Below are 144,179 nucleotides of genomic sequence, written 5' to 3'. Positions count from 1 at the left end.
GCTTATTCTTTTACTTTTTCTTCTATTAAAATTCTTCTTTTAAGAACCTGATTGCTTTTTCATTGTTCTTAAGATCCAAGAGTTTGGGTCTGTGTTCACCTATGCAAATTGGTGAGGATTTTTATCAAGCCTTCCCCAGGAAAGGGGGTGTAGGGTTTGGGGAGGATTTTGGGGGGAAAGACATTTCCAAGCGGGCTCTTTCCCTGTTATATATTTGTTAGACACTTGGTGGTGGCAGCAAATAAAGTACCAAGGGCAAAAGGTAAAATAGTTTGTACCTTGGGGAAGTTTTAACCTAAGCTGGTAAAAATAAGCTTAGGGGGGTTTCATGCAGGTTCCCACATCTGTACCCTAGAGTTCAGAGTGGGGACGGAACCTTGTCATGGTGGCAGCAGTGGGATTCGAACCCACGCCCCAGAGAGACTAGAGGCAGTGAAAGAGGCAGAAAAAGCCCTAGAGGCTGCCCACAGGAGAGCTATGGAGGCAAAGGACAAAGAAATGGAGGCAAAGAAAGAGGCAGAAAAAAACCAAGAGGCTGCCCACAAGAGAGCTATAAAGGCAGAAAAGACCCAAGAGGCTGCCCACAGGAGAGCTATGGATGTAGAAAAGAACCAAGAGGCTGCCCACAGGAGAGCTATGGAGGCAAAGGAAAAAGAAAAAGAGAGGAAGCATGAACTGGAGATGGAGAAGGTAAGGGCTGAGTGGAATCCACTGGATAACCCTAACAATCCTTCTCCAACAATCCACAAATTGGAGTGACTATGTCCACAGTATGATGAATCCAGTGATATTGCTGAATATTTTCTCACCTTTGAGAGACTGTGCACTCTCTATAAAATTCCTGAAGCTCACAAGATGACCATATTGGTCACAAAATTGACTGGAAGAGCTCTGGACATATTCAATAAGATGCCTATTGATGAGGCGTCCGACTATAATAAGTTCAAGGATTTGGTTTTAAAGCAATTTCAAATTACATCTGAAACGTACAGAGTAAAATTTCAAACCCTTAAGAGAGGGCTTGGACTAAGTAATATGGCTTATCTAAACCAGATGAAGGATCTGTTAGATAAATGGGTCCAAGGAAGGGGTGTCACTAGCTTTGACGGAATGTGTGATTTGATAGCTCAGGAGCAATTCCTGAATATGTCCAAGGAGGAAATAAAACAGTGTTTATGGGATAAGGAAATGGACTCAGCAGAAAGTCTTGCTTCTTATGCTGATCGATACGAGCAGTCCCAGAGAGGCGGGGCAAGCCGGAACAAAATGGGTGGAGGGAGGAGAGAGGAACAACCCTGGTCGCAGTTGGAGCGGATACCAGAAGGGACATCCTCTGATCACACCCTACTACCAGGGGCAGCCCAAGGCCCCAACTACACACCAAGGAATACTCCAGACACCTTATCATCCTGCCACACCATTCTCCAGCAACCCACCTCTCCCCAGTGATCCGTCAGCTGGACGATGTTTTAAATGTAATGAGCCAGGCCATGTGAAGGCCAACTGCCCCAAGAACCCCAACAGATTACAGTTCATTGCACCGGAATCACACCAGAGGTCCTCAGGCCCAGATACGTCCCAGATACCCTTGGAGCAGAGGGAAACTGTGAGTGTGGGTGGGAAGAAGGTCACCGCTTGGAGGGACATCGGAGCACAAGTGTCGGCTATCCATGCTTCCTTAGTGGACCCCAATTTAATCGACCCAGAGTGATGATTCAACCCTTCAAAGTCCAACTTTTTCAATTTTCCTACAGCCAAGTTGCCTGTCCAGTACAAGGGCTGGTCAGGAATGTAGACTTTTGCAATCTGTGATGATTATCCCATCCCCATGCTGTTGGGGGAAGACTTGGCCAATCATGTGAAGCTAGCCAAGAGGGTGGGAATGGTCACCCACAGCCAGGCTAAGCAAGGCGTCATGCCTAGCTCTGTTCCGGAAACTTCTACCAGGACACGGTCAGAAGTGATGGACCCAGATCCCAGGCCAATGTCTACAACAGCAGTAGTGGATCCAGTCCCAGAGACCCAGACAGAGCCAGTCCCAGAACTGGAACTGGCGGAACAACCAGCACCAGACCCAGTGTCAGCACTGAATCCAGTACTTGCAACCTCAACACCAGAGGGCCCCACCAAACCTGAACTGGCAGCACCCGATAACCCTACACAAGAGGCTCAGCCGGAGCCTGAACCCCAACATAGTGCACCAGCAGAGAGTGGCTCACAGTCAACGGAAACAGCCCCATCCCCTACATCGCTTCCAGAGGGACCAAACATAGGTCCACAATCCAATGAGGAACTGATGTCTCCAGCATCAAGGGAACAGTTCCAGACCAAACAGGAAGCAGATGAAAGCCTCTAGAGAGCTTGGACAGCGGCACAGAGCAACCCACTGCCTCTCAGCTCTTCTAATCGATCCAGGTTTGTTGTAGAAAGAGGACTTTTATACAAGGAAACTCTTTCTAGTGGACACCAGGAAGACTGGCATCCTCAGAGACAGTTGGTAGTTCCAACTAAGTACCGGGTCAAGCTCTTGAGCTTAGCCCACGATCATCCTAGTGGCCATGCTGGGGTGAACAGGACCAAAGACCATTTGGGGAGGTCATTCCACTGGGAGAGAATGGGCAAGGATGTTTCTACCTATGTCCGGTCTTGTGAGGTATGCCAAAAAGTGGGAAAACCCCAAGACCAGTACAAGGGCTGGTCAGGAATGTAGACTTTTGGAAAGACACCTCTCCAGCCACTCCCCATCATGGAAGTTCCATTTCAGCGAGTAGCTGTGGATATTCTGGGTCCTTTTCCGAAAAAGACACCCAGAGGGAAGCAGTACATACTGACTTTCATGGATTTTGCCACCCGATAGCCGGAAGCAGTAGCTCTAAGCAACACCAGGACTAAAAGTGTGTGCCACGCACTAGCAGACATTTTTGCCAGGGTAGGTTGGCCCTCTGACATCCTCACAGATGCAGGAACTAATTTCCTGGCAGGAACTATGGAAAGCCTTTGGGAAGCTCATGGGGTAAATCACTTGGTTGCCACTCCTTACCACCATCAAACAAATGGCATGGTGGAGAAGTTTAATGGAACTTTGAGGGCCATGATACGTAAATTTGTAAATGAGCACTCCAGTGATTGGGACCTAGTGTTGCAGCAGTTGCTCTTTGCCTACAGAGCCGTACCACATCCCAGTTTAAGGTTTTCATCATTTGAACTTGTATATGGCCACGAGATTAAGGGGCCATTACAGTTGGTGAAGCAACAATGGGAGGGATTTACACCTTCTCCAGGAACTAACATTCTGGACTTTGTAACCAACCTACAAAACACCCTCCAAACCTCTTTAGCACTTGCTAAAGAAAACCTACAGGATGCTCAAAAAGAGCAAAAAGCCTGGTATGATAAACATGCCAGAGAGCATTCCTTCAAAGTAGGGGACCAGGTCATGGTCTTAAAGGCGCTCCAGGCCCATAAAATGGGAAGGGCCATTCACGGTCCAGGAGTGCCTGGGAGCTGTTAATTATCTCATAGCATTCCCCACCTCCAACTGAAAGCCTAAGGTGTACCATATTAATTCTCTAAAGCCCTTTTATTCCAGAGAATTAAAGGTTTGTCAGTTTACAGCCCAGGGAGGAGATGACGCTGAGTAGCCTGAAGGTGTCTACTATGAAGGGAAAAGTGCTGGTGGCATGGAAGAGGTGAACCTCTCTATGACCCTTGGTCGTATGCAGTGACAGCAGATCCAACAGCTGTGCACTAGGTATGTGCCAACGTTCTCAGCCACCCCAGGACTGACTGAACGGGCATACCACTCCATTGACACAGGTAATGCTCACCCAATTAGGGTCCAACCTTACCGGGTGTCTCCTCAAGCTAAAACTGCTATAGAACGGGAGATCCAGGATATGTTACAGATGGGTGTAATCCGCCCCTCTGGCAGAGCATGGGCATCTCCAGTGGTTCTAGTTCCCAAACCAGGTGGGGAGATCCGTTTTTGCGTGGACTACCATAAGCTAAATGCTGTAACTCTCCCATACAACTATCCAATGCCATGCACAGATGAACTATTAGAGAAACAGGGATGGGCCCAGTTCATCTCTACCTTGGACTTAACCAAGGGGTACTGGCAGGTACCACTAGATGAATCCGCCAAGAAAAGGTCAGCCTTACACATGTCGGGCTGTATGAATTTAATGTACTCCCTTTTGGGCTGCAGAATGCACCCGCCACCTTCCAAAGATTTGTAGATTGTCTCCTAGCGGGATTAGGAGAATATGCAGTCACCTACCTTGATGATGTGGCCATATTTTCGGATTCCTGGGCAGAACACCTGGAACATCTACAAAAAGTCTTTGAGCGCATAAGGGCGGCAGGACTAACTGTTAAGGCTAAGAAGTGTCAAATAGGCCTAAACAGAGTGACTTACCTTGGACACCAGGTGGGTCAAGGAACTATCAACCCCGTACAGGCCAAAGTGGATGCTATCTAAAAGTGGCCTGTCCCAAAGTCAAAGAAACAGGTCCAATCCTTCTTAGGTTTGTCCGGATATTACAGGTGATTTGTACCGCAATACAGCCAAATCGCTGCCCTGCTGACAGACCTAACCAAAAAGAAACAGCCAAATGCAGTTCAGTGGACCGAAGAGTGTCAGAAGGCCTTTAACCAGCTTAAAGCGACACTCCTGCCTGATCTTGTGCTAAGGCCCCCAGACTTTGACAAACTGTTCCTAGTAACCACAGATGCGTCCGAGCGTGGTGTGGGAGCAGTTTTAATGCAGGAAGGACGGGATCAAGTGTTTCTCAGCAAGAAGCTGTCTGAGAGGGAAAGCAACTGGTCAGTCAGTGAAAAAGAATGTTACTATTGTCTACGCTCTGGAAAAGCTACACCCATACGTTTGGGGACGGCATTTCCACCTGCAAACCGACCATGCTGCACTACAGTGGCTTCATATGGCCACGGGAAATAACAAAAAAAGCTTATTCGTTTAGCTCTCCAAGATTCTGATTTAAACATACAACACATCTCAGGAGCTTCTAACAAAGTGGCTGATGCACTCTCCCATGAAAGTTTCCCAGAATCAACTGGTTAAAATCGTCCTTGAGATGTGGAAAATATTGTTAGTCTTTATATACTTGGTAGTATATTTAGAGGTGCATGTGTCTTATTAACTCTGTTTTCCCCTAGAGCTCCAGGAAGAAATCACAGTCAGTGTTTCACCCAATCTATGATTGGGGGGGAGGGGGGGGTTGTTATAAATATAAAGGGAAGGGTAAACACCTTTAAATCCCTCCTGGCCAGAAGAAAAACCCTTTCATCTGTAAAGGGTTAAGAAGCTAGGATAACCTCGCTAGCTCCTGACCAAAATAACCAATGAGGAGAGAAGATACATAAGCTTAGGGGGTTTTCATGCAGGTCCCCACATCTGTACCCTCGAGTTCAGAGTGGGGAAGGAACCTTCACAAGGCCTTTACAGGCAAGCCTGAATATCACTATCTTAACAGTGGCCTGCTGAGGTGAGTCAGGGGGTGGAGGTGACGCTCCCTTCCCAGACCTTGCCATGCAGAGCTTGCTCAAGCCCCGCTGGCCCCTGCCCACTCAAAATAGAAGTCAAACTACACCTATGCCTGAGCTCCCACCCCGGCTCAGAGCCCCGAGTCCCCCTGCTGGGCCCTGGAGTTTTTAATAGCATGTTGTGGGGGGCCTCAGAAAGAAAAAGATTGAGAACCGCTGCTCTGGAATGTTCTCTCATGTTCCTTGGTCAGCCCAGCAGGCCAATGTTCAGGGGATAGGCTACAATCCTGCCTCCTCCCTGCCCCCTTTGCGGTATTCCCAAAGGGAAGCACAGAGGAATTGTCTCCTTGCATGCTTTGAGTACAGACACTTTTGATAATGTGTATAACTGAAGAAGGCGGCTTCTTGTGCCCTTCCCACTTCTGCACAGTCCTTTACTAATCAGTCAGGAATGGACACTGCCCTGTATCCCAGGTTTAAAAGAGAGTGGTCTTGGAAACCAAACGTGACAAGAAAAAAGTTCAGCAGGAGTAGTTCCAATATACACTATTTTCCCCAAATATAATAAGGTACAAGATATGTCAGCCACCCAAAGCACTAGAAAGTACTGAATAAAGGATGAGAAATGCTGCACTATACAGAAAAGTCCAGCCCTGGCAAGGAACTTATTAGATGGTCTAATAGGTCCTTTCCACCTCTAACTTCTAATGTATGATCATTCCTTTGAATATCAGAAGTAAGAAAAAAAACCTAAAAGGTAAAATGGGTGAAGGAGAATTACAGAATTCTGCTTAAAGTTTTTCATATCATCCACACACCAGTTGCTATGTAACTGGTTCTCTACTTGCTTACACCATTGAAACGATAGGTTTCAGAGTAACAGCCGTGTTAGTCTGTATTCGCAAAAAGAAAAGGAGTACTTGTGGCACCTTAGAGACTAACCAATTTATTTGAGCATAAGCTTTCATGAGCTACAGCTCACTTCATCGGATGCGTCCGATGAAGTGAGCTGTAGCCCACGAAAGCTTATGCTCAAATAAATTGGTTAGTCTCTAAGGTGCCACAAGTACTCCTTTTTCTTTCATTGAAACGATATTCATTTCAGAGTGGCTCCAGATTTATACAGCTGTAAGTTGGAGAACAGTCAGGCCATCTGTACTGTGTCTGCCAACTGGGGTCTTGGTCTAGAGCAGTCAAGGCCAAATAGTGGATGGAGCCTGCTATCCTGTTACTGGATTTGTGATGCATTCTGCACATTAAGGGCTCTGTCCTGAGATATGAAGTGAATGGGAATCAAGAGCACTCAGCATCTCATGAAATCAATCAGACCACAAGGATCAGGATCTCAGCCAGCTCTCAAAGTTGATGGGTGCTTTGTCATGGATTTCAGTGGGAGCCCCTTTGTAACCAAACTTGAGAAAATAGGAATCAGATTTGGTTATACTTGACATTTTTGTTATTGTATATCATTTATTTCATATCTTATATTTGGTTCTCCTTTGGGGAGATTTATCTACTCTTGCTTTCAATTACCAAGTACTTTGGCTGGCAGCTACTGGCTAGACTTTTTCCAGTCATTGAATTTCCAAATATTGGCAGGACTCAGACTAGGATGGTCTCTATAGAGGAGAGGGAGAGAGATGGGATAAACTTATTCTAGTCAGAGAGAAAAGCTCGATTCAAGGCAGTACTGCTTCCTGAAGTTCACACTAGTATGAATTCAGCCAGTAGGCAGCATTCCAAGTTATATATATCAGAAAGAATAGAGGGTGGTGGGGTATAAAAGTTTTATTGGCAGCATTATTCACAAGTGCTCAGTTATGCATTCAAAACGAGTGCCCCTAAAGTCTTTGTAGTAGACCATAGCATCATATCTTCTTTATATGTCACACATTTTACAGAAAAGTTACATTTGAAATGTTGTGAAGTTTTAAAAATGTTGTTGGAACTGATTTGGTATATCCCTCCTCCTGTAAACTGATGGTCGTTCAGTAAATTGAGTGCTACTGCAAAAGCCTTCGGGCCAATTGCTCAGATGATGCCAAATGGCATAGAAGGAGCATGTCAGTTTATACAAGCTGAGAATCTGGCCCCTTAAAGAAAATTATTTTTCTAAAAATTACCTAAAATAACTTTTTTCTGTACATAATCATGCTTCTTATACCCCATCCATTTTAATCAAATGTGAACATGAAAAACCTCATTTTCTGAAACCATGTAACATTACCGGGCATAAGCAGTTCACCCCCTCACACACACACACACACACACACACACACACTCACTTTTTCTTCCATTTGAAAAAAAATAGATATCACTGTGCATGCACCATTGTGGATGCAGTCACAAGCACAGAAAGAATATAAGAATCAAGGTTTTCGCAGCAGTGTTAACTCAGCCAGTCAGCACATGTTGTATATTTATTTTATTCTTGCCTTCTTGCTTAATTGTGTGATATTTATGTTGGAAAGATACCATGAAACATTCAGATTGCACAATGTGGCTCTGCTGCTGCTGGAACCTTAATTCTTGCATAGCTTAAGTTATATCATTTTAGTTGTGCAATCGTATTGCACTAATGTATGCTTTTCCCAATTGTTTTTATAATAAATATAAATATAATATAATACAAGAACAGACCATGCTGAACCAGCGATGACTCTGCTGTGGATAGAATGTTGTTCTCCACAAAATAAAACCCAAGGGTTACATAATGATGGAGGAGTAAAGAGACACAAGAGGGAGAACTATAAGACCCAGCTTGAAGTATTATTGCCAAAACTTTACAACAACAATTTGTGTAAGCCTAGCTATGAAGCCAAGGTGGACTTGTTGTCAAGCACAATAAGCATTAAAGACCATACAATGCATAGAACAAAAGCAATCATTGCTAAACCTTATATTCTTCTTATGTTGTCACAAATAGTGCTGGAAAAAAATTCCGACCAAATGTTTTTCCATCAGAAATCACATCTGAAACTTTCTACAGCATCATGTTGATTTCAGTGATATTTCATTTAGAAAAAAAACTTGAAACAAAGCCTTTTGATGAGGTCCATTTTTACCTTATTGAACTGGAACACTTGTTTGGACACAAAAAAAAATCCCTTTTATTTTGAAATGTTTTATATTATATATTATAAATTATAATTTGGTAAAAAGTCAAAATCATATTGAAATATTTCCACTTTATTGAAATATTTTGATTTACTTGAAAGGGATTTATATTTTAATTTCATTTTGTGGGAAGGTTTGAAACTTTTCCATTCCAATATGGAAGAAAAACAAATTTTGAAATGTGGGAACTTCCTGCAGAATGGAAAGTCTGAGGTTTGACTTGCTCTAACATAGGCATGGGGTGTTGCAAATCCACTGTCCTAATGCCGACCAAATAGACGTCTGTGTTCATGAAAATGATTAATATCAAGAAAACTACCTGCAACTCTCCACCTTACTATTTAATCCCCATTAAAAAACCCTATTAGCTTAAAATAATCATGGAACTATTACGTTGCAAAAATGCCCATTTATAATCTGTATTTGAAACATATATGAGTCATTTTGTTTGGATTTGGGACTACCTGGATTTGTTTTATTGCAAAACTATCATTTTCAACTTCTACAATATGACAATTAAATTAAAGATAGAGCCAGCTTCTGGATTCTCCTCTATGGCCTTATCTTCACTTAGAAAAAAAATGGTATGAACGTGTGCTAGCTTACACATGTGTAACTGTGCTGCCAGGTGGTCGTCACAGCAACAAGGCCTGGGTTCAACAGCTAGAGGTTCCACTTAAAATTACAAAACAAAATTGTCTTGAGCCCCAACCCAGAAGTCCAGAAAAACTAAACATCATCTCTGGGAACCTCTAATAGATAATACTTCCCCACTCCCAAACACTGAGTGTGCGTACAACAAAAACTTTTATTAATGGAAGAGGGAACACAGCATTAATTTGGAAAAACACATCAACAGTGACTCAGAAGTACGCAAGCAACAGGTAAAACACTCACTCCACAGCATCTTGGGCAGTTGTCCTTTGCGTCAGTTTCCCATCTTGCAGTGTGAGAACCCAGTGGGTTAGTGTCCCTTCAGGATACCACTTTCCCTTTGATACACCCCACTCAGGATTCGTTGTCCAAAGTCAGCCAAGTCCCAGGCTCCAGAAGTGTATTCAGGTAGGTTCACCAGCAGACCCTGGGGGGACGGGCAAGTGATACGGCTACCACTACTGATGCTGTATGCTGCCACTTCCTCTTCCGCTTCCTGCTGCTGCCCCCTCTCGGCCCAGTCTGGTCCAATAGCACCACATCACCTAGCCCAGCTCTTAGGAATCACAGCTCTAGAGTTTGCTGCATCGGGGGGGTGGGGGGTTTGGGGGGGAGGGGCGAATGCATTTGATGCTGATGCTGCATCTCTGCATGCCTTTAGCCCCAATAGTGTTTTCTGAGGTTTCACCACTTAGAACAGTCCTTAGTGATCCCAGTTCTTAGTGACTTCACCAGGTAGTTGCTGCTGCTTGCGGCTGTTGCTGCTGCCTCTGGTGTGTTGTCTTTCACTGGAACCCTGTACCCACCCCAGGTCTAAGGCTCAGCCCCCTAGATCTGCTCAGCAGTGATTTCATCTCCAATGGTAACTGAGAAGAGACAAGGACTCTCAATTGAGTTTGATCAGCTCTGTCTTTACACATTGGAGGGGGAGGATCAAATGCCATCTAGTACTCATTAAACAGAGTCCTCATTACACTCTCACTTTCACTTGCACTTAAGACTTTTAATCCAAAACAGCCATGACTGATGACCTTGGAAAAGCAGAGGAGTTTATTGACCACCTTCACTAACTATGTGTGTCTTTACAAATAAGATCTGCTCTTGAGGTCTTTTCTTCCAGTTGATCAATAGATGGCAGCAGAGAGCTCATTCAGACTACTGGCTTACACATGTTAAAACCCTCATGTAGACAGGGCAATCAGTACCTTCACATATGTTAACTTGTAAGTGTCAACTCTGGGGAGGAACCTAGGGTTTTGCTGAAACCAGTTAACATGTCTTAAAACTAGAGCCTTGTCTACACTAGGATTTTAGCACATGCTAGTTAACCCATGTCAGCTAATGCATGCCAAAATTCACTTTTTTCCTAGTGTAAGCATGGAGAGGGGTGAAGTGGGCTCAGGGACCACAGCCTCATTATGCTCATGAAAAGTGGAGACCCAAAACCCTACAGCCAGATGCACTGACCAGCTGGTGGACCAGGGGGCTGATAGTGGAAGGAGCGCGAAAGGGCATTGCAGTTGCTGCTCCCCAGCCCACTACCGGAGCACCTATGGGAACTGCCATTGGTGCAGTTCTACTCCCAGCCCTGCACGGAGGGCACAATCCTGTCAGGTGCTGGATGCCTCAAGCAAGGCACTAAAGCCTAGATTTTTCAAGGTATGTAGGGATCTAACTCCTACTAATTTCAGTTAGGCGCCTACATACCTTGAAAAGTCATGCCCTGAGTACTTTGCAGAATCAGATCTGAACTCTAGCAATAGCTTTAATAGCCACAAGAGAGCCCACAGCAAGTTCCATATGACATAGGGAATGAGACGTTTATTTTCACATTAGGATTAAACGTCAGTTTAAAATAATCTTGTATTTCAAACAGTCATTTGCAGCAAAAATAAAATGAAAATACAGGAGCAGAATGAAATCACACGAATGCAGGCAGACAATATTTTTACAGCAGCAACATTGTCATTATGAAAGATTCTACGATTCAATCTTCTTGGCCAAAATACACATGTAGGAATATTAATTAAATGACTCGTGCTGCTATAGAACTCTAGAACCATAGGCAAACACTTTTATTAAAGCTATAGTTAGGTGTTAATTAGAGACTTCCTTATTCTCATTCATTTGTCTCCATGCTCGTTAGCTCCTTGGCAGTAGCTTGTTCTCCTTACCTTGAGATTGGTGCCTAGAAATTCCACCGTCACTAGGTTTGTGGGGTTGAATAGGGGACAGCCACTTTTTTTAATGCTCCATTGCTTCTACCTGAGATCAGGTCTTAGACTTTTGACCTGGAAGAAAGACTTGATGGACCCATAACCCATCTACAGGACTGAAGGAAATGCCATGGACTCCAATGCCTTCCATGGAGATAGAAAGACACCAGTGGACTCAGGCCTCCCAGGATGGAGGAGCTACTTCTGAACCACCGGAGAGCTACCAGTAGTTCATTATAGATACGTTAGTGACAAGCTGTATAGCGAACACTGGGTATTTCATCAGGGAGAAAAACATCAATCAATGCCAGGCCTGCTGCACTGGCTAGTAGCTAGTGGCTGACGCATTGTTTTTTGTCCCTAGCTTAAACTGTAATTATTTGAATAAGATACTGGCTGTTTATATGTATAATAGCAAAAAGGCTGGAGCCTTTAAGATATCAGTCAAAACTCCCAAAAACATGTGGTTGCTCATATTTTCTCTGCTGACACAGAAGAGACTTTTTGACCAGAAACCTTGGATATTAAAACATATATGTGGCTCCAACAAAAAGTGTCATTTTGGCTACTTTGTCCAATGTTTTCAGATAAATTTTTGTTACAATAGGAACACACACATATGCATATTATGTATACAAAATGCTATTAAACATCACTGTGTGTTTTGCAGAGGTTGATTTCAGGCTTCAATAAAACAAGAGTTTTAATTTAAAAACAAACTAAAATTAATTAACTTGCATTATATGGACTATTTCAGTTAAAAAGGTGCAAAACAGCATCTGAAACAGACACTTGTAATTTTGTTTCTCCTGGCATTCTTTTAACTTAAATTACCAGAGAGATTTTATTGTTTTTTTTAATATATCTGTATATCATGTGGGAACAACAGACCCTGAATGCCAATTGCCAAATATGGTTGAGGCAAAAGTCACACTTTTACAACCTAGACTTTTTTTTGCATGGCCTAAATCATCTAATTCTACCTGAATGACATGTACAGACAAATTCAATAACTAAATGTTATTCCCTTGCATCATACAATCCAGATTATTGGAGCAGAACACAAATCTGAAATTATCATTTTAGTTTTGTAACAGTAGTAATACAAGAGGACTTAGGGGCTTAATTAAGGATCATGAACACACTGTGCTAGGCACACATGAGGAATATAAAGACAGCCTTTGCCTCAGAGACATTATAATTTAGGGTTATGACACGATGCAACAAGTAACTTAAACTGGAGGATGGAAGGAAGGATGGAGGACAAGAGAACAGTAAAATAGCACATTTCTGCATAATAAACAATAGTCTTAGCTCACCACCTTATCTCCCCATTTTACATCTTTGAGCAGCTATTTGGCCGTAATCTACAAGAACAAGAGAACAATGAGAAGTTCTAGTTAGGATGATGAAAAAATACACAAGGGGCATGATGATCCTGCTCCCTTTGAAATCAAAGGAGAAGCTCTCATTGATTTTAGTGTACGTAGGATAGGGCCCAAGGTGATGCTCCTGATCTTTCCTCAGTGTCATAAGATAATGTAATGTTCTGATGACACTACAGGAATGAATGCTTCTAAAGTTTCATTCTCAAGAGTCACTCAGCACCATCACAAGATTCCAATGCACACTATATCCACTGTATCCCCTTGATCCACTTGCTTGTTGACCCCCTCAAAGAATTCTAGTAGATTGGTGAGGCATGATTTCCCTTTACTAAAACCATGTTGACTCTTCCTCAACAAATTATGTTCATCTATATGCCTGACAATATTGTTCTTTATTATAGTTTCAACCAGTTTACCCGGTACTGAAGTCAGGCTTACAGGCCTGTAATTGCCAGGATCACCTCAAGAGCCCTTTTTAAAAATTGGCGTCACATTAGTTATCCTCCAGTTATCTGGTACAGAAGCGGATTTAAATGATAGGTTACAGACTACAGTTAGTAGTTCTGCCATTTCACATTTCAGTTCCTTCAGAACTCTTGGGTGAATACCATCTGGTCCTGGTGACTTATTGCTGTTTAATTTACCAATTTATTCCAAAACCTCTTCTAATGATACCTCAATCTTGGACAGTTCCTCAGATCTGTCACCTAAAAAAGAATGGCTCAGGTTTGGGAATCTCCCTCACATCCTCAGCCATGAAGACAGATGCAAAGAGTTCATTAGTTTCTCCACAATGGCCTTATCATACTTGAGTGCTCCTTTAGCACCTCGACTAACCAGTGGCCCCACTGGTTGTTTAGCCGGCTTCCTGCTTCTGATGTATGTAAAAAAAAAGTTGCTATTACTTTTTGAGGCTTTGGCTAACTGTTCCTCAAATTCTTTTTTGGCCTTCCTAATTGTATTTTTACACTTCATTTGCCAGTGTTTATGCTCCTTTCTATTTTCCTCACTGGGATTTAACTTCCACTTTTTAAAGGACACCTTTTTGCTTCTCACTGCTTTTTTTACTTTGTTGTTTAGCTAATGAATATAGTGTACCTGGACTTTCAGAAGGCCTTTGACAAGGTCTTAAGCAAAGTAGGAGTCATGGTATAAGAGGGAAGTTCTTTTCACAGATCAGTAACTGGTTAAAAGATAGGAAACAAAGGGTAGGAATAAATGGTCAGTTTTCACAGTGGAGAGAAGTAAATGGAGTCCCTCATGGATCTGTACTAAGAGCAGTGCTATTCAACATATTTATAAATGTTCTGGAAAAGGGGGTAAACAGTGAGGTGGCAAAGTTTGCAGAAGATACAGCATTATTCAAATTGTTAAGACCAAAGCTGACTGCAAAAAGTTACAAAGGATCTCACAAAACTGGGAAACTGGACAAGAAAATGGCAGATGAAATTCAATGTTGATAAATGCAGAGTAATGCACATTGGAAACATGATCCCAACTATACGTACAAAATGACAGGGCCTAAATTAGCTGTTACCATTCAGGAAAGAGATGTTGGAGTCATTGTGGTTAGTTCTCTGAAGACGTCTGCTCAATGTGCAGTGTCAGTCAAAAAAGCTAACAGAATATTTGGAGCCATTAAGAAAGGCATAGATAATAAGACAGAACATATCAGAATGCCACTATATAAATCCGTGGTACATCCACACCTTGAGTACTGCATGCAGTTCTGGTTGTCCCATGTCAAATAAGATATCTATATTAGAGATGAAAATAGCACAGAAGGGCAACACAAATTATTGGAAGTATGGAACAGCTTCCACATGAGGAAAAATTAAAAAGACTGGACTGCTCAGCTTAGAAAAGAGATGACTAATGGGCAATATGACAGAGGTCTATAAAATCATGAATGGGGTGGAGAAGGGGAAGAGGGAAGTGTTATTTACCCCTTCATATAACACAAGAACAGGGATCACCCAAGGAAATTAATAAGCAGCAAGTTTAAAAACAAACATAAGAAAGTACTTCTTCACACAATGCATAGTCAACCTCTGGAACTCATTGACAGGAGATGTTGTATAATTACCCAAAAGTATAACTTGGTTCAAAAAAGAATTAGATAAGTTTGTGCAGGAGAGGTCCATCAATGGCTGTTAGCCAAGACAGTCAGGGACCTAATCCCATGCTCTGGGTGTCCCTAAACCTCTGACTGGACAACTGTGGCTGGATCGCTCGATAAATTGCTCTGTATTGTTTATTCCCTCTGAAGTATCTGGTACCAACCACTGTCAGGAGACAGAATGGTGGGCTAGATGGACCATAGGTCTGTCCCAATATGAACATTCTTATGTTCTTATAAAATGTCTGTAAATCTATAAAAAGGACTTAAATATTATGTGATTTTCTATAGGGATTCATTTATGCAAGGGAAAGGAAGAGAAAAATTGGAAAATTTGTTTATGGAAAGAAACTATTTTTAGTTCTGATAACTGATAAACGGAGCTTTTAGAAAGGGAAACTGCAATCTAATCAATGTGCACAAAATACTTCTACCACCAGAGATTTATTTCTACCACTGTAGCGTTATAATTATCATCAAGATTAGGGACCCATTGTGTTAGGCACCATGCGAATACATGTGAAGACTTGGTGCCAGCACTAAAGAGCTTGCAGTCTAAAAAAGACAAGCAACATCTGCAGGCTGAGAGAGAAACAATCAACATATACCACTTGAAATACAATGGTTGAAAGGGATTATATTTGTTAGGGGGCTTATTCCTTCACCCACTTACTTCCCTGGTCCTTCTTGCATGAACAGAGAGCAACAATACCCGAAGTCCAAAGGTGCAAACAATTCGATGTTTATCAGGGTGAACTTCCAGCAAGCATGATTCCAGTTTTCTTCCTTAGTGTCCCCCTTCCCAGCTCTGACACCACAGAGGCTTACCTGTCTCCCTGTTCCCATTTCCCCCTTTAGCAAAACATGATTCCAATTTCCCACCCCCATTCCCTGTTCCCATTTCTCACCCACCCACCCACTCACTCACTTCCTGATTGACTGCAGACTATATAGTAAAACTTGAGTTCTGCTTAGCTATACCTTAACCAATCATTTCACTGAAATTTAACTAACCAATCCTAACATATTGTAACATGATTATTTAACCAATTATATCCCACCACCTTAGTTTACACCCAGCAAAATTATTTATACAGCAGACAGGAACAATCACAGAACCACACAGAGATTATGCAGACAAACAATAGCAAAGTGGGAACTATAATGACAAAACAATACAGAAGTGAGGATTTCACATCCCAGCCATTGATAAGTGAGTTCTTGCCAGACAGGATGCTATCAAACTAAATTTCCTTTTATATCTTCTAGGCACTTCCCTTTCTCTGGAGGCGATAGGCATTATCAGGACAGGATTGTATTCCTAACAGCCCAATAGCACCTCATTTCAATGTGACTAGGTTGGAATGTGAGGATGTGACCGGTCGCTTCCCAGCTTATGGCTGCCTCTGCTGCTTAGCCAAAGGCCTTAGCCTAAGAACAGGGCCTCAGACTATCACAGTAAGAGAAGGCCCTTATACTGGCAGACAGCGATTTTGATTCTTTCTTTTATACCTCTATAACTAGCCAAGTGATAAGAACACACCTAAATTAGAATCATAGAATATCAGGGTTGGAAGGGACCTCCTGCTCAAAGCAGGACCAATCCCCAATTAAATCATCCCAGCCAGGGCTTTGTCAAGCCTGACCTTAAAAACTTCTAAGGAAGGAGATTCCACCACATCCCTAGGTAACGCATTCCAGTGTTTCACCACCCTCCTAGTGAAAAAGTTTTTCCTAAAATATCCAACCTAAACCTCCCCCACTGCAACTTGAGACCATTACTCCTTGTCCTGTCCTCTTCTACCACTGAAAATAGTCTAGAACCATCCTCTCTGGAACCACCTCTCAGGTAGTTGAAAGCAGCTATCAAATCCCCCCTCATTCTTCTCTTCTGCAGACTAAACAATCCCAGTTCCCTCAGCCTCTCCTCATAAGTCATGTGTTCCAGACCCCTAATCATTTTTGTTGCCCTTTGCTGGACTCTCTCCAATTTATCCACATCCTTCTTGTAGTGTGGGGCCCAAAACTGGACACAGTACTCCAGATGAGGCCTCACCAATGTCGAATAGAGGGGGACGATCACGTCCCTCGATCTGCTCGCTATGCACCTACTTATACATCCCAAAATGCCATTGGCCTTCTTGGCAACAAGGGCACACTGCTGACTCACATCCAGCTTCTCGTCCACTGTCACCCCTAGGTCCTTTTCCGCAGAACTGCTGCCTAGCCATTCGGTTCCTAGTCTGTAGCTGTGCATTGGGTTCTTCCGTCCTAAGTGCAGGACCCTGCACTTATCCTTATTGAACCTCATCAGATTTCTTTTGGCCCAATCCTCCAATTTGTCTAGGTCCCTCTGTATCCTATCCCTGCCCTCCAGCGTATCTACCACTCCTCCCAGTTTAGTATCAAATTCTTAGAGTGTAGGCCTTTACAGACAGGCCTGAATATCTATATCCTAACAATATTGTCTTAAGAAAGCATGCATATGATGTGTGTGTGTATATATATCTTTCAAATTGTATAAATAGACAAAGTAGGTGTTAATAATCCCTACTGATGTCTCAATCTAGCCATCAATGATTGGTTAATTTCTTTTAGGCATCGCACTAAAAGTGAGTCTTGAGAAGGGAATTGAAAGTAGCCATGCACTTCTAACACAAAAAACATTACATCAGTCATAAGATATACTATGGGAGAAGGAGACATATGCTTTGCCCTTGATTCTTTTTTGGGACGAGCCTCAGTTCGCTGTTAGCCTTCTTTTGCAACGTTGGAGGGTTTTACTGTACAGCATACTAAACTCAGATTTGTACATAATAAGGAGTCTCATTACTTTAACGTTCTAATTAATGTCCTCCTGGAAGGTGCTTATTATTACTGGCTCTTGCATGTCTGTAATTCTGACAAACTAACAGATTGAGGGCGACTGTGTTGGTGTAGTGTATAGCTGTTTGTGGCTTTCCCATTGGAAAGAGTATATTAAAGTTGGACCCAGATTACAAATGTTTAATCTGGCAAAGAGATTTGATGGCCTCTAAAACAAATATTGTGTCACTAATATAGCAGTATCCACAAATGGGCCTGGCAACATATAATGCTGTGTCTATGGATATATTCAAATTATGTTTAGGATCCTTAACTAACCCCATTCTGCCTAGGTATTACAGCTCCTGTCCCTTCAATACCTAAGCACGACAGAATGAGCTGACTGTATTTTTAGCTAGATTCCCTGGTATTCCCTCTAAATTCCCTGGAATTTGTGGTTTAAATCAGAACCTAGCATTATCTGAACTAAGACTTTTTTTTGTGGTTCAATAGAAAAGAAATACTTTTTAATTTTAGCTTTTAGTAGATTTTTTCACAATGGTATTAAAAATAGCAAAACCTTTCAAGTTTATTCAAGTTGAAATGATGAACCATACTTATACTGTTTAGCACACTTTATTGTATAAATACAAGTTAAGAATTCTTATGGTGGATTTTGACCCAATGGGCAATAACAGTTCTTTGAACTATTTATGCTGATCATGACATGATACCTGATCATGTATTATCTCGATCCAAACCACAGAGTTATTACAATGTTCTTAGAGGAAAGAGGTGTGGGCCAAAAAGATGTGAGTATTAAAGTTAGGAAAAAATTTCTGTACAGTAGCTAATCTTCAAACAATTTGGTCAGTTTTATAATTTTTTAATACCGAAAGAAGAGCTCAGTCCATATTATGGCCTGCAAGTATTTTCGTGTGGCAGTACACAGGACTAGCAGTCACACTGTGTGAGGTAAGGCACCGTAGCTGTGCACCCTGGCCCTCAGATGTTGGAGTGGCTTTTACAGCCCTAAATGCTCCACATACCACCAGCACAGATTCCAGATACCTGGGCATTATGGGACTGGAATGACCTTCATCCATTATGCATTCCATGAGACCATTTATTCTTTATTATTTGCATTACCATAGTGCCTAGGAGCCCTATTTATGGACTGGGACTACATTGTGCCAGATACTGTAAAAATATAGAACGAAAAGATGGTCCCTGACTCGGAGAGTTTACAATCTACGTCTAAGCCAAGAGACAAAAGATGAATACAGACAGACTGATCGGGGAGAACAAGGAAACAATGAGACAATATTGGTCATAATGATTAGCACACCAGCAGTTTAACAATTGCCAAGGGGTTTTTTTTTGATAGGCATCACAATGAAGAAGAGTTTTAAAGAAGGATTTGAAGGAGGATACTGAGGTAGCTTTGGGATGTTTACACGGAGTTTCTCCCAAGCATGAGGAGCAGCATGAGAGAAAGCATGAAGGTGCTTGTTTGAAAATTTTAACAAGTGGGTGATGGAAGCTGACATCACGGGCTGAACGGAGATGGGAGTTGACCTCTTGAAAATGAACGATAGATAATAGATAGGGTGAAAGGTCTTGAAAGCTTAACTTTGATATGATAGAGAAGGGGGAGCCAATGGAGGGATGCAAAGAGAGTGATGTGGTTAAAGCCATGGGCTAGGAAAATGATCTTTGCAGCAGTATTTTGAATAGATGGGGTGGCACAAGATTGCATTTGGCCTTAAAGTTGCAGTAATTGAGACCTGAGATTATGAGAACCTGGATATAAACAGGCTATATTTTATTTCTCAAATTGGCCATTAGAGACAGCAAAAATCTACCAGTTAAGTTAGTGGGTAGAGACTTGCTGTTGTAGGGAGATTCTGCATGTAAAATCAGTAATTAAGTGAAGCAGAGCCGGAGTCCCGCTCCTTGGTTTCTAGAATTGTCTTCCTGTCTCCATCTTCCCTCATACTATTTTGTTTCTATTAAAGGTTATTCTCTACATGAGTGCCACATTCTGAAGCTTCCCAGCCATTCAAAGAAGGAGAGGACAAAAACTCAAAGCCTTTCATGAACATCTAGTAAAAATCTTTATGCAACCAAAATACAACCACCTTTATATTGGAACTGTAAATATCAGCTCATTATTAAAAATGCATATATTCCATGGACTGGAAGGAAGGAGAAGGAAAGAGCAGAGAGTTATGGATTTCATAAGTCATAGTTATTTATTTGATTTATAAAACGTGTGTATCATATTTCATTGGTTATTATATGTTCCAAATATATAAGCTTTCATCACACTATATAGTATTTTTCTAGTGGTCCTGAATGGTAAATAATTATTCTAAAGACAGATCCAGAAAATAGCCTGTAGATTTATTTTCCTGCAGTGCTTTGAAGCTATCTTAGAATGCAAATACGATGGAAGAAAAAAAATGAAAAAAAAGGACATTCTGTTGTTTGCTGTACTAAGATGCACACAGATTGGCACTGACCCTGCTCTTACTTACACCAGTGTACATCACAGGTAGCTTCACTGAAGTAAATGAAGTTTCAGTGATACCACACCAATATGGGCCTGTCTCAAATATACACAGGGCAGCTGTACTGAATTGCCTTACCTGTAAAGGGTTAATCAGTTCAATTAACCCAGTTGGCACCTGCTCAGAAGGACCAATGCGGGAAAGAAGATACTTTCAAATCTAGGGGGTGAGGGTGGGAGGGTTGTTTGTGCTCTCTTTGTTTGTTCCCTCTCTGGACGGAGAGAGGGACCAGGCAGGAAAAACATCTCTTGAAAACATACCTGAAATGAGTATATAAGATTACAAAAATTGTAAGTAAGGCAAGGAACACGTTAGATTATTTTTTGTTTTAGCTTGTGAATTTTCACTATGCTAAGAGGTAATTTCATTCCTGTTTTGTAACTGGAAAGCAGAGTCAGAGGGGAATCCTCTGTGCTTTAAATCTTTTTAATTTACCCTGTTACCTTCCATCCTGATTTTGCAGGTGTGATTCTTTTACTTGTTTTAAAAATAAAATTCTTCTTTTAGGAACCAGATTGATTTTCAGTGTCCTAAAAACCGAGAGGTTTGGTCTGTGCTCACATTGTAGCCAATTGGTTAGTATATTATTCTCAAGCCTCCCCAGGAAAGGGGGTGAAAGGACTTGGGGGAATATTTTGGGGAAACAGGGACTCCAAGTGGCCCTTTTCCTGATTTTTTGTCTAAATCACTTGGTGGTGGCAGCAATACCGTCCAAGGACAAGGAAAGGATTTGTTCCTTGGGGAAGTTTTAACCTAAGCTGGTAGAAATAAGCTTAGGGGGTCTTTCATGAGGGTCCCCACATCTGTACCCTAGAGTTCAGAGTGGGGAGGGAACCCTGACAGCTTGTCTATACTAGAATTTTTACCTTGAGTTAATTGAGTGCCAAGACTGGATACCTCCAAACATTTGTTCCAGGATACAAATATTTGTTGTGGTTGAGCCCTTGGGTAAACCAGCAGAATTAGGGCTCTTGTGTTCAATCAATCTCCATAGTTCAACACTGCTCACAATATTTGCTCTAAACTGTAGTGAACACTTCTCTTCCCCAATACTCAATGGGTCCAGTTAAGTGTCTTTGAGAGAGAGAAATAGTAAAACAAGTGGATCATGAAAATCCCTCTTAATGTCGTTGATGCAAAAGCTTTAGATAGTCCAGCACACGTTTCCATATCTCCTAATGGGAATGGATTGGCAAGAGCTAAATGAGGGTTAAGTAGACTCATTTGGAAAATACACACTCAAACACATGCACATATAAAACTTTTGCCCACCCTCAGAAGCAGTAGTGCAGTCGAGGGTAAACTGCGGTAACCTACTTCTCTTTTGGGGTATATGGAGTTTACCCATTTTGCATTTAGGGAACATGGCTGTCACATTCCGGGGTGCAATCCAGACCAGTGAAGGGTTGTGTCACCACCTGTCCCACAACTTTGGGTGCCTCACAATGCTTTGCTGCTGTAGCTCCCCACCTGGGTCACTCACAAACTGCCTAACAGCATGCAGGTCACACCCTGAGTGTCTGTATATAGCTTCAACCCTGGTCCAGCAGCTCTGACTTTTGAAGCCTGTCAGCAACACACCAATCACACTCTGGTTTCCAGCAGCCTTGGTTACTATTTGCAGGGTGAACCCCAAACATCCCCAGCCTCAGATTTCCCCCAAAATATGTATTCTGCACTGTTCAGCCTTTTCCTGAACAGTTCAGATATTAAAAGTCTGTTGCACCCATAAAGGATCAATATTCAACAGTTTGCTACTTCAGCTGGAGTTACCAAACAGTTCAGTTTAAACACAATGCTAGATTGGTTTACATTAAAAAATGAAACAAGTTTATTAATTAAAAAGATAGATTTTAAGTGAATTCAAGTATAAGAGATAAAGTTAGAAATGGTAACAAGCAAATAAAAGTAGAAACACACATCTAAAAGTCTAAAATTTAGTCTAGCAAGAGGGCCTTTCTCACCCACAGTCTTCCAGTGAGATGGTGACTGACCCTTTCCTTGATTAGGACCTCTCTCCTAGAGGTGCAAACGTGCTGGTGTCTTTGTCTTCTTCAGTGGAAGAGAAAGAGGGAACTTGGGGTTCTCTGCCCCTCACTTATAGTCCAGTCAACCTTTGAAGTGGGTTCTTCTGAGGAAGAAATAAGCAAAGTTTATTCAAACAGTAAAGAAGGCAACAGGGAATGTGATGGTGAAGGAGGCTCCATGCTCTTTCTTCTCACCTGTGTTTGCTGAAATGCAAATTTGCTTTGTCTCCTGCCATCACCTCTCTGTGGTCTCAAGAACCCTGTTTACTTCTTACATGTAAACTGAGGTAAACACACAAAACTGAGGTAAACTGAGGATAGACCTGTTTAACAACTTCTGCCTGGGCAGGGCTGTGTGGTTTTGAACATGAACATCATGCAGCAGGATTTCATAACTTTACATATAATGTTGCTACAAACATTTTGCCATGATATTATTGACATAAGAGTTATTGGTTTTCAAATGATACCTCACAAGGCATGTTTTGTACAAAGATTATTGCAGTGGTATGTAGCTTGTGAATTTCAGTCACAATGGCACTGAGTTTACCCACTTACTTTTTTTTTAATCACTGCTTAGAACTGAACACAAACCAAACTTTTTTTTTTTAATTTTAAAAGTTATAAAGAAGATTAGGGATTGTGAAAATCCAAGGTGTGCTCAAGGAAAAAAAGACCAATATATACTTAATGTAGAAAGAGCACTCTGCAAAAGATTTCTGGGTCCCACAATCCCACAAAGGGGAAAGATTATCAACATCATTTGAGCAGTTTTATCATTCTTAATATCTGTACAAGATACTATACAGACATTAACTAGTTATAAGGAAACAAGGATTTTAATAACAGAAAAGTGTGGCATAGAAGACTTGATTTGTGCAGGAGTGAGCTTAATGGATTTCTCTCTTTTAAAAACAGGAGGAGAGAGCGGCATACCAATCCATTGAAGATATATTGGAAGCAGCAGCTTTACTGGCCATCACCTCGAAGACCCTGCAGAGGGCACACTCATCTAATGTGTGAACTGGAAAGGGCAGCTGGCCAGAGGGCTTTATTCCCAAAATACCAGCCTCCAAACAAGAAGATGCCATGGTCTTTTGTGTGAAGGAAAACTGCACAAAGTGAAGAAGGGGAGGGGTAGGAGAGGGAAAGCAGCCTCAAAATTTCACAAAATTTAGATAGGCTTCTAATATGTATCAAAACATCTGGATGTGTATGGAATGCTAGCCCAAACTCTGGAGAGTTTGAAGTTTGCCTATCACTAAATATATGAAGTAATGGGCCATTTTTGCTGCAAAATGCAATAAAATAAAAACAAAAAGAGTCAGTGAATTGTCAGTGTTTCACTGCCATCTATTGGATTTAAAGTGAATGTAATGTATTATCATCTTTAAGTCCAAAAAACAATGAAAGTACTTATTCAACAACATAAAGTAAAGGACATGCTTGCACTAGGAAGAAATACTTTAACGCTATCCATGAAAGTAATTGACCTCTCCAAAGTAAGGGCAGAAGCCATACACCTATCTTGTAGGAAACACAACTTTTCATATCCCCTGATGTGAAATAAACATGTTAGGATGTCAAGGAAAGATGTCAGCTGCTGATAGAATTGAGAATGCTATGCTTGTGGGGCCCTAGGACAGTTGAAAAATGGGATATCCTTTTGGGAAAGAATGACTAACACAGGCTTTCCTTTACTTTCCAAGAAATTAGTGTTTAAAGAGAAGCCTAGAAAAGTTTGGCAGCAATGGCACTTGGATTGTTTTTGATGTCACCCTTGAACTGTAAGTAGTAAAGAAAGTGCTTGAAGAGAAACTTGTGTACCTAAATGACTTTAATGAAAACTTTAGCTTTTCACATGATATGAACAAAACTCCAAATGGAGTTTCCCAAACACTTCAATCCAAACACACTGGTTTAGATAAAACAATACAAGTTTATTAACTACAGAAAGATAGATTTTAAGTGACTACTACTAATGAGGCATAAAACTCAGAATTGGTTACAAGAAAATAAAACTAAAACACAACTAATGCTAACAAACTATCACAAGTTTATATAATATAGCATAATATAAATAATATTTATAGCACTATATAATATATAAGATGGATTGTATAGTGGTAGTCATGCTATAGTTGCAGAAAGATTTCAGCCCATTGCTGGGACACAGGATTCAAAATGACAGAATTACAAGCCCTTAAAGCCCAAGGGGAAACAACATATGTGTTAAGTCCCATGCATCGAGCAAGAGACTCATACAAAAACTTCATGCACCAAGAAGCAAACAAATGTTTTCTCATGGTGTACTTATTCGAACCTGATGCCCCATCCCTACATGCTCCACTGAAGTCAACAGATTCATTCCAACAGAAATACAAGCCTTCAAATGTATCACATACATAGATATATCTACACTGCTAAATAGAACTTAATTTAAGAATAAATATTTACTTTGGATAATATATTTTGAACATACCCAAAGAACACTGAAAAATAATGTTTTGCACAGACAACATTCAGATCTGGAAAAGAAAGTTCTTTAAACATTTTAGCCTTTAGATCCAGAACAAAAACAAGCAGTATGTGATAATAGAGAGATGAAAGGTTTCCCCTGGCCTTCCCCATATTACTGGTTCTTCTATTGAAGGAGCAAACAGCTTTTAATTTTTTTAAACTATACTTTGGCCCTCTCTAAACGGTTTATTCAAAAAAGATTAAACATTACAGCCTGTATTACTTATGTTCTCCCTAGAAGCAACACTATGTCTGTTTACATCTCCGGGAGCCTGGAATACATCCAGCACAGGTTTTTCAAATGTAATCCATTTGATTCCTATAATTTTCTGATGGAGTCTGTTCATTGGTCAGACCAGCATTCCTGTAGTCCATGCTCTCAGCATCCTCAGAGATCATTCACGACCCACATGTGTGCCTAGTTCTCACCATTGTCAAAGTCACTGTATGACTTAATACCTTTCTATCCAGATTCTGTCATGCTTGCAATAAGTCTTGCACTCACTGAGTAAGAGACTGCTCACTGCGAGTAAGGATAGCAGAATCTGTCCCTTAAGGAGTAATAGCTAGTGCTCAGGAGAAGCAATGCATAGAAATATGTGCATAAACATTTGTTTCAATAAATCCAGCAGTGGCCTTTTCCTCAGTTATATATGCATTGTGCTGTCTATGAGCTTTGAAATGGTGCTTTTTTCTAATGATGTCAAGATTGTAAAAACACATTCTTGATTTCATGCATGTATGCAAGTTTGAGAAAAAAATCTACATTTTACAAATAGTGAGTTTAACCATTATTTCTGAGCAAATAATGAAATCTGACATATCCCTCTGTCATAAATATAAAGGGAAGGGTAACCACCTTTCTGTGTACAGTGCTATAAAATCCCTCCTGGTCAGAGGCAAAGTCCTTTTGCCTGTAAGGGTTAAGAAACCTCAGGTAACCTGGCTGGCACCTGACCCAAAATGACCGATGAGGGGACAAGATACTTTCAAATCTGGAGTGGGGGAAAAAGGCTTTTGTCTGTTTGTGTGATACCTTTGCTGGGAACAGATCAAGGATGCAAGCCCTCCAACTCCTGTAAAGCTAGAAAATGCATTAGGTTTTCTTTGTTTTGGCTTGTGAAATTTGCTGTGCTGGAGGAAATGTGTATTCCTGTTTTTGTGTCTTTTTGTAACTTAAGGTTTTGCCTAGAGAGATTCTCTATGTTTTGAATCTGACTGCCTGTAAGATTATCTTCCATCCTAATCTTACAGAGTTATTCTCTTATCTTTTTTTTTTCTTCTTCTAATAAAGTTCTGTTTTTTAAGAATCTGATTGGATTTTTAACACCCAAAAAACCCAAGGCTGGTCTGTGCTCATCTTGTTTATTCTCAAGCCTCCCCAGGAAAGGAGGGGTAAGGGCTTAGTGGGATATTTTGGGGAAATAGGAACTCCAAGTGGTCCCTTCCCTGTTCTTTGTCTAAATCACTAGGTGGTGGCGGCGGCATACTGTTCAAAGACAAGGCAAAGTTTGTGCCTTGGGAAAGTTTTTAACCTAAGCTGGTGAAAATAAGCTTGGGGGTCTTTCATACAGGTCCCCACATCTGTACGCTAGAGTTCAGAGTGGGGAAGGAACCCTGACACCCTCTTTCTAGATATATTGTACAGACCAGATTCTCTTTGTCCATGAGGTCCTCTTTGCACTGTTGAGGTGAGGTGTAGGGGTTATAAAGCTGTATTTACTGGACAGATGAGGATACTTCTGACTTGGGAGAATTCTTAGGTGGCATGGAGCAGGCTACTAAGGCGCTGCAACATGCCCCATACAGCCTCCAAGAGGAAGGAGTGGGTAGGGGGCAGGAAAAGTGCTGCTGCACTGTGCCTTTAGGAGCGGCTGGGCAGGGAGCTACTCCTTTCACTGAAGCAGCCACTGCTTTATATTCTGATATTAGTCCACAAAACTTCACCGAATAAGGAAGCTAGGTGCTGCTGTTGCTCCCCCAGTCCAAGAAGCGAACACTGTCCCTGCTCCCTGTCCCTTCCATGCAGCTGTCTGCATCTCCTGTCTGGGGGCATGCACGCTGCTTGAACACAGGAGCCAGACCAGGGGCAGCTGCCAGCGAGCCTGGTGCTCACCCCCGTGGGCAGGGCTGGGGGTGATACAGCAGCACAGGAGGAGCTGCCAGCATGGAGTGCTGGCTCCTGGGAGCCATGGCCCCCCATTCTGCTCCTTTTGCCACAGCGGTTCCCAGGAGAGCCTGTGGTTCCACGGATACCGATTTATATTTGCAGATATCTGCATCTGTGGATATTAATTTGTATCCGTGCAGGGCTCTTCCAGTCAGCTTAACTTCAGTACCTGGAAAGATAATGGAGCAAATAATTAAGCAATTTGCAGACACCTAGAAGACAATAAGGTAATAAGTAATAGTCAGCATGGATTTGACAAGAACAAATCATGTCAAACCAACCAGTAGCTTTCTTTGACAGGGTATCAAGCCTTGTGGATAGGGGGAAGTGCTAGACAGGGTATCTCATGACTTATACTAAAGATTTTGGTACTGACCTTCTCATAAACAAACTAGGGAAATACAATCTAGATAGATGTACTATAAGGTTGGTGCAAAACTGTTTGGAAAACAGTTCCCAGAGAGTAATTATCAGTGGTTCACAGTCAAGCTGGAAGGACATACCAAGGGATGTCCCATAGTGATCTGTTGTGGGTCCAGTTCTGTTAAATATCTTCATCAGTGATTTAGATATGGCATACAGAGTACACTTATAAAGTTTGTGGATGATACCAAGTTGGGAAGATTGCAAGTGCTTTGGAGGATAGGATTAAAATTCAAAGTGATCTGAACAAACTAGAGAAATGGACTGAAGTAAATAGGAAGAAATTCAATAAGGACAAATGCAAAGTAATCCACCTAGGAAGGAACAATCAGTTGCACACACATACAAAATGGGAAATGACTGCTTAGGAAGGAGTACTGCAGAAATGGATCTGGGAGTCATAGTGGATCACAAGCTAAATATGAGTCAGTGTAACACTGTTGGAAAAAAAAGCAAACATCATTCTGAAATCTATTAGCAGAAGTGTTGTAAGCAAGACATGAGAAGTAATTCTTCTGTTCTACACCATGATGATTAGGCCTCAGCTGGAATACTGTGTCCAGTTCTGGGTGCCACATTTCAGGAAAGATCTGAACAAGTTGGAGAAAGTTCAGAGAAGAGCAACAAAAATTATTAAAGATCTAGTAAACATGATCTACGAGGGAAGATTGATAAAATTGGGTTTGTTTAATCTGAAGAGAAGATGGAAGGGGGGATAGGATAGCAGTTTTCAAGGTCATAAAAGGTTGTTATAAGGAGGAAGAAGAAAAAATGTTCTCTTTAACCTCTGAGGATAGGACAAGAAGCAATGTGCTTAAATTGCAGCAAGTGACGTTTAGGTTGGCCATTAGGAAAAACTGCTTAAGAGTGGTTAAGGTTTAAATTGCCCAGGGAGATAGTGGAATCTCTGTCACTGGAGATTTTGTAAGAGCAGATTAGACAAACATCTGTTAGGGATGGTCTAGAATAATACTTAGTTCTCCCTTGAGTGCAGGGGACTAGACTAGACGACCTTGTGAGGTCCCTTCAAGTCCTATGATTCTACCCTCTGCTAACAAAAGCCAAAGTGCTGAAATGCCACAAAAAGTTCTGTTCTCAGCGTATTTTTCAGCCTGATCTGATCAAAAGTAAAAAATACTTCTTCTTGCAAGAATTTCAGCACAGCTTTTCAGACTTAAGAGATTCAGATAATTTTTATAAGGCTCAGATAAATATCCAAACTTTTGTTCATCTGAAAAAAATGGAACCTCAGGACCCTCTGAGATCCAGCTCTTAACAGTGAAGAGCTATTGGAGTTTAATGGATAGTTGCAAAATCAGATGGTATATTGAAAAATTGAGAGCCACTGGAAAAGTACTTCATTTCTTTTCCAGAACTCAGCCCTATGTTAGTAACATTATTGTTGCTGGGGAAAAAAAATAGACCACAGTAATATCAACATGAGTGGAAAAATTTGTCTCATATTCTCATGAGGTCAAATGAGGTTTTCAAGTGACCTAAATATCAGGGTCATAAGACAAAAAAATATTCACATACCCTAGAAAAAAGGTAAACATTGAATGTCACTTGATCCCCAAAGTTCAGTGAGAGTCAATTTTTGCCCGGAGGAGGAAGAAAATCCATTTTGTCTGTGTTCTTTCCAGATGTTTTTATCTGTCGGGTGGCTTCAGCATGATGCAGGGGGCCTCAAAGGGCATGGGAGCATGAAAAGTGAAAATAAAATATTCAGAAAATTAGAGCGAGATTCTTGCAAGTTCTCCTGTGCTTGTAGAAATGGCAGTTTTCTCTGCCTCAATTTGACCAAATCTGAGAGTCTTTTCAGTCTGATGCCCAGACTATTCTCTGCCAAGTTTCAAGTTTCTAAGTGCTAGATTAAAAAAAAAAAATTTAAGGAAGATTGCTAGAATTATACTTCTACCCTCATTTTCAAAAACAGCTGAATTGTTGGGTTTTTGGGAAACTTTCCCAAAAACATTTACCCTGAGGCAGCAAAAAGGGATCTCAAACAATTACAGTTGGACATTATTATAAACAATTGAAACTATGGGGTTATACAGGGAAGTATTAGGCAAAGTTAATAGCAGAGGCTGCTACCACTGACCCCTTTTAATGATTAGGATCACCTGCATGTTAAAAGATAATCACTTCTTCCAAAGATCTAGAATCTTTATCCATGGAGATTCTTGTAACCAAGCCAGTTCATATATCTGACCTTCAAGTACCACAAAGTTTTCCATACAGTGGGTATACTAGGGCCCCTCCAGCAATGTAAAATAATGTGTTTAGTACAGGTGTCATAAATATAAGGGGAAGGGTAAACCCCTTTGAAATTCCTCCTGTCCAGGGGAAAGCTCCTCTCACCTGTAAAGGGTTAAGAAGCTAAAGGTAACCTCGCTGGCACCTGACCAAAATGACCAATGAGGAGACAAGATACTTTCAAAAGCTGGGAGGAGGGAGAGAAACAAAGGGTCTGTGTCTGTCTGTGTGCTGCTTTTGCCAGGGACAGAACAGGAATGGAGTCTTAGAACTTTTAGTAAGTAATCTAGCTAGGTATGTGTTAGATTATGATTTCTTTAAATGGCTGAGAAAAGAATTGTGCTGAATAGAATAACTATTTCTGTCTGTGTATCTTTTTTGTAACTTAAGGTTTTGCCTAGAGGGGTTCTCTATGTTTTCTAATCTAATTACCCTGTAAGATATCTACCATCCTGATTTTACAGGGGGGATTTCTTCATTTCTATTTACTTCTATTTTCTATTAAAAGTCTTCTTGTAAAAGACTGAATGCTTTTTCATTGTTCTCAGATCCAAGGGTTTGGGTCTGTGGTCACCTATGCAAATTGGTGAGGCTTTTTATCCAACATTTCCCAGGAAAGGGGGGGTGCAAGTGTTGGGAGGATTGTTCATTGTTCTTAAGATCCAAGGGTCTGGGTCTGTAGTCACCTAGGCAAATTGGTGAGGCTTTTTACCAAACCTTGTCCAGGAAGTGGGGTGCAGGGTTTTGGGAAGTATTTTGGGGGGAAAGACGCGTCCAAACAGCTCTTCCCCAGTAACCAGTATTAGTTTGGTGGTGGTAGCGGCCATTCCAAGGACCACGGGTGGAATACTTTGTACCTTGGGGAAGTTTTGACCTAAGCTGGTAAAGATAAGCTTAGGAGGTTTTTCATGCAGGTCCCCACATCTGTACCCTAGAGTTCAGAGTGGGGGAGGAACCTTGACATGGTGGCATAGTGGTGGGATTAACCTGAAATCATTTTGAGATCCAGTTGAGATTTTTTGAACTAGAAATACAGATTTTAAAAAGAAATTTTTTTTTCCTGTGGCTTTGAAGCAGCTTTGAAACTGAAAGCATCTTGGGTTTTCCCTGCTTTGTGGCCAAGCAGAGACAAAAGGGGATTATCTTGTGAATTGCAGGTTTTCTTTGCCTGGAGGCAGGGTACTTAACTCCTGCAGGGAAATTCACAGTCTTCCAACCCAGAGGTTTTTTTTTTTCTTTTCTTCCTAAAAGTAAATAGGGGGTGTGTGTTCTACCCATTTGCTTTTTCTTTGGGCTGGGTAAGCAGGTTTCCAAGTAGTTTGGAGGTTTTTTGCTTTAAGTTGGGCCCAGAACAGAGACAAGGGAATTGTCTTTTTCTGTAGGCTGACAATCACTATCAGAGAATAGGTATTCTATTCCAGCACAGCAAAATTTTACAGCCAAGTTTTGTTTGTTTATTTCTAAACCTCGGGTGTAAAGTTAGTTAAAAACAGAGAGGTTAGAATGACCAAATCCTCAGCTCGACTACAGCTGGAATTAGCCAAATTTCAGGCTGAGGAAAGACAAAGGGAACATGAAAGACAGATAGAACTCATGCGGCTGAAGAAGGAACAAGAAAGGGAGGCAGAACAACACCAAGCGGCTGCTCACAGGAGAGCTATGGAAGCGAGGGACAAAGAACTGGAGGAGAAGGAAAAAGAGAGGAAGTATGTGGAGGAGATGGAGAAGATAAAGGCTCAGCAGAATATCCCAACAAACCCTAGTAATCCTTCTCCAAGTACCACTTCCCATCCCAGAAAGTTCCCCACCTACAAGGCAGGCGATGATACTGAGGCCTTCCTAGAAAACTTCGAAAGGGCCTGCCTTGGATACAACCTCTCTACTGACCAGTACATGGTAGAGCTGAGGCCGCAGCTCAGTGGACCCTTAGCTGAGGTGGCAGCTGAAATGCCTAAAGAACACATGAACAAGTATGAACTGTTTAAATCCAAGGCGAGAGTCAGAATGGGGATAACACCCGAGCAGTCTCGTCGGAGGTTCAGAGCCCTAAGGTGGAAACCAGACATGTCATTTACCCGACATGCCTACCACATTGTGAAACATTGGGATGCCTGGATATCAGGAGCAAGTGTTGAATCTCCAGTAAATTTGCCCTTCCTAATGCAAATGGAACAGTTCTTAGAGGGTGTTCCTGAGGAAATAGAAAGATACATCCTAGATGGGAAACCCAAAACTGTAATCGAGGCAGGAGAGATTGGAGCCAGATGGGTGGAGGTGGCAGAGAAGAAGAAAACTGGTCGCAGTTGGAGCAGAGACCAGAAGGGACCACCCCAGACCACACCCTATTACCGGGGGCCGCCCAAAGCCCCACCTACCTCCCAAAGAACCCTCCAGACCCCTTATCGTCCTGCCACCCCGTTCTCCAGCAACCCTCCTCACCCCAGTGACCCGTCAGCTGGACGATGTTTTAAATGTAACGAGCTGGGGCATGTAAAGGCCAACTGCCCCAAGAACCCCAACAGATTACAGTTCATTGCACCGGAATCACACCAGAGGTCCACAGGCCCAGATACTTCCCAGATACCCTTGGAGCGGAGGGAAACTGTGAGTGTGGGCGGGAAGAAGGTCACCGCATGGAGGGACACCGGAGCACAAGTGTCAGCTATCCATGCTTCCTTAGTGGACCCCAATTTAATCAACCCAGAGATCCAAGTGACGATTCAACCCTTCAAGTCCAACTCTTTCAATTTGCCTACAGCCAAGTTGCCTGTCCAGTACAAGGGCTGGTCAGGAATGTGGACTTTTGCAGTCTATGATGATTATCCCATCCCCATGCTGTTGGGGGAAGACTTGGCCAATCATGTGAAGCAGGCCAAGAGGGTGGGAATGGTCACCCGCAGCCAGGCTAAACAAGCCGTGAGGCCTAGCTCTGTTCCGGAAACTGCTATCAGGACCCAGTCAGAGGTGATGGACCTGGACCTTAGGCCAATGTCTGCAACAGCAGTAGTGGATCCAGTCCCAGAGACCCAGACGGAACCAGTCCCAGAACCGGAACCAGCTGAACAACCAACACCAGACCCTGTGTCAGCACTGAATCCAGTACTTGCAACCTCAACACCAGAGGGCTCCACTGAACCTGAACTGGCAGCAGCCGATAACCCTACACAAGAGGCTCAGCCGGAGCCTGAATCCCAACATAGTGCACCAGCGGAGAGCGGTTCACAGTCAACAGAAACAGCTCCATCCCCTATATTGCTTCCAGAGGGACCAAGCCTAGGTCCACAATCCAATGAGGGACTGATGTCTCCAGCATCAAGGGAACAGTTCCAGACCGAACAGGAAGCAGATGAAAGCCTCCAGAGAGCTTGGACAGCGGCACGGAGCAACCCACCGCCTCTCAGCTCTTCTAATCGATCCAGGTTTGTTGTAGAAAGAGGACTTTTATACAAGGAAACTCTTTCTGGTGGACACCAGGAAGACTGGCATCCTCAGAGACAGTTGGTAGTTCCAACTAAATACCGGGCCAAGCTCTTGAGCTTAGCCCACGATCACCCTAGTGGCCATGCTGGGGTGAACAGGACCAAAGACCGTTTGGGGGGGTCATTCCACTGGGAGGGAATGGGCAAGGATGTTTCTACCTATGTCCAGTCTTGTGAGGTGTGCCAAAGAGTGGGAAAACCCCAAGACCAGGTCAAAGCCCCTCTACAACCACTCCCCATCATTGAAGTTCCATTTCAGCGAGTAGCTGTGGATATTCTGGGTCCTTTTCCGAAAAAGACAGCCAGAGGAAAGCAGTACATACTGACTTTCATGGATTTTGCCACCCGATGGCCGGAAGCAGTAGCTCTAAGCAACACCAGGGCTAAAAGTGTATGCCAGGCACTAGCAGACATTTTTGCCAGGGTAGGTTGGCCCTCCGACATCCTCACAGATGCAGGGACTAATTTCCTGGCAGGAACTATGAAAAACCTTTGGGAAGCTCATGGGGTAAATCACTTGGTTGCCACTCCTTACCACCATCAAACAAATGGCATGGTGGAGAAGTTTAATGGAACTTTGGGGGCCATGATACGTAAATTCGTAAATGAGCACTCCAATGATTGGGACCTAGTGTTGCAGCAGTTGCTCTTTGCCTACAGAGCTGTACCACATCCCAGTTTAGGGTTTTCCCCATTTGAACTTGTATATGGCCGTGAGGTTAAGGGGCCATTGCAGTTGGTGAAGCAGCAATGGGAGGGATTTACACCTTCTCCAGGAACTAACATTCTGGACTTTGTAACCAACCTACAAAACACCCTCCGAACCTCTTTAGCCCTTGCTAAAGAAAACTTACAGGATGCTCAAAAAGAGCAAAAAGCCTGGTATGATAAACATGCCAGAGAGCGTTCCTTCAAAGTAGGAGACCAGGTCATGGTCTTAAGGGCGCTCCAGGCCCATAAAATGGAAGCATCGTGGGAAGGGCCATTCACGGTCCAGGAGCGCCTGGGAGCTGTTAATTATCTCATAGCATTCCCCACCTCCAACCGAAAGCCTAAGGTGTACCATATTAATTCTCTAAAGCCCTTTTATTCTAGAGAATTAAAGGTTTGTCAGTTTACAGCCCAGGGAGAAGATGATGCTGAGTGGCCTGAAGGTGTCTACTACGAAGGGAAATGTGCTGGTGGTGTGGAAGAGGTGAACCTCTCCATGACCCTTGGGCGTATGCAGCGACAGCAGATCCAGGAGCTGTGCACTAGCTACGCGCCAACGTTCTCAGCCACCCCAGGACTGACTGAACGGGCATACCACTCCATTGACACAGGTAATGCTCACCCAATTAGGGTCCAACCTTACCGGGTGTCTCCTCAAGCTAAAACTGCTATAGAACGGGAGATCCAGGATATGTTACAGATGGGTGTAATCCGCCCCTCTGAAAGTGCATGGGCATCTCCAGGGGTTCTAGTTCCCAAACCAGATGGGGAAATACGTTTTTGCGTGGACTACCGTAAGCTAAATGCTGTAACTCGCCCAGACAACTATCCAATGCCACGCACAGATGAACTGTTAGAGAAACTGGGACGGGCCCAGTTCATCTCTACCTTGGACTTAACAAAGGGGTACTGGCAGGTACCGCTAGATGAATCTGCCAAGGAAAGGTCAGCCTTCATCACACATCTCGGGCTGTATGAATTTAATGTACTCCCTTTCGGGCTGCGAAATGCACCCGCCACTTTCCAAAGACTTGTAGATGGTCTCCTAGCGGGATTAGGAGAATATGCAGTCGCCTACCTTGACGATGTGGCCATATTTTCGGATTCCTGGGCAGACCACCTGGAACATCTACAAAAAGTCCTTGAGCGCATAAGGGAGGCAGGACTAACTGTTAAGGCTAAGAAGTGTCAAATAGGCCTAAACAGAGTGACTTACCTTGGACACCAGGTGGGTCAAGGAACTATCAGCCCCCTACAGGCCAAAGTGGATGCTATCCAAAAGTGGCCTGTCCCAAAGTCAAAGAAACAGGTTCAATCCTTCTTAGGCTTGGCCGGTTATTACAGACGATTTGTACCGCACTACAGCCAAATCGCTGCCCCACTGACAGACCTAACCAAAAAGAAACAGCCAAACGCTGTTCAGTGGACCGTGAAGTGTCAGAAGGCCTTTAACAAGCTTAAAGCGACACTCATGTCTGACCCTGTACTAAGGGCCCCAGACTTTGACAAACCGTTCCTAGTAACCACAGATGCATCCGAGCGTGGTGTGGGAGCAGTTTTAATGCAAAAAGGACCTGATCAAGAATTCCACCCTGTAGTGTTTCTCAGCAAAAAACTGTCTGAGAGGGAAAGCAACTGGTCAGTCACTGAAAAAGAATGTTACGCCATTGTCTACGCTCTGGAAAAGCTACGCCCATATGTTTGGGGACGGCGTTTCCACCTGCAAACCGACCATGCTGCACTGAAGTGGCTTCACACCGTCAAAGAAACTAACAAAAAACTTCTTCGGTGGAGTTTAGCTCTCCAAGAGTTTGATTTCGACATCCAACACATCTCAGGAGCTTCTAACAAAGTGGCTGATGCACTCTCCCGTGAAAGTTTCCCAGAATCAACTGGTTAAAATCGTCCTTAAGATGTGGAAAATATTGTTAGTCTTTATGTACTTGGTAGTATATTTAGAGATGCATGTGTCTTATTAACTCTGTTTTTCCTAGAGCTCCAGGAAGAAATCCCAGCCAGTGTTTCACCCTAGCTGAGATTTGGGGGGCGTGTCATAAATATAAGGGGAAGGGTAAACCCCTTTGAAATTCCTCCTGTCCAGGGGAAAGCTCCTCTCACCTGTAAAGGGTTAAGAAGCTAAAGGTAACCTCGCTGGCACCTGACCAAAATGACCAATGAGGAGACAAGATACTTTCAAAAGCTGGGAGGAGGGAGAGAAACAAAGGGTCTGTGTCTGTCTGTGTGCTGCTTTTGCCAGGGACAGAACAGGAATGGAGTCTTAGAACTTTTAGTAAGTAATCTAGCTAGGTATGTGTTAGATTATGATTTCTTTAAATGGCTGAGAAAAGAATTGTGCTGAATAGAATAACTATTTCTGTCTGTGTATCTTTTTTGTAACTTAAGGTTTTGCCTAGAGGGGTTCTCTATGTTTTCTAATCTAATTACCCTGTAAGATATCTACCATCCTGATTTTACAGGGGGGATTTCTTCATTTCTATTTACTTCTATTTTCTATTAAAAGTCTTCTTGTAAAAGACTGAATGCTTTTTCATTGTTCTCAGATCCAAGGGTTTGGGTCTGTGGTCACCTATGCAAATTGGTGAGGCTTTTTATCCAACATTTCCCAGGAAAGGGGGGGTGCAAGTGTTGGGAGGATTGTTCATTGTTCTTAAGATCCAAGGGTCTGGGTCTGTAGTCACCTAGGCAAATTGGTGAGGCTTTTTACCAAACCTTGTCCAGGAAGTGGGGTGCAGGGTTTTGGGAAGTATTTTGGGGGGAAAGACGCGTCCAAACAGCTCTTCCCCAGTAACCAGTATTAGTTTGGTGGTGGTAGCGGCCATTCCAAGGACCACGGGTGGAATACTTTGTACCTTGGGGAAGTTTTGACCTAAGCTGGTAAAGATAAGCTTAGGAGGTTTTTCATGCAGGTCCCCACATCTGTACCCTAGAGTTCAGAGTGGGGGAGGAACCTTGACAACAGGAAATGTCTATTGTCCATTTTCAGTAGCTGATGATCACCTTCTTGAAAGGCAGGTGTCATGTAACAGAACCATTTCAGCAAAGTGCATGGTGGTAGTGTCTAGGATGGGGAGGATGAAGCCTTGACCCTATTGAAATTAAAGGCAGTCTTGCCATTGACTTCAATGGGGCCGAGACTTCATGATAAACATATATTAAAATTCTAGCACATAGGCTGTATTGTGTAAGATACACTTCACAAGTACTAGTAAAGTGGACTAGTTAAGGAGGAAAACACTTGAGGAAGCAACAAAGCTAGCTGGAGAACTTGTGCTTCATTCAGATTTTGTTGCCTGGTTAAGCATGGCTCATGGGGATGTAGGTCTAACTCAGAGCATCCACAACTGGTCCCGGTGAGTGCTGCAGGAACCAAGTAAATATTGGGAAAGCTAGGGAGGTGCATTGTCATGTTCATCAAGCAACTACATATATTTCACTAACCTTTAAGAAGAGCCTTCCAAATATAGCATCAATGTGGGCTACAATGTTCAAAGTACTGTGATACTCCCATGTATGTTGTGCTTCCTCCTCAGCTTTGTCTCTGTTTCTCTGCCTCCCCTTATCTGTGTTCCCTTTTGAAGGGGGCCAAGATATGAAGAAACCCAAAACTCTCCTCTTCACCTAGGTTTCCCTCTGGCAATTGAGATTAAAAGTATCTTATTTTGGAATCTGGGAGTGGTGGGTTCACCTTTGATGCAGAAGATGGAGCCCTAACATGGTCTCCCTACAATGCTGCTTTGCAACTGAACTGTCTCCAACAGAGCACAATCCTTTGGGGGTGTTGAGTGACCTTAACTTTCAGTTGTAGTCAATGGAAGTTGAAGGTGTGAAGCACATGTCAGGTGGCACTTGGCACCTTGCAGGATCAGGATCAGATGAATGAACCTTCTTCTGAAGCAGTGAAGCCTCCTTGTAGGTGATGGGAATGCAAGCTCTCAGGGTACTCCTCTGTTCTTGCAACACCCATTAGTCTGCTGCTCAATGGATCAAATATATAGCTAAGAAAACTGAACAGCTGAGTGGGACACCACAATTAACTCCTGCTCAGGTCATCTAAAGGGTCTTCTCCTAAACATGCCTTTTAAGAGACCGCCACTATTTGATCCAGTCATGGGTTGGAGTGCCTCTTGTAGGTCATCTGACATGTGCTGCAAAATGCAGATCATTTGGGAAATGAAGGTCATCTGGGAGTTGTTCAGGGCCTCAGCTACCTGTTTCTCCCCTAAATACCTCCTTCCTTGATGCTAGCTGCAACTGAAGGGCATTCTCTTGTATCCTTTTATTTTATTTAAAGTGAATTTTGTAACGTGGTATTACACCATGGCTTTGGCTCTGGTGGCTACAGTTTCAAGCTTAACAGAGTGAAAGTCACCTCTGCTACTTCCTTCAGAGTTAGAGTCTCTAGGAATGAAAAGTAGTGACCACGCATACATTCACAAGTACAAAGTCTAGTTTATTTTACATGTTTTATTAAAGTTACAATTAAAGTTATAACTCAAGCATATAGAAATTCTATACAGACCTATGCACAAGTTACATATATAGTTATACTCACTTCCTTAAGAATAGGGTTAGGGTCTGATGAGTGTCTCATGGCTTGATCATCAGTAGAGGGATGGTTCCTGCTGGAGTATCCCATAGGGAGCATCCCCCTCTTACAATGTGGATTCTGTCTATAGCTACATTCTGCACATGTCCATAAAAGTGTCAACCCTCTTTTCTCTTATTGGTTTGTGTCCCTGGGAAACTTAAGGGACCCCAATTTTCTCTAGGCTATGTAAGTTCCCTTTATTTTCATTAGCATTGACTCAACCTGTACCCTGTGGTTCAGGCAAGTCAGACAGATGCACTTTACAGTATTTTTATGATCTAATATTAATCTGAGTAATTTTTTGCAATCTTACCAGCTGATAACCTGATTATAGGAAAAGCGGTATTTTCTGGTCACTTATGTCTTCATTTCTTGTCTCCAAGGCCTAAAATAGCTAAGCTAAAAAGTGTTGCAGACCTCAAACCTACAGGTTCCTGCATTTCAACTTGTCTTACTCATGTCTAATATGTGGTTCCTCTAGATACTGATCAATGGTATGCTTTTATAATCCTACAATTAACTCTAATTAACATACAATGAATATATGTTATATAACATATTGATTAAATATATCACACAATAAATGGATAATAAACTAAAATCATTGGCTACACTCTGGAGTGAAGAAAAATGAAGTCTCCAGGGCTTCTCTTTTGAACTCCATAAGAAAAAGCAATCTAAACTCACAGGCACATCAAAAATGCTGGTGGCATTGATTTCACTGTGTCCTCCAGAATACACCACATTACTAGCTGTTTTGATTTTAATATTTGTTGCTCCTCTTCTTGTGTTCAGGGGACAAAGGATTCAGCTATTGCCAGTCTGGAAAGAAACAACACCACCCACAGAGGTGTGAAATTCCATCCTTTCATCTTAATTGGTGTTAACTTCAAAGTCCATTTTGATGCTAACTAATTTTAAACAACCTGTACAGCATAAACACCCAGCTAAAGTTATTTAACTTTAAATATAAAAAGAGGACAAGGTCTGTGTTTTGTTTTGATTCAGAAGACCCCCTGGAGAACAAGTAAGAGGAAAAAAACCCAAAAACCACAAAACCAAAATAAACTTGGACCCAGCTGTCTCATGGCAACTTGGACTCAGGCAGAGGAAAAAAAGATTGGTTATCTGAACTACTGGTGCTTTTAACATTTCATTTAGTCTTAAAAATAATACTTTGATATGCTCTTTAGCCAATGTGCATCACATGAAAACTTCTCCCTTTGGGGATTTCTTTCCCTGCACAATAGAAAGTATATGGGCCTGATGCTGCACACTACTGAATCTCTTCAGTTGGGAAGGGGAAGGGAGGACTGTGGGGAGGGGGGTATAAAAACACTAAAGGACAAAGAAATGCCTGTCCCTGACCGTCGCACAACCTCACTCCTTACCCCTCCTATGAGATACAAAAAAGAGGTAGGACGAAGACCCCAGACTCAACCCCCCAGAACAAAACATGACCATAAATTGTATGGGGTGCGGCAGAGGATGTGCATTTCAGATATAATTATGCCTGCTAAGGGTGGAGAAGGGGAGAGGGGGGAGAAACAAGACTGTGCAGGGTCAGGGTTATGGACATGCTTGCTTGAAACTGACCCTAACAAACATTGCATTGCTTGCACTTGGACGTCTGGTCTTCTGCTTTCTGTCTGTGTGACAAGGACCAGGAGAGGGGGTGAAGGGAAAACCCCCTAATAGAAGCCAATGGGAGATGAGGATTCGTAGCCTTTTGCAGAAAGTACTCCGTTATTTTGCAGGCATAATCTCTAACTTTGAAACATTTTTCATGTTATTTTTGAAACAAAGGAAGAAGCTGTGTCAAATAGTATTGCTCTACTGTGGCAGCAGCACCTGTAAACTAGTAAACAGAGCTAGTATCACAGTGACAGTTGGAAGTGTTCCCTCCCCTCCACTACCACTTTCCTCCTTGATGCCAGCTGATACCCTGCTAACTGCCTGCCTCCTCTTGGAGAAAGGCCAAAACACTGTGGGATGGAGTAGGATTAAAGTGGCATGACTTAGCTTCACTAAGATGGGCCTAGGCTCTAGCCAGGAGAAGGGAGATGACCTTTTACTGCTGTGACATTATCTAATTAAAATAGACTCATGCAAATTATTTCTACCACTGTTATGTAATTGCAACAAATCTTATACAAAAGTATAACTCATGGCCAGAAAGGGTTTCACAGCTTGCAGGCTGAATGACCCAAAGCCAACCTTTAAAGTCATGTTATAAAGGTATGCGAATAGTGATTAGGGCCATTCATGGTAGGTAGGCTAGAACTTTAAAATGCAAACCTATATTGTTAGAGGTTAGGTGTCACTATAGCTAATTCAGAGATCAAAAGGGAATATTAACATTTAGATGAATCTTGGGTGAAATGAGGTCATTGTCCACACAGACTGTCTCCTGAACCTCAACTGAACTATAAGAAGGAAGAGTAGATGCCCCAGAGTATCTCTCCCTCTCTCTCTATTCAGCCAGTAAGACTGCTGGAACATGTGGTGAGACAGACTTTGCTTTGAATTCACTTAGCTTGCTAAGTTAGGCATTAGTTACAAGAAAATAAAAGTAAAATGCAACTAATTCTGAGTCTTATGCCCCACTATTGATAGTCACTTAATAAACTTCTTGTACTGTTTTTATCTAAACCAGTGTATTTGTTTGGGGAAACTCCCCATTTGGGATAACAGGATTTGTGCATATGATTTTCTATTAAGAAATGGACTTTATATGAGCTTGAATTGTCCAGGAGAGCGCTGGGCAGTACAAGACACATTTCTAGGGGAAAGTTTGGACTGGGAATTTCTTGGTGTTATCCTGCAGTGTAATTCAAGGATGGCTGGCTATAGCACTCATACAGCGTAACTGGGAGTAACTTGCATGTTTTGAGGCTGTGTGAGAGCAGACTAGGAGTGGCTGCTCTCACAGTGAAGCAGTGTAAAAGGCACTCCAGTTTGGAGAAATGAGGGGACACTGCTATTCATCCATCCAGATTGTACCCTGGGTAGAGTACTTAATTTGTTATGAAAGAGGTACTGGGGCTTAAGCAATTTTAAAGCTTTCAGACATGGCAAGCCCAGAGGCATGGGGACTATGAACTGCCAAGCCTAGCGATACTGGGGCACAGCCCTAGCAAGTCCTGGCACAAATTAAGCCCTGCCGGGGTAATGTCAGTGTCTGGTGGAGCAAAACAATGTTTATAAAATTGTTTGTCTTAACAGGTAAATAGAATCCTGAAGAAACAGTTCCCCCTTGTAACTCAGCCCTATGGACCTCATATTTCTAGGAGTTCATTTTGGTAGGCAGTTGTGACTGGGGTCCCAGTGGGGGCCAGCTGAGGTTACCCAGTTAGGGTGAACTGCAAAGAATGGAGCAGACAAACCCCAAAGCTGGTGGATAATTCAATACTCAAGAGACTTAACAAGCCAGCATTAAACAGCTTCTGTTATACCTTACTGGTTACTCAGAAGTCCAAACACAATCCCCTTGAAGTAACCCAGCCTCAGGCCTCCATCCAGGTGACCAAGTCAAATATGATGATTTCTGAAAAATCCTATTTCATCATATAAAAGAAAAGGTTCTACCAATCCCAAAGGATCAGACACATTACCTCCCAGATTATTGAATATTCCAGATATTACCCAAATACACACATACCGCCAAGTCTTATTAACTAAACTAAAATTCTTTAAAGAAAGAATATAGGTTAAAAGATCAATATACATACAGACATGAGTTCAATTCTTGAGGTTCAGATTCATAGCAGAGTTGGTGAGCTTTGTAGTTGCAAAGAGTTCCTTTAGAATTTAGTTCATAGGTTATAGTCGAATGAACAATATTATTTCAGGGTGGTCCAGTCAGCAGTGGGATCTCAGTCCTTGTGGCTTAGGCTTCCCCTGCATGAAACCGCAAGCAGATCTGAGATAAATAGGATCAGGACCCAAGCGTCTTTTTATACAGTGTTCTAGCATCCACTTGACCATACAGTCCTGGGTAAACAATAGGCTTTTGATGTAACCTTCTGTTTTTTTAAACACCACCAGTAATTAGTTACACAAATTAACATAGGGCAATTTATCCATTAGGCAGTCTATCACAAACTTCAAAGAGACATATAGACAGGAACCCGCAGCTGTTTCTTTGGCAGGAAGTAGATTTTTGCCCACATCCTCCTTTTTTCCTGCTGAAGAATGGCCACTTACCCAGATGATAGTCCATTTGATTTTGTTGACACCTGGCTGAGGCATTGGTTAGCCTTTTGTCTCTGGGGAAACTGGTTTGTGGCTGCTGCCCCAGACTTGAAACATATCTTGGTAATACCATGCAGAGGAAACTTACAACTTTACATACAATATTGTCTCACATATTTTACCAGGACAATAATGATCAGCAAATTATGAGTTATCAAAATGATACCTGACAAAGCATACTTTGTACAAAAATCATAGTCCTGTAAAAGGGGAGAACATAGGGGTGCAGAATTCAGATGCCATTTTCCATTTAAATTAACAGAAAACATTTTGTTTTCCTATCCTTAGGAATCTGACCCTTCTTCCTGATTTATTTTAGAACACTGTTTTAGATATTGCAAAAGTCTTAAGAATGGCAAGATAGGTTTAAGTATATTTTTGCTAGTTGTTACAATGTAATATTGCCAAAACCCAAAATGTTCAAAAATCAGGAGTCACACCCCAAATGTATGGAATTGGGTTGCAAATACAGTAACAGGATTCTTTAAAATACTACGTTTTGGTGTCTGTTTTTTTGCCTTCTGGTTGTTGAGCCTTTAGAGTTCACATTTTAATTTCCCCACTCTGAAACATAAGGACTAGAAACATACTTCTCTTTTTTCCCCCTCTCTCATGAAAGCTGAGATTTTCATGTGATCACAACACTCCAGGATTGGGCTCTTTAGTAAACACACCCAGTATAATGAGATTTGGGATTACAAGTTCAGCATGCACATAAAGGAACCAGGCATAGAGGAAAAAATAGTCTAACCATTGATATTTGTTCTTTGAATTTATATCCTTTCCACTGAGCTTTCTTAAAAGAGATCCAGATCATGTCAACATCCCACCATCCTGATTATGGAAATTGGATAATTCCACAAAATGTATTAAATTGAGCCTCCTTTAGTAATTTGAGAATTTGTGCATAGAGAATTATCTGGTCAAAGCTCCACAACTGTGTCACACAGATCTTAAATCTCATCTGTGGTTAAAAAGAAAGTTGCCATTAATACTCCAAGAAATCTCAGCAGGGGGTTAGACTAGATGACCCTGGCAAGTCCCTTCTAACCCTATGATTCTATAGGTGACAATTTGTTGGTAGATATTAAACAGTCTTGCGATACATTGATTTACCAGAAGAGGGAGCAATTTACCTACAGACTCACCTGCCATTACTTCAGCAAGAGTTCATTGCTTCAATTTTTAAAATTATATTTTTAAAGAAATGAGGGGAAAAAGAGTTCTGCATCTTTCACAGTGATGCTTTTAAGTGTCTGACAGTTATGACAATATCTTTTGCAGTATGTTCCAGTGCATTTAAGTGTAACACTAGCAGGGAAGAGAAAGGAAAGGAGCATTTACGCAGGTGAAGAAAGCACTTTGAGATAACCTGTGAGTTTTAACTGCATTTTTGGAGAAAGTAAACATTTTTGATGTCCTTAAAGGATACAGGGCCTAATTTTGTGAGCTGAAGTTAGTGGGAGCTGAGGGTACATGGCACTTTATAGAAAAGTCAGGACCTTGCAGGATCCAGGTTATGAGAATGTTCTAAAAGTGACAGAAGGGAAGAGAATGTTAAAACCTGATCCCTGTAATCCTCATTCATGTGAGTAATCCCTAGTCATATTGGTAGTTCTTACTGACAAGAATAGTCCAATTGGCTTCATGTGGGTAGGGCATGAAAATATTTATGCAGGATTTTTATTTAGCATTTTAATCACACTAACTATAAAAAAGGCTATTTAAAAGGGAAAGATTCTTAAATATATTCACTGCAACAGACAGTCTGACTGCATATCACTCATTCAGATGGAAGAACGTGTAAAAAAAGTGAAGTATTAAAATGCCTTGGTGAAATGCTTTCAACAATGTTAGTTTTTTCTTTGTAATTTTGTATTATGATAAACTTTTTTCTCTCTTCGGTGAAAATCCTACTGTATATAAAAAGACTTTAAAAGGACAAAGTACATTGCCTTGAGTGACCCCTGTATTGAGGTAATATTCACAATTTTTCCACTTGTTTCAGGCAAAAATTCTTCCAGCACTAGTCTGAAGGGTTTCATGAAACACATTTGCTGGCAGGGCTCAAATATTAGTAAGCTTTTCAAAAATATAACTACTTCACAGCATTAAGTATATGCCTATGTACTTCTGTGCAGTGTTGTTGTAGCTGTGTTCATCCCAGGATATTAGCGAGACAAGGTGGGTGATGTAATCGCTCAGGTGTGGCCAAACTGTGGCTCATGAGCGACATGCAGCTCTTTTGTAGTTAAAGTGCTGTTTGTAGAGCCCCCACACTATCCCCCTCCCATTCTCTGCCTAACAGACTGGGGGGAGGGGAGCTTGAGGCTTCTGCCCTATGGCAGGGTGGTGGAGCTAGAGGCATCTGCCAGAGATGACTGGTGCCTGCTGACAGTGGGAGAGCACAATTTAAAGGTTCACCCCTCCCAACAGCTTGAGGCAAGCCCCCTTGGCACACACACAACCCTCTTACCCTCAGTAGTCCCTCCCTGCAGCTCCCAAGTGTTAGCATGGAGAGGCAGCGGCAAACAACTGGGAGCTGCCACTTTAGCTCCACAGGGAGAGGCAACAGCAAAAGCAGTGGCTCGCCTGGTGGCTACTAGCTGTTTGCCACAGCATCTCCCCAGGGCTGCAGCTTCCAGCTTGCTGGCTCCAGCAGCTGCTGTGCAGGGACAGGGCCTTGTGGCACTGTGTGACCAAGTGGGGCCAGCAAACCCTAGAACAAATTGGGGTGGTATGGGGGGAAGAACGTGACCTTATGCGACTCCCCACACGTTGCCCTTGGCTTCTGACTGTGGGGGGGGTCCTCAGGGCTCAGCCCCATAGGGCGCACCTGCCAGGGCTTCAGCAGGAGTGGGACTTCAGCCCCAAAACTCCCCTCTGCACAGGGCTGAAGCCCCGAGCCCTGGCAGGTGTGCCCCATGGTGCTGAAGCTCTGACAGGTATGCCCCAGCTCTCGAACTTCTGAAGATTTTTATAGGTGGTTCAGAGGGTCTGTAAGTTTGGCCACCCCTGTAATATATGTTAGGCCAATTTCTGTTGGTGAGAGACAAACTTTCAAGCTAGGAGAGCTCTGTATAAATTTGAAAGCTTGTCTCTCTCACCAACAGAAGTCGGTCCAATACAAAATTGTGCCTCACCCACCTTTATTTATTCATGTTTTTTCCTAGCTAATGGCCTGTCATCCTTACTCATGGCAGTAGTGCTCAGTAAATATGTTCACATAAGAAAGAATTATTCACTTGAGTAAATGTTGCATTTAAATACTAACGGCCCAATTTTGCCAACCCTTACTCATGTGAGTAATCTCCACCTGAATCAGGTATTCATTGAATGCAATGGTAGGTAAGTGTTGGCAGGATGTGGCCCTCCTTTGATTTTTTTAAATCAAGTTAAATAGCTGGTGCTATTATGAGGAGGTGCTGAGAACTCCAACTTCTGTGGGAAGAGAGGGCTCTCAGCACCTTGCAGGATTGGGCTTTTAACCTTAAATTTATTGAAAGTGATCAAATGCTGCCCCTTCTAAAAGAAGAGCTAATATTCGTTACCTCGCAGCCATAAAGGACTATCATCAAATGTGGAGGGCATCCTGAGAACTAGTTCATAAGCTCTGGTCCAAGTCTGAACCAGGAACACTTCTTCTCCCTCAAGAGACTTCAAAGCTCAGAAGTTAGTTCCGCAGCATTAATGGAGGTAGTCAGTCATTAAGGGCCAACAGGTCTAAGCCTCAGCCAAAATGTCAAAACTGGAGTACTGCAGGGTGCAGTGCCATCTACTTCCACTGGGGGACTTCCAGCCCTGAAGCACATAGACTGCAAGCAGCCAGGAATACTAATTTCTCTGTGGGATTTTTGGTCAGCCTCACCGTGTGTAGAGATGTGAGCACATGGTCCCTGAAGCCTCAGACCTAGCAATAAGTGTTTGTCAGGAGGGGATTTGAAGGGCATGAAAATGGGTCTGAAATGGAAGAAGGGGTGTGGCTCCCCTTCAGCTTGGTAGTGGTGCATGTCAGGTAAAAGGAGAAAGGGTCCTTGTGATATGGTGTTCAGGTGGCACACTGCTGAGCAAAAGGTTAAGGAGCAGCTGTAGGCCCAGAAAGCCATACCCAGCCAACCCTGCCAGGTATGCTCACAATGGAGGCTGAGCTCAAACGGGAGCAGTTCAGTGGTTCCCAAACTGGGGTTCACCAAATGTTACAGGGGGTTTGCCAGAAAAGTTTCACTAATGGTGGCCAGAGGACCTTGGGTATTGGAAGCAGCAGGTGGGACCCGGTTGCAGGGCAGACAGCGTGAGCCCCAGGGAGAGTGGGCAGGGCAGTTGGGGCTGGCAGCCTGAGCCCTCCCTCCATCAGCAGGGGAGCTGGCCCCCTGAACTCCAGCGCTCTGCTTGGGGCTGGCAGCCTGAGCCCCAGTGGTCAGCGGGACCTGTAGCCCAAGCTCAGTGCAGCTCAGTTGACCAGGGTGGTCAATGGGGTCCAGCAGCAGGAGCCCTATGGAGTGCAGAGGAAATTTAAACTTAAATCCCTGGAAATATTCATTTTTTTAGGAGGGGGTTCATGAGATTTCACAATTTAGTGAAAGGGGTTTGTGGACTGTTAAAGTTTGGGAATGACTGGTTTAGGTGGACTGAGTAGGAGAGCAGCTGTGTGATGCAGGCTGCTGCCAAGAAGCAGCCAGGAACCCAGGTGGCCAGGACCAGGTCCCACTCCCAAGTCACTGGGACTTCAGCCTCAGAGGGATCAGACAACAATGACAAGTCCTGACTGCCTGAGGGAGGAAGACCCTCCAGACCATGACCAGAATGGACTCCGGGGGAACTGAGAAGTGAACCAGTGGCACCTGCAGAGGAGCCAAAGCAGGGATAGGAGGCGGGTCAGGGAGCAGGTGTTGGGGTGCCTGCCTCCGAGGCTGCATATTTTAAATTATTGTCCCATTGAGCCCTGGGTTGGAACCTGAGCCCTGGTTTCTCCTACCCCTGGCTACCAACCCTTGCCACTGGGTGATGTGGCCATTGACCCTCACTGCTGGGCAGCACTGCCAGGCATGGCCACCAACCCCTCTTCCCCTGGACTGTCCTGAGCCCAAGGAGGGGAACTCCGGAAGCCAGAGAGAGAAAGGGTCACTTGGTGAATGATATTGGGATTGTGTTGTCAGTGGGAGATTAGCCACTGGGCTAACTGGGCCCTGGAACAATGTGTCTCTGCACCCTGACTTGCTCTGTCCACCTGGCGCTCCTGTTGGGGAGTGGGGTTGAGGCACAGGGGCTTGCCCCACTCTACCTGGCACTCTTTAGGGAGTGGGGTCAAAGTGCTGGATGGGTGGGTGGAGCAGGGCAACCCCTGTGCCCTGACCCTGCTCCCCAGCAGGAATGGGGGGGAGCTGCAGGCAGAAGGGGTGGGGAGGGGCCCCCACTTGCCCTGGCCCAGGGCCTCACAAAACCATAATCCACCTCTGTGTTGGAAGGGGAAAGGTTGAGATGGGAAAGAACAGTTGTCAGGGTTCCCTCCCCATTATGAACTCTAGGGTACAGATGTAGGGACCTGCATGAAAGACCCCCTAAGCTTATTTCTACCAGCTTAGGTTAAAAACTTCCCCAAGGCACAAATTCTTCCTTGTCCTTGGAACAGTATTGCTGCCACCACCAAGTGACAGGTTTCAGAGTAACAGCCGTGTTAGTCTGTATTCGCAAAAAGAAAAGGAGGAGTACTTGTAGCACGTTAGAGACTAACCAATTTGAGCATGAGCTTTCGTGAGCTACAGCTCACTTCATTGGATGCATACTGTGGAAACTACAGAAGACATTATATACACAGACCATGAAACAATACCTCCTCCCACCCCACTCTCCACTTTAGATAAGCTATTACCAGCAGGAGAGTGAGTTTGTGTAGGGGGGAGGCAGAGGGTGAGAACCTGGATTTGTGCTGGAAATGGCCCAACTTGATGATCTGCTGGTAATAGCTTATCTAAAGTGATCATCAAGTTGGGCCATTTCCAGCACAAATCCAGGTTCTCACCCTCCGCCTCCCACCCCGCACAAACTCACTCTCCTGCTGGTAATAGCCCATCCAAAGTGACCACACAGCCAAGCTCTGCGATACAACCGCATTTGCTCCAACCCCTCAGACAGAGACAAAGACCTACAAGACCTCTATCAAGCATTCTTACAACTACAATACCCACCTGCGGAAGTGAAGAAACAGATGGATAGAGCCAGAAGAGTTCCCAGAAGTCACCTACTACAGGACAGGCTTAACAAAGAAAATAACAGAACGCCACTAGCCATCACCTTCAGCCCCCAACTAAAACCCCTCCAATGCATTAAGGATCTACAACCTATCCTGAAGGATGACCCAACACTCTCACAGATCTTGGGAGACAGGCCAGTCCTTGCCTACAGACAGCCCCGCAACCTGAAGCAAATACTCACCAACAACCACATACCACACAACAGAACCACTAACCCAGGAACTTATCCTTGCAACAAAGCCTGTTGCCAATTGTGCCCACATATCTATTCAGGGGACACCATCACAGGGCCTAATAACATCAGCCACACTATCAGAGGCTCGTTCACCTGCACATCCACCAATGTGATATATGCCATCATGTGCCACGTACATTTGTCAAACTGGACAGTCTCTACGTAAAAGACTAAATGGACACAAATCAGATGTCAAGAATTATAGCATTCATAAACCAGTCGGAGAACACTTCAATCTCTCTGGTCACACAATCACAGACATGAAGGTCGCTATCTTACAACAAAAAAAAACTTCAAATCCAGACTCCAGCGAGAAACTGCTGAATTGGAGTTCATTTGCAAATTGGATACTATTAATTTAGGCTTAAATAGAGACTGGGAGTGGCTAAGTCATTATGCAAGGTAGCCTATTTCCCCTTGTTTATTTCTAACCCCCCCCCCCCCCGACGTTCTGGTTAAACTTGGATTTATGCTGGAAATGGCCCACCTTGATTATCATACACATTTTAAAGAGAGTGGTCACTTTGGATGAGCTATCACCAGCAGGAGAGTGAGTTTGTGGGGGGGGTGGAGGGTGAGAAAACCTGGATTTGTGCTGGAAATGGCCCAACTTGATGATCACTTTAGATAAGCTATTACCAGCAGGAGAGTGGGGTAGGAGGAGGTATTGTTTCATGGTCTGTGTATATAATGGCTTCTGTAGTTTCCACAGTATGCATCCGATGAAGTGAGCTGTAACTCACGAAAGCTCATGCTCAAATAAATTGGTTAGTCTCTAAGGTGCCACAAGTACTCCTTTTCTTTTTACCACCAAGTGAGTTAGACAAAGATTTAGGAAAAGGACCACTTGGAGTTCCTGTTTCCCCAAAGTATCCCCCCAAGCCCCTTCACCCCCTTTCCTGGTGAGCCTTGAGAGTAAACAAGGTGAGCACAGACCAGCCCCCTTTTGTTTTTAGTGTCCTAAAAACCCATCAGGTTCTTAAAAGCAGAACTAAGTAAAAACCCCTCTATAAAATCAGGATGGAAGGTAATTTTACAGGGTAATCAGATTCAAAATACAGGATTCCCCTCTAGGCAAAACTTTAAAGTTACAAAACAAAACCAAAAACCCCCAGAATAAGCCTCCCTCTTAGCCTAGGGAAAATTCACAAACTAAACTAAAAGATAATCTAATGCATTTCCTTCCTATTACTTACAATTTGTAATCTTAGATGCTTAGTTCAGGTATGGCTTTAGGAGATTTATTTTCCCTGCCCTGGTTCCTTGCTGTCCCAAAAAGAAAAAAAGAAACAAAACAAAAACCTTCCTCCACAGATTTGAAAGTATCTTCTCCCCTTATTGGTCCTTTTGGTCAGGTGCCAACCAGGTTAGCTAAGCTTCTTAACCCTTTACAGGCAAAGGAGGGATTTTATGCTACCCTTAGCTGTATGTTTATGACAACAGTAAAGAGTCAGAGGGATAAGTGCCTTTCCCCCCCATAATGCACTTTACAGAAAGGGGAAGAGCATTGGAGGAGGGAAGAGGGCACACTTTCTTCCCAGTTTCCCACAAATCACTCTTATTCCCTTTGGAAAATGCTTCCCTATGACACCCCGGACTACAGTGTCCCAGCTTTTCCCACTGAAAATATGATCAACACGTGGAGTAGGATGCCAGGATTGCAGACTGCTACATGTAGCCTTATCATTTATTTTGGGCACCAGCTGCTACTGAGTGTCTATTATTGCAGAAACTTGCATCAGTAAAACTTCAAAGTACTTAAAATTATAATTGGCAAAGGTAAATATTTTATCTGTGCAATTCAAAAAAGGTAGCCATAAAATACAACATATTCCTGAAAAGAGCTTTCTATTCTTATGAACCTCTGTGCTATCTGAAACGTTTCAGAAAGGAGTCACCTTTTGAGCCTGAGAAGATTTGGATTAACTAGGTCTGCTTATGTAGTACTATATATAGTCAACATGTGGTTGGAAAATTGATCAAAAGAAGCTATTCTTTGGGTGGAGGAAGCATGAGGGCTAGGAAGAGTGTTGTAATTGGCACCTTTGTTTGCAGTCTCAGAGATACTAAGTAGTAAATGAACAAGGAGAGTTGAACTAAAAATAAGTTATTCTTGGAGGAATGTACTCAGCTATGGCAGATGCCCCCTTTCAGAGAGTATGACCATGCCAACAGCAGACCTTAAAGAATCTGTCAGAACTGGGAATATGGTGACCCAAAGACACCAAAGCCAAAAAATGAGGAAAAGGAATCCAGCATAGTGCCCTATGCTCTTTGTTCTTGTTTCTGACAAGTTTGGGCATGCATGGGTGGGGGCAAAAGGCCCTTTTTGGGGGGCATGACCTCAAGAATGGAACCTTTAGCTGATTCAAGGTGCTTATGTAGCACTGAGAGACCCTGGTCATTGGTGGGTGGGGTTAAATGTGGGACCTCTGGAGTTTAGTGCATGAACCTCTACTGCATGAGCTAAAAGTCCTATGGCCTTTAGCTAAGGCTCTAGAGCAGACTCAATCTCTGTGCCACTAGATGGGACAGAACACCACACCCAGGAGGTGTGTGGGTTACACTTAAACACATGCTTAACTTAATCAGAACCTTACTGCATATTCATACAAACCCAAATGTTCCCACACTGGCTGGGATAATTAGATCAGTTACAGTAGCCTCAAGCTCCTGAGTGCAAGACGAATTAAAGATAAACCCCAGGTGTATAAGACTTTGGATGGAGCACCTGATCTGGCATGCATCACCACAACCTGACTTGATGACTCCCATTGTCCCCTTCTGTCACAGCTCATGTCAGCAGGATACACAGCATGCTGTGAGTCCAGAGTTAGCAAGGAAGCTGGATTGGCTACCATATATCTTTCCAACCTCAAAAACAGAAGAGGCCCTTTCTGCCAAAAAAACCAAGATCTTCAAATGCATCTGTCATCATGCAACTTTATGGAGTACAATCCCTCTGAAGATATAATCCCACTAGGATGTTGCAGATTTATTGTTGCATAGATAACCATGGTAACTAGCACACTAAAATATGCATATCAGAAGGCAGAGGGAACTACCCTCTCAGTGCAAATTAGGGTAGAGAAAACTGTTAGAGGTAGGGAAGTTTGAACCATGGCTACCTTGGCTTTACTATTCTGTAGCTAAAGGGCTTTACTCTCCAGGCCCTCTAGTCCAGCAGCTTCCAGGAGCACTACACATTTTAAAAGCAGGGAAAAAAGCTTCCTTGAAAGAAAGACATTGAGGTGCTGTAAATAGCTATCTTTGAGCAGTTGTCGTATAATTATTTTGGGTTGATGCTGTTGCCTGCAACTCAGCTATGGTAGATCAAGAATTAACCAGTTATCAGCAATCCTGCAGCATTTTATGCAGCTGGATTTGCTACTCCAACAACTAATGATAGAGTTTAATTCTGTCTGACAATGGGAGGTAGTGAAGTGTCCTTGACTTTCAAAGACGACAATGAGTTGATGGCACTCACAGCTTCCCAGGAGATGCTCAGTCTCTCACATGATGGTCTCTAAAAAGAGAATGGTTCCTTTTATCAATTGTTTGTTACATGGTGTCATGGTTCTCAGGTACTCAGGACTGAGAGTCACCTTGCTACCCCCTGCCCTCCAGAGAGAGGGAGACTTGTTTGTATTTAACTGGATATCAGCTCCCTGATACCACCAGCCTGTGATCCACCCACACAATCTTCTCTGGGCTATACCAGCCCTTATTTTGCCTGGCAGGTTAACAATAGGTGCACTCCAGTCCCCAAATCCCTTTGAAGCATTCCTCTGTGGTGTCCTGCTTCTTAGCCACTAACATGCACAGTAATACCAGGTCTGCTGTCCCAAAGGACCAGTGGACTCACCTGCTTGGACAGGTCAACTCAGGACCAGCTCCATGTGTACTTCCACAGCATGGAGATATTTATAGTGAAAACAACAAGTTTATTACCACAGGTTCTAGATCTGAGAAATAGGGTGAGACACAATAATGGAAACAAAGTCATAACATGATCCCCAGAGACTAACCTTTTCTAAAGCAGTTTATCTTTGTAACACTTCAACCAGCGTAGATTGGGATCCTGTTTTCATGAATGTAATTACACTGCCTGGTTACTTCCAAGGTGCAGGATAAAAGAAAAGACGTCTCCTCGCCTTCTCCTTATATTCCCCGCCACCCTGAAGTTCATAGTCTGTCCCTCAAAAAAAATCATGATACCCCCCCCATTGCTTATTCTCCAGTGTGCTGCCTCCTTGTTGATTTCACATCCCCCTGTTGACTTACTATGTTAATCTCTCCATTTTGTGTTAATTTATAATGCTTAATTTACATGCCAGAGAGACAGGTGAACAAACAAGGATTTTCTGTCAGACAAAAGATGGTCATATTTTTAGTATACAAACATAACTCCCATACATTGGATCTGTACATACATTGCACAATGATATTATGACCAGCATGACCCTAGTTTTCATTTAAGTCCTTACATGATATTCTTTGGTGAACCTGAATATACCAGAATTGGGATATTCTTGTAACCCCCTTCTCAGTTGGCACCAAGGGATTCTTAGGGTCACATTACTGCATTTGAAAAACTCATTCTTATTTGAATGTTTTCAGCATTTTACTTATTTGCCTTTGATCCTCTAATTTTTTGATTTTTTTATAACTTTTTTCAGTCATTACATTTGTAGTTTAAATGCCCTCTTATGTTATTCTTTATAATCCCTCTTAACTATGTTAATTTCTATTGTCCCTTTTGCTTTCTTGGATTTTACTGCAGAGAAATTTGATTTTTATCTCCTTTACTGTACACGCTTTCCATTGTGGATTTCCCCATGCATTTTTGAAAGCCAGCTAATTTTATTTAAATTTTAAATTCTGTCAAGGCTTCCTTTTTAAAGTTCAATAGTATTAAATTACTCCCCCTTCCACAGACTTCAAATCAGTATATTAAATTCACAATTACTAGGTTTTAGTTTTAGATTTAGATTCCAACACTGTTTTTAATACAGGACTCATTTAGTTGTTAGGTCAAAACTGACCTGTAAATTTGGCTATTTAACATAGCACTGAATAAGAAAGCAATTCTACACTTGCTCTGTGTACATACTTCCTTCCTTAGTTTTTCCTGCTATTGTTTTACAAGTCAATATTTAGGAAGTTTTAATCCTACATTAACCATGCTCTGGCATTTTCACAAATCTCATTGATCTGCAGAATTATTTCCTGGTCTACCTTCGTATGCTGTCCATGTGATCTAGAGTAATATCCAAAGATCACCTTTTGTCCCTTTTACCTCAATCACAGTAGATACAGATGCAACAGCCAAAACTAATTGTTATTTCATATGAAATAACACTAACAAATAAACTGCCATACTAGATCAGACCAATGGTCCATCTATTCCAGTACCTTTTGTTGAATAAATATCAGCCCCAGATTCTTCAGAGGAAGGTGTAAAATCCACATAATGGAATGCAACATGCCATTGGGTAGTTTAACATAGAAAGTTAATGGCTGGTTAATATTCTGAAACATGATGGATTATGTCCCTGAGAAATATGTATTTTCTTGAATGAATTGCAGATATTATTCATACAAATGTCTAATCTTTCTTGGAGTCCTAGTGGGCTCTGCCTCAAAAAAATTAATCGTGACCATGAGTTCCACAGGTTAAGAATTCAGCGTGTAAACACTTTTTCCTTTCGTTTTAAATGTGCTATTCTTAAAAATCTATTCGCTGTTCCTTTGTCTTTGTATTATGAGAAAAGATAATTAAGAGTGTAACTAATCTTCTCTAACACATTCACTTTTTAATATATACCTCTGTCCTATTGCCTCCTCATAGAAATATTTCCATGCCTCAAATCATTTTAATGGGCCTCCTGTAAACTGGTTTTATTTCTATATTTCTTTGAGATGAAGGGACAAGAAACACCACAATATTCAAGGCAAGTATATAGCTGTAATTTATATAATGGCATTATGGTTGCATAACTATTCTTGAAACCTTTTGTTAGTGAGCTGTGACATCTTGTATACTTGGAGACCACCACTGCAAAATGAGCAGGTACTCTTATTGAGTTGCTCAGAATGACAGAATTTTATCTGAGTTGTTAAATTTAATTTAGAATCCATCAGTGTGTAAGTACTTCAGTCATCTGTCCCAATGCATATGACCCCATACTTGTCTATATTGTATTTTACCTGTATTGTGTCACCTTGCTACTTAGATTTGTTAGGTTCTCTGGAGTTCCTCACACTTCCCTACAGAATCTGTACAAATTTTGCCACCTCACTTAATATTCTCTCTTCACTGAATTTTAGACATTCTGGGGGCAGATCCAATTAGTTCAGCAGGAAAGCATGCTTCTTGTGAGTTCCACTACAAATAAAGCAAAAACGCCTCATAGCTTCTCTAGTCTGGAAGCTCTGTAGGAACCGCAACTCAGGGGCATTATGTCAATGCAAAGGCATGTCTTCAAAGTTTGGCAGTGAAACGGCCATTTTGATCTTCTCTGTGCCAGGCAGGATCTGTATAAGCGCTCTTCAAATCACTTCATACCAAATGGCCTTCTTCAAATGAAGAATCTGAAACATTTACAAAACTGAAACCTCTCTTCTAGGAAAGACTGAAAACAGCGCAAGTGCTGAATCTGTAGGTCACGTGACTGAACATCAAAATTCCACTGCAAGCCATTCCAGAGTGCTAATAGGCTGGCATAGCATTTAGCTAGTACTCTGAATATGGAAAGAGGTGTGAATATTTTTGAAATTAAAAAAGTGGAGTGTCTGTTTCATTCTTATTTGAGATCACAGTGTGATGATCTGTTAAGCAGGGGACTACAACTCCCATCAGCCTCCTCCCCATTGCACATCCCCTTCTTCCTTGCCAGTTAAGGGGGAAGTTCTGAAACAGGAAGTGGCTGGGCTCTGTTTGCCACATGGCAAGCAGGGTGCTAGAGAGAAGCTGAATTCAGAGATGAACCACCAGGAACTAAACACAGGGCCACATATGGAACAGGATGTGAGTGATGGACATTACAAATGGGTGCTGGTCTGGGTGGGACATATAGGGGAGCAGCAGTGGCTGGGCACTGAGCAAGTGAAGAGAGGTCTGAATGAGAAACACTAATGAGGTTGTGTTGGAAACCTGCAAGTGCTAACTTGCTCAGAATAGAGTGAGAACTAGAGAGGGTACCCCAGGCACTAAGCCTGAAGAGCCTCACTTTTGATTAGACTGCCCCAGGGGCCCAGACAAGAACCACTGTTGCTCACTTTAAACTAATTGTTTATGCCACTTTAAGTAGATATCTGCCACCTTTCCCTGTCCTGCTGGCCCTAATAAAATACCCTTTTACTTAATCACATGTCCAAATAGGTATTGGGATCTACCAGGCCTAGCTGCTGAAGCCCTTACAGTGCTTATCTTTGAGTCATGGTATACCCAGCATGCTACTGGCACCTTAGCTGGATGTACTGAGTAGTCTTAATTACAATATTATCCCTTGTTTGTGCGTGTTTGGAAGGCTAGCTAGTAAGGTTAAAGAATAGTTAAGTAAGTTAAATGTATTCAAGTCAGCAAGGCCCGATGAAATGCACTCGAGGACATTTAAGGAACTAGCTGAAAACAATCTTGGAGTCATTAGCAAATAGCTTTGAGAACTCATGGAGGACAGGTGAGGTCCCAGAGGACTGGAGAAGGGTGAACATAGTGCCTATCTTTACAGGGGGTGGTGGGGGCGGAAAGAATTATAGAGCAGTAATTATAGACCACTGGCCTAGTGGTTAGGGGAGGAAGCAGTTGATGTGATCTATCTTGATTTTAATAAAGCTTTTAACACTGTCCCTGTGATGTGGTGTTCAACCCACACAAGGCTTGGGAGGGTTAAAATGGTTAAGTGGGCCTGTTAATTGCCCAGACTGCACATGGAGAAGGAGACAGGGAGCAGGCATTTAAGTAGAAGAGGGTCAGCTGGGCAGGAGCAGGTGGGGCCTAGATAAGCCAGGAAGCTGGCAACAGAGTTGAGGGAAGGTGTCTTCAGTCACTCCCTGGGACAAGCTGGGAGAAGGGGGAGAGCCAGAGAGGTAGGCAAGGCTTGGCTTGGCTCAGGGGAAAGGCAGTGAGGTATGGGATAGGTCAAACCTTGGCTGCTGTTGAGGGGGCTCCTGAGCTGGACCCAGAGTAGAGGGTGGGCTCAGGTCCTTCTACCAGCCACTGATGAAGTGGCACCGGCAGGGCAGTGAGCAGGAAAATTGTCTGAGCCAATCTGTCAAGAGTGACTTTGATACCCCAAAGAGGGGGAACATGTATGGTGACCTAGCCAGAGGGCTGAGTGAGAGGGGCCACAGGATAAGGCAGGATGGGTGAAGACAACCACAGAAGGAGGGTGCAATGCCTGGTAGAGCTAATTCCCAGGATGGCCACAAAGAGGTGCCACCAGCGGTGAGTGGACCCCATGACAGTCCCACAAGCTGTTTTCATAAGCAAGCTACAGAAATGTGGGCTAGAGGAAACTACTATAAAGTGGATACGTAACTGATTTTAAAAAAGTCCCTCAAAGAGTAGTTATCAATGGTTCACTGTCAAAATGGGAGGATATATTGAGTGGGGTCTTGCAGTGGTCAGTCTTTTATATGGCACTATAATAATGCAGCCTAATCTATAATTTGGAAGTTCACTTTAAGATTCAGTGGCCTCAGAGGGTTTGTCCCCCAGATCAACTACAGCAATGAGGTTGGCATTAAAGTGAAGACCCAAGAAGCACATGAGAAACAATCCAAAACCTTTACTACTACCAATTTTATTTAACAAGGCAAACAGGATCACAGACCCTGCAATATACCAAATGAGAGACAAATACAAAATGGCCAGCCCTTGCATCACTCACATTATCTCTTGCAGGGAAACCCAGAATGTGAGTCATTATCCTAAACCTCCTCATTTCCATTATCAGAGTCACCAGTGGTTGTCATCCTAGTATCTCCCACAGCACACAGACTGGGTAATAATCTTTTATAATGTGTTAGGCTGAAGTGCTGTGTATTCTGCATATTTGATAGTTTGTCCTTTTCCCTTTTAAACTTCTGCACCCCCCAGAGATGGAGTATACTCTATTAATTGGTTACTTACCCATTTACCTCATCATTTAGGTCAATTAGTTGACCACAGATACCATGGCAACATGTTTTAAGTTTCATTTATACTTATTTCTTAAACGTATCCTAAACTATCAATAACCTTCATATTGCCAGTCTCACTTCCCAGTGTGCTCAATCTCCTGTTCATTCCTTATATCAAGCTAGACTTTAGTTATATTAAACAACCTATCATACAGGCTCTGGCCCTGCTATTTGTCACTTCCATCACTGCACCAATCAGTACTTCTCACTGCATACATGCGCTACATTTGTGACATTGCACTCCATGTGTTTTAGGGAAATATGCTAATGAGTGAATATAATGTAACTGGAATATGCTTCATGAAAAAGGTCTCTTGTAAGGTATCATTACAAAATGTATCTGATTGTGTTCATCCTATTTGTTTGCATGTATTATTTCTATGTCTGGTGTTAGGAGAATAAGATATAAACTTGTATGTGTCTTCCTGCTACTAGGTAAAGAAGGGGGTCTTAGTGACATGTGATCATGTCACCTGAAATGGAATCCATCTTAAACCTGGTGCTTTTCCATTTAGAAGGAGGAGTGGGACCTAGGAAGACAAGATTCTCACCTGGGCCAAAGCTATAAAAGGGTGGAACAGAACAAAGTGGGCTCCCAGTCATGAGACAACTCAGTTACCATCTGAACTGGAACGAACAACTGTACCAGGGGAAAGTACTGGACCCAGACTACAAAGGAGTCTAGTCTGGGAAAGCAGCTTATTGAAACATCTGAGGGTGAGATTTATCTGTATCTAGTTTCTTAAATGTATTAGGCTCAGATTTGTATTTTGCTTGGTAACTTTGTTCTGTCTATTACTTGAAACCACTTGAATCCTACTTTATACTTAATAAAATCACTTGTTTATTAAGAAACCCAGAGTAAGTGATTAATACCTGGGGGAGCAAACAGCTGTGCATATCTATCAGTGTTAGAGGGCAGACCATTCAGGAGTTTACCCTGTATATGCTTTATAGAGAGTAAAATGGATTTGAGGTTTGGATCCCATTGGGAACCGTGTGTCGAGACAGGAGTACTTGCTGAGCTGTTTTCAGTTAAGTCTGCAGCTTTGGGGGCATGGTTCAGACCCCGGGTCTGGTCTGGCTCGATAAGACAGGGTTCTAGAGTCCCAAGCCATCAGAGAAAACAGGCTCAGAGGTAGTTTCACATCAGATGACAGTCTCAAGGGGTCTGACTGAGCCTGTCACAATAATATTTTCATTAGTGATGTGTATGCTTAAAAAAAGCATGTGGATGACACCAAGCCAGGAGGGGTAGCACTTTGGAGGACAGGATTAAAATTTAAAAACAACCTTGACAAATTGGTCTGAAGTCAACAAGAGGAAAACCAATAAGTGTGAAGTACTTCATTTAGGAAGGAAAAAAATAAATTGAATGCACAGCTTCAAAATGGGGAATAACTGGCTAGGTAGTACTTCTGAAAAGGATCTGGGGGTTAGTGGTTCACAAATTTCATATAAAACAATGTGATGCAGTTACAAAAGGCTGTCACTCTGGGGTGTTTTTACAGGAGTTTTGTACGTAAGACATTCAAAGTAATTGTTCCTATCACTCAGCATTGATGAGGCCTCACCAGGAGTAGTTTATGCAGTTTTGGGTGCCACACTAAGAAAGATGTGGCCAAATCGGAGAGAGAGTCCAAATAAGAACAATAAAATTTTTGGAAAGCCTCACTTGAGGAAAGGTTAAATAAATACCACATGTTTAGTTGTGAGAAAAGAAAGACAGAGGGGACCTGATAACAGTCTTCAAATGTTAAGGGCTGATTTAAAGAGGACAATGATCAACTGTTCTCCATGTTCACTGAAGATAGGACAAGATGTAATGGGCTTAATTTGCAGCAGGGGAGATTTAGGCAAGATATTAGGGAAAGTTCTCACTATAGGGATATTTAAGCTCTGGAATAGGCTTCCAAGGTAGGTTGTTGAATCCCTGTCATAGGTGTTTGTTCTTTAAAATATTCAATCAGGGATGGTATAAGTATACCAGGGTGGTGGGCTGGACTAGATGACCTTCCAGTCCTACATTTCTATTATTTAATTAGAAAATTGTTCACAAATTACAAGAGTTTCATGAACTTCTCCATGACTGATTATTCCTACCAGAAGGGCATTATTGCTTATTTGACATTCATTGTTCACCATTTGTTTAAAATGTTTTCTATCTAATGATATACCACTTTGGATACAGAATGTAGATTCCCAATGTTGCTAGAAGCCAAGGAGACCATTAGCTGTTTGAGGACTGTAGTTGCTGCTGGCTGTAAGGATCTTGTCTGTTTGTTGAGGAGGTTCTGGGGTGTTTGGAGAGGAGAATGTAGGAGACTCAGGAGAATCCAGGTGACACTCATGCATTCTGAGGCCATTCTATAGATACTGAAAAGTCATCTCTGAGACCAGAGGGTGGTATGTCTGTTTGTACCATAATACAACAGTTTAAATGTTTTCTCCAACCTCACACTGAAATATATATAACAGCAGTGTGACAGGTGGCTTGTCCTTTAAGGACTAGAGTCCTGGGAGCAGCCAACCTTGATTGAACAAGAAGGATGTGGAAAAATTGGAGAGAGTCCAGCGAAGGGCAACAAAAATGATTAGGGGTCTGGAACACATGACTTATGAGGAGAGGCTGAGGGAACTGGGATTGTTTAGTCTACGGAAGAGAAGAATGAGGGGGGATTTGATAGCTGCTTTTAACTACCCGAAAGCTCATGCTCAAATAAATTGGTTAGTCTCTAAGGTGCCACAAGTACTCCTTTTCTTTTTGCGAATACAGACTAACACAGCTGTTACTCTGAAACCTACCTGAAAGGTGGATCCAAAGAGGATGGATCTAGACTATTCTCAGTGATAGCAGATGACAGGACAAGGAGTAATAGTCTCAAGTTGCAGTGGGGGAGATTTAGGTTGGATATTAGGAAAAGCTTTCACTAGGAGAGTGGTGAAACACTGGAATGCGTTACCTAGGGAGGTGGTGGAATCCCCTTCCTTAGAAGTTTAAGGACAGGCTTGACAAAGCCCTGGCTGGGATGATTTAGTTGGGGATTGGTCCTGCTCTGGGTAGGGGGTTGGACTAGATGACCTCTAGAGGTCCCTTCCAACTCTGATGTTCTATGATTATTAAGGAGGCACACCTGAACAGGGATCACCTGATTCCCCTGTAAAGTGCAGCAGGAAGGGGAATGCAGAACTTGCACAGGCAGATCAAGGCTGCTAGGACTAGGATCCAGCAGAGAGCCTGGGGACTTGGGGGTGAGACTATAAGCAGAAGAGCCTGGGAGGAGCCATGATAAGAGGAAAAATGCATGATTTAAGGAGACTTAAAACTGTTGTGGATAAAATCAGATCACAAAGAGGAGTGATTTTGGATGAAAAGAAAGCATACTCCACAGGAATAAGACTCCGGCCAGGTCTGCCTGAGACTGGTCTGCCAAGGCAGGGAAGAGTGACAGAGCAGATAGGCAGATGGGGAGAGACAAAAGAAACCCTGACACTGAGCTGTGTGTCAAGTTAGATCCTGGGAGAAAGGATATTAATGGACAAAAGAGCCTGGGTAGAGTTGATTTGAGGAACATGAAGGGGAAACTGAGATAAGGGGCTGCTGCCTTGAAGGACATGAAGGGGTGCTTGGGAGGAGGCCACTTGTTGACAAGCAGCAGAGTGGGAAAAATCTGTATAAAGAACACCTGTAGGTATAGTGCCTAAAAAAAGTTTTGGAAAGTTATTCAAAAGTATGCCTAATACTGCTTGCAAATGTTGTTTGCAGCCAATATTTTATGAAATTGTGGGGTGTTTTTTCTGAGGCTGACTGGCAACTGTCATGACTTCTTACATTCAGGGTTTTTGTATATCATAGCTCAGATTTAACTCTAAATTAGTTTCTCTAAAAAGTACTGAGAGGATAGAACTCTGGCCTGCACTTCAGAGTGGTAAGTTGCGGTGCAGGAAAAAGAGTATAATTATTAGCTCAGCACTCTCCCCAATTCATTACAGGTGTTCAGCATCTCTGCAAAATCAGGCCCAACGTCTCCAAAGTTGAGTACTGTAAGCTGGTGGGCTGACTGAGCAAAATCAAAACACTGCAGCAAGCAGTAAGGCCTACTTGGTACAAGACACTCTTTATAAACACAAATCAAAATGAAAAGTAGTAATGAACAAAACCTTTTGCAGGCTGTCAGAATACTTTTATAGTCATTTTCTGTGTTTTGCTCTGTCCAGAAGTCTCTTGAACACCTGTGCAAGAGAAGTAGAAAGGTGGCTTTACAAAACCCAGTGACATTTATAATGTGCCAGCCAAGTAAAGTTCAATCAATTAATATAAATACTTGGTGCTTTAACAGGGCCAATTTCACAAGTTGGAAAACAATTATGAGCCAAATCAGCTGAGAGGAAAAATTTAATCAGACAAATGTGAATGATAATTGGGAATCACTGAAGAACACCTTAACAGATACCCCAAAAGTCACAATCCCACAATTGAGGAAGAAGGTTGTGCTAGTTAAAACTAATCTGGTTTGGAGGGGTAGTGAAAGAAGCTGTAAAAAAAAAATATAACAAATGAGGAAAAGGGAAGTTGTTAGTAATTAATATAAACCAGAAATTAGGAATTGTAGAAAATTGATAAGGGAAGCCAAGGGACACAAGGTGAACTCTATAGCCAGCAGAGTTAAGGACAATAAGGATTTTTAATATATTAGGAAAAAAATCCTGACAATTGTATTGGTCCATTACTAGATGGAAATGGAAGAAACAGAAAAGTCAGAAGTGTTCAATAAATATTTCTGTCCTGTATTGGGGGAAACAGATGATAAAGTTTTATCAAATGCTGATAAAACTTTGCATTCCACTATTATCTCTGGATGATGTTAAACATAAGCTACTAAAGTTAGACATTTTTAAATCAGCAGATCCAAATAACTTGCATAAAAGAATTTAAGAGAATTGATGGAGCTCACTTGACCATTAATGCTAATTTTCAATATGTCTTGGAGCCCTGGAGAAGTTCCAGAAGAAAGCTAATGTTGTGTGACTTTTAAAAAGGATAAATGGGATGACCCTGAAAATTATAGGCCTGTCAAGCCTAACATCAATCCCAGGAAAGATGGATTTACTGATAAAGAACTACAGGAGGTAATGTAATTAATGCAAATAACATGGGTTTGTGGAAAACAGATCCTATCAAACTAAATTTGTTTATTACATTTATCAACCAAAATTGTAATAATGTTGATGTAATATACTTAGACTTCTGTAAGGCATTTGACTTGGTACCATCCAACGTTTTGATTAAAAACTAGAATTTTAAGTGAACATGGACACATAAAATGGATGAAAAACTGGTTAAATGATAAGTCTCAAAATATAACTAAACGGGAGATCATCATCAAGTGGGTTGGTTTCCAATGGGGTTCCACAGAGATCAGTTTTTGGCCCTACACTATGTAACATTTTTATTAATGACCTGGTAGAAAAAAAATAAAGTTTGTTGGGGGAGTAGTAAACAATAAAGAGGACAGGTCACTGATTTAGAGTAATCTGGATCACTTGCTAAATTGGGTGCAAGCAAACAATATGTTTTAGTATTGCTAAATGTAAACTTAAACATCTAGAAACCAAGAATGTAAGCCATACTTACAGGATGGAGGACTCTATCCTGGGAAGCAAAGACTGAAAAAAATTTGGGGATGGAAGCAGATAATCAGCTAAACATGAATTTCTAGCACTGTGGCCAAAAGAGCTAATGTGATCCTGGGACGCACAAACAGGGGAATCTTGAGTAGAGTATAAAGGTCATTTTTCCTCTGTATTTGGCAATGGTGTGACCACTGGTGGAATACTGTGTCCAGTTTGTGGTGCCTACAATTCAAGAAGGATGTTGATAAATTGGAAAGGGTTCAGAAAAGAGGCACAAGAATGATTTAAAGGATTAGAAAACATGTCTTGTAGTAACAGACTTGACAAACTACATCTTTTTAGCTTAAAGTGAAGGTGAAGGGATGACTTGATTACTTTCTATAAATAGAACAAATATTTAATAGTGGGCTCTTCAATCTAGCAGAGAAAGGTATAACATGATTTAATTACTGGAAGTTGACACTAAACAAATTCAGACTGGAAGTAAGGCATGTGTTTTTAACAGTGATAGTAATTAACCATTGGAACAATTTTCAAAGAGGGGGTGGTGGATTCTCCATCACAGATAATTTTTAAATCGAGATTGCATGTTATTCTAAAAAAGCTGCTCTAGGAATTATATTGGGGAAATTCTATGGCCTGTGTTATACAGGAGGTCAGACTAGATAATCACAATGGTCCCTTCTGCCTTTAGAATCTATGAACCAGTGTTTACTAAAACAATTAGTCTGAAAATTAGTGGCAGCTCTGGAAAATAGGCCCCCTGTGGTGTCTTTCCTGTAAAGTGTATCCCAAGACAATTTGGAGAGTTAGATAGTGCAGCATTAAGTAGGAATAACTGCAGGTGAGAAAAAGACAAAAGATGACATGTTTTCAATTATTCCAGTAGTACCTAAAGGCCTTTTCACAACTGGGCCCCATTGTGCTGGGCATTGTACCCATTTGAAATTAGATGGAGTAATGGATAAAGAAACAAAACAAGGCGGCTGTACTAGATAGAAGCTGATGCAGAGGAGAAGGGTCTCACCAGTAGTGAGATTCTATGGAGGACAATGCTGTTTCTGCTCTCTCATGCTTCAAGTTACTGAAAAGCATTTTTTAGTATGCACTTTTCTTCGTCAGTTCTTGAGATCAACTAAAACTAATGAAAGCCAAGTGTTCTCTTACAGTGTAAGATCAGTTGCTTCATGGCACTTTAAGTTTATTTAGGTTTCTGGCAAAGCATGCTCGCTTCTGCTTATATTTAATGCATTTTAAAGGTTATGCTTTTTCCATGTGGAAGTTTCTTGTTGAACAGCGAATGTTTTATGAATAGGAGTTGTGGTTGTGCCATTGTGGTTGCAGTGGCAATTACTGTCTCTTCACTGCCCAGTGTGCCTCTTTTACCACTTAGACAAGCAGCCTGATGCTGTGGTGGGGCTAGCAGCCAAAAGGGAGTAAGCTAAATCCAAGATACAGAAAGCAATTTTGTGCAACTGCTATTTACCATATTAAGCTATTATTAGGCAAGAGTCAGTAAGCTAGAGATGAAGAGACGCTTGAAACAGAGTTGTGAGTGAAATGAAAAGGACAGTATGCAACTTGAGTAACCTCTCTAAATAGTTCACAGAAAGAAAAGGGGTACTTGTGGCACCTTTAGACTAACCAATTTGAGCATAAGCTTTTGTGAGCTACAGCTCACAAAAGCTTATGCTCAAATTGGTTAGTCTAAAGGTGCCACAAGTACCCCTTTTCTTTTTGCAAATAGAGACTAACACGGCTGTTACTCTAAATAGTTCACGTTACACTTAACAGGGATTGAAATATTTTATAAATCAGTTTGTTCCTTTTGTGCCCATCTATTCATATATTTCAATCATACGCAGCAACTTTTAACAGCTGAGATGCAAATCTATATATTTCACTCCACTGCCTGTTTTGTCCTGCTTTAGAATTTCAAGCCCGCTGATATTACTTGCATTCAGTGCACAACTTGGCCACCCATACACTTCATGGTCTGCATACAGCCTGCAGAGACTTATAATATGGCCTGCCTGGAAGCAGGGTTCTCTTACTTGCAGACTATCCTGTGCAATTTTTTCCCCTTCTGACTAATGTGCTGGTGAGCCAGACTGAGATTAGTTTAACAATAGCCACCGGAATCAATTAATATTAGCCATGTGATAGTGGTATAATCTTTTGTCATGTGATTGAGGCCATGAAAAGATACCAGCACTCCTGTGTGTTACATCCTTATTACATGGTGTCAGAAGTAAAGTACTGAGTTTGTCAAAAACTGACCAAATGAAGCCATTCAAATCCCTGTCTGGAAAGAAACCTGCATGTTCATAACCAAGAGGATGTTGCTTATATTTGCATGACAGTATGGCTATGTCAACACTTAAATCGCTATAGCAGCATAGACATTCACTACAGCAACAGGAAGGGTTCTTCTGTTGCTGTAGTTAATCCATTTCCCCAAGAGTTGGTAAACTCTTGGAAGAATTCTTCCGTTAACCTGCATTCTGAGCAATGTTATAAAGTTGACCTAACCCCCAGTGTAGACAGTGCTAGGTTATCCACTCAAGACTGCAACTTGGGAAAGGCACTTTTGCTTTACAAGAAACCAGTTGCCAGGTGAGACCATTTACCATGATGTTACATACATGTGTCCTAAACCTAAATCATTCATTTGAACTGTTAATACATGGATTATTTTTTATAAAACTGACAGCTAGATCCAAGTACAGTTATTGTAAGCAAAGGGCTTAATTTTCCAAAGAACAGTAGATTTTCAGGGCTCGTGAAAACTGTGCTTCCCAAATGAAAGCAATGATCAGGAGAATAACTAAAGTGTGGAAGAGATGATACTTACAATATTTTGCAATGATGTAGAACCAGTGCACCACCAAAAATACATCCCCCATATTAGAATCAAGAAATAAAGAAAGAGACTAATTTGATCAGATTATAAAATTAGATGCTATTGAACAAATACAAACACTAAATGATAGTGTTAACAGTATGTTTGCTAAAGTAACACCAAATACATTTTGTAAAGATCCAAGAGATTTGAATAAGGCCATCCAATGTAAATGCTACCACATGAAGACAGCTGTTGAGGACAACAGTCCTGTTGTCCCAGGGCAAGTACACCCTATCACCCTGGGGGTGGGGCAAGGGCATAATATCCCTGTAGTTAAGTCAGTATGGCTGCCCTCAGCCTCAGGGCTGCATGGTCTAATAGCCAGAGTCAGTAGGACACCCCTTGGCTGTAGGGAAGCACAGCCTAATGGCCAGAGTCAATAGGTGGAGGTTTGGAGGGCCAGCACCCAAAAGGGGCAGCTGGGGTATGGGGTCCCAGCCTAGGGCTTTGGTAGTGACAAATGGGTTTGCCACTAAATCAGCAGTGAATCCACCCACAACACATCAACTGCTGCAGGACACTGGTTAATCACTCCCTGGGCTACTTTCTACCATGACTTCTGCAGTTGAAGTCAGGGTATCTTCAGGGCTCCTTGGGCAGCTGCTGCAATCTTCCTGGGGTGTCCACAAGTACCTGGGCCTCAGTGTCTCCTGCGGTCCAGGATCCTGTCTGTTCCTCCACTAGAATCAGTGAGGTGCATCCTTCCTCCTCAGCAGTCAGCCCAGACTGAGCTAGGCTGCTCCCTTTTATACTGCAGCCACAGTGGGAGCATGCCCAGCAGGGTCAAGGGGGTGTGGCTTCCACTTCTAAGAGTGCTGCTTTAACCCCTTCCGCTCATGTGTGGGAAAATACACCCCGTCACACATGTATACAATTCAAAATGAAAAGATGCTTTTCATCCTTGGATGCCAGAGAAGGGTTTTGTCAGGTCCTACCTGATATTGCAAGTGCAAAATTCTGCACCCTCAACTCACTGAATGAAGTCTTGAAGGAAATTAGTCACATAGAGCACATACACAGTAACAAGGGATTCAGCTAGGTCCCAGGAAGATGGAATTCTTTGTACAAATGGTCAGGCTTCAAAACAAGGAATTATTATAGAGATTCTTTCAATAGTGCCTATAAATAGTGAAAATAAGGAGACACAAGACAAGGAACTGGTTGAGTCATATTTACTTCTGTTTCAAAATCTGACAAGCTATAATAAGAAACACAAAATGATCCAACATCACAATAGCTTGAGAGCATTTCTAGATGGATGATTTACAGAAGAAGCCCAGGCACCTCAAACCACAGGAAAAATCATTGGAAATACGGCAATGATAGTACTGTACATAATGTAACTCTGTACAAAGGACATTATATCATAACCCACAGTGCTCATCTGGGTATGGAGAAGTACAAGAACAGAGTTTGAGGTGTGCTCTGAGGCATGAATGCTGCCATCCAAGAAAAAGGATCAAATGTGAAATCTGTAATAAATACACAAAGCAAGATGTAAATGAACTGCTGGAACCTCATGGGATTCCTGTTCACTGTTGGTCTAAGGTTTTTACATAGCTATGAAATGGGGAGGATTTCCTCTTATTAGTGGAATACTAATCAGATTTTTTTTTTTACATTGAGACGTTGCAAAAAAGGAAGTAATAATGCACTAACACAGTTTAACTCAGTTTGCTCACATGGGATTCCAGAAGAGTTAACAACTAGTGTTCCACTAATTCACTAGGGGCTTTTTTAAACAATTCTTTTTGATACAGCATTTTATGCATATCACATCAAGCCCTTCATAGGCACAGTCAGATGGGTTTAAAAGATCACCAGAGATTTGGAAGCGGGACAAAAGAACCTATGTTCCTTAGTGAAAAATCTAAGAGCCTTTGAAACCAAAGACAGTTAGCTCTGAAGCAGTTATAAAAGAACCACGCACCAGGAAACTAGAACAGATTAAATGTAACAAGAATGCCACACAGTTACCCCCCATTGCAAGTGGGAGAGATGTTAGTATTCACCCAAAAAGTGGGTGGCCACCTGCCAAGGTAACATCTATAAAATTTCAACCAAAATCATTAGGTATAATGCTACTGACAGTCTTCCTGCACTCACAGAAGTAACACAAGCACATCCAGCCACTGAAAATAAAAACTCAGAGCAGCAAACAGAGGATCTAGGATGGACCCACCTCAGCTGCCAAACAGGCCACTGAAGAAGGAACAAGAGCAAGAAGAGAACAAAAACTGGCATGTGATCAGAAAGCCACTGAGGTTCAGCAAAATGGTAATTATTGTCAGATACTCAATACTCTGCTTCCCATCTTAGACAACTTTATTTCTGTTTTATTAATTAGTTTATTTTGATTGATATTATTGTTTTTGTATTTGACTTTTTTGAAAGGGGAAGACATAACATTAACCACCAAACTCAGCGGATACTGACCCCAGTCCTTTGACAAGGGTCTTAACTTTTTTGTAAACCCTGATCCAGGTCATGTAACTGGGAACAGAAATTACCAGCACTTTTGTGTGTCACACCCTTATTACATTTGCTACATACCATCGGAAAAGCTGTGCTCTGCTAAGTTCAAATGCAGTGCTTCCTTCTCCGAAGAGGAACTCCTTTTAGCTAAGTACGGCTCACTAGCATGTCAGGCAGATGGAGCAAGAAGGAGAATTGTGAGGATATAAAGGCAGAAAAAGGAGAGACATACAGTGAATGGAGATGAGGAAAGAGAACAGCAAATAACTAGGGTTAAGTTATGCAGCGCACCCTGAAAAAAAGACCCAAGGAAAGGAACAACATAGATGAGAAGGAAAATAGAGGAGAGGAATTCAGGAGGAAAAGAGGAAGGGAGAACTAGAGATTTAAAGAGAGAATGAGAAAATTAATTCTGGCAGACAAAGAATCATGGGAACAATTTTGGGGTGGACACATTGTGTAAACTATTTTTTACTAACTGGAGAAAAATCCCTGAATTTGGTACAGTATGTGTCTAATAGCACAAAGTATAGGGTTGAACATTTTATTCTTATGCACAAAGTGCACTACACACCAGTGAAACAGTAGATTCATTATATTCAATAGATGATATGTAATGGTTCATGGGACATTTGAACAAGCATTCTGAAAGTGCTTTAAACTACATCAACCTTGGTCAGACATTTCTGAGGGCCTACAAAGAGCGTTTGGATGTTCACCAGATCTGCAATATCAGCTTGCTCTCTAGAGAATTCTACTGGAAAATAACCCTTTCTATTTAGACAAAAAACTAAAAATAAACTTCTGCAACACCATAATACCTGCACGACAAAATGTACTAGTAGATTATGGAAATACTGAATCACCAGTGCTTAAGGCCCAGTTTGAAGAATTTTTTTGGTGCATGGAAAGGTGGAGACTTGGCAAATAGATTCTGGAAGGCCATTCTAGCTACAAGAGGCAGAATGGAAGTAGGCAAAGTAGAGAGGGAAGGGGGAAATAGGAAAAAAAAAAAAAAAGACTAGGAGGAAAAATGCCAGATCTGTAGGTGGTACACAGACAAGAACAGAATAATATTCATAAGGGACTGGCGACATGTGCAGTTCTTCCCAGAACATAGAAATGGGCCTCAACAATTAACAGTTCCAGACTCAAAGTTGCCAGCAGAAATGGAGAAATGGTCTGCTACTCAGAAAACATTCAGAAACAATAAAGCAACAATTTTGCCAAATTGTCTAGATCATCAGAAAGAGTCAACAATGATCGATTGCTACAATGATCGATTCTTTTTTTTCGATTCTTTTTCAAGCCCAGTGTTCAAAATTCCCACAGGTTGAGTAATTATGCAACCTGAGCATTACAGGGGCTAATTGGGCAGAATAATCTCCAGATAACTCTGGGGAAAGGGATAGTCTATTCCTCAAGTAGTGGGAAATGTTTTCAATCAACACACATAAGAGTGTGGGAGGATCGGGCTCTCTTGTAATGGGGCTAAATATGGGGTTAAGTGTAGCAGAAAGAATTTCATTCAGATGTCCTACAGTACAGTACATAGAAATATTAGTTATAGCTTGAAATTCTTATTTTAAAAAAGTAACTTTAAAAAAACAGAGATTCTGACCTTTGCTCCCATTTAACATAACCACTGCAGCTCTCTGCCAAACTATCCTCTCTTCTTTAATGGTGTTTCCTTCATGTACCATTGTTATGTAAACTGGCCTACATGTTGGAAGAAATGGCTTTTCTAGTATTTTTAAAAGAAACATACCATTTATTGTCCATCTGGAAATAATGCATTATATAGCTTTCTTGCAGCATTTGTTTTCTAATGTCTATTTTGGGAACCTAACACATTTCAAAAACTTTTATCATGATTAGTTAGGTATATATGCAAGTCTTGCTGACAAGTCATTTTTCAAAACCTTATCCTATGTCACTGGGTGGGTGGTCCCCCAGTCAGAAAGAGAATTTGGAGAGGCCTGGGGTTGAGGGGAAGAAGTACATAGAGTTGATAGATTTGTCCAATATCAGGTAGGTTACTACACAAATCCTATGGGGCTTTTTATTGTGTTGTTGTCATTGTGTGTGTGTTTGTGTGTGTGTGAGAGAGAGAGAGAAGTAATAATTCAGTTACAATTCAGACGATAGGAAATATTTAGCAGAAACCCTCCCCCCCACCCCACATGAATAACATCCAATAATTTTCACAAAAACTATAAGGGTCACTTTACACTGTATATGTTCAACAACTTCTAACCTCAGTGAAATACCCTCTTGGGCTACCATTTCCACCAAGTATATACACACACAATACAGCAAAACCTCACTAATATGCATACTTTGCCATTTTTTGTGAAAATTTGAATCTCTCCCACTTCTCACTACCTATTCCCCAGAGTGCTGCAGTGAGTTTTATTTAAGACTCGATTATTTTTACACGTTATATTACATCCCGTTTACTAATACATCATTAAATGTTCTCATAAATCATTAAAACCAAGCTACAGGCTCTGATTCTGCAGACGTAAGCATGTGTGTAGCTCTATGCACATGTGTAGTTCCAATGACTTCAGTGGCGCTAATCAAGAACCTGGTTCGGTGCCTACTGAAGGCAATCATATTCTTTCCATTGACTTCCATGGGTGCAGGATCAAGCCTCATCTGAGCAAAGTATGCACAGGCTTAAATCTTTAGAGGATCAGGGCTCATTACAGAATAAAATGAATAAAGTAACTTTTCTGATGCAGCATCCTTGCTTTTTTGTTGTTCCTTTAAGTGAGTCACAAAATTCAGTAATTCACAGTGGAGCTCTGGTTTATTAGTGAGTGCGTGAGGTTCTAGTGTAGGACATGTAGACAGCCGCATGCCTCTGATTTCTATTAAAGGCTCAGCCTGCAATACATGATGTGGGCAAACAGCACACACACTCTCCCTCTGCTCCAGGAGACACTGTTGCCAGTTGCCTAAACCACACTGAGGGCCTGACTAGCATAGCTGAAACCTGAAATGTTCCTCATCTGGAAATAATGCAGTAAGGACTCCATGCTATGGTGAGAGATGTGGTATAAGAACCTGAATTGAATCAAAATAACACCTTTGAAATACATTATTAAACATGAAAAAACATCACATTGTATGAAGAAAATGAACAACCCAGCATTAAAACATGAACATCTCAAACGATCAGACTAGGTAATATTTTAACCGACCAAAAACTACATGCAGCTTCATTTACAGCAGCAGAGAAATAAATAACAGCGTTACTTTCAATTCTCAGTGTTTAGAAAACATGAGTAACACTTGTGGGAGAGATTCTTGGATCCTGCAGAAAGCAGTTTTTGAAAGCCTGAGTATTCTGAATAGATTTTGAGCTCGGGAACAAAGATGATTGTAGGGGAATAAAATTCTCCCCCTTCCAACCAGGAGCCAGGATATAGGGTAACAGTGCAGCTAGTCCACAAGTACCACTATAAGCTGCTGTAGAAGAAACAGGCAGCTGCGCCTCTCCATCCCTATGTAGAATTAATGGCTGGTAAATCTGTCCAGGCTGCTGACTCCACTGGCCACGTCCCCACCATTCTCCTCTGGGGTCCACAAGTTCCCCTCCATCCTCCTGCAGAGTGTGCTGCCATGGAGCCTGGATTCAAGATGCACAAAAAGCTGAGCAGTCCTTCTTAACTGGACTCTCCAAAGTCTGGGCTCCAGTGCAGCTACCGTAGTTCTGCTGCATTCGGACCTTTCACACCTCCTCTCTAGCAAGGCGGATTTCTCCCATGGTTCATAATGATTAAAATAAATCTGCTTCAATCTCTTTCTCAAAGGCGGCTTAAGTAAACTTCGTAGCCTCCACTTTCTTGGCTTCAGTAAGTTTCATAACATCCTCAGGAGAACTGATCACAAAACTATGTATGTCCCACAAAATTTACTTTCAACTTGGCCAGGTACCATACTGCTGTAGCGATGCCAAGGTACCAAAGCTCTTTTTGACATCATCAAAGGCGTCTTTGTCTGTATGGTGTCTGCAGATTTGAAAACCTTTAGAATACTGTTTCTTCAGGAAAGAGAGACATTGGGCCCAATGGGTTTTGTGAATGTATATAGTCTAACAGTTCTGCAAATACAGGTGTTAGTCTGTTTAAAGTATGAGTGTTCAAGAGCGTGTACCAAAGATTCCCCCAAAAGGGAAACTGACTTTCAATATTTACCCATAAGGTTTTTTTACCCTCCTAGCTGATATTGGTGACACATTTTCAGAAAATCTTTATAGGCTTTGTAACTCTTACAACTATTTTGCAAAATATTTAATATATAACTTGCTTGATTCCACTTCTTCTGGGGCCTCAACAATCTACCAATTTATTAATTCTCACTTTTAGTTTTCATAAGATGGTGTTCAGAGAACAGTATTTTAATCTAATTGTCCTGTACAGAAATTAGTATACATCTATTCTGTTATTAAAGGATCAAAACTATTCCTTACCCTCATTTTAGGCTGCTTTCTGAGTTGCAGCAGACTCAGTAATTTATTGTTATTACCTTTATAATTTTATATATTTGTAACAGGGTCATCACCGTCCTCTTGTGAGCGCCCCCTCTGGTTGGGTGTGTCAGCATTCTTTCAGTAAGTAGTCCCGGCCCTGGTATTGGGCCATATCCCCAGGGCTTCCTCCCTGGAGACACTATCTTCCTGCGGCTCTCCCCAGGCTCAGTCCCCACAACCAGCCATGAGCTTCCTCAATGCTCTCCCAGTCCCTACTAGCAAACTGTCTTAGGCACAGTCCTAGCAGCAGCCTCTTACTCCCCCAGTCCCTGCCAGCAGACTGTCTTTGGTCCTGCTGCTCTTCCAGCCAAGCACACAGTCCTTTCTTCTCCAGCTCCAAGCAGCAACTAATTGCTGCTCTGTTCTGCAGTTCCTTTTATATGGCCTTCCTGGCCCCTAATTGGTCGTTCCTCGCAACCACTCTAGGCCACTTGGGGGACCTCTCCACTGCTCCTTTCCTGGGATGGGTGTGGCAGAACCCTGAGGCCTCCTGCCTATGGGCCTAGTCCACCCCATCGCAATATTTTTTATTTATATAGAACTAATGATGTCCTAAAATATCTTCAGGAGGAATGTGGCTGAACTGTTTCATGCCTTGAGCTGTATAAAGCTTTATAATGGAATTGTGCTCTGAAGATAGCTGAATTCTTGTGCTATTGTAATTATTCTTTTTTTTTTTCACAGAAAGTGGGGATTGGGGCTCCATTGTGGTACACACTGTACACACACTTCTTTAAAAGACAGTTTCTGCCCCAAAGAGTTTGCAATCTAAATTATACCAGGACACAACAAGTGAACAAAGCAATGAGTGGGTAGGATGGAGGAGGGATAGAAGTGGAGAATGAGATAACAGTTAAACAAGTGTATGTGAGCACAATGAGCATTAGTTCAGCACCTGCCTTGCCATTGTTGTCTCTCAATGTCTCGAAAACGTATGATGGATAAGGTAATGCCTAAGTGGATTTTGTTGGAGAGTTTTTCCTATAGTTATGAAGGGAAATTGCTGAAAGAATGGAAGCATTTGTGGAAAAGCTGAAAAACATCAGTGGAAGCTGAGATTGTTGGTGGAGTTTGGATAGTGATTGATGTCACAATGAGTTAATGAACAAGCTGGACAGCTTGGGGCAAGTTATAAGATCACTTCATGTTGAATCACCAGCTGAAGTTTTGGTATGGTCTTCCTAGCCTGGAGGTAATCAAGCCTTACAGTACTGTGACTAGGTCAGCATTTAAGATGAAAGAGTCATGGAGTTCAGTGCCAGAAAGGACCACCAGATCATCTTGTCTGACTTCCTGTATCTCACAGGCCACCAACACAACCCGGACCTGAACACTAACCCCAACAACTGAAAAGGCACAATCTCTTAGCTATCCAAAAAGTGAGAGAAGACCTCTTACTGGCCTGTATCTTCAGACACAGCCTCGGACAAATAAGACTTAACAAATGGAATTTTTTTTAAAAAAAAAAAAACCCTATTAACAACAACAGCAAAAACATCTGTGTGAGGTTACAGTGTGTATTAATGCTACAAACTATTTTCAGTCTCATCTTTCTATAACCATATTCTTGTCCACTTGATTCAACAAGAAAAGTCACAAGGCAAGATACACAGAGCCTGTAACACATCAAGAATGGGTCCTCACCTGACACTGTTAAGACAATTTGCCCAGTACAAGGAAGCAGTTAAGTAGTGTTAACAGTCCAGACTATACGCTGAATTGTAAATGACTAGCAAATAAGCTATTAATTAAAATAGAAATTGAATCCATCTTATGGGATTTAAGGAGAAATAGGATTCTCAAAAGGTCTTGTTGGAGTGCTCCTGTAATATAGCTAGAGGCAGTATTTTAATTTTCAAATAATCTAACTCTATAATTAAAGTTACATTTTGCTGTAAATTTTAAAATATTAATAAAACTTGAATAAATCTGGCCAAAGTGCTGATAGGCAAAAACAGAAATATGCTAATGACCACCTTTTTCAAAGAGGTATGTATGAAAGAGCCACATTCCAACTGACAAAGTTCACTGGTCTAGTTTAGTTGTGCTTTGTAATTCTAATTAAGTTTTCTTTATCAATCAGTTTTTTAAACAGGTTTTTCCTTTCATGAGTCTGAATCAGACATTTAATTAAATTTATCTAGCAAATGTAGTAACAAATCTTAGGCCATCTTTGTTTTACATGCTTGGTTGTTTTTTGCCACCCAGGATGCAATATTGAGAAAAATTCATAGGCGACGTATAAAGCGGTGTACATTAATTATTAATATGTGTGTGCTTGGAGAATTTCCAGGAGTCTAGCTAAAAACTGTCTCCAGGCCGGAACACGGCATTTCACAAAGTTTCTACTTTTTAACATATTTTGTGCTCTATGGCTGATATCAAGTGATATCTACAGGCAATCACAGACCTTGAGAAAGCTGATGGCCATGCCAGCTATTTTGTAACATATGGAATAAAATATCTGGAGACAGTGGAAGCCTTAGGCAAAGACACTAGGCCACATGCAAAGCCCAGCAGCTGTGAAGCCATGTGGACTGAGGGGTTTCCTTGGGGACTGAATGCAGATGCAGGAGCTGGGGCATTGATTGGCCGGAACTGAGCGTGAAGAGCTCTGTGTGACTTGAAAGCTTCTCTCTTTCACCAACAGAAGTTGGTCCAATAAAAGGTATTACCTCACCCACCTTGTATGTGTCAGATGCAGAAAACAACCAGCATGCCAACAAGAATGCCAGGAGAAAGTGAGCAGAAAGCCAGAGAAACAGTCGACAGTGTGGACCAGCCACAGGGTTTTAACTGCAATGTAGACATACTCTAAGAGGCTATTTTGAGAGATAGTGAGATGTCATGTGCTCCACTGGGAGCAGCAGGCTGAGAAACACCCAGCTGTATATCTCATTATCACAATGCCCAGAGAAAATCAGTTCCAGGAGCAGCTAGCATAAACTCCACCTGGGTAAGGTCTAAGTGATACTTGTCGGTAGGATGGCCATATTTTCCTATGCTGAATACAGGACACCTGGTAAAATTACTCGTAGTCAAGCGAGTTCAACGGCAATCAATCGTACAAACATTCAAATGAACATCAAGTTGACTGAGCTGCTGTTAAAAAGAAATACTGCGTAGTTGGATTATTTTTATTTACCTTGTTATCGTTAAGGCTTTAGGGTTCACACGAGGAGAGGTGACACACACACACACACTCCCATACACCTCTCTCACACAGAGAGGGGTGACTGATTGACTCGATCCTCCCTGCCAGTGCTCTCCACCCTCCATGCCTGGCTGGGCCCCTGGGATGGACCCGTCTGTTCTTGTACCTGGTGCTGCATCTTCGTGAGGCAACACATGGGGGAGCACGCAGGGTCACATGCCCCCCTGCCCCCCGCAGATTTCTGCCCGGGTTCACACCAGAATGTGGCCAGCAGTAGCCTTTCGTCATGGTGCGGGAGGGAAGGGATGGGAATTGCTTCCAGCCGCAGGAGAGGAGTGGGGAAGGGATGACCTGGGTCTATGCAGAGCTCATCTCTCCCCCCCTCGCTCCCCACTCCTGTGTGGCTGGAAGCAGCTTGTCCCTTCCTGCCTGCACAGTGTCGAAAGGCAACTAACACCTCCAGACTGCTGCTGGCCACGGACATAACCCAGCCGACTCCTGTCCCCTGACTAAAGCGCAGGCAGGAAGGGGTTAAGCCCTAAGGATGCATTGTGCACCAGGACCCAGGGAACCTGACTGCAGGGGCTTCAGTGAACCTGGCCAGAGAGGTGGCTCAGCAGCGGAGGGTGTCTAGGGGACGGAGCAGCCCCATGCTTCGTGGGGGCAGGACCCAGGATGGGGGCGGAGGGTGAAGAGGGTGCTAAGCCCCTGCCTGGGGGGCTGCTGTGGAGCCTGCGGGCTTGGGGTGTGAACAGATTGGAAATTGTTCCCCTTTCCCTGCCCTGCCCCTCCTCTCCCCACTCCAGAGCTTAGCTGAGGGGCAGAGAGGCTTCCCTGTGCCAGGGCTGTGTAGGGCTTTGGCACACACGGGGATTGGCTTCTCCAGGCCAGTACCCCAGGCCAGAGGGTGTTGGGCTTTCCCAGGGCACCAGCCCAGCCTGAGGCAGTGGGAGAAAGAAGGAGCCTGCTGGCCAGGCTGCTGGCCAGCTGAGTGCTCCGACCAGGAACTGGTTCCCTGCCCCACTGGGGGCAGGATGTGGAGGAGCAGCGGGGATGAAGGGACAAAGCAGGGAGAGAACAGAGAGAAGGGGAGCACGTAAAGGGCCACTGGGCGGGTAGAAGAGATGACATGTAACTGGCCGCTGCCTAGCGCTTGCATGCACTTACCAGCGGCTGTGGAATACAGCCAGCACCAGCCGGAAACAGGACAGGGGGCAAGGCCCTGCTGACCGCGAGCCGGCATGCAGTGGGGACTGCACTGACGGACCAACAGGGGAAGCAGCCGGCCCCACATGCTGCAGCTTTGCCCCGCCACCAGCTTTGCACACCCACCCCCATCATCAGCCACTGTCTTATAGTGAGAGTCTCAAGGAGCTCCATCTATTTAGCTTAACAAAGAGAAGGCTAAGGGATGACTTGAAAGTACCTACATGGGAAACAAATATGTGATAAGGGGCTCTTCAGTGTAGCAGAGAAAGTATAACAAGATCAAATGGCTGGAATCTGAAGCTAGTCAAATTTAGACTGGAAATAAAGCATATATTTTTAAAGTGATTAACCCTTGGAACAATTTACCGGGGTTTACTGGATGTTTTTTTCTAAAAGATCTGCTCTAGGAATTATTTTGGAGAAGTTCTATGGCCTGTGTTATACAGGAGTTCAGATGAAATGATCACCTTGGTCCCTTCTGGACTTGAAATCTATGAGTGGACACCTAAATACCTTTGACCCTCTCCAATTTACCAACATCCTTCCTGATTTGTGGACACCAGAGCTGGAGACCAGTATTCCAGCAGCAGTTGCACCAGTGACTCTCAATTTTTCCTACTTGGGATTCGCCTGTTTATGCAAAAAGATTGCATTAGCCCTTTTGCCACAACATTGCACTGGGAGCTCATGTTCAACTGATCTGCCCTGCAACCAAATCTTTTTTAGAGTCACTGCTTCCCAGGATACAGTCCCCCATCCTTTAAGTATGGCATACATTCTCTGTTCCTAGGTGTACACATTCCTGATGCTATTATATGATGGAAACACATATTTAGGCGTGTACACAAGAAAAACACCTATGTACAGAGAGACAAACAGAAGCACACACAGCATGCAAACTGAGATGCGAGCATCACAAAAACCCAGATCTGGCATATGGATCAGGCCAGATCCAACTAATTTTTGGCCTCCACTCAAATTCCATAGCATCAACAGAGAATAAGTATAGCCACTCCTACTACACCCCAAAATTCCAGACTGTGATGCAGCCTGGTGCATAACCCTTGCAATGACCTGACTCTAGCACCTGGATCCAGATGGATCTTGGCAATTTTTTGCCTCAAACCCCAAACTGTACAGTCTAAACAGATAACAAGTTTAGCTGCTCCTATTTCAGTAGAGAAATCTGTATGTACTCTGATGGATTCCAGATCAACAGCACTGAAAAAACTCACATAGCTGGTGGATCCTTCTGGATTCTGCCAATTTTTAACCTCAGTCCTTTAATTTGTGTTGTCTATGGTGTGTGTGAGTGTCCAAAAACCCCAGACTGCTGCAAACTGGGGCAGCAGTACCCCTGGATGAATGTATCCAGCATACAGAGTCAGCCTGATCCTACCATTTTTTAGACCCAAGCACCTAATTCATCAAAATAGTCAACATATGTTACCTTTCCCGATTTGGCTAGAAAAATCCAGGCTCTGACAAAGATCCGTGTAAGAACAATTCAAAACCATCTATTTAACAGCTAAATCTTGCTGCATTCAACACCTTTTTTGGGATAAACTTCTAAATTCTACTGCAGGGAGATCAAGTGCAGCTGCTCCTACTCCAGCTGGGGCCCCGGTAATTGGATGGATCCAGCGGGTTGCATGTGTTGGGCCTGAGTTTTTGCAGTGCTGCTGGGCCCTGGGCCAGTTTTGCTGTTGTTGTTGCAGTTGGACCCGTCACCCGTTTAGCTGTTAGGTTAGACTGTAGGGACAGATGGGGCAAACTCTGGCTGGATGCAGGGGTCGGGCCTGGGTTTTCCCAGTACGCATGTGCTAGGATCCAGAATGTTTTGCTGCAGTTGGAGCCGCGTTTGTCTTGCCCTGATTTTGGATTTTTAAGATTTGGAGCTTCGGGGCCAAAACTTGGCTGGATGCAGCTGCAGGATGCAGGCTTTTAACGCGCCCTGGCTCCGGCTCTGGATTTGCTTAGTTCAGTGAGGACCCTTGTTCTCTTGGTAGAATTTGTGGCTGAAAAATCTGCAGGACGGAGGCAGGTAGCTGAAGCTCAGAGGGAGCCAGCTTTTCCCTCTCCAGGCAGGGGCTGAGTGGCGCTAAACAGAGCCCCTTCCCGAGCCTACTGGCGGTGCCGGCCGGGCGGGCGGGATGCTGGTGGGGCGGGGTGGCCAGGGCACGTCACTGGGGGCGCGCTCTAGGCCCGGGATAAATGGCTGGGAGCAAAGCGCTGAGCTTCTGGTACCGGCAGCTGCAGGGAGCAGGAGGGGGCCCCCGAGAGGCCGGAACGAGCGGGGGAAGGGGACTCCCACGTTCAGAGCGGGGGGCCAGGGGAAGTGTCTGCGCGGAGGGGCTGGGACTGGTGCACAAACTTCTCGCCGAGTTTGCAGGCGCAGCCTCCAGCGCGCCCCGGCTCCTGCTCTGCTCTGCTCTGCTGCCCGGGCAAACCCGGCGCGTCTCCCGGCTCTGCGAGGCGGGGAGGAGACGCGGGCGGGCGGCGGACCGAACTCGGCCGCGGCTGGGTGGCTGCAGCCTGGACCGTGGTGTCCGAAAGGCCGGGAGAGGTAAGGGCTTGGCTCGGCATCGCTTGAGAACGGCTCCGCGCCTTGCAGCCCTAACTCCCGCAACGAGCAGCAGCGCCCCGAGCTGCGCTTCTTCCCACGCACCGGTCGAGGACTTCCCGGGGAGACCCGGCTCCTCGCCTGGTTTTCTGTCCAGTTCTCCTCGCCTTCCCAGCCGGGGCCGTGTAACAAAGGGCCTGAGGAGGGAGGGAAGGGGGGAGAGCTCCCAGGTCTGACTTGCTGGAAGACTTAACTCTCCGCGGGGTTGTTGCTCCATCGCGCGCTCTCTGGATGCGTGCTGCTGAGATGAGGAGCAGCCTTGGGGCAGCAGCAGCAGTTGATTTGTCCTTAGAAGCCGGGCGGGTGTGTGATTGAAATGCAGTGGAGGCAGATTGGGGTTTTTTTTTCCCCCCATAGGAACAGGAGCCAAAAAGCCAGACTTTCTCATTTCAGCATCTTTATTTAATGCCTAACGGGTGTGGAGAGTGCAAATTGGCCCAGTAGCATAAGATATCTTCCCTTTTGGAACACTGAGTATACTGGGCACCAGTTCCGCCTCTCTGTGCATTTGCTTCAAGATGCCAGATGTTCCTTTCCCCGCCACTGCTAAGTCCATCACTGGAGCGCTAGGGCATCGGTGTTACAGTGTTAATATGCTTAGGACTGGGATGAGGGAGATAGATAGATACTGTAGATAGCGCACTGCTGCTTTCCAAACTGTAAACCTTCCAAAGTGCAGTAGCGGGCATCAGAAGAACATTCTTGAGGGTAGAACTCCATCTTAAAAACTTCTTTTAAAAGAATTCATCATTTTTGGTTCTGCAAGCATAATAAATAAACCCTGCTTGATTAACAGGTTTTAATAATCTAAGTTCTGTTGTTAAGTTTGGAGACTCAAAATGTTTTTAAATCTTAAAACAAAAGCTTCTGATCAAGATCAGATTTGAGAGTTCTGATTAAGCTTACTTCATATTCTTTTGGGGGGTTGTTTTCATTTTGGGATTGGCTGCAAGCCCCTTTAGCTTGAAAACAGCTATATTTATACACTGGGATATTATGAGGACCTAATTAATTTATTCATCTAATTTAGATTGCTTAGTACCTCCCTTTATCAGGTGAAGGCAGTTTATGAAAAAATTGCTTTTATTTATGCAGACGCTTAAGTGTGCTTTACATAACGACCTGAATGATCTTCAATTCATGAGGTCAAAGCCACAGTGTAAAGGATGGGTGTCTGTGTTCTCTGGCATCCCTAGAAACCACACTGGCACACTCTCCTCCCAACTACAGTTTGACTTCTGTTATTTAACAGATTAATTCAGGCCAACACTTTAACCTCAGAATCACTTTACTCTCTCTTATGCCTTTGCAGCCAACAGACCTGGAAGAAAGACTTTGTCCTGGAATTAACCCTGGGGAGTTTTGAGATCGTTCATCATGAAGTGTGTAGCACAGGAATGGGTCCGAGTAACTGCCTTGCTATTCATAGCTCAAACAGTTTCTGCAATGGTTCTTACCAATGGTACATTATTAGAGGAACTTTTGGAAAAGTACATGGACGAAGATGGTGAGTGGTGGATTGCCAAGCAAAGAGGGAAAAGGGCTATCACAGACAGTGATATGCAAAGTATCTTGGATCTTCATAATAAATTACGGAGTCAGGTGTATCCACCAGCATCCAATATGGAATATATGGTAAGGACAAATTGATAGCGGTGTCCAGAAAGAAATCTTAATGCAGTAGTTGCTGTCATTGTGTAAAATAGCATACTTGCAGTCATTGTTTCTTGATGTTTGTCTTTTTAAAACAGTGTTATAAAATGATGAAATGCAACGGAATATATTTGGGAGCTAAAAGATAAGCAGGGTGCTAAACTGGAAACATTGCATTGCAAAGTAGCACAGGTTCTTCCTAGCTCCTAAACTGGTATATTTCTCTGTTTAATATATTAGTATGTGATAATGTCCCTTTGTTTTTGGCCTTTTTTTTCCCCTCAGTGTGTATTTAGTGTTTGTTGAACCTAAAGCTTTCACTTTTCTCAACTTCTGTTTTTTTTTATAATTTAGGTTTCATTATGACTGGGGCCCTACCAAATTCAGGGTCCATTTTGGTCAATTTCAAGGTCATAGGATTTAAAAAGTAGTCAATTTCACAGTTTCAGATGTTTATATCTGAAATTTCAGGATGTTGTAATCCTGTGGGTCCTGACCCAAAGGAAGGCCATGGAGGGGTGGGGGGGGGCAGTTGCAAGGCTATTGTAGGGGGGTGGGTTGTGGGATTGCCACCCTTGTTTCTGCGATGCTGCTGGTAGGTATGCTGCCATCAGAGCTGGGCAGCTGGAGAGCAGCAGCGGCTGCTGGCTGGATGTGCAGCTCTAAAGCTATCATCACCGCCAGCAGCATTACAGAAGTGAGGGTCACAGGGTATGGGGAGCTGGTTACCATATGTTCCTGTTTTCCTGACAGCCTCCTGCCCGGGTCCGGGGCTGACAGCCACCCTCACTTCTGTGCTGCCTTCAGAGCTGGGCTCCCAGCCAGCAGCCACTGAGATTCCTGCAGCTGGGGGAGGTTCCCAGAGGTGGGTCTGACGGGGCTTCATGAGTGGCCCCTGCATGGGAAGAGGAAGTCCCATCACTAGTCAGCCTGGGCTGGGATTAGCAGCTGGAATCTGGTGCACAGTAGGAGCCCGCGGCTGGGGCACTCCCAGTCCTGCCCCTGCCCTCAATAGCCAGATTTCATGGTCCATGAAAGGTTTTTCACAGCCAGGAATTTGGTAGGGCCCTATTTATGATCCTACTTACTTATTAGAGCATATTGGGAATACTAAAATTCTATCCTTGGAACTCCTCAAAAGACCAGTGGCCTGACAAGAATGGGATGATTGTTTTATTACTCTTACATCTGCAGAAAAATTCAAACTTTGTCACAATGTTCATATATTTTATATTTTTTACTATACAAATAACAAGGAGATTGCATTATTATAGGCAGGGCTGATTGCACCCCTTTTACTAAGGTTGCCTAGCAGTTCCCATCATAAGATCCTGTTTCAGTGGCTTATAATTTAGCCAAACGTGAACTGTTCAGGCTGAAAATTTCCATGCAAGGTATGTGCCACAGGCTGAGGTTGTTCTTTGTTTTGTTTCGTTTTGCTTTTAAATTTCAGCTACAGCAGTTCAGCCATATGCAAAGATGAGGCTAGGAAAAAATATGTTTTATTCTTGCTAAAAAATTCTGATGACCATTGAAAACTATGCTTTGGAACAGGAAATTTAAATTTGTCAAGCAGGCAGTCTTTGTGTTAGAGCAGTGCTTTTGTTATCCACGTGAAATCCACTCAAGTTTAAGACAAGTTAGAAGCCTTTGAAAAATCTCAGTTTGCACATGCTCAGTAGAGACTTATTAGATTTTAGCAGCTAAAGTTCCTGACAATTCTATTTGTGCCGAACATTCTCCAGCGTGGGGCTGAGCAGGACTTTCTTTGCAATTGCAGCTGTAGGGCTGCTGTGGGCCAGGTTTGGGCATCTGAATTGAAAGCAGGAAGACAATTTCTTCTCTGCTGTTAATGACCCCCGTGCTGGGTTCAGGCATGGAGGAGGAGGCTGCCTTATTTGAATGCAGTGGAAACAATAGGTGGACCTGTGCAGGGTGGGGTGAGGTAGATGGAACAAGGAGCCAGGAGAGGGGTTGAGACTCGGACTAGAGACTGGTTGGTGATGGGGCAGGAGGGACTGGGACTTGACAAGAAGACTGGAACTCAGAGTTGACTGGGACTCTGACTGGGACTCAGAGTGGGGACTGACTTACTGGGCAAAGAGATTGGAAGGTAGGAAGGGAAACGGGTGAGGGAAGATACTGGATGGGGAACCTGGGCGGGAGACTGGAACTTGGTTGGACAAATAGACTGGGACAGTGAAGTGGTGGGATAGATGTAGGGGGACACTGTGGTTGGTTGAAGAGCCCAAGGAAGGTGTTTGGGACAGGGAGGCATTGAGGATAGGGAATGTGGATGGGAGGCAACTGGAGGCCAGAGTGGGGGAGAGAAACAAATTGGATGAGGAACCAGGAAATGGGGACCTGAAACTTACTCAACTAAGAGACTTGGGACATGGTGTTGGGGGTGGGAGGGAACTAGGAATGGCTAGTCAAGAAGACAGACTAGGAATTGGGGGGATGGGGACACTGGAACTGGGATAGAGAGTCAGGAGTGCTGAGACTAGGACTGGGTGGGTCAGGAGGCTAGGACTGGGATGAGAAATTTTGAGATGTGGAGACTGGATCAAGGAGAACGGGACTGGGATGTGTCGCCAGGGATGGGGAAGATGTAGGAATGGGTCAGGGACAGGTTGGGAAGGAAGTGGTGGACGAGGTTATGCTGGAGTGAAATGGACAGAAGAGTCTGTGCCCACTAGAACACACTTCATCATGGATTTCTACATAAAAGTGCATTCTTGTTGGTTGTTATAACCTTAATACATATTCTTCACAATTCAGAGATAGATGTAGGTTTCATTTTTAGAAGGTACACACTATACATTTTTAAACAGTGATTTATTTTGAAAACTTTTCAGATTAGTTTTACAACTATATCAGAAAATGAATGATTGGTTATTTCATTTACCAACGGTAATTGAAGCAGATATTTATGAAGTCATTAGAATGTGAACTATCTCCAATTCAACAGGTTAATTGTTAATATTTGGAGGGTTTTCTTGCCATGCTGTATTAGGAGGAGAACATCACCAGACAGACATTTAAATTGTTTTATTTAACTAAAACAACGTTCAGTATTCTGGATTTTTTTCTTCAACAGCAAACATACAAGCATTTGAATTTTTGAATCTAGTTAAACATTCAAGTTTTTTAAAATCAGGTTTGTTTTTGTTAAAATTGTTTTTTATCTAAAATAGTTAAATGAAATATTAAAAAAAACCCACCCAAAAATTAAATTGACTGTCAGCCAGGTCAACATGAGAAACTTAAAATATTGGCTTCTGCAGCTAACTCAGTTGTCTTCACCTTCATTTTCCTGTTTTTTCATAATCTGGAAAAGAAAAACGAGCTTTCCTGCTTTTTCAGGTCCCAAACAATTTCTCAATTTGGAATTAATTAGTCCAAAGGAAGAAAATATTCTTCCTGCACCGGCAGAAGAAGCTACTGCTGTTAAAAGTGAGATTATCACTTCAACTGTCTCTGAATCCAAGTGCTTAAGTGACTTCCACCAGTTCACTGGTGTGAGTTTCTTTAAAACATCATTAGCAAACATATATTTCTGGAATGGTTCACTTTAGCTCTGAAGTTTATTATAGGTATTATGGAGGGATGATTGCTGGACGTCTATGTCATAGCCAACTCTTCTTCTTCAGCAGTTAAGGTTTGACCCTGGTACCCAGTATTGAGAATATTTGCAAAAAAATGAGCTGGAGATAGTGCTTGTCCCATTCATTTTTTTTTTAGTGCTTGTAATTTAACTCTGTCATTGCATATTTCTCTTTTTAAGATCTCACTTGGTTCTTTCCAAATTTCAACAGCGTCAGCAATAAAACAGCTATTTCCCTGCGTTTTGTTCAAGGCTACAGAAATAGGCTTCAGGGTACTCAGCATATGTTCAGATTTTCTCTTAAGCCCAATGTTGAGAACTTTGGCTGTCACAGTGCCATCTATTTTTTCACAATTTTGTTCACAAACTGTCATCAGATTAGGCCAGTTCTTGATATAGTGCTCAAAACAGTCCACTACTGAGTTCCATTGTATGTCTTGGGGGAGCGTTAGTTGGTTCCTCCCACTTTTTTCAGAGCAGCTGCTGCAAAGTGATTGTTACGGAAGTATTTTGCAATTTTAACATTAACCTTTTTGTCTGGAACACTGAAGTCTTTGGCTAGGAGGTGCATCAAATGAGTACTGCAACCATATATTATTAGCCTGGGACTCTTCACTCTCTTCTAAATTTCTTCTCGTCTTGCATACATTTGCAGCATTGTCTGTGACCAAGCTGCATACTAGGCATTTGAATTTTTTTTCACAGTTATAGCTTTTACTGCTACTTCTTGTAAGTATTCTGCTGTGTGTGCATTTCCTGATGTATCAATTGTTTCTGTAAGGAAGACATTCCCTTTTTCTGTTGTCACACAAGCACATACAACATGATCATTGGGGACATTTCTCCACCCATCAAGACTCAGGTTAACAATTTCACCCTCTAGACCTTTTGCACAACACTCAATTTCTCTTTCATACACTTTATCCAGAATTTGCCTGCAACATCTGCTCTGTTGGGTGGACTGTATCCTGGTCTTAATGGCTGAACCATATAAATAAAGTGTGGGTTCTCAATCATATAGAAAGGAGAGTTTGTTGCATAAACAAACTGGGCAATTTTTTTCATCAATTACCTCTTTTTGTAACACAGTTATTTAATTATTATTACCATACTGCTCATCTAGTATTACTCATTGCATTCACTGACACTCAGTTCTACTTCAAAGGTGAAATGGTAAAAGGAAGATCTGCCTATTTCATTTATTTATTGTTTATCACAACTGCATCTAAAATGATAGTACCATAGAGTAACAACTATATATTTTTTTTGCTCAAACATGAGAATTCAAGAATAGTCCAGAAGGAAGACAGGCAGTCCTTAAGAAAGAAGTATGAAATAAAAAAGTTTACCAACCTGAAGATCCTGCATGTTTAGACATGTTCCCTTCATCATCTTCAACGCAGCTTCCTCCTGAGAAGGAACACTTCTCATGATGTTGTTTCATTAGGACAACCAGGCCTTGCATTTCTTTGTTACACTGTTTGCATTTTGCACGCATGCCTGTCTTACCCACAGGTAGAGGAACTTCATTAAAATATTCCCAAACTGGGTCTCTTTTATGGCCTGCTGCCATTATATGTTTTCCCTTCTAGTGAGAGAATGGTATGGTACATCTCAAATCAATGAAGGCTACACTCAGAAGGACCTCAAGACTTCCGGAATATGCTGCTCAAATAGTTTCACTTTTGTTTCTACTGCCTGTCCCTCCCTTCTCACATTTATCTCTAGACTTCTTGTCCTTGTCCAGATCTATTCTGCCCCCAATAATCTTCTATTCATTGAACTTTTTGAAACTTTGCACTTTTAGAGAGAGGTAAGGGATTGACTCTGTGTACACAAATTTGCAGAGGGACAATAGGATTGAGGTCTGTTATTTCTCACCTCTAGATATTTATTTATTTTAAAACATTTTTGCTGTTAACAAGCATGTTATCTCTGGAGACACAAATCCACAGTTTGAGAACTGCAAAACTAAGCATCTCTGATGGTATCTTCTAGAGTGAGCACTGAGTCCTATTGGGTAGATAGAAAGATTAACCTAAATAATCTATACAAAAGCCCCTGGAACCCCATTAGATTGGGTTCCTGATCCATGAACTATTGGAATTCCTTTACAAAACTTTTCTTAAACATTACATAAATATATTGTCTCATACTATAGAATTAGAATTTATAATCCGTATTCCATGATGAGATACATTATAGCTCAAAGATATCTTAATTAAAACTATCTTTAGATTTTTTCTTTAAATCGGATTTTTTTTTAAATAATTGATTTTTGTCCACCCTGCCCCCCACTAGCCCTCCAGGCCGCCTTGGACTCCATGTCCTGAAGCGCAGGGCCCCCAAAGCACAGTGATGAGCACCATAGAAAAGCTTATGAGGAAATTAATAATGCCATCTCCAGAGCAGAGTTGAATTGAGTGTGTTAAGTAAAGCATGGGGCCACATACTGAAGAAAAATAGGAATACAAGGACTTGGACAGCTGCTCATTATTTGAATTCCATCCATTCTGTGCACTGAATGAGGCCAGGGCTCTGTAGAAAAAATAGTATGTGATCATGTAATTAAAGACTGTATGATAAGGCATACACATGTAGTGTTGCACAGACAACCTTAATTCTGGTATTTCGTAACTTTTGAGTGCTTGACTTTGCAACTTTAACTTTTTTTTTTTTTTTGGTAGGTAATATGGTATATAGAGAACTAAATGCTGAGACAGTCAGTGCACATTTTCATGTTCCAAGAGACACTTTAGTAATAGAAAAGAGCAATTTTTCTTAAAGAAATATTGCCCTCCAAAATAAATTATAGCCACTTGCAGAATGTCTGGTTTTAGTAATTATAGGGTCCTATGTTTTCTGGATCTGGGTTTTGAAACTAAGATTAAAGTAGGCAAGATTTGTTAGGTGCCTTTAGCTATTGATAGCCCTACAGTTGGGTCCTAATTCATGACTCGGCTCCTAGATGTACCTATAATACAAATAATAAATGATGATAATAGAATTGAGCCTTGGCTGCTAATTGAAAAATAAAGGTGGGGGACCAAATTTTATACTCCGATTTGAAGCACAAGCAACAATAAAAAATGAATTATGGAGACCCCATGGAGATTTTATTCCCGTACATTTTTTTTTGTCTGCTTGTATTTTACATTAGGAACATCAGGTCTTATTGAAAGTTGAGCTGCACCGTTCCTTAGCAGCCCTCAGCTGTGGAGGAGGAAAAGTTCAGTCTTTAAGAGAGAAAGTTTTTATCCTAAAAGTTTGTCAGAGTTTGAGTTGAGCAGGATTTAACAAAAACAAGAGGAAAAAAAAATCAAAGTTTAAAAGGTTCTCCTATTCTCTTGTGTGTTCCCTGAGTGAAGTGGGGTAGGGAGAATAATCTTGCACTGCCCTACCCCCTTTGATATACCCAAAGGGAGTGTACCCAGGGTGCTGGGACTACAAAGTATAGCTGACCCTTACTTGGGATGTGCATGGGAGAAAGATTTCTTACACTCTCTATTCTTTGGCAGTAGCCAATGTAAAGATTCATCAGGCAGACAGCGGTAAAGAATAATATTAATAAGATAAACATACAATCATGCATGATTTTCTGATGACATTAGAATGACTGGATTTTGATTTTGCCTCATCCTGTGATGTTGATTTGCAATGATGCAATGTCAACTGTATATGATGATGTTACAGTGTAATGCTCCTGGGGGAATTCTGTGCCACAGCACAATGCGGAATTATGCAGAAATATTTGGTGTGCAGAATATTCTTCCCGCCAATAGGCTGCAGAGATGTTGGCTGCCACTAGGAGTCGCTGGACCCAGCAGAGCCCTGGACAAGGCCAGGGAAAGACGAGGCCAGGGAGCTGGAAGAGGGAGGGATCTGGAGGATTCCCAGGGCTCCCTGAAGGAAGGAGGCAGCAGTGTGCAGGAAACCTGGGACCCAGCATCAAGCTGTTTCTCTCTCTGGATCCTTGTGCTCTAGTAGGGTAGGGTCTGTGAGTGTCTGGGCCAGGGGGGCCCTGCAGCTGGTCTCTGGGGGGCTAGAGGGTGTGAGTATCTGGCCCCCTGGCTGAGCTCTGTGGGGGAACGGGCAGAGAAGCAGGAAGAAGTAGGGGTTTCTTTAATTTTCTACTCCTGGGGGAATTTTTGTGTCTTATTGTTACAGACATACTTGCTGACAGGTATTTTGAAATACATTTCCAAAATAATTGAAACTGGTGTGATTATATAATGTTATATTGACAAATAAAATTTGCAGAATTTTATAGAATTTTAAAATATTAGGCACAGAATTTTTAATTTTTTCGCACAGAATTCTCCCCAGGAGTAACTGTAAATATGGTGAAAAGAAAAGGAGGACTTGTGGCACCTTAGAGATTTGTTAGTCTCTAAGGTGCCACAAGTCCTCCTTTTCTTTTTGCGGATACAGACTAACACGGCTGCTACTCTGAAACCTGTAAGTATGGTGTGGCTCTTGGAGATTCCACTGGGTCTCTTGGGGTTTATGGCTGACAGCTAATTATTTAGACCCTGATTTTATAAAATAAGCTTTCATTTTAAATCCTAGCTTTCTTTTTCATCACGAACCTTACTTTTCTGTACATGACAGGAAATATTTCATGACAGGCCTATTTTAGTCTAGAAATGTATCAAATCACAAGCTATAATAAGATCTACATTAGTGCTAGCTGTGTATAGTCACATTGCATCTTTTTTCACAGGCCGCTCTCTTGAACGGTAAGACAGTTTTCAAACCCACCCTCAAATAGGTATTCACATGAACCCCTCCCACAATGTGACATGAGTAGAATCAGCACATCTCTTTGGGTTATGAGTGATGAGTCATAACATGCATTATGAAAATGCTACATACAATGGAAATGTGCATATGTTATGTAAATGTAGGCCCACATTCTGTCTTGCATTGTATAAGTATGCTACGGAGAAAAGAATGAATAAGGAGCTTATCCTTTCCTTGTTCCTCACTGCCCCCTTGTGCACCTGTGCAGAGGAGCAACTCAGGTCTAACTAAAAAGAAAAGGAGTACTTGTGGCACCTTAGAGACTAACAAATTTATTTGCGCATAAGCTTTCGTGAGCTACAGCTCACTTCATGAATGCATCCAATGAAGTGAGCTGTAGCTCACGAAAGCTTATGCTCAAGTCTCTAAGGTGCCACAAGTCTTCCTTTTCTTTTTGCAGATACAGACTAACACGGTTGCTACTCTGAAATCAGGTCTAACTAGCACTCAAGAGAGCACAAAGAGGCAACAACTCTGCTTTCTGACTGTCCACAGCCTCTGAGGAGCAGTGTGCGTTGTCTAATGTGCTCCATTCAGCCTTTAGCAGTTACTCTGGTGTGCAGCATATACTAATCTAAGGTTTTGCTAATCTGTTTTAAAAACATGCAGATTTTTAAAACTGTGCCATTTCCGATCTTGTGCCCTTGATTGTGGTGGTGTTTGCACTCCAGTCTCTGCATTGCTTCAGTGGATAAATGATATACTCTGCAGTGAGTGTGGTTGTGTATAATTGTTTGATGTTTTTAAATATCTTGTTGAAGTTCATAGTGCAGGAGTACATGAGGCAATATGCTGTGTTTGTGGCTATATTCTTCATTTGCCATTTCACCGTTCTTGAAAACCATTCATGGCCTTATAAACTCGGCTGCCATGAATGTTATCCTTTAAATAATTCAGTAAGTCGCATCAAAAAGACACTTCATCAAATGAACCATGGAAATATTATAAATCAAAGGCTGGGTAGCCATATTTACATCTGTACTGTTTGGAAAATACAAGGAACTCTTTCTACAAACTATTTACTCTCGTATTCCTTATAGGGTTGCCAGGTGTCCAGTTTTTGCACGGTTCCCAGGCAGTGGCCAGCATGTCCCTCCAGCTCCTAGGCGTAGAGGTGGTCAGGGGGGCTCTGCGTGCTGCCCCCACCCTCGAGCGCTGGTTCTGTGGCTCCCATTGGCCTGGAGCCCGCACCCCGCTCTCACACCCCAGCTCCCTGTCCCACCCGTGAGCCCCCTCCTGCACCCAAACTCCCTACCAGAGTCTGCACCCCCTCCTGCACCTGAACGCCCTATCCCAGCCCTGAGCCCCCTCCTGCACCCAAACTCCCTCCTTGAACCTGCACTCCACCCCCTCTTCCGCACACCCACCCCCTGCCGCAACTCTGAGCCCCCTCCCGCACTCAGAACCCCTCAGCCCCAGCCCAGAGACCCGTCCTGCATCCCCAGCTGGAGCCCTCACCCCTTCTGCCTCCCAACCTCTGGGCCCCAGCCCGGTGAAAATGAGTGAGTGAGGGTGGGGGAGAGCGAGCGGGGTGGTGGTGGTGGAGTGAGGTAGGGCAGAGCCTCAGAGAAGGGGCAGGGCAGGGGGTGGGGCAAAGGCATTTGGTTTTGTGCTACTAAAAAGTTGCCAACCCTAATTCCTAAACACTGTGTAAGGCCACAAAAATGGTTTCCACAAATAAAACCTCCAAAGGCATCTTTAACATGAGTTAGCCATGAATTCTGTTTTTAAACTTACCTCCTCCCATGTATTCCTGCATTTGCCAGAAGTAGGTGTCTTTTCTGGAACAAATAGAACAAGTGAATTAAGTATAGTTCCCATAAGTATAGTTCCCTCATTCCAATATTGTACTGCTGCATAATTAAGTTTGCAACACTATTTAATTCTATTATAAGTAGCCCCTTTAATGCAATTTTGAATTTTTTGGCACTTTGCCATTTAGTGAGAGTACTATGTTTTGTATTTACTGTAACTGTTGAAGGAAGGTCTTATTTATTTATTTTGTCTTCCTGTGGCCTGATTCTCTTTATAAGTTACCATAAGTCTATAACTTACGAATTTTTAAAATACGTTTTATTTCACAAACCTGGTGGAAGGAGATAAAAGCCGACGACACTTTTTTACCTCAGACCCAGTTCTATTTTCAGATGTAACCATATGACAACTATGCATGTGTATGTGAAGGCAGCATTTGATCCTGATTTTGTTTATTTGTCACAGAAAATGAAAAGAGAAATAACTAACATCCATGGAATTATACTCTTTTCTGCCCACACAGGGTATAAAAGAAGTATGCACATTTATTTTTAATTTGTATCGTAGTAGTGCCTATTTGTTCCTCTGTGGGTCACGTCATTCTGGTGTCTTTTCATAATGGTAAGTTATTACGCTGACAATGCTGACACAATGCTGTCCCTTTCAAGACTGTGGTTGACCCATGGCTTTCATGGAGCCTCACGTTTCAGAACCATGAAGCCTTATCACACCATCTCATAGTTTACCACATAAGGATTGGCCCTTTTAGAAGAAGAAAATTCAAAGATGGCCATTTGATGATATTTTGTGGTTCTTGAAAGTCCCAAATTTGGGGCAAATGCTTGCTCAAGTTTTTTTTCTGTTTTTACTTAATCCTTGCTCAGGCAAATTCTCCTTGAAGTTAAGAATACAGCATAATACAAAACTTTGGGTGACACTGACTCATTGCTACATAAAGCCATTCTGTGAATGTGACGATAAGGTGTTATTCAGCCCACCAACCTGTTGGCAGGCTGGGATCATGGCTAAAGAACTTATTCAGATACTGCAAGGTTCTTTTGGGCCACAGGATCTATATAAGTCAGGATCCAGTAGCCCCATCCTCCCCACCCATTCCTGTCAGCCTCTCTGTGGTGAGAGACACTATTTATCAGTCCCATTTTACAGCACACTTAGGTTACAGAGTCAGTATGTGTTGTGGAGCCAGTCTCTGTACCCCGGTGTAGTGTGAAGAACTGAAAAGGGGCTTAGAAAGTTTACAGGGACTTTCACTGGCCTTCCACACTTCGGTGAATTTCTCCATTCTGTGTATCAATGCCCATATTTAAGTTCTTAGGCCTTTCTGAAACATCTCTGTCATGTCTGTTTTGTTTGTCGTCAGTTTTTCCAAAGCTTCACAGAGACACTTGAAAAAACACAATTCCCATTCCTTTAGAGCTCAGAACTGTGGTCTGTGGAATCCTTTAAGTGGCTGGAGGGCACTTAAAAAAACAACGTAGCTCCCTTTTCAGAGCAAACTTGTCTGCTTCCTTCCTGGCTTTCCACTTTTCTGCTTCACTTCAAAGGCTGGTGGAAGTGCTTCAGCTTCTTTGCCCAGTGCTGAGAGGCTACTGACGCTGCATCAAAGAATACTGTGACGTTGACTTATCCTCTTATTCTGTCTGGCATTTTTCAGCAAAGGATTCTGCAGCTTGAAAGTGGCTCAGTGAACAAGTGGATAAGTCCATGTTATGACTTTGATGTAATGCCAGTAGCAACTAACAGGTTTCAGAGTAGCAGCCGTGTTAGTCTGTATTCGCAAAAAGCAAAGGAGTACTAGTGGCACCTTAGAGACTAACAAGTTTATTTGAGCATAAGCTTTTGTGAGCTACAGCTCACTTCATAGGATGCATTCAGTGGACAAATGCATCCGATGAAGTGAGCTGTAGCTCACGAAAGCTTATGCTCAAATAAATTGGTTAGTCTATAGTAGCAACTAAGTGGCTCTAAGCACAGAAGCTGGAAGTGGGAAAGATTGGTTTACTGTTTCAAAGTTTAAGAGAGCTTTACCAAAATAAAAATAAAAATTATAAAAGTAGGAGGGATGCAATTCATCTATCGTTTTTATTTTGCTGTCAGAGAATTTCTTCACCACTGTTAGCAAAATTATTAATTTGCAGCAGCAGAACATAGAGCTCAAGCAGTAAAATCTATAGTGAAGACAGAAAGAATTGTTGATTTACACAGAGTAAATCTAACATGTCTTCTTCATGTTACCCAACCAGGAATCTGATTTAATTTAAGATTTGTTTATTGAGAAACACTGACTGAAACTCCCCTGAATACTATGGGTGAATTTGGCCTGTCCTCTACAGAAAGAGGTGCCATCCACCCTTGATTTTACTTGAAGCAAAGTGGCTTGTGAGACCAGGAAAAGTGACTCTTAAAAGAAAGCCATTTTCGTCCATAATGAGAACCTTTTTTTCATATTTTGTGAAAACAATACCTTTTTGTAACATAAAATGAGTTTACTTCAGTCATTAAATCCAATGTTTTGGGCTGCATTTACAAGAAAGACAAGTGTTCGTTAAATAGCTCACCACATTTGCCCTGGGTCCCATGCTGGCCCTCAAAATCAAATGGCAAGCAACTCTTATTTGAAGACAGTTGCTCAACTCTGGTTTTTGTGGAACATTTTTAAGCAGATCTCTTATAGGGGTGCTAAATCATGTCTAATTACTGTGTCGTCCTTTCCAATATTCCATTTCTACTGTATTAAAATCAGATTCACAGGAGTCACCATTAAAAAGCCAATATTCATCAGACCATAGTATCTGAGACACTGCAATTACTTCCTGAAGCACCTCTTGATATATTATATGGTAACAGTTGTTAAAAATTGGCTTGTAATGGTGGTGGGAGGTGATTAAAGAAATATTTAAGGCTCTGGTCTTCTCACAATAGGATATACATGTATATAGATATGAATAAGTTGTAATAGAAGTGGAGTTAAATGACTCTTTGTCAACAGAAGGTGTTGGAAAATTAAGGTCAGTTATCACAGTTCTTTTGCTACTCCAGAACACTATTGCTCTTAGAATATACAGTCAGTAAGATGATTTTAAAATATTGTGGATTTTGTTATCTATTTTGCGGTTTTAAAACCGCAACATTGACATTGCAGGCAAGTCACCTTAGACATCTTAATATTTCAGCAAGATCTTAATATGTTTAGATTACACTGAAAATGAAATGTGATTTGTCATTTGTGCCGTTGCTATTTTTGTTTTTGACTCTTCTAACACCAAAACTGCAAACACATGAAACTGTAATACAGGGTTGCTTCAGAAATTGGTGCAGTTTACTCAGTGTTCAGGAACAATATTTTTGGCTTCAGACTACTCTGCTGCTTCTAGGGAAAAGCCACATTTTTTCCTGCTTTCTTTTCTTTTCCAGAAGAGTAGTTGAAGCCTCTGGGTCTGTGTAGGGATCTCTTTAAGAAGTTTTATAAACATCAGACTTTCAAAACTGAAATATAAAAAAGTTCTTGCCACTTCCTTCCAGTTAGTTTTCCTTCCAGTGCTATAGCAGAAAATGGCAAAGGGGAAAAATATAATAATGTCAACTATTCCCTCTTTTTTACTATCCTAAATATGATTAGTAATGGAACTGCTAGTCTTTAGGGTAGTATAGTTATTTTCATATTTGGAAGGAGGGTTATGTAATGATTGGAGCAGAAATGGAGCATTTGATCCCAACTTCTGTCACTGACTATCTGTGTGGCCTTAAATAAGACACGAAGTCCAAAGTTGTCAGACTTGGATGGCTAAATTCAAGACCTAGATCCATATTTAACTATTTAAATAAGTGATCTAATTTTCAGAGTTACTGAGCATCACCAGTTTCTACTGATTTCTTTCAGGTGCCTAAATATGAATTTAGATGTCTAACTTCAGTCATCTGCATTGGAGAATTTGAAGGTGCCTAAATATGAATTTAGATGTCTAACTTCAGTCATCTGCATTGGAGAATTTGACCTTAACCACTCACTGTGTCAGTGTACTCCTCTATATTAAACAATACAATAATTTTTACCTATATTGAAATGATATTGAGAGGATTAAGTGTCTGTAAAGTGCTTTGAGATCTTTGGATGGGATGTGCAATGAAATTCAACTTATTATTATTACATGGAACATATAGGTATCATAAAGTGAGGCTCCGGACACCTTGTCTTTCTTACTAGCATAATATGTTGGTGCCAGGCTGCTGATTTGTACTTATTTTTGGCTTATTCGACCATGGTATTTTTCATCCAATATTTCATCCTTCCTTTTTTCCCTTCTCAATGTAATTAGTCTTAAAGAACACAGTGGAAGCTATTAAAACTTAAATACCATACTGTACCATGGTATTTATGTTATAACTCTACTACCAATATTTAGAATGTATACCGCTGCGAGGTATTTATACCATGCCATGATAAATGTTTACTTTCAGTGGTACTCACTGTACTTATTTCCATCTTTAGCAAGTTTAAATTTCAGCTCTTTTACTTCCATAGAATCATAGACATGTAAGGCTGAGGTCATCATGTCCAGCCCCCTGCCCTGAGGCAGGACTAAGTATTGTCTAGACCAGTGCTTCTCAAGCTATCTGATATGGGGGTCCGGCAATTTTTTTTTCCAATGTGTGCGCAGACCAGCAGCTGATGGCTTGCGGACCGGCACCAGTCCGCGGACCACCACTTTGAGTAGCACTGATCTAGACTATCCCTGACAGATGTTTGTCCAACCTTCTTCTTAAAAACCTCCAGTGACAGGGATTCCACAACCTCCTTTGGAAGCCTGCTCCAGTGCTTAACAATTCTTACAGTTAGAAAGTTTTTCCTAATATCTAACTTAAATCTCCCTTGCTGCAGATTTAAGCCCATTACTACTTGTTCTACCTTCAGTGGACATGAAGAACAATTGATAACAATCCTCTTTTAACAGCCCTTAATACAGTTGAGTACTTATCGCATCCTCCCTCAGTCTTCTTTTCTCAAGACTAAATCTCCCCCCCCCTTTTTTTTTTTTTACCTTTCCTCACAGATCAGGTTTTCTAAATCTTCGATCATTTTTGTTGCTTTCCTCTGGCCACTCCCTAGTTTGTCCACATCTTTTCTAAAGTGTGGTGCCCAGAATTAGACACAGTATTCCAGCGGAGGCCTCACCAGTGCTGAGTACAGTAGAAGAAGTATCTCCTGTCTCTGACATATGATGCTCCTGTTAATGCACCCCTGAATGACATTAGCCTTTTTTTGCAACTCTCATGTTGTTGACTCAGATTCAATTTGTGTTATGCTTTAGCCCCCAGATCCTTGTCAGCAGTAGTACTGCCTACCCCGTTATTCCCTATTTTGTAGTTGTACATTTGATTGTTGATCCCTAAGAGTAGTACTTGTCTTTATTGAATTTCATCTGTAATTCCCTGAATTCCCTTTTTTCCCCTATTTAAAGATAGGTATTATGTTTGCCTTTCTGCAGTCCCCTGGGACTTCACCTGTCCTCCATGAGTTCTCAAAGACATTTGCTAATGGTTACTAGGTTGCTTCTGCTAGCTCCTCATTACCCTAGGGTGAATTTAATCAGGTCTTGCAGAGTTTAATACATCTAACTTATCTAAATATTCTTTAACCTATTTTTTCCTTATTTTGGCTTGTGTTCCATCACCCTGGTTGTTAATATTAATTGAATTGAGTATCTGATCACCATCTTTCTTTTTAGTGAAGACTGAAACAAAACAGGCATTAAACAGAGCTTCAACATACTGCTTTATGCCTTTTTTCCTTTCCCTGAATATGTGAATTTCTATCTAGCTGTGTAAAATGTTATTTTGGTATTCTGCATCCCACTAGAAAGTGCTTTGGGATTCTGTTTGAAGGTGTTACAAGGTAAAGAGATGCTGCACAGTTCTCATGCATGAAAGGTTAACTCAGATCCCTGCTTGTCACATGGGTGATCAATGATGAGGGCATGACTGCAGAGGGAAAGTGGCTGTGTAAATGGTTCCTTGGGAAGAAGGGTATGGGTTTTTTTTCTTCTTCTCTCAGCTGACTAAAAAGCTGGAAGGGTCTCTATCAATTAGGACCCATTGTTCTGAGTGTCTTTGTTTGTTTGTAACTTCTTTTTTATAAATCAATAAAAGCAAGCCCTAAGGAAAGGGATTGAAACTCTGCCACTGGTCAGTGTTATTAATCTTCTTTGGCTGGGTATTCTGCCCATTGACTTACAAAAAGGATGCCCTCAGTGCTAAATTTGTAATGAAAGAGGTGCTGGAGCTCAAGCAATTAGATGCTGGGGCTCAAGCAATTTTTTACTTTCATAACTGATGCAGCGAGCTCAGTTGTGCTGGGGCTCTGAACTGCTGAGCCTGGAGGTGCCAGGGTCAGGCCTGACAAGCCCTGACACAAATTAAGCACTAGCTGCCCTATACAGCTATACGACCACATGGTAGCAACAGGAAGAAATGAAAACAAGTGGCTGCACACACAGCTGCCAGACCTTAGAATAGTTGCTGTGAAGAGAATCATTATTACAGGTCATTGTTGAATATTGAGCCAGGGCTATGTTAGGGGTGTTAGAACTCGAATGTTTGGTCTCCTAGGCTTTAGACCGACAGGTAACTGATTGATTGGGATTGCTGAATGACTCTGTCCCAACTTCTGGAAATTAATTTTTAAAGTCCAATCCTCTTTTAGCACCTGTCCTCTCAGTTATATTAGTCGGTTTTAAAATTCACATCTTGGGTTCTGAATAGTAGTAATGAAAAGGTGTTCCTCTTATCCACCTGATGCTACTGAAATCAATGGCAAAATTCCCATAGACTTCAACACAACCTGGATTGGCTTCATGTTAGTCAAAGACAAAAGCAAAATTTGGCAAGCTATCCATTCACTATTAACAAGCTTTGAAGGTCCAGTTCAAGAGTCTGATTAAATTGATATTCCTAATACCTTAATTTTGAATAGAGAAGTTGCTTCACACGATTGGTTTCCATGGAAACACGCCACTCTGAGGATGAATTCCCATGCATTGCAGTCATATAAGTTTTTGACCTTTGTATTCTCTTTGCAGACCTATTACTAAAGTAGATTTTGCATCAATAGCCACCAGCAACTTTGCAGGCTATGTTTTTCTGCTTAACCCCCAAACCAATATATATATATGTATCCGCTTAAAAAGAGTCTTGTCCAGACAGGTGTAAGAACAAGATCCTGTGTGGTCTCTTCAGCGTGTGGATTTTTCACACCCCTGAGAGACATAGCTGTACTGACGTAATTCCTCGTGTAGACCTGGCCTGAGTCAGTATAATGTTTGTCTTCTTCCTGAATGCCATATGAGTTCTGACGTGAACCAGAAAAAGAAAAAATCTGAAGGCTTGTCTACAGGGGGACACCTAAGAAAATTAATCGGAATTAACTAAAGGTGTGAATTTGAAGTGGATTAGTTAAACTGCATTAAAGCCCTGTGTGAAAACCCTCATTCAAAATTAAAGCAGCCTTAATTTAGTTTAGTTTAATTCAATTTCAGGATGAATTAAGCTAAACCAAATTTAGATCAATTTAATTCTCAATAACATCATCTTCACAGGGACCTAATCCACTTCACATTCACACCTTTAGTTAGTTTGGATTAATTTTCCTGGTTGTAACTCTTATTTCTGGCAAATAGGGATGTGGTGGAATAATGAGAGAGAGACTGACAATAGATACTGTTATTAAGAAGCTTAGTTCTTTTGTGTTTTCTGGATAATTTTGTTAACTTCACTGAATGTGTAATAATATGTCCATGTAAGATATAATTTTATGTGAAATTGTTGTAAAGTGCCCAGAGCAAGAATAAATTAAATAAAAAACACCTTCCTATTAATTCTTTTTGTTTTGATGGAGAAGTAGAGGTACTTTTTCAGTGAACTGTAAATGGGTAGCTCTGCCTGATGTCAAGAACACAGTTTCAGCTAGGAAGGGGCCATGGTCTTAATGTATTGGCCACCATTTCTCCACAATTCCTCCCTCTCTCCTTTCCAAAAGAATCCATTAACTGAATGAAACCATCTGATAGACAAGAAAATCACCATACTTTTCTGTCAGTGTGCTATGGTAGCTACGTGCACTGTCCTCTTCTACTGGTTGGTCCACACAGAGAATAAGAGTGTGTCAGTTTTTAACTCAGATGGTAGATGGTGCTTTTGGTACTTAGATTCAATCCTCACAGACCACTTATCATGTGGGGGTTATATTATAGTATTTATTTTAAATGGGAGCACTATGGAAGCAGATGGCCGAAGCCTTCTCCCATAAAAAGAACACAGAGGAGAATTACAGGAACTCCTCACTTAAAGTCATCCCGGTTAACGTTGTTTCGTTGTTACGTTGCTGATCAATTAGTGAACATGCTCGTTTAAAGTTGTGCAGTGTCACTCTAGTGTCGTTTGGCAGCCGCCTGCTTTGTCCACTGCTTGCAGGAAGAGCAGCCCGTTGCAGCTAGCTGGTGGGTGGTTGGAGCCAGGGTGGACCGACAGCCCCCCTGGCAGCCCTCCTATCAGCTCCCCACTCCCCTAAGTTCCCTGTGCAGCAGCTGCTCAGCAGGCTACCAATTGCTGCAGTTCAGCTGTCCTTCCCCCCACTGCCATGTGCTGCTCCTGCCCTCTGACTTGGAGCTGCTCCCCGAGACTTCTGCTTGCTGGGGGAGGGGGGGAAGAAGAGAGGGGCTAATGTCAGGGTGTCCCCCTCCCCCCTGCTCCTGCACCCCGCTTACCCCATCTTTCATAGAGCGGGGGGACAGACAGAGGGAGCTGCTGCCTTAGGCAGCAGCTGTGGTCCAGTCTCAGCTTGCTGATCTAATTAACAATGCAGTGTACTTCTGACCCCACTCTTCATACTTAAAGGGGAAATGCACATCTCTATCTCTTAAACACACACAGGGTGTGTGTCTCTGTCTGCCTCCGTCCTTTCCTGCTGCCTTGTAGAGTATGAGAGTTAACCCTTGAGAGCTCAGCCAATTGCTAGTTCATCATTTAGCAGTAAGGCATTCCCTGGGAAATATCCCACCCTCTGACTCCCCCACCTCAACCAAGCTTCACAATCATCATCACTGTATACCAGTATTAAATTGTTTGTTTAAAACTTATACTGTGTGTGTATATATATATATAATATAGTCTTTTGTCTGGTGAAAAAAATTTCCCTGGAACCTAATCCCCTCATTTACATTAAGTCTTATGGGGAAATCAGATTTCCTTAACATGGTTACGCTTAAAGTCACATTTTTCAGGAACATAACTACAACATTAAGTGAGGAGTTCCTGTACTTGAACTTCTGAATTCTCTGGAGTAACTTCATGAGTGGTGTGTGTATTTGGAAGGGAAGAAGAAAAGGAATTTGGCATTATTTGCTGCAGAAGCAAAGTTTATAACCATAGGCTCTCTGCTTTCTGGTTGGCTCTAGATCTTTCCTCAGCTCAGTGCCACATACATTTTCTTTATGACCAGGTTTCATTTAAAAAATGATTATCTGCCAAAAAATTGCCTATTTTTAATATAAATTTTAGTCATGATTTTTCCTCAGGACAGCTCATTTAATCTTTTATTGTGTCAATGAATGAATTAAAATCATATTAAATTAATATCAAACATTGATATCATGTGATGTGCCAGATACAGCAGTAAAATGGGCAACTTGATAGAATTTAATGTTATGATATAAAAGGGAAAGTGATACAGCTTTGGACAAAATATTGTAAACTTTAATGACCTCACAGGCAAACTGGCGAAGAAAGAAAGAGATTGCGTTTATTTTGTGTTTTTTGTTTCGCTTTTTTAGTTTAAGTGATGTTCGCAATCAAGCATGTTTTTGCTATTGAGTTAGTGAAATACATTTGTGCTGAAAGAGGCAGTAAATAAAAGAACTGAAACCAAATAGTGTGTATATAAAAACACTTGATCACAGAGTGTAATAATCAGAAATTGAACTGTTTTATTAATAGTATATGGACTCAGCTCAGCCATACATACTAAGATTCTACAATGATGTTAAAACAAGGAAAACAAAGGTGGAAGATTTATCCAGCTGTTCTGGCTCACTGGAGAACAACAGTTCTTGAAGTGACTTTGCATTGCATAATGGACTGTTAAAACAAGTTTAAAGAGCATCAAAGAATATGGAGAAATTTATATACATTATATGAATGTTAAATTGGACAGTTCATCAGCTAGCTTAGTGTCAATGGAGCAACTGCAAGTTGAGCAAGCATAACTGAAAAATTGGCCATGGTATGCTCCACAAACAGGCCCACGGAAAGCAACTTGTGGAGGTAAATTGCTGACCTGAGCAAGCCAGCCGCTGTTCAAGGTATGTCCCAAGATGCTTGTACCAACAGTTATAGCCTAACTGGTTATCTTACACAAGCTGGTATAACAAGATGTTACTCAGAGAGACTGGAAAATTGCAGTCGCAGTTGCAAGAACTCAAAAGCTGATGTCCTGTTCCCTAATTGGATCGCACGAGAGGATGACCTTCATTTTCATTGGACATTTCAAATCTTAGCAAGAAGTATGGGACACCATTTGATTGGTCCACACCAGCACTTCCAAGAAGAGAAACCAAGTTAGGTAAGAACCAACAAATAGTATAAAATGGCTTGTCTCCTTTTAGCACATTGCTTCCCGAAAGAGAAGACACATGTTAAGACAGAAGACTGAGGTCATGGGCTAGTCACTGGTGGAATCCTCTTAATGAAATCAAGTACCTTTCTTGGATAAGCACCTTCAACTGTCTTTTTCTATTTTCCAGCAATTCATTTTGACCCCACCACATCGCCAAAAGATTACGACAGTCGTATCCATCCTTCTCTGTACCTGTTTGCATTGTCGACGCCTGCTATGAACAATAACTGAGCTTAAGGTTGGCAGCTGAGTAAAGGTCTGATGATAAATAACATACAGACTTTCTCTTGGGTGATGACCCAAATCAGTGAGTTGACCACTTCCTGAAATGGAGTACCTAATTAGTAAGGAAGTAAACATGCTTTTGTATGTGCTCTAAAGACAGTTACAGAGATATTGGAACAGGTTCTAATTAAGATGGTTGTAAACTAGCTCTAAAACTGAACAAGTTACTGTTAAGTAAGATTGTAAAACTGTGCATTTTGTCTACCACAGGTAAGGGTTTTGTACTGCCTTTCAAGTTCTAGGTGTACCCAGACATAAAATGAATTCCTCATCCTCTCCACCTATATCTAATAAATGTGCCACTTTGTGGCATATACCATTTGATAACTTCAAAATCCCAATCTGACTACAGAATTGTGGTGTTCCCCCTTTATTGTGCAGTTTGTTTGTTTTTCTGGAGATTTCCAGTTGGAGGCACCATCTGCTAATATAAAAACCATGATCCAGGGATCTTTTACCCCAAGGCCACAGCTTTAACCCCTGCAACATAAAAACCGAGAGTTGTTATGTATCAATAGGCCTCAGAATGTGGCCCATTATGAAACTTTGAGGCCCCAATCCTATGGAACACTCTGGCTGTTCTCAGCTGCTCTGCCACAACAGACCAGCCCTAACCCTGTAGACTCAGGCCTTAGAGGATCTCACATGCATACATGGATCCTCAGTTGGAATAGAGCTCCTGCAATGGCTCTTAAACCACTACTGTCCTGCTGCTGCAGTATGAGCTTTGGCTGGGGGGCATGCCTAAGGCATCCCTGAGCCTCAGTATTCCACTGGTACTTGAATGTTTCCTAGAGTCTGTTGGCAGCTAGTGCAAGTTAGAGCAACCTAATCCAGCAGCCTGGAACAGGAGAGAGCTGTCCTAAGATTGGGAGTCTGCACAGGCCTTCTTTGCGCCCGCTCTATTCAGCCGTGCAGAGTGTTTCTCAACTGCAGCTGAAGGTGTAGTCTAAGAGCAGGAAGAATTGTACATTCCTATTTTTGGTGGAATAGAGAGGATATTTTGTTAATGTGGACAAAGAAGAGATGAGAAGACTGCACTATACCTTCTGGCCAGAAAGCCTTTTGAAAAATGGAAACATTTCAGAAACTTTTTGAAGACTATCCAATCTCAACAGTGCCCTGGAGTACAGTTGTTCATCTGTCATCAGCGGTGACAATTAATAAAATGTTTTCATCAGAGACTGTTCTTGCAGCTCTCTGGATGGATACATTTTATCATTCTCTGCAGAAAATTCACTTAAAAGTCACTTAAGCCTCAGCTTTAGGTCTTGCTCGCCAACAGACAGACTAACTAGATTAGATCTAGCAGTGAATCAGAATTTGATTTTAGATTAACTGCATAAAGTACTTGAAACTTCTGAAAAGGAAGATGGTAAAATCCTTTTCTGTGTGACTAACTGCTTTTAAAGAAGAAGACATTATGAGATCTTCAGAATAGAATGTTAATATAGTTTGGGTGGTTCTTTAAAGAATAAAATGAAACTTAGTTTGCCTTGGAGACAGACTATTCTGGAGATTTGCAGGAAAGAAGATTACACTTTATGTTTGTATTAGTGTAAACACATCCCTAAGATCCATTTAATAAGACCATCCATATGGGAATTGTTTTGATGCAGTTTGGATTTAAATTTGGACTGGGCACACAGTTCAGAAAATATACGAAACAGCTTGAACCAGCCATGTTCACGTTCACTGAACTAAATCTAAATATAGCAAAATTCTGAGCAGACTTGAATGTAGTAGCATTGTCACAATGCACTAGCAAAAGCACAGTGTGGTGACTTTCAAGCTGCACCATTACCAAGTCATGCTGCCATCTCAGAATGCTACATAAACTGTACTGCCGTTGAGTTCTTCTTCACTCAGCTCACAGTCTACCTGTGGAACTCCTTGCCCTTGGAGGTTGTGAAGGCTCGGACTATAACAGGGTTTAAAAGAGAGCTGGAAAAATTCATGGAGGTTAAGTCCATTAATGGCTATTAGCCAGGATGCGTAAGGAATGGTGTCCCTAGCCTCTGTTTGTCAGAGGGTGGAGATGGATGGCAGGAGGGAGATCACTTGATCATTACCTGTTAGATTCATTCCCTCTGGGGCACCTGGCATTGGCCACTGTCGGTAGACAGGATACTGGGCTGGATGGACTTTTGGTCTGATCCATTATGGCCATTCTTATGTTCTTATGATTTAAAAGGCACGATTAAAAGAGCTAACTCTGTGTAGTGGAAACATGACAGTCTACCCATTTTTGATGGGCAGATACAATAAGAAGGAATAGAAGATATTTATAGTGGCATACACAGCTGTAACTAGGATCTATAGGTCAAAAAGAAGAGAGAAGATTTAGGCTTAAAGTCAGGTAAAACTTCCTGACTGCAAGGTCTAGTAGATATTTTCTCAAGGACAGGGAAGGAATCCTAGCACTTATGACATTTAAGTTTAGACAGGACCAAATGCATGTACGATAACCCTGCCTTGACAAAGTGGTAGACTAAGGACTTCTGACGCAAATCCCACTGAGTTCAATAGGAAAAAGTATCCTAGTGATTTCAGTGGGTTTTGGGATCTTCCCCTAGATTAGTTGAAAGGTCTGTTCCATCATTAGTATCCTGATTCTGTTACAATAAACGCTACAGTTTGGGGGCCCAAATTTACCCTTAAAATGGGCATATGGGTATGTCTTATATCTTATGGGCATATTGATAAGAGTAATGGTTAAAGACAGCAAATGAGGTGGAGGTCGACACTAATATCCTCAATGGCTGTGAAGGCTGCTGTGAAGCAAGATCTCCAATTGTCTTGGTCTCCTTGCCATTTGATTAGGATCTTGTCTCATCAAAAATCTGTGGGGAAACTGGTGTGCAACAGTTCTTCATATTAAAAGAATCCATGCACAGGTGTCTTTCATGGAACCACTATCTACCAGGACATACCTCAGGTCCTTTAGTAACCAGCTAATGGCGACGGGAGCAAGATTGTGATGTCTGGGAGCTCCAAGTCATAAACTGACATGGAGGCGGCAGTTACAAGATGGCCTTTAAACACTCGGATGAGGCAGGAGTGCGTTTTTGGCAGCTGTAACTGAATGAGCAGTCCTTTTTAGGATCCGCTCTGCTCACCCCACATGGGGACGGGGCTAGAAAATGTGCTCCAAACATAGCCTGGCTCACACCTCCCATTTGGATTACCATGTCCAGAGGAATCATCTTGTAGCGGTCAAAATCAGCAAAGTAATTTAATCTGACTTGGAATGTCACGACTCTCACGAACCAAAGTAATACTGATCATCCAGAGTGTCGTACCACAATTGTGGCCCAAGAACTAAAGTGATATGACATCAATATCGCTGTCCTGTGTGAAAGCCAACGAGCAGGAGTGGGACAGCTCAAGGAACAAGAAAGTGGATATACCTTCTTTGGGAAAGGAAAACCTGAAGCAGAATATCGAACTCACACAGAGTTGCATTTGGCATCAAAACTGAACTTGTCAACCAACTTAATGAGCTCCCTGTTGGAATCAATGAACATCTTATGATTCTTTGATTGAAACTCACAGTGAACCAATATGCTACTGTTATTAATGCGTATACCCTGGCACTTGATGATGATGCCAAAGAAGAATTCTGCACCAGCCTTGATCAAGTCCTCTCTGGTTTACCAGTGACAGATCGGGTCATCCTTCTTGGAAACTTTAATGCTAGAGTCAGATGGGAGTCGAAACTATGGAACAGAATGATTAGCAAGGAAGGTCAATTCAAATGGTATCCTTCTTCTGACCAAATGTACAGAATATGAACTTGTTGTCACTAACTCTGTGTTCCACCAGCAAAACAAATGCACGACATCATGGCAACATCCACAATCTAAGCACTGGCATTTGGTTGACAATGTCATTGTCTGGGCCCGGGATTGCAAAGATGTCCGTATTACTCAAGCTATGACTGGAGGCAATGACTGATGATTGCCTCATTGCTCGATCATGACCATCAGACTGGCCCCTAAATGATGGCTGCAATGGAAATGATGCAGACAGAAAAATCAACATAGAGGCACTCAAGGATCCAACAAAGTATGACCTTTTCCGCCAATGCCTCAGTGAAAAACTGACAAATCTCAAAAAAAGACAACTAGAATGTTTCAGCAGCACCTGGGATGCCCTCAAATCTAGCATCCTCGGTGCTTCCAAAGATGTGCTAGGGTTCTCTACTATGAAACCTCTTGTGAACGTTGAAAATGATCGGGAGATAACAAATCTTTGTCAATCGGAAAAACAAGGCCTTTTGTGTCTGGCAGAACAACATCAAGTCTGTGCAAAAGAAGTCAGTTCACCAACAAGCAAAGGCAGAGGTCCAAAAAAGAATTTGCAACATGAAGAACAGTTGGTGGCTGGATAAATCGCATGAGCTTCAACTTCTCACTGAAACTCATGATATGCCTGGCTTCTTTAATGCCGTTAAAACTATATGTGGCCCATGTGTCTGGGAGTCAACCCTTCTGAGATCTAAGGATGAAGGGAAGTTGATCAAAGAAATGGAAGCTGTCAGTGCGTGCAGGAAGGAACACTTTGAAGATGTTCTCAATCAGGACTCTGCTGTTGATGACAGTGTCTTCATCTGCATCACACAACACCCAATCATGAACTCAGAATAAGTGTGGAGCTATTGGAATAAATGTGTGGAGCTATTAAGAAGATGAAGAACAACAAAGCATCTGGAGTCAATGGAATCCCTGCAGAAATTTATAAGCGCGGGGGAGAGGAACTCACCTCACAGCTACACACTCTTGTTCTGAAAATCTGGAACCATGAGAAAATCTCAGATGAATTTAGAGACGCTATGATTGTGATGATTTTCAAGAAAGGAGATTAATCTGACTGTGGAAATTATACAGCTATCTATCTGTTAGCAACTTCATGAAAGGTTCTTTCAAGACTTTTCCTGGAGCTTCGTCTTCCTCTTGCTGCAGACATTCTACCTGAATCTCAGTGTGGGTTTAGACCATCTAGAGGCACTATTGACATGATCTTCACTGCTCACCAGCTGCAGGAAAAATTTAGAGAACAGCACAGACCACTATACCTGGTGTTCATTTTCCTGACAAAAGCCTTTGATGCCCTTAACAGGGAAGCATTGTGGAAAATCTTTCTTAAGTATGGATGTCCACCAAAATTTGCACCATTCTTCATCTCCTTCATGTTGACATGCAAGTGGTGATCCACTGTAATGTATCTATTACATCTCCTTTTAGGGTTAATACAGGCATCAAGCAGGGCTGTGTCACTGCCTAAACACTCTTTTTTCCATCTTCCTTGCTGCAGTGCTTTATTTGATCACTGATAAGTATTGCTACGATTTTGTCATGGAAGTCACAGATTCTGTGTCTTCCAGAGACCTCTGTGACTTGAGCCCGCAGTGTCCCCCCATTCCTGTGGTGGCTGGGAACTGCAGGGCCCCAAGCTCCCAGCCACCATGTCAGGGTGCCCCTGGAGCTTGGAGCTGCTGCGAGCAGCCAGGATGCCCTGGAGGGGCATTGGGGGTGCCCAACAGCTGGGAACCACAGGTGGCGGGGATGCCTTGCAGCTCCCAGCCAGGCCCCCGGGGAACCCACAGCTCCCCTTTTTGTCATGAACATTTTTAGTAAAAGTCATGGATAGGTCATGGGCTTCCATGATTTTTTCTTTATTGCCCATGACCTGTCCGTGATTTTTACTAAAAATATGTGTGAACTTAGCCTTACTGATAAGATCCTGGTAGGAGTGCAGCGAATCTACTGAATGGATGGCAGGCTGTTCAACGTTGGCCACTTCCAATCCAGTCTCAAAACATCATCGACTTCAGCCGTTGAGCTTCAGCATGCGGATAATGCTGTACTGAGTGCTCACTCAGAAATAGATTTTCATCGATGTCTTTGCTGAAGTATCCCAGAAAATGGGACTGACACAAAACATTCAAAAGACAAAGGGCCTCCATCAGCAAGCTCCTGCTGCACAATTGCCAGCACCAGCAATACAGACCTACGATAACCCTCTAGAGAATGTTGCGCACTTCCCGTATCTTGGAAGCAACCTCTCACAGACAGCTGGTATTGATTAAGAAATCCAGTACTGCCTCAAATGTGCTGAGCTTTTGGTTGTCTGAAAAAGAGGGTGTTTCTGAAACTACCCGGTCAGAGATAGAAGAAGTCAGGCAGCATTACTATGGTGCTTGAACTAAAAGAGGAGATACCTGCTCAACTTTGAAAAAAGCCTCTTCTAAAATTAATATTGCCTGGTTAGTGCAGTACAGAGAGTACAAACATAGTAAGATGTGGTCTCTACTGGTGATGTGTATCAGAGAAAAGGTGAGTTTTCATATATGGTTGGAAGGAGAGGGAAACTTCCAAGCTTCTGTTTGCCTCTCAGCAATAAGCTTACTCCGACAATTGCTTCTAAAGGACACTGTGATAAACAGACCATAATTCATATATCAGTTTATTTTACTTTCTAAAACACTTCGGAATGGACAGAAATATTTTCCACTTAGTGGCATAGTGAATTGCTTCACATGCTGAACATAACCTATTTTACCAGCCTCACCATACAGTCAAGTCAGTCATTTTGTTTAGATTCTGGAAGCTTGCACTATTCCTCAAGTAGATGTTTGGATTTTATGTTATTTCTACAAAAGCTGATTATGAAAAAGGAGGAGAAAAACCCTTCATTTCGGATAAACTGTGGGACTCGGGGGGGAAACCCCTTATGCTGAAAGTGTGTTGGATAATACCCTTTTGGCTAAGAATTCTGCCTTCCACTATGCAAGAAATTTCACAAAACAGAAAATATAATTCAGCCTAGAAAGTTGAAGTGAGCTTGTCAATTTCGTAGTTTCTCTTTCCTGCACCGCACAATGCTGCTGCAATTGTTTAAATGGGGGGAAAAGACATTTTTTAATACTGTGGAAAATATTTCTATTACTTCATGGTTTTATAAGGAAGTTTTTTCTTACATAACCCAAATAGGGGACAAGCTATTTAAAGCTGCCTTTTTAATTGAAAAACAAGAAACTTAAAACAAAAATAGTTTTGGTGAGATTCTTTTCAGATACATGAAATAGCCACAAAATATATCTCAGGTCGTGCCTATCTTTTTTTCTCTTGAATCATAGGTGTGGGATGTAGAGCTGGAGAGATCTGCAGAATCCTGGGCTGAAACTTGTCTATGGGAACATGGACCTGCAAGCCTTCTTCCATCAATTGGGCAGAATTTGGGGGCACATTGGGGAAGGTAGTTTAAAATACCATTTTATCTCAAAAAATTTTGAATCATAAGGAAATCTATTTCTTATTTAAAATCAGAGTGATGAAAGATACTTTTTTTTTCAGGGTTGTTCTATAGAGGCTATAATTTTATTAAACATTGTTGGTTTTTTATAGATACAGGCCTCCAACATTTCATGTCCAAGCATGGTATGATGAAGTGAGAGACTTCACCTACCCTTATCCTCAGGAATGCAATCCCTATTGTCCTTACAGATGTTCTGGTCCTGTTTGCACTCATTATACACAGGTATGTGTGTTTGGTTTACCACAGAGTTATTCCTGTTTTTCACAGTTGTAATCCCATGGTGCCTCAGGAGGACAGCATTAGAGAAATACCTGAAGGAAAATGTGGAAGCACTATGTTCCTATCATTCTTGGGAGCCAAAGTCTATGGTCCTTACTAACTTTTCACTCAGTCTCTACTCTTATCCATTCACTTTGGGTAAGGACTTAGAATTTAACTTATTGTTAAGTTTAAGGTTAGCCAAATATGTTCCACTGAAGGAGGTTTGGGTCTACAGAATTCATCACTGGCTGTAAATCAACACAATAGGTGCTATGGAGTGGGGTTATGCTGCATATCTCTGGACTTCCTGCAGCTTGGGGATGTACGAGTGAGAGAGTGAGAATTCCACCCTCTCAACCTATGCGAGGATTCCCCACAAAGCCCAAGTTCTCTGGGATAATGGGGGCGCAGTTGTGTGAATTTCTTCCACTACTTGCAAAATCCTCTTTTCAAGTCCACTTTGCAGATTGCATATTCTGCAGTTAGCCGGTTGACATCAAGGGGAGTTTCATGTGCAGTAGAAATTTATAGTGCAGAAAAGAAAGAAGAGATTTGTCCTATGAATAATCAGGAACAAACATCCTATAGGAAATAAACCACCTGCTTCCTGCAGCTCTCATTGTCTGGGAACACCGAACCGCGGTGACTGGGAACTGCGGGCGGCCGTGCCAGCAGATGGTCAATGTAAACACTGTCTTGTGGCCCGCCAGTGGATTACTCTGATGGGCCCCGTGCGGCCTGGAGGCCACAGGTTGCCCACCACTGGTGTAGAGTATGTATGGAGCTACCCACCACAGTGAAAAGCAGGCTGTGTCCACCCTAGTGTGTAGCCACACATGTCAGAGAGAGGCTCTAGCAGGAGAGGCAGAGAGGAAAGATTTTAGCAGCTCCCTGCTGCCAAAGCCCTTTATTGCAGTGATGATAAGAGCTTGTCCTGGCAGTGGGGAGCCTCCAGAGCCTGTCCCTGCTGCTGGAGTCTCTCTACAGCGGGAAAAGGCTCTGGCACTTTCTTGCAGTAGAGAAAGGCTCCAGGGAGCTGCTGGGGTCTTTCCCCATTGCCAGGATCATTCCCTGTGGTGGAGAAAAACTCCTGCAGCAGGGTGGCAGTGGGATGCCATCCTGCTAAAAATAGCAATGTAGATGGGAGAGGCACTGCTTGGGCATGTAGAGAGCCATGTAAGTTATACACCCACAGCGTTCAAGCATGTCTTTAGTCACTTTAGCAAAGCCTCACTGTCTACAATGCTGTTTATTGTCTGGAGGGCCAAGGGAGCATGTAGTGTATGTACTCTATACTCCAGTGAAAGGAGTGTGCGGCATAGACATACCTTTAACGTGCTGGTGGTTCTGCACAGAATCGATCTGAGCCTTTAGGCTGGGATGGTGAAAGGGCCTAAGGGAATGAGATTTGCAACTCCTATTTAATTAAATGGGAGTCGGGCACCTAACTCCCTTCAGCACTTTTGAAAATTCCAGCCTTTGTTTTTTAGAATCTTTTAAAAATTCTGTAATGAGCGTTGTTTTAACAGCTGAATGAAGGAAATACAACTTTCCTTTCAACTGCAATGACACAAATTCCCTAATTATTTAAAATCTGTGGTCTGTAGTGGACATGAGTATTTTCAGTGAATGAAGCCTTTTGCTAATAGTTTAATTACTCGTGTTAATTGCTTGCTTGTTAATTGCTAGCAATTATTGGCTATCATCTATCTACCTACCTAATTCTGAGTTTCTTCTGTGTTCTTACATTGTATTCATAACTGTGATATGTAAGAGCCCAACTTCTCCCAGTTTAGCTTTTTTTTTGGTAAAACCTTTATGCATCAACATAAAATTGTTCTTTGTAACAAGGGATATAACTGAATGGCCATATCATCAGCTGGTGAAAATCAGCATTACTCTATTGATGTCATTGGAACAACACAGATTCATACTAGCCAGAGATCTGACCAACAGCAACCAATATACATCACCCTTGGTACTGAATGTTCAAATTTTAAATAATAGTTGAACTCCATGCATGAGTGTTTCCCTGTCCAAAAGTAGATGTGTATGAGAGAGAAACATTACTGCTTTTTTGTAATTTGATTTTTTTAGCTCAGTGTTTCATAGATATGTTTGTTTTGTATTAATCACTCATTTAATTTTCACATGTATTCTTGTTTCCTGTCATCTAGGTGGTATGGGCCACAAGTAGCAGGATAGGTTGTGCTATTAACTTGTGTCATAATATGAACATCTGGGGACAGATCTGGCCAAAAGCAGTCTACTTAGTGTGCAATTATTCTCCCAAGTAAGTATATACAGTAGGCTAACACTTAATGTAAAATTTATCCTGAAAGGGCAAAATACTGCATAATCCAGAAAATAATCCCAGAGAAAATCAAGCTAAATTTTCTATTTCTGAACAGCCACAAAAAGATACTTTGTTTTTAATGAAGCCATAACTGAATGAAGCAAAAACAGGCTGTTTGTTTTCTGGCCTTTCTTTTAGTGCTCTGGGGTTAGAGAGCTTTACTGTGGTTTGTTGTATCATTTTGTCTGGAAAATAAAGGTATCTCCCCATTATTATTTTAGCAGATGTATAACATTACCAAATAAGCAATAGATTTCTCATTTAGAGAGCCTACCATGCTTAGGGTCAAATTGTACCTTCAGGTGACCGAAGTCCAGGACAGTGGGAATCCCGTTCAGTTATGGTGGAGGAATTTAGCTTAGGTAGTATACTAATAACAGGGTCTCACCTGATCCAACACTGCACCATGCTACTGCCTCAATTTCCCCTTCATGAGTTTCTCAGTGACTGAACCCAGACTCTTGTAAGTCAAACACCCCTTTAGGGGGCTTGATTTATTATAACAACATCACAGTTCAAATGTCAATGTAAATAGAAACAAGTTTTTCCTCATTTTCTTTGACCACATGTTGAAATGATGTTAATATTATCAATGAATACATTTATGCATGTTTTAACTAATTAGCATTTTTCTTTTTAAGGGGCAACTGGTGGGGTCATGCTCCTTACAAACATGGCCGCCCTTGTTCTGCTTGTCCACCTAGTTTTGGAGGGGGCTGCAGAGAAAATCTTTGCTACAGGGGTATGTACCATTTCAACAAATGCAGCTGCAATTGGATTGTGTGGTTGGACATCATAAATGTAACATTTTTCTTTCCTCTCTTTATTATGCTTCTAGACAGCGGAGATATAATTTTGTATACTTGTTGTATAATTTTGCTCAGGCAACTATTAAAGGCCTGATGTTGTGACAATCTGAGCCCTTTTTATGAAGAGTTAGGTGTGCTGAGTTTCCATTGACTTCAGTGATGGTTGAAGGTACAGGATGCAACTGCATATTGTTTACATCACTTACTGATGAGTAAGGCTAAGATTTTTTTCACGGTTATTTTTAGTAAAAGTCACAAATAGGTCACAGGCAATATACAAACATTCACAGAGCCTATACTTTACTACAAATAACCGGGGTCAGGGCTAGGTCAGGGGGGAGGAATGGAGTCCCATGAGGGGGCGACGGGGGACGACTAACAGTCCAAGCCCTGACTCCAATGGCCGCAGCGGTGGTGCAGCCATGGGGGGCACACAGCCCCTGCTCCAGAGCTGGCCCAGCTGCGGGACAGGGGTGCGCAGCCCCCACTGCAGTCCCTGCCAAGCGCCGTCCGGTGGGGGTGGGGGAGCACAGGGCCCTGGGAAGCTGCAAGAGGGTGTGTGGCCCTAGCTACAGGCCCTGGGAAGCCATGGGGCTGGGGTGCACGGCCTTGGCTGCAGTCCCGCCAAGCCCGGGATGGCACAGGGCTGGGGTGCATGGCTCTGGCTGCAGCCCCTGGCCCTGGCTGCAGCCCCCCAGAGGAAGCAGTGCAGCTGGGGCTGCAGGGTCCTGGTTCCTACCAGCCCCAGTTCTGTGGGGCACACAGAAAGTCACTTATATTAATACTTTTGAAAAGTAAGATTACTGAATACAGTTCTTCAGCTGTTCATCTGGGTCACAGTTGAGTACCTAAATAAGGGACTTACGCTCAGATGTAAACACCTCTGAAATTTAGGATCCTGATTAACTTACCTAGAAAAGGGCCTAATTTCAGGTGGATATAGATTTAGAAGCCCAATTTCTTTAATCATAGCAAACTGCACTTAAAAGGTTTGTTAGGTAGCATTATGTGAAGAAATACCACTATTGGTCTGTGGATTCCCTCATGACAGAGGGAAGTTACCGCAGTAGAAATATTGCCAGCACATTCACACGTAAAACTATGCTGTCAGTGCTACAAAGTGAGCCAAACATCTAAGTAAGACACCAATAAAGTATGTGGTATATGTTACCGAACATCAGCTATTCATCTAGCTGATGAATCCCGTGAGTCAATGGAAGGATCAAGTTTTGCATTTTGTTCATCTTTTTAAAGTGTTCCATGAAAACAAAATATTAAAAGTATGAATATTCACAAAAGTTTCCACATTCATGTCAGTGCCGTTTACAAAAATGGACTAAAATCTGTTCTGAGAAGTTATTTGTCTCATTCATTCACTAAAACAGAGGGTTCAGACAGGCATTACTCCCCTCATGAGCCAGAGGAGGAAACCAACGAGATTGAACGGCAGCAATCCAAAGCACAGGATACGACATCACAAAGTCGGTCAAGGACCCATTCACCTGCAGGCTCTACAAGGAGCGATGATAGTGAGAGAAATGAAGTAATAAGCACACAACAAATGTGTAAGGAGTTTGCATTTTTTTATGTGCCATCTAATTTGAACCAAGTAGTACAAAAAGCATTCTAAGACATTTTAATGGAACTGGCTTTTTGTTATTTAGCTCAGATTGTTTCTTGTGAAGTAAGGCTAAGAGACCAGTGCAAAGGGACAACTTGCAATAGGTATGATACATTCTACAGTTTGCCTATCTCAGATTATTCTAAACTGTTGTTATAACAGTTGAAATAACTAAAATATTTCCCCTGTTGCAATCATAGGATCTCAAACTAATTTGTATTTTAAATCTCCAGGTATGAATGTCCTGCTGGCTGCTTGGATAGTAAGGGCAAAGTGATTGGAAGTGTTCATTATGAAATGGTAAACATATATACATATATATATATTTTAAATTGAGTTTAGTATAGATATAATTAATGAAATTCTGTCTTTTTAATTTGGAATATTAGCTAAAATGTGTTATCAGCAAGAATGCATTCTGAAGAAGTCTATGCTCAGAAAAGTAAAAAGCCTACTGCAAATTGTTAAGGTAGCCTCAACCTGGTCTAGATTTGTTCCTGCACTTCTGAACATGTAATTTTTGGGTATATAATACCTCACATTTTTCCACACAAGCAGGATTTGTGTGTACAGATCATTTAGACAGCTGTAAATCTGTACAAATGCTGTTTAGGATTTTGTGGGTGCATATTTATAGGCTGCTTTTTGGAATATGGGTCTAGATGTATAAATTTAACCCTTAGTTTTAAATATCTGGTCCTCCAGCTTTATCCTGTTGCATATCATTGTTGGGCACTAAAACAAAAGGGAGGAAACAAGAGACACTATGAAAATGTCTGCTTTCATTCTCAGTAATGGGAAAATGACATTTTCTTCATGTGGGGTGGTGGCTGTCCCAACTACATTAAGCATAATAGGCATGCCTGTGGAGGCTCCAGCCCCCGCCGGTAATACTACCTATGCCAAGTTTGGTAAGGGCTGGATTCAGGATCATGCTCCCACTGCTTTGCCTCACTTTGAGGGCACAAGCAGCCAAAAAGTGGTTTCACTGGCTACCTCTGTGTAGGGGAATCCCCAAGTGGTGAAGGCCTCATGTAGTGACTCACCACTCAACCTCCTAATCCCCAGAATAGGGAGTGTGGACAGGAAAAAATGGTGGAGTGGCTGATCCCTGGCTTTTGGAATAGTTTGGTGGGAATGAGAACTGCAAGGCATAAGGCTGAGTAGCTTTAACAAATGCAAATATTGCATATTGGACACAATTGTAATGAAGAACTGCCTTTTCACATTTAAAATACAATGGAAAATAATTGTTTCACCTGACACGGAAATGATTTTCTTGCTCCATTTTTTAGCAATCCAGCATTTGTAGAGCTGCCATACATTATGGTATCCTAGACAATGATGGTGGTTGGGTTGATATCACTAGACAAGGAAGGAAAAACTATTTCATCAAATCTTATAGAAATGGCATTCAGTCAATTGGGTAAGTGCAAGATTACTGATACTTTGTGTGCTTACAACTAAAATGTGTGATGTTTCCAATATATTGCATTTTTTTTAACCTGAAATAAGTCACAATAATAGTTTTCCCATATAATTGTTTTAAACCTGAAGGATCTGAAAGCACTGTAAAAACGACACATACTGGAATACAGGTATCATTTCACCTACCCTGAAAGTGTAGCCATTCTTAAGAGCATACTGCAAAATGACAGAACAGATATGGGATAGGAAGTGACAAAAATGCTATATCAAATAGAAGAGGCAGGGAAAATGTATAATGGTTGTCCTTCGCAATTATGTCAGATAGTCAGACCTGAAGAAGAGCTCTGTGTAAATGCAAAGCTTGTCTCTCTTACCAACAGAAGCTGGCCCAATAAAATATATTACCTCACCCTCCCTTGTCTCTCAGATAGCTAAATTAGTATTTATGATTAAATTACCTCAATATTTGCAGCATTCATCTATTTCCGATACAAATGTAAAGATGTACCTACAAAGGAACAGTGCATACTGAAACTGAGTTAAGGCAGGTCTACACTACAGCCGGGATCTGAGATTGATCAACCGGTGGTCGATTTAGCGGGTCTAGTAAAGACCCACCAGATTGATTGCAGATAGCTCTCCAGTCGACCCCTGTACTCTACCTCTGATGAGAAGAATACAGTAAGTCGACAGGAGATTTTCTCCTGTTGACCACCCGCAGTGTAGACCCCGCGGTAACTCGACCTGATGTATGTCCACTCCAGCTAAGTTATTCACATAGCTGGAGTTGCGTAGCGTAGGTCAGCTTACCGTGGTAGTGTAGGCATAGCCTGAGTTAAAATGATCTGCTCATCCTGTGTAACACTGGTAATGTTTCTAAGGACTAACCATGGCAGTGTTGCCTAATTTTAGGAGATTAATAATATTGTTTATACAATGTGGGTTATAGGCTCACCAAATAATCTGATCAAAAGATAATAAGGTTCTTGTCCCTGAATCAGGCTACACAGCGTTTTCAAGGACCCTCGAGATGTATAACAAGGACACTCACACTGAGAACAAAATACATCCTTAAAGACTTTTATTGAGATAAAAGTAATCAAACAGTAATCAAATGGAAAATCATCAGAATTGCAAAGGCAATAATATTGTTTTAGAGGTACATGTGGTATTATATACCAGAAAGATTTCTAGATTAATATACTCACACCCTTCCTTGATAACCTGGTGGTAAGAAACAAAGGACCAGCCTTGCCTCTTGCATGCTAAGAGAGTCCGATGGTTCAGGTTCTTCAATTCTCAAGTGTGTGGTGAATAACTTAGGAGAACCTAGAACTAAAAAGCTATAGAAAGACTATAGAAGCTAACTTAGAGTTTGACTCCACTGAGTAACTTAAGAACAAGAATTAAGAACTAACAATTAGGAATTAAGGAACAACTACGAGCTAATGAACTAACTGAACAATGATGAACAGCCCTTTAACGTGGTGGGTTACCCTTCTTATAGAGCCTGAGCACTATGTGTCCTCCTTCCATGTCCAAACTGAATTTCCTCACCCACAAAGTATCAGGGTACATGTACGCTGTAGGCTGGCATGTTTGTACATATTATTGACATAAGCATACCTATTAATCACCATTAGCTCATTCTCACATCTGTTATTTCTGGCCGAACCAGTTATTTCAATGTTCTTTGGGTTGTACCTGCAAAGTTTGAAGAGGGTATGAACTTAGGTAGCCCCTAGCTATACCAGCTTGCTTGAGCAACCTCACTTATCTATATAAAAGGTCACAAACATATAAATCCTTTCTGCTTTAGCTCATCATCACCTAACTAGGCTAAAGGTCTCAAACATATGTATGCTAACTTGCCTTAACTCAACATACAGGATGTGGCCTGTAGTTTCTTTGAGCTACGGCCAAAAATACTCTAGTACAAATCTGTATAATAAAACAAATAATCAAACCCATAAGAAAACCTATATAAGCAAGCAAACAGGCTAGCCCTATAGGGCGACAGTAGGCAGAATATTGTATAATAATTAGCTAAACTGGAATTTTCCCGGGATACTGGAGCACATCCCTCTCTGCTCTTCTGAATAGTGCTATGGGATCTTTAATAACCATAAGAAATTGTATTTAGAAGTGAATCACACCTAGTACGTGCTCACATAAATCATGAAAGTACATCTATTTAAGTAAATGTTTAACCGTTTCCTTACGAGTCTAAGTATCTGCATGTGAAACTTCATGGAAATTTACAATTCTGTACTTGGCACAACTTTTTACATTTGCTAATGATGGGATAACTTAAAACACTCTGGAGGTTTGAGTCAAAAATGTGTGGCAAAGTTTGGATCCTTATCTGAAATCTTGCTGGAGTTATTGTATAGGAAAGCAGGTGCAAATACTTCTCAACTCGTATAAGAAAACAAACAAAAAATGTGGTCGGTGGGAATGGAGGGTATAGTCTGACAGGGCTCAGCTAGGGCGCAGCATCAGTACTAACTCTTTAGACTACCAAGAGGTTAGTGTTACTCCAGTGTTAGTATTAACAAAGTAGGGTTCATCCTAACATACGACAATTGTCGGTTGCTGTTTTTGTTCATGCCTATCTTGTATAAACCGGGATGTGGAGTGGATGGAGCCTGGGCTCTGACCCCAAAACAGGCCAGTGCGGTGCACACAGGCTGGTGCAGCTGAACCAGCACCCAGGCGAAATCGCAGTGTACTTTCCACTTAGTGCAAGGAGAAGCAGGGGTGAGACTGGGTCTGAGTTCTCATCCTGCTCGTGTGTGCTGCTCCTTACTCAGGCTGGATTGCCACGTGCAAATCTAATCATTTGTTTCTCAATGATGCAAACCTGAATGAAGATAAAACAGCATGTGATTAGCCAGAGGACATTACTTGCAGTGTGGATATTTGTAATACTGACCTCGCTCCCAATACTGGTATTTTTAACCATAAAAGATATTGAAAAGAAAAACCTGCAAACCATGACTGACTTTATGTAGCATGTGGGAATGTAATTTAATACTACTTTTACTACCTTGGTAAGGGAAAATGCAATAATGTCCAGCTATAATTCACATGCTTCTGTGTGTATAGAATAATGTGCAGTATTGATCACCACACTTGTTAAAAAGTACATCCAGGAATTAGAAAAGTCCAGAGGAGGGTTACAAATCTAAATTTGGGATTGGACAGAATGTCATGTGAGGAAAGGTTTCCTGAGGTAACGCCCGTTTGTGTGGCTCACTCTGTACTTTGCATCAGCCACACAGCATAAAGAGGATAGAAACTGGCTTCATCTTCCCAGGTGGAGATTATCCCAGTATGGAGGAACCTGCAGCAAGCTTAGAGCCAACACAGCTGACTGTTACCCCAATTTCCTTCAGCCCTGGGTGTGCAGGGAGGTGGCATGGTTGCAATTCACTTTGCCCAGGCAGTCTCCGGCTGGCCGAAGTCCCCTTGCATGCCATAGCCACATGGTATAAATTAGAGCAGACTCCAGGTCTGTCAATCTATGTTGGGGCTGGGGCCATTGGGGCTCAGGCCATAGCCATAGGAGCAATGAACAGCCCCCTTGTTGCTCTCTCTCTGCCATGCCCAGTGGTGATCAAGCTAGCATGTCAAAAAAAGAAGTGTTGCTGAGGCAGCAAGAGGAGTTCGCTGCCCCATGTCTGTATCTAGGGTCTTGGACAGGACCATACTTAGGGCAGGCAGCTCCTTCTGCCACTTCCACCACTACAGCTACACTTCTATTTTTAGTTCTCTAGCTCAATCAAAGCACCAGTGTGTCTTCTTGAGCTGAAAATTATACCATCCAGCTTGAATGTAGACACATCCTGAGTGTGTTAGATGGTCAAGTTGAAGCTAGACTTGAAATCAGGACTATATTTTTCCATTTTTTCCCTCTATTAGCGTTCACCTTGACCAGCTAACACATGTTAAAATACAACTTGCCCTGTCTATGCCACCACCTTTATCCTAGTCTAGGTATACCGTAAGGGAGCAAGGACCCACACCATTTAAAACTTTATATAATAGGTTAAACCTATTATATAAATAGGTTAAATTATTTATTAGGTTATTTAATAGGTTAATTTATTGTTAATTATTTAATAGGTTAAATTATTTATATAATAGGTTAAAACCAACATCTTGTATTGCAACTGGAAGCAAATTGGAAGACAGTGGTGACTTCCGAGCCTCAGTTTCCTCCTCTGTAAATAGATATCATGAAAGGGTCTGACACATCCCTGTGTCTTAGGTTTGGTTGGGGTTTTTTGGAGAATAGTAGGTCAGAAAAATATTTGTTTGCAAAGAAATATTAATAGATTGGTAAAGTAGGCCATAGTGAGAATCTTGTGTATAAGATGTGCAATTAGCATCCAATAGGAATAAATAAATAAGCAGGAAAGCCATTCCAAGTACAGCATGTAGCCCAACTAGAACACATCACAGTAATCCATTCTGGAGGTGACTAAGAATTCATCTCCTCCTTTAGTAATTAAACTTACCAAAGTCAAACAAGGTCATTTACTTCTTGGTTAAGGGTGTTGTAAAAAACCCAAAGATTTTAGGACTTAGTAGCACACCTCTTGAGATGAAGAAGTAATGAAGAAAAGTACTGACCAGTTGTTAGATAAAGGTTCAGAGACAGGAAAAGGAATTGACATTGCTGGTGACCATGTAATTATTAATAAAAAGAAAATTTGTATCCTTTTTGCTGCCCTGATTATGATACCAGTAACAATGTGAATGTAGAAACTGAATCTAAAAGCAGAAATAAATCTGAAAATGCACGTTCCAGATTCTGACACTGGTTTTGACTGAACGGCATCCTATGCCTGCATGATGTTAATGTTGTGGTTAGGTCCTTAGTGAGGAAACGGACAATGAATGCTCCTGCTGATTGGCACTCCTGACTAAAACAGAATCATGGAACCCGATTACATTAGCTGTTATTGTACTGTTAAATGAAGTCATTGACAATGTGGGAAATCCAATGCTTAACACATGTTTGTGCTAATCCTTGATTTCATGCTGAATTTCACTGTGAATGTAAACTAAATGCAGTAATTGCAGTGAACATGCAGGAATTCCATACTTGGGGTCTGAACTAGTGGATTCCAATTAAGCATAATCAGTGTAGGGCCTATGTCTGGAAATCAATGAAATAAATTGTTTGATTGTTGACTTTTTCTTTTATTTCTTCTTTCTGTTAGCAAATATCAGTCTGCTAATTCCTTCACAGTCTCCAAAGTAACAGGTTAGCATTTATTTATATATTATCTTCATCATACACTGGACTGTATTTTGACTGCATATATCTATTAGTTTCTGTTTTATTTCTTCAGTTCAAGCTATCACCTGTGAAACAACAGTGGAACAGCTATGCCCATTTCAAAAACCAGCCTCGCATTGCCCAAGGTAAGGGTCTTGAATCTTTCTGTCAGATCAAAGCACAAAGAAATAGTCTTTTTTATCAGAGGTGTTGAGCACCCACAATTGATGTTAGTGAGATCTGTAGGTACTCAGCATCTTTGAAAATCTCATCACAAATGTTTTGCTTGTCTTTCAGGCTCTGGTTTAAGAACATTGTCAGCTAGTAAATACATTCTGAGGAGAGGAGGATCTGTATACTTTTATTTATTCTTAATAGAGGGTCTTTTACACTTTCTATAGAGCATGAGTTTTTTTGCACTTTTCAGAAGTGTGGTCTAGTGGTTAGACCAAGAGACTGCAATATATATATTCCATTCTATATTCCTGACTTGCTGTGTGCCTTGGGCAATGGACTTCTGAGCCTCACTTTCCTCCTCTGTAAATAGATATCATGAAAGGGTCTGACACATCCCTGTGTCTTAGGTGTTGTTTGGTTGGTTGGGTTTTTTTGGAGAATAGTAGGTCAGGAAACTGTTTATGTTTGCAAAGAAATATTAATAGATTGGTAAAGTAGGCCATAGTGAGAATCTTGTGTATAAGCCAATTTATAGCTTTCAGCAAAATGTGTGAGGTGTGTATTTGAAACCAACATTTTCGCTCTTCGAAAGAAGACTGTGCCTCAATAGTTTGAGGAAGGAAACCTGTAACCATTCTTAAAACCATAGATGGGTCAGAGGTAAATACAGTGTAGCATGATTGACCGCGAGGGTGGAGATATGCACAAGAGTAGTTTTGTAGCTGTCCTACAGCCAATAGAGTCAGCAAACACAAAGCCAGAACTGCTAAGAAAATATCCCATTATGTAGCATTTGGTTCCTTGGACTCATGTGGTGTTTGGATATAGCTGCATAGTCTTTCTGGATAAGGTGCAGAAATAAGTAAATGAGTGAAATGCAGGAATGGATGGAGCAAATCCCATCTTTATACCCATCTTTCTTCTCTCTTGTTACTACACAATATAATACATTCTAAAGTGAAAAAATAGAAGCCGTTTTTAGGAAAACATTTAAAAATAAAAACCTGAAAGAGTTTGTCAAAGAATGACAAAGAGATCAGTTTTAAAAACTCCAAAGCAAAGTCCTATCCAACACTGTCTGGGTGCCCTGGACATACATCTAAAAAACACAACCCAGCAAGTTACAAGCAGCAATAAATCATGGCAACAACACTTCTCTTCCACAGTCTCCCAACCACACCTCAAATACTAATCACAGGTAACAGAGGCATTTATCACAATGACAAGGTCTGTCTTTAAGAGGAAAGGCTGCAGAGGAATAGCCAGGCACAGGCTGGAGAGAGGTCGTCTTGATCACTGTTGCTATTTGATCATCCAGAAGCAGCTGGGAGTCTAACCACACCCCCAAATTACAACCTTTGGTCACAGATGTTGGAGGAACTAATATAACTTCCAGTTTTTGTGCTTCCTTCCTCCAACCCCCATATCACCTCAGTATTCTCAGGACAAAGTTTCATCCAACTTACTCTTACCCATGCCCCAGAGGTGCCTCGGCACCAGGAAAGGCATTTGATGGTTCTGTCTGGATCGGATGCAGTAGAGATGGCTGTCATCAGCACAGTGAAAATAATTTAGCCCGTGATTTTTTTACCCACTTTCCTAACGGTCTTGCACACACGTTGAATAATAAGAGGGTTCCAAGAAAATCCTTGTGGTACTCCAAATAGATATCATAAAAGGGTCTGAAACTGCTCTGTGTTGTTTCATTAGGGGGTTGGAGGATAGGAGGTCAGGGAAATATTTGTTTGCAAAGAAATATTAATAGATTGGTAAAGTAGGGCATGGTGAGTATCTTGTTTATAAGTCAATTTATAGCTTTCAGCAAAATGTGTAAGCTGGTTTTTTTGAAGCCAACATTCTCACTCATCAAAAGAAGCTTATGCCTCAATATTTTGAGGAAAGAAACCTGTAACTGTTCCTCAGGGCAGAGGCAGCAATTGCCCAGCACTGCCCTTGCGTCTTCTTTGCCAGAAAAGCCGAGAGCTACTGAAGTCCTCCACCACCCACTCTTGCCAGGAACCAGAAGTGCATCAATAACACCTCTTAGTCCATAGCATCAATGCTAGCTGATCGATCTAATATCATCATTATGGACACCTTATCATTATCCGTCACTGAATTTATTGATTGTCAAATCCTGAAGCCCAGTTTCATGAAATATCATGGTATTGTAATATTGTAGTTACATTATTAAAATGTATGTTTGTGTTCAATTTTCAGAGTGTATTGTCCTCGCAACTGTATGCAGGCAAACCCACACTATGCGCGTGTAATTGGAACTCGAATTTATTCTGATGTAAGTAGCATAATTTATTCAAGCATATTCATGAATGTGGATGATGAAACTGTATACAATGAGAGGATATTGCATAGTGTGACAATTGAGGCCTAATCCTATGTATCTCATGCACTCAAAGACCAAAGTTTTCAAACTTGGATGCCTGATTTGAGCACACACAGCTCCCACAGAATTCAGTGGTACTCAGTTCCTCTAAAAATCAGGACAGTTATTTGGTGCCTAAGTATAGATTTACATGCCTTACTATAGGCACCCAAACTTGAAAATTTTGGTCAAAATTGCCACTGACTTGTATGACATGAGCAACGAATGAAGGGTTAGACCCTTAATGACCCTCTCCAGATACAAATGTATTTTCTAGAATCCAGTGAAATGAAATGCCATGTTATTCTAAAAATAAATATACGTAATCCTATTATTTTGGACATATCTCAGTTATGGACAGTCACATATTTGTAGCAGTCTTCAAAATTATAAATAAGACTTTCTGATGGAAAGCAAAAGAATACCATAAAGCTATTTTTGGAAATCTGAAAAATGAAATCTATTTCTCTATCATCTCTTTTTCTCCAGTGGGAGTACAGTACCCATTCATTGTTATTAGAGAAGTGCTCCTGAGCACTGAGATGCTGACAGTTATTCATGTTTAATTCCTTTTAAAGAATCTTTGAAGCATGTTTTCAAACATACAGCATGAAAGTCATGCCCCAGCTCCCCCCAATCACTCATACACTCACTCTAGTACACACACACACATACACACATGCTTGTCTTGGGTGGAGTTCACCCACCAGAAGCAGAGCACAGCTCCATTTCCCCTTTTTGAATACTATTTCAGCCCTTGCCACTGTAGGGTTCCTGCTCACAAAATCTGTATATGGTGACTACTCTTCCAATCCCCCAAAAAGCTTTCCTGATGGCAACATATCTGGAACTGGCAAAGATCCTACTCCTCTCTGTTCACAACGTGCTTATATGGCTGTACCCCCGCACTCATATGCATTCCCCTTGGGGGTTCAGATCATGTCTCACTGGGCTCACGAGAGGGTTAGGGTGAGGATCTCTCCTACTTTATGTAGAAAGGGGGGATTGGATTTCTGTATGATACTTTTCCTCCTGGACTTGGTGATGGGATGTCTGAATGGGTTAGGGCCCACACAGTGAATGGGCTAGGGGTTGAATCGGAGGATGGGACACACATGATACTCCTCTGGTCCTGCAGAAAATAGTCAAAAAAGTTAACACAGTCTCATGTCTGAACTTTCTCCTGATTCTTTTCAGGGTCACTTGGTGCCACCTTGGCACAGAAGGGTCCCTGCTAATGCAACTCTGTTTGAGCCATGATTATTCAATCTTTATTTTATGGGAGAGTCCAAGGTCCCCAGGGAGAGCCCAAGGTCCCCAGGCAGGACCACGTTGTGCTAGGTGCTGTAGAAACATGAAAAAGAGACAGTCCTTGCCCTGAAGTACTTATAGTCTAAGATACAGACAATGGATAGGGCCAGAACATACAACATACAAACAAATGGACCTGGTGAAGATTGGCCTGGCTTTATTATACACATGTATAGTATTTTTTTGAATTGAGATTAGAGGTACTGAAAAATGGTGTGGGGAAGGAAAGAGCCATGATGGCAAGCAGTCAGCAGAGCTTCAAGGAGCCAGTGTGAGTGCAGGCCCTTCCACAAGATCAGCTGTGTTTTGGAGTGGCATTGCTGTGGGGGAAAACACCACCTTGCTGATTGGACAGTGCAGGGGGATCTCCTCAAGAAAATCTTCATGGGGAGATCCTAATGAAAAGTCCCCTTCCATGGCTTTGAATATAAGGGAAAATCTGGGCCCAGGATACTGGATAGAGAGGTTTTGTGGCATGAATGTCAGTTAAAAAGAATTGCATGAATCTTCTACAAAAAGTGGAAACTAGGTCAAATTACAAAGGATGAATATAAAAAAAACTACACAAGCATGTAGGGACAAAATTAGAAAGGCCAGGGCACAAAATGGTATTAAACTAGCTAGAGACCTAAAGGTAACAAGAAAACAATTTGCAAATACATTAGAAGCAAGAGGAAGACCGAGGATGGGTAGGCCCATTACTCAACTAAGAAGGAAAGACAATAACAGAAAATGTGGAAATGGAAAAGGTGCTAAATGACTTTTTTCTTTCATTTTTCACCAAAAAAGTTACTAGCGATCAGACGTCTAACATAGTGAACGCCAGTGAACATGAGAGAGGATCTGAGGCTAAAATAGGGAAAGAACAAGTTAAAAATTACTTAGGCAACTTAGATATCTTCAAGTTGGCAGGGCCTAGAATACTCACAGAGCTGGCTGAAGAGTTATCTGAGCCATGCAAAATTCATGGAAGACTGGAGAGATTCCAGCAGACTGGAGGAGGGCAAATATAATGCCAATCTGTAAAAAGGGAAATAAGGACAACTCCGGGAATTACAGAGCAGTCAGCTTAACTTCAGTACCCAGAAAGATAATGGAGCAAATAATCAAACAATCAATTTGCAAACACCTTGGAGATAATAAGGTAATAAGTAACAGTCAATGTGGATTTGTCAAGAACAAATCATGTCAAACCAATCTAATAGCTTTCTTTGACAGGGTAACAGCTTCATGGATGGGGGGAAGCAGTAGATATGGTATATCTTGACTTTAGTAAGGCTTTTGATACTGTCTCACATTATCTTCTCATAAATAAACCAGGGAAAAATAGCCTAGGTGGAGCCACTATAAGGTGGGTGCTTAACTAGTTGGAAAATTATTCCAAGAGAAACAACAAGGTAGATCAAGTTTTAGACCAATTGACTTTGACAAAGTTCTTCTTTATCGAGTCCAATCTTGTGCAGTTAATCACTTGGATTACACTCATTAAGCATTAAAATAGTGTACATTTTTGCCATTATGATACCTGGCAACACTCTTTGCTAGTTTTACCTTCAGTTTAATTGTTAATTGTTTAAAAGTAGGTGGGAACTCTTCTTCACCTTAGTCTATGATCCTTTAAACTGAATTGCTTTTTGACTTTCTAACAAGCCAAATCCATTTTCAAAACATCCATTTTTCAGTCAGAAAACCAATGGATTTTCCTGTATTTATTTATCTGTTTTGTGGTGAGGAGAAAGTTCTTGCAGCTGAGCAGTGGTGCTACTAGGAGGTGCGTTGTCTTGCTACAATATGCGGGGGACTTTAGATACAGACTGCACGCTGTTTCTAACCTGCATAGAATTTTTACATAGGAGGAGATATGCTTAGTCTTGGAGCAGGCAGCAGCGGGAAGTAAGAAGGATGCAGTCCTTTGCGCTGTGTTCCTCTGTCATCTCTCCAGGGAGCAGCAGTGGGTTAGCTGCAGAGGAAGCAGTTCACCGTTTTCCCAGTAAGCCGCATTAGCCTGCATATTTAATCAGTCCTCAGTAGTGTGACAAATAGCTGGCCAAGGTGATGATACTCAAACACTTTAAAGTACTTTGAAATCTATGGATGAAAAGCACTATATATGTACTAATCATTGTTATGAGAAAGAAGTAATAATAAATAACTTGGGCTCCCACCTTGCAAACACTGATGTACACTGAATGCATCTGATGAAGTGAGCTGTAGCTCACGAAAGCTTATGCTCAAATAAATTTGTTAGTCTCTAAGGTGCCACAAGTCCTCCTTTTCTTTTTGCGGATACAGACTAACACGGCTGCTACTCTGAAACCTCATGTACATGAGTAACTTTACATATGGGAGTAGTCCCTTATGTAGTTCAGTACATCTCACTGAGTTACTCATGTGCATGTTTTTTAGTTTGTATGTCAACAGGGGAAATGGAAAAGTGTGTGCCTTTTGAGGAAGGAATTACTTTCAGCTCCCCAGTAGCAGTCTGAAGTCAGCGCCCTGGAGTCAAGATGAGTTACAGCAGACTATCTTGTTAGAGGATAAACACTAATTTCTACTCACCTTCTTCAAGCAAGAAGTCTCATTGATCTCAAAAGGCCAAATCCTGTGCGCTTTGCTGAGAAATAGTCCCAAATAGCCTCTAATTAGTCTCCTAAGAGTTTTGCTTTTAAACAGTTTACTTTTTCAACATTCATCCATGTTATACAGAAATATTTGAAGCCATGTTGCTTGGAAAAAATGCATCCATTGTGCAAAGGAAATAAAAGTTTTTGCAAACCTATTTTTGCAGCATTTGTGAAGCTCTAGTTAAGACTTTTTTTTTTACACTAGCTAGGCTAGAAGGTTGAAAATACTGCTACATAGCAGGCTGACCAAAGTGTTTTATTCGTAAATTGATTTAGAAAATTTTGGTTCTGCTTCCGTTCTCCCTGCATCTAAGCAGGGACGACTCTGAATCCTCCATGGCACCCCACAACATTTTTGCTATTTTCTTCTCATACCATTTGTCCCAAGCTCTGAGGTTACAGTGACTGCCCCTAATCTTGATGAGATTGCTAGATATCGCATTACCCTCTGCTCTGTCAGCACTACCAGTCTATTTGTCAACTTTTCCCACAGATTAACCCAGAACCATGTACTTGTGCACAGTGTGTAAGTAACCACATGCGTGTTTCTGTCACTGTTACTCATCCTCCCTTCCCCTGTACCCTCCATTTGTTTTTTGCACCCTCTTGTTTTGTCTTATCTTAAAGTAGATTGTGAGTGCTTTGAGGCAGGTAGTGACTCTTACTCTGTGTACGTACAGTGCTAGGACAATGAAGTTAAATGCTATATAGGACCTCTAGGCACTCTCATAATGTAGATAATAAATAACTATAGTATATGCCACTCTCACAACAGACTGTACAAATTACTCACTCTACTAGGGGCCTGCACACACTACCAGATCCCTGTTGGCCCAGCGATGCAGACTGTCCACCTGGCAATTTTTTGTCCTATTGGTAGACCACCCTACAGCTTCCTGTCTTCCACTCATGAAAGCAGGAAGTCCACGCTTTCAGCTTCCCCTATTCCAATTATCTAATGCTTATTTCTGGCATTTCGATATTATGCCTTATGCCACAGAACTTTTTAACAGTATTTACACCTCAAAAAACAGTTTTCAAAGTTTACTTTGGTGTTTGCAAAAGGTATAAGATTTGCAGGAAACTGAATCAGATGATGACTGAGGTGAATTGTCAAAGGTTTCTGGAGATGCTTTTGAAGCACCTACTTGTACAGTGACTGGCTTTTGCCACTGCTATTAGTCTCTGATTCCGAGCACCAAATACACCTACAGAATAAAGAGAGGCTTTTGAAGTTGCCAAGTTATCACTTGTTTCACACTTAGAATTTGTTTTGATAAAAGATTTGATGGGCCCAGTTCATTCCTGGTATGATTCCATTGACAGTGATGAATCAGTGTGTTCTTAGCTATATCCCACGTATCTTCTCTCCAAAATAAACTCTTAGCAAATTCCTGTTTCATCATCTTATTTTCATACCAGGCATCACTGCCGTGAGAACAGTCTTTTATGATAGAGAATCCTGTGGTAATATTTTTGAGTCAATCACAAATGTAAAAAAGTGGGCCAGATCCTCAGCTGATGTAAATCAGCCCAGCTCCATTGACTACAGAAGTTAATGGAGCTATGCCGATTTACACTAGCTCAGGATCTGGCTCATATTTATAAATGCTTTTGCTTCAATTAACTACATGGAAATCCTTTTCCTAATATCTTCGAATAATTGTCCATAACATTCTGCTGTGGAACAGGGTAAAGTACTGAGAGAAAGACAGAACTATTAGCAATCCTATCTGTTATGAATAACATTGGGAACAAATGCTATTTGTGAAAAGGAGGCTTGTGGTTAAAATGCCTTTGCACAGTAATGCTATGCTATGGTAGCTATTGGATATTTTGCTGAGTAGCAAAAGAAGGAAAATGATTAAGCAGCTTGGTATTCAGATTCTATGACCTGTTAAATACTGACGAATATCAGAGTGTTCACTGCACACTGATAAAGCAAGGTCATGCAATGCTGTGTGAAATGTTTGTTACCTTAAAAGTGCATTATGTTGCCTTATATATGTTTGGGACTGAGATGATATCTGAATTAAAGCAACAGCTCAAAGCTACTGATGGAGACTTCCAGGGAGAGTATGCCTTTAAGGCTGCTAATAAAATGACTTGCTAAGTAATATGTAGAAACAGAAGATAAACCTGTGGGGGTGAAATCCTGGCTGCTCTGAAATCAATGGGAATATTGCCATTGACTTCAGTATGGCCAGGAATTCACCCAAAATGTTTACCCAAGAAAGGCTGGATAGGATGCTAGATGGTCTGACCCTTCAAAATAGGAAACATCCCCCTATTTAAAAAAAATTACTTCAATACAAAAATTATTTAAGGGCTAAGAATGAAGGTCCAGTTAACACCCAGAATTAAATGACACTTCCTTTAGAAAACTCTATACATTTGTCCCATATCCTCACCTCTTGCATCAGCCCACAGAGCAGGCTGGGACATCAGGGTCACAAATCTCCTCATCCAAGCCTTCATCCCATGTCTTCACTAGTGCAACCTTGTATTTTCTGGCCTTAACTACTGCATATTTGCACCCCTCATACTTTTTCAGAATGCCATCTCGGTTTCAAAAACCATCTTCTTGGCTCATTATTCTTACCACATAAACCCCTCCTTTGAGTCTCCCACTGGCTTCCTCTTCCCACTATATAAATATAAGCTTCTTGTCTATACTTTTAACATCCCAAATATCATATCCCCATTCCACTTTACTGATTTAGTAACCTGTTGTGATGTCAGCTCTGCCAATGTTCCTAACCTTTACCATGCACCCATCAGCTTCTCCCTTAAACACCTCCAAGCTTTCTCCCACACTGTCCCTTTTGCTTAGGGAAAAACACACTAATAAAATCCAAGCAGCCATTATCTTCCTTCAGATCCTTCTGGAGCATTCACCTCTGCCATGATGCCTACAAAATCCAGCCTGCTTGTCATGTTTAGACAGGTGACAAGCTGTGGCCTTTCCTCTTCCTCTTCTTTCCTTTTCCTACTCCCTTCCTCACTTCCTCTAATGGCAATTAAAAACAAACAAGCAAATAACCCCCCTAAAATACATGTAACTACCCGGGCCAATTCTTCACCGTACTCATTTGCACCATATTCATTGTGGTACATTGCATTCACGTCCCCCACCCTTCATTTGTATCTTTAGACTGTAAATCCTTCAGTACAAGGATTGTCTCTCTTCTGTGTTTGTACGACACCCAGCACAATAGGACCCCAATCCTAACTGGGCCCTTTGGGCACTACCATAATATTAATATTTAGGAGCAGCAGTAGCCCTAAATAATTTAAATTAGTCTCTTGATCACTGGCTGCCAGGTTGGGAATACAGCAAAATCCTAAGGCTGTTAAAGGAGGAAGGAAAGAAAGGTACTGAATAGTATGAACTCTATCTCCTCTGGCTTGTTTAAGAGCTGCAGTCAATTATTCTGAGGTGGAAAGCTTAAAAGGGCCTTTGGATAAACTTTGTCAAAGTTATATTCTCAGAAATTTTGTGACATTCATGGACTGACTATATAACAGTGAAACTGGCAACTTCAATGGTTGGAATAGGAGTTGGTAAATAATTGCTATTTTGAATTCCTGTATTTTATGTAGCATTTCGATTACCAAATAACGACAGTTACAGATGTATGTTATTCCAGTTCCAGCTGAAAGGTAACGCAGGCCTTGTTTAAACTGGTCTTTCCATATTGATATTTATACTGGTTACGTTTTTAATGTTGATTCTGTGGAATCCTCTTACAGTGAAGACTTTTTTTTTCTTCTTCACAAAACAGCTTGGTTATAAAGGGGGATTCCCTGTACCTGGAATTGAAAATTGCACAGTGCTGGGCATTGAAACAAACAAGGGCTTATCTTCTGCAGTATAGATGGAGTTTTACTATATCTGCAGTTCGCTGAAAATAGTATTACGTTATTAAAAATTTTAAGTAATTAAGCAGAGAGATTACCAGTTCTCTGAGTAATGGATTACTCTTCTATGCACTTTATTTAAAATAAATATGTATGTAAATCATCAGAGTTGGGCAGTTTCATTAGAGCACATTAAGGACCCTGTTTTGCAGATATTACTGAGACAGAATTCCCATTGACTTCACTAAGAACTTTGCCTGTGTAAGGTTTGCAGGTTTGGTCCCCACATGATGCAACGTTCTTTAGGAATATACTGTCAGAACTTTCTTTGCAGTAAGAGGACATGCAGTTCAGGTCCAGCTACAGATTAATATTATGGGCAAGTTCTTTTATAAAGCAGTATGGGGAATTAGGAGCTCAAGATAGGAATAACTGCAAACAAGATTGCAACAACTGAGTAAAAATTGAAGACTCAAGCCAAACAGTATTGCAACATGCTCTACATTTTGGAGACTGAAGCTGGCATTTATTGAATGGGGAATCTTGCTGGGAGACTTGTTGTCCATTGGTCTCTGGGTGGAGTTTATGGTATTGGTTATGAACTTTAAAGCCCTGGAACTGGCCTACCTGAGGGACCACCTCTTGTTGTTTTTTATGGCACAACCATTAATTCTTATTGAAGATGGACTATCTGAGTGACGATGTTGCCACAGCTGCAGTCAGCAGGGGCACTTGAGCTGGATCCCCCTCATTACAAAAGTGAGGGGGAGGCTGACAGGACATCCCTGTGAGGGCTCCAGGACTTTGGAACTTGTTTTCCCCTCCTTGCACACCTTGGTCGTAAATATCCTGAATTTGGTGATTTTCCAGACATGCGGCAAAAGATACCTTGTTCTCTGGACAAAACTAATGGGGCTTGCTTCCAGTTGATGGAGGGGGCTGGTGTCCTGCTGGCCAGCCAGCTGAGTTCCTGTAGAATGTATTTCAGTGCTGCTGAGGATTAATTTAATTGCATTTATTATATGACTAATTATGATAAGGTATCTAGAGCCATGGATATGCTTCTTTATTATTATTTTTAAATCTAAAAGTTAATGAAAAACATAATAGAACTAATGCAAACAAAAACTCTTCTGCTCTTTTCTCAGGTGTCTAGTATCTGCCGGGCAGCAGTACATGCTGGAGTAGTTCCCAACCAAGGAGGCTATGTTGATGTTATGCCAGTAGATAAAAGGAAGGTGTACATCGCCTCCTTTCAAAATGGAATCTTTTCAGAAAGGTAAAAAGCTCAGTTTAAAAGACTGTTGTTTTCCCTTCTCCTAGTAATGCATGCCATCATTTTCACATTCTTGCACTAAGTCTCTGTGTGTGGTGAGGTTAAGGGGTGTGTGTGTGTGTGTGCTTGAAAGCTAAATAAATAGGATAACATGGGTGACTTACAGGGTTGTGTAAGAGTCACAATGACTGGAGAAGCTGCGGTACCAGAAATGCCTGTCTCCTCTAAGCTCATGAATCATAACCCTAAAAAGCCACTTCTAAATCAAAACGACTCTCTTGTTTATTGATCCTGTGGCAAATAATGCAATGTTTGCAAAGAAAATTACCTTTGCCTCCTTTTGCATTCATTCAGTTGAGTGGGGTTTGGAATGGTCCAGTACTTGTTGTTTATGTGGCACCCTCTTACTGAGGGTGGATTATATGAATGACCATTAACTTTTTGCATATCTTTGTATCAATGAGCGTAGTCTACAAATGATACGGGCAACAGATTAACATATAAAATGATTTCCTAAGACATACAGATGTGTATCCGAGTCTTTTAAAATCACTTACCATTATATAGTACCTTCTGTGATGACAGGTGCCTGCATATTTCCCATTAAATTGAAGTTCTGAAATATTTTTCCGGGTTCTAGCAGAACAAAATTTTGACTTTACAATATTCTTGGTACGTCCCATTCACAATCATGAAGCTAATTGTGAACTCTGGAGCTGCAAACTGTGTGCCAGATCATCCCTTACACAAGAATTACATGCATGTGGAAAAGAGGAAAAAGAGAGAATGATTGTGTAGTCTAGTGGTAAGGGTACTCAATTGGGAGGCCCAAATTCATGTCCCTGCTTCAAGCACTAATTATTTATACATAGTGGATCAGCTTCACTAGGTGAGATTGAGACAGCCTTTCCCCCACAATACTCTTCCATAGCCCAGGGATTACAGCACTCAGCTACTCCACTCACTTGGAATGCGGGAGACCCAAGTTCAAATCCCTTCTTCACAGCGGGAGGATTGAATTCAGGTCTCCGACAGCCCAGCTAAGTGCTCTAACCATTGGGTTCTAAGGTGGGTACTGCCTCCCTTCCAATTTTATGAATGGCACCTAAGTCTCCTACAAAAATAAGTTTGTCCAAAACTATTGTGTGAATTTGTCAAATTAGTGACAATTTTTGGGTCAACCAAAACTTCTTTTTATGGTAAATAAACAATATGTCTGAAAATTTTTGCCCCAGCCTAACTGTGATTTGTATCTGATTAGTTGCCTGGATTTTATGTGTGCAGAAAAAGTACTATTTGGACACTATTAACCCATTGCAGCCTTTTAACAGTTTATTTAAGTAAATAGATATCAGTTGTGTGGTCCATGTAAATGACGCAGCAGGTATTGAACAGCATAGAAGAACCTGCATTGCTAATCCATATCCCCAGCGAGAGGCATTTATAAACTAAAAACTTAAGATTTCAAAGCATGTATAGCAGTTGCACAGCTGCTAGTTTCAAATGGAAAGAAGCCAAGATGATGGCTCCAATGTGCCATCTGCCTCGGGACTGTTTGTCCTACAGAACCTGCAGTTTGTCCTACAGAACCATGACACTGTTCAGCTGTGTGGCTGAAAGACCAGCAAAACTAAGCAGTTCTGCTATCACTAATGTTTACAAAACAGCATTCATTCCATAAGTTGTACCCTCAGGCTCTGTAATAATTGACGAGAAATCATACACATTCAAGGCTTTCCCCTAAATATTAGTATTCGCTTTATTTGTTTTGGTAATAAGCATTTCTTTTGAAGTAAAGCGCATCAGTGGTAGAACTGTTAGTATAGATTACTGTATTTCTGGCAGAAAGTTCTATTGTTCTGATAAATTAACCCAATCCTGCTCCCATTGAAATGAATGGCAGGGTTATATAGCAACTTTGCCATTGACTTCAAGAAGAACAGAGGTAGGCCCTTACTCAGGATTCTCTAAAACCTACTTGCAATATGTCATATAGAGAAATATGGCCTGAATGTGCCACGGCATCAGTGGCACAGGTACCAGCATTCCTCCTGCACAAAATAATTTGCAGGCTCAGAGCCTAAGAGCCCAGTCAATGAGAGTTTTGGACTCAGAAGGCTTGCACCAATTCCTAAGAGTGCATTGGAGTGTTGTAGTCTTATAAATAACCTCTGGGATTGTTTTATTTTGCAGTTTACAGAATCCTCCAGGAGGCAAGGCTTTCAGAATATTTGCCGTTGTCTGAGTCCAGTTACTAAAGTGTAAAAAAACAAAATAAACTGCAACCAGAGCACTTGGAAGAGGATAATAAAGATCACTTAGTATACTTCCTGAAGTTTGTATAAAGCTGTAACATTATTGTACAGAAGATATCAACTATTTTCCACCAAAAGACTTTCAGCTGCATGAAAATCTTAATGGAGAAAAATCTGTAAAATTAAACATGGGAGAAAATGCATTTGAAAAACTACGATATATAACAATTTTTTGAATCCTGTGTTAAATATTGCTATATTTTCTTAGCAGTTATTCCTATACAGTTAATTCAAATCTCATAAATGTTCTACATTTTTTATCTGAATACATTATTGTACGGTGCTTTATGTATGCCACTAACAATAACTTAAAAATGACACCATGGATAGACCAGAGATTTTATATCCAATTTACATTAAAAAATTGACACAATAAATCATGCCTGTAAGTCAGTAGTATAACATTTTTTATGATTTACTCTAGCATTAACCAACCTAAAAGAAGAGGTGAGTGTTTTATACTTTACACTAATTATTAGACAAATATCAGATTTTTTAAAAAATTGGAAATGGAGATGACCATTAAAATGTGTTCCTTTAAAGAAACATTTTTTGTTAAGAATGGTCAATTTACATTTTTTTAATTTTCCAAATTAAATTTGATGATAAACATACTGTTATTGGACGTGGGTAACTCAGTCAGTTCAAATAACCAGACACTAAAAAATCATTTTCACACTGAGAGGAGGAATAAAAATCATTTTCACACTGAGAGGAGGAATAAACTGAAAGGATTAAGTTCCCGATTCTGCAAACTCACACAAGCTTTACTTTAAGCCTGTGACTAGTTTCATTGAGTTCAGTGGGCTTCCTCATGGGAATAAAGTTAACCTCACATGCATAAGTAATTGCAAGTTTCAGGCCTTAACCTGTACATGGTATCTGTGTGCTACACATAGATTTGAGGATCAACAGTCAACACAATCTCTACACTGTTAAGAAAATGGTAACAAGGCCAATCCCCCTTACTTCTCACAACCTGGCGGATACTCCTGCAGGCCAGGACGTATAGCGGTATGGAGCCTAATGAAGATTAACTCATTTATTGCTTCACCATTTCCTTTTAATTCATTTATGGTGAATAGCCGTGTGCATTAATTTTACCATATTATGGTATATGAAGAAAATATAATGGTGATACTATGTTTCTTTCTATGAAAAGTGTATTGTGCTTTAAGACTGAAAAGCTGTTGAACTTTATTTTTGGTATTTTTGTTTCTGCTGATGAATTTATTATTTCTTTCTAACTTGTAAACTTATTGGTATTCTTCATATTTCAGAGTATTATTTTCTGTCCTTTGTTTTGCTACATGTACTACCTCATGTAGTTAGGCAAGCCTTGTTAGATTTTTTAATCAGTTTTGAATAAAATTAATTTACATAGTAACTGTAAAATTGGCAATCTCTATTTTTTTTTCCCCACAGAAAATATATGTTTGTCCTAGCTCAAGAAGAAAAATACCAGCTACATAAAGTTTACTTTTGTTGCTGACCAAAACATTGCAAGTGGTTTGTAGGACATGGCTATAGAAAGAGGTTGAGGTTTTAAGAGCTGACTAGGCGAGTTAGGTGCATAGCTCCCATCAATTATGCTGGAAGTTGTAAGGATAATTCCTCTAGTTGGTTTGAAAGTCGCCATCAGGATATATGGGATTAGGCTTCTTTATAGTACATTCTGTATCAGGAAACTGACTATGTATAAAATGCCATCACCTTACTCAGCCCATCTACTTCCTTTATATGTGGTTAATCTTTTACTAATGGAATTTCACTAATGCAAAGAGGCCCAAACAAGAAATTTCCTGGTAATATGTGCTTATAGTTCTTAGAAACTTAAGGTTTTCATACTTTTTTATTCTCATAAACCCTACAGAACCTGTACAGCTATGGAAGAATGAAATGGAGTATTTTCTGGCTTTCATGTAGTCAGCCACAAAGAACTCAGCTTGACTTTCAGACTCGAGGTTCTGGTTTGAAGAACTGACAGTTAGAAAAAGTTGTTATTTGTAATAATGTTGGTGGGATTTTTGTTAGAGCCCCTCCTTTGGATGGATTGTGAGGTAAATTCTTCCAACCCCCACAGTTGCTGTCCCCCCTCCTTTTTGTCTATCTGTTCTTTCTGTTGCTTTCCTTCTGGTCAACTTTTTGCTCTTCTGTGTGATTTTGCTGACTCTTCTCTCCCCTCTCTGTTTTCTCTAATCCCCCTCCCCATTCACCAGAAGGCTGCATGAGGCAGGGCACCACTGATGCCACCCAAGCCTGAGCTGAATACCAAGGAAGCAGAAAGGAGAAGCTTGGGCTGCGGGGGTGGGGGGGGGAGGTTTGGGGGAGCTGCAATCCTGTACATGTGAGTGGCTCCTGTAACCAGCCTTACGAGTAGCTCTATAACAGGGAAGTTGCCTCCCAAGCTCCCCTTGCAGCCTCGGATGGCTCTGCAGAACTCTGCCTCTTTTTCCCTTCTCTCCTGGGGGCTTCTTAGTAATTCACCATCACAATCCAATGATAGTTAAAACACTCCCCTTCTGGGATCCAGTTTATTTAGTTCTAACACACATTAATACTCCACACCAACTCTGCCCAGCTGGCCACTGATTCCACAGTTCTCTCCTTGAAACTGAAGCCCCCAGCCCTCCTTCCTGGAGTTGGGTTCAGTTCAAACTGGTCCAGCCACTCTGTGACAGGCCACTAAGGAGAGCAGGGAAGGAGGTGAGTGGATGACCTATCTTTACGACACAACTCTCATCATAGCTGCCTGCAACTTTTCCAGTAGATGAGGCAGCATGTTTGCAGCACATACCCTGGTGGATCTGGGCTGCTACAGCTTTCTCCACCCATCCTCTGAGTCGGTCTGGCCAGCCCCCCTATGTTGTGAAATTCTGCTATAAATGAACTGTAAGTTAAGCCGGAAGAGCTGACAAGGAAGGTGTCTGCAGGCAGTTACAAACCTTGGACCAGTTCGTCAGTAGTTGAAGTCAACAGCACTACATCAGTTTACACTAGCTAAGGCCCTGTGCCCAGAATGTGATGACGGGGTGTGGGGGGTATTACCGCAGACAATCATTAGTAATCAGGAAAAGCCCAACCACGACATCTTTGCTAGTATCAAATGTGAAAATATACAAAAGGAAACCCCTCTGTTTGCTCCACCAGCTAGCACACGCCACTATCCCACAGGGAACGCTGCCAAGGAAAACTGCAAGCTGGGGAGCCCGGTGGAGTTTCCAGTCCTTTAGGTGGGTACTTTCTGCAGAGGAGACAATTTGGCCTGTGAATTCTATGTACAGTATATGGGGTAGCTGAGCCAGGGAGGCAACCCATATACCCTCAGGTAAGAATAACTTTGTCTAGAAGTGTGTCATTTCTTGAACTGGCAAAGTGCTAAATTTCAAGATAGGTAAACATCATACACATTTGGGTGGAGAATATCAGCTGATTTTAAAGCATGAAAAAGCCTAGTTTATTTGGCTTTATTGATACATATGCATAAAAACTTGAATGCTGTGTAGCTTGAGATGGCTGAGACATACTCATGTCCTTACACACGATGTCTTCTGGGAGGCTATCGCTTTTGAAGTATGTTTTGAATTTGGCAAAGACATAAGATAACCCAGATTCATGGGAACACACTAGAGGATATTTACTTCCTGCATTTTCTCTATTCATAAAAAGGAACAGACTTAGAAATATCAATATTTAGAAATGATAAAGATTATGCATATAGTACAATACTGCTTTTGCAAGATTATGTAATAGCTTAGACTGAAATATTGTGCTGTCATATTCCTGTCCTTTCTAACTATCTTAGGGCTTTCTATAGCACTTAGGAAAATATAGGGAACTATACAGAGAATGAAGAGCCTGAAGAGCTTTATCTCATTGCCTGTTTACTGTGCAAGAAGCACCTTTTACAATTTTTCTAAAATACTGTGATATAGTCTATTAACTGGGAAATAGCATGGGATTATGTACTTCAGGACCATATTACAATGTATATATTATGCTTACGAAGGTACTTAAAACCCTCACCAAAGTCAGGCCCTGTGTTGGCATGATTATTTTAATTTTTCAAATGAATATAATGGGAATATAATATAAAGCCATACATTCAACCTTAGCATTAGTATATTCCTGCTGCTAGGCAACAGTGATGGTCAACAACATTTCACCTTAGATGATTGGTTTAAATCTGGCCCAGGTTGAGAGTGAGAGCATCTGAAAGTTGTCACCAACTATTCAATAGTCTATGTTTAATGATTTGGTTGTGTTAGTCTGGGTGCTAAAAGACTGGTGTCTATGTCACAAAATACCACCATTATTGTTTGCACTAAGATTTTATATTCATTCATAGATTAGAAGGTCAGAAGAACCACTCTGATCATCTAGTCTGACATTGGCCACTTGCATAACATTGACCACTGGACTTCCCTGAATTAATTCCTGTTTGAACTACTGCATATCTTTTAGAATAATATCTAATCTTGAACTAAATGTTTCCAGTGATGGAGAATCCATCATACCCATTGGTAAGTTGTTCAGTGTTGAAAATGTGCACCCTATTTCCAGTCTGAAGGTGTCCAGCTTCAGCTTCCAGCCATTTAGTAAATATTATTTAATGTATGTATTGTAGCAGTGCCCAAAGGCCCCAATAAGACATGGGACCCTGTCAGGCAAGGCAGTGTACAAACATATAGGAAGAGAGAGTATCAAGAGTGTACAATATGATCAGACACAAAAAATCTGAAGGGTCAGGAGTGGAAGGAGAAAGAACACACAAACAAAGAAGTCAGAGTCATGATAGGCATGAGTCTTATTACTTCCAATATTTTTCTTTGATAATAAAATTGACTTATGTCACATTCCCACTTTAGTTACTAGATTCCATATCTAGCCAACACTGACTCTATTACTCTTGTTCATGACCTTTCTCTTTATCAGCCAAGAGGCCAAATATTGAAGGATGTTTAGAAGTGTTGTGAATGGATCAGAGTTGAGGTGCATTGTCAAAAGCAATATGGGAAAATTTGCATTGCAGTTGTACTCATTTAATGGATGTAGAAAGGACTTCAGTTTCCTCAATAAATCTACAGAGGTCTTTTCAAACCCATTATATTCATTTGAAAAATTAAAATAATCATGCCAGCACATGGCCTGACTTTGGTCAGGGTTTTAAGTACCCCTGACATACAAGTTTTATTGTTGTTATGACTAGAAATACCAGAAATTCTTTGTTGATAAGAGATAACAAGTAGTTTGCTGAAACTAGGAGAATTGGTGACCCCATAGGAGTCATTGTGAGTTATGTGCTTTGTTTAAGTTATCTATAAAAGATTAAACAAAAGGATACACTTTGGAGTAGTCCAGGGAAGCTTTTCTTTGTGCAAGGAGCTGACACATGAATGCCCAAGGGGGGGCCCAGAAGGTCCCAAAAGGCTGGTTGCTGATCACTTGAACCCAATTCAGACTTGGCGTAAATATAAATGTTCGTAATGTTCTAAACCTATTGCTACAGCATATGTGTGTGTGTGTGTGTGTGCTTAAGACCTAATAAAAAATAATTTTAGGTAAAAGCACTCTGGTTTGTATCAATCATTTATCAGACAGAGGGATTGTGTCCCCTTTGATTTATTCCTGAGAGTGATTGTAGAGAAACAGTTAAATTACCAAATTCAGAAAACTCTGGGTTTTCTCCAAGCCAGCCAGGAGTGGTGGAGAGGAGTGGACGATTGGTATAAAACTGATTTATTTGTTTGCTGTCCAAGACAGGAGGATTATGGGAAGGGTAGAAACCTGTAATTTCTTGTGACGTAGTCCCTGAGTCAATTTATGGATACATTTTGTTACTGGGACTCAAGGCTCAGGCTGGTAGTCCGGTTGAGTGAGGAAACAAGAGAGAGAGAGAGAGAGAAATGGTTTTGGGAACCAGCCTGATTGATTTTGTAGAGGAGCATGGTAATGGTCTTTGTAAGCCTGGAGCCTTCACTGGCCCCAGAGCATTTCTGCAGCTCTGTAATAAAATGGTAGTAGATAAAGAGATAGACCAGTTAAAGGCAAAAGTGGAGGACTCAGAGAAGGATAGGGTCAAGAAATAAAAGGAAATAAAGGAGTTAAAGAAAGATAAAATTGAGAAAGAGCAAAAGATATCCAGCTTGAAGGCAGAGTCAGACACCCTCTAGGTGACAAACCTGACTCAAACAGAGAGAGTGACAGGCTGGAACAGGTGGTATTTGGTTTGAAACAGCAGACAATAGAGAGTGAAGGAACTGTTACAGCCTTACTGAAGGATTCCCAGGGTAAGACACAGTCAGATCATGGAGAATGTAAGAGACAAAGTTGTGTTCTCAGAGCCAGGTTGAGAGAGCGGAAGGGAATAGTGGCTATGATTCAAGGGAGTTGTAGTCTGGGAAGGGGGGATGGGTCAGAGAAGGACCCCGACTTTTATCCTTCTTATTTTGATTATGAGAGGGATAATCCCCATGAGTTTCCCTTTCAGCTTGGGCCCTTTGGGGCAGTCCCCATATGGTCCCTTGCTTGAAACGCTGGAAGAGTTGCAAAAGCCCCCACCGATAGCTTCCATAGTAAACACCACAGTAGAGAAGATTGGTCCCCAAGGGTCTAACCAAAGTGGGGAAGAATGAGTAGAGGTCAGGCCCTTCTCTCCTGACCAGGTCAGAGTTGCAGGGAAATCGGTTGGCCTGTTAAATTGGAGCACAGCCTTGGGGTGGCTGGTGAGGATAGCTGGCACCCCCGGTCTCACTTCGGCAGATGTGTCAGCATCCCCCACTCTCCTCTCAGAGCCAGGTTAGGGGCCAGGAGTATGGGTTCCCAGATGCTTTGGCCAAGGGAACTCCACTTCTAGATTTGTTGTTGCTGTCTGTACTCTTTTTTTGGCTTAGGTTTCCCTTGCTTCCTAAGTCATTCTTCACACCCCACTCCCTCTTCCCCCTCCTCTTCCACTTCTTCTTTCTTCACATGCCCCCTTTCATTCCCTCTCCCAACCTCCCCCCCCCCTTCTTTTTTTCTCTTGTGTTTTTTGTTTTAAAACTTAAGGGTTAATGCCACAGCTGGAAGTATTTTACTGTCTTTGAAGATATGGTTGCCAAGCAATAGGAATGTTAACTCTGCTACTGATCCTAATTACGGCCTTGAAAACAGTTTTGAGAAAAGTAGTAAATTAAAAAAGAAGAATCAGGCCCAAAGATTGCCTTTTATTTTTATGGACATAAGGGGATGTGTGTCTCCACATGAAGCAACCCCGTTTAAACCAATAGCCTTCCCAGATAAGACTCTAAAGGAAGATGAGAGCTAAAGGGCAGAAAGGAAAG

At 41.7% G+C, this 144,179-nt stretch overlaps 1 protein-coding gene across 1 annotated transcript; it reads left to right on the top strand.

Moving 5' to 3' along the window:
• The first annotated feature begins 82,412 nt into the window (after positions 1–82,412).
• Positions 82,413–136,787, top strand: CRISPLD1 (cysteine rich secretory protein LCCL domain containing 1). Its single transcript, XM_077808958.1, has 15 exons — positions 82,413–82,670; positions 110,967–111,085; positions 111,235–111,367; positions 113,584–113,699; positions 114,404–114,504; positions 115,957–116,056; positions 116,090–116,136; positions 116,236–116,296; positions 116,426–116,492; positions 117,488–117,618; positions 122,852–122,895; positions 122,984–123,056; positions 125,308–125,383; positions 134,415–134,545; positions 136,736–136,787. Exons 1-15 carry the CDS (start codon positions 82,413–82,415, stop codon positions 136,785–136,787), a joined length of 1,509 nt encoding a protein of 502 aa, XP_077665084.1.
• The last annotated feature ends 7,392 nt before the right edge of the window (positions 136,788–144,179 follow it).

Source organism: Eretmochelys imbricata, chromosome 2, assembly GCF_965152235.1.
Source record: "Eretmochelys imbricata isolate rEreImb1 chromosome 2, rEreImb1.hap1, whole genome shotgun sequence".
Taxonomy (NCBI): Eukaryota; Metazoa; Chordata; order Testudines; family Cheloniidae; genus Eretmochelys; species Eretmochelys imbricata.
The sequence above is the reverse complement of the archived record's forward strand: the minus strand, read 5'-3'. Positions and strand labels throughout refer to the sequence as shown.

Excerpts from the sequence above, each read along its gene's own strand:
- CRISPLD1 (XM_077808958.1), top strand. The coding sequence starts at position 82,413 with ATGAAGTGTGTAGCACAGGAATGGGTCCGAGTAACTGCCTTGCTATTC. Across the intron at positions 82,671-110,966 it reads CATCCAATATGGAATATATG|GTGTGGGATGTAGAGCTGGA; the intron begins GTAAGGACAAAT and ends CTTGAATCATAG. Across the intron at positions 122,896-122,983 it reads CACAGTCTCCAAAGTAACAG|TTCAAGCTATCACCTGTGAA; the intron begins GTTAGCATTTAT and ends TTATTTCTTCAG.